Source organism: Mobula birostris, chromosome 9 (assembly GCF_030028105.1).
Source record: "Mobula birostris isolate sMobBir1 chromosome 9, sMobBir1.hap1, whole genome shotgun sequence".
NCBI classification, from domain to species: Eukaryota; Metazoa; Chordata; class Chondrichthyes; order Myliobatiformes; family Myliobatidae; genus Mobula; species Mobula birostris.
In genome coordinates this window covers 103,811,484-103,955,662 of record NC_092378.1, presented here as the reverse complement: position 1 = coordinate 103,955,662, position 144,179 = coordinate 103,811,484, and the positions used below count along the sequence as shown (strand labels likewise).

At 42.5% G+C, this 144,179-nt stretch overlaps 1 protein-coding gene across 2 annotated transcripts; it reads left to right on the top strand.

The window, feature by feature from the left end:
* Positions 1-28,450: 28,450 nt before the first annotated feature.
* LOC140202919 (interleukin-21 receptor-like) lies at positions 28,451-137,781 on the top strand. Of its 2 annotated transcripts, none has more exons than XM_072268511.1 (9): positions 28,451-28,710; positions 30,781-30,862; positions 35,952-36,066; positions 88,635-88,831; positions 89,421-89,572; positions 96,774-96,942; positions 97,839-97,944; positions 112,208-112,292; positions 128,585-137,781. In XM_072268511.1, exons 2-9 carry the CDS (start codon positions 30,793-30,795, stop codon positions 129,548-129,550), a joined length of 1,860 nt encoding a protein of 619 aa, XP_072124612.1. In that variant the 5' UTR covers positions 28,451-28,710; positions 30,781-30,792; the 3' UTR covers positions 129,551-137,781. The 2 variants fall into 2 exon arrangements, with proteins under 2 accessions (XP_072124612.1, XP_072124613.1); XM_072268512.1 differs by lacking the exon at positions 28,451-28,710 and adding an exon at positions 28,758-29,195.
* The last annotated feature ends 6,398 nt before the right edge of the window (positions 137,782-144,179 follow it).

Here is a 144,179-nt window from a genome sequence, read left to right as displayed (position 1 = left end):
TTCAGGTGGGAGGTGTTGCCTGGGCACGCAAGGGACAGCAGATGTTGGGGTCTGGAGTAACACGTAATCTGAGGGAGGAACTCAGTGGGTTGAGAAGAATCTGTGGGAGGAAAGGCATCATTAACGCATGTTGACAAAGCCTCTCCTCCCACAGACGCTGCTTGACACGTTGAGTTCCTCCAGCAGGTTGTTTGCTCGCCCAAGGAGCACTCGCTTTTTATTTCTCTGTATAGTTCTGAGTATGTGCAGCTGTGGAGTCAGCAAGTGTTTGAGCATACATTTGTGGTTGACATTGTGGGCAGCGCTGCACACTCGTGAAGGTGGAGAACATTGTGTGTCAAATGAGAAGCACACTAATATCAGGACCAATGCTTGGTGAATGCTTATTGAAAATCAATGAATGAAGAGAATCGTATTCACCCTGTTGGTTCCACAAAACTTCTCATCTTTCAGCTGCTCCTGCAGAAATAACAGCCAGCTTGTCAGTTCCTTCTCCAGTCATGCTCCTGAGTGCCCTCCCCTCTTGCCACTCTTTAGCTTCAGCCCTCATCCTACACATTCTCACTCTCTGTAGGAATCAACTCATCACATATCTCTCAAACATATTCACATTTTCCTGTGACCTCATAGATGCACAACACCTCATCTCGCTCTCTCCCCCATTCCTCCTGCAGTCTGCTGCTCTTTCAATGTCTTTTTCTCTCTAACTATCAGCTCCATTCTCTTTCTTTAGCATAATCTTGAGATATATTACAGATTGTTGTTGACAGATTTTGCTCCCGGCAATTCCGCCTCTTGGCCAGGCAGCCCTGGTCTAGTTGGCTGAGGAAAATGCGTAACTATCTCAGATTTACTGTACTCGGTCCTGACGGAGCTCAGTTGACAGGGGATCTCCAAGTTCCTGAGAAAACAGAGTGGTTTCTGTGTATCAGTTCCCTGTATTCAAATTGTTTGCTTCAGCCGCATTGGAGTTTCAAACTGACTATCTTAAAATTGATGAGAGATAATTTTCTTGGTTGGAGGGATTAATGGCAGGTAGGATTGTCACTGATATGCTGACACGTCTCTGGTCTCATGCACATGCACAGGGCTACATACAGCACCTGTGTACAGAAACACACATAATCTGGCTGTTTCTCACATATACATGCACATTTCCCACTTCTCCAGCGTACACCTTCTGCACTTCCATCCACCAAGAATGCAATATTAGCAATGCACACATCACACACAAGTATCAAGTTAACAGGATGTGTATCTCTCTCTCTCTCTCTCTCTCTCCCCTTCCTCGCCCTCTCTCCCTCTCCCCTCTCCATCTCTCCCCCTCCCCCTCCCTCTCTCCCCCTCTGTCTCCCTCTCCCCCTCCCTCACCCTCTCCCTTTCTCTCTTTCTCTCTCTCTTTCTTCAACAGGGCTGAGAAAGACAAGGGCAAACTTCCGTGGAACATTGGCTCCCCTCTTCCCGGTTTATGCAGCTGCCATTTCTCTTTGAGGCGCCAGACTACGGAGGCCATTCCTAATGTGAATGTATTTATGAGTGCCTGCAATTTACTACAATACTTGGGCAGGATGGATAACCTATCGCTCGGAGTAACCGGGAATGAAGCATATGGGTTCAGCTCTGTTGCTAAGTGAATCCGACATCATTAAACTGGAAACAAGGACATTTAATTGAAAGATACTTGTTTTTTCCATTGTTTGTGGGTTCAGAAGTCAATACAGGGATTTAGAGCAGAGCTGGGTGCTGACCTGTTTTTTCTGGTTTTCCCCAGTCTGCAAATAGATCTGATTTCATGTTAAAATATGCTGAAGACGAGAGATGTGGCTATCTAGTTGACGAGAGGATGTTTTTCATGTTTCACCGAATTTATTGCTTTCAACCTTGACTCCATCCTTTCTCCTCTGATCATTCCTTTTCCACATACTAACCACTCTGAAGCCTTCTGGCCTTTTGACAATTTCCAACAGACTCTACCAAGGACAGTACAATCTCTTTACACCTTCATCCCACATCAGCAGGGGCTGAGGGCCTCTGCTTCTTCCTGGAGCAGAGGCCCAAACACTTATCATCCACCAGAGCACTCATTTGACTAGCCGAGCACGTTAATCACCTCAAGCCACTTTCTCTGGATCGAGGGTGTAGCCCTGGTAGTTGTGTAGACACAACCCACGCTGGTCTTTTTGTAGGATGTGTGGACCAGTCCTACCTGGGCCCAATCTCCCAACTCTCTTTCTAATACGTCCGTGACTGGATTTGTACTGCCTTCTGCACCCATGCAGATCCCAACAGTTTGCTTAATTTTGGGGGCAGTTCCCATCTTGTCCTCACCTTGGCAATTTCTTAGCGTTTCCTTCCTTTACTCTATCTTTCAGAAGCCCGGCTGGTGGTGAACAGTTGCATTTTCAAAATCTCTCAGTGGCTTTTTCACTGCCTTCAGACAACAACAAATCACTAGATTTATTGAATCGATTTCAAACCTTGTCAGGAAGGAGATAACATCGCCAGTTTGGGGGGTCTAATCAATAACGTGGCGATGCAGGAGAATACCGTTGTTGGAAGCTGGAGCTGGAGCTGAAAACAAGGTGCTGAGGGAACTCAGCAGGTCAGGCAGCGTCCATGGAGGGAAATGGACAGATGGCATTTTGGGTCAAGACCATTCATCTTGGCCACTGGATTCTCATCAATCACAAAGGAAACCAAGTTTAGATTCCTTAATGTTGGCCCAGTAATGGACACTGGTTACCTGCAAGTGAAGTTTTAGGAAGATACATTCAGTAAAAAAGGACCTTATCAGCTGCTCATAAACTGGTAGTAAGGTAGAGGTTTTGAAAGGAATTTCAGAGGGAAGCTGCATAATGACAGAAACAAAAGACTTGAGAAAGGCAGCATTCCAGAATGTGGTAGTACTCTCATGTTTAAATTAATAGCTTCTGGAGTCAAGTCCGATTCTGTCTTTTTGGGTACAAAATCAAAACGGGTAGTACTGACAGTGAAATCCTGTCCATTTGCTCTCTGCACTGGATATAAAAGATTCTCTTTTGAAAGAGGAGTGTTATTGTGTTCTTGGGTGATACTTGTCCCATCAACACCATTAAGGAAGATTATTTGGTCACTTGGGATCTTAGTGCGTGTAAATTAGTTGCTGTGTTTCTTTGTAATAAAATTAATTAGTTGGCTGGAAAATACTTTACAACATTCATAGGTCATGAAAGGTGATTCACAGAAGAAAGGTGATTCCTCTTCTAATTTTGTTGCAGCTGGCCCTGGGACATACAAGGGCCATGAATGCTTTGTTTTCACACTATCAAATTTATTTGAACTGGTGTTGACATCAATGCAGTTTAGGGTTGTACAGGAATAATTCCCTTGTACGTGTTATGAAATACATTTTAATATTCGGATTGTGTTGCAGTTTTGGAAACAGCATGATGATCAGCTGATCTCAAGTTCATTTTGATTGTCATTCAACCATACATGAAGATGCATAGCCACAGTCAAATGTTATTCTGGGGCCAAGGTGCAAAATATGGTACCTGCAGTCACACACAGTACAAGGCACATACAGCACGTATCAGACAGCAGTAAGACACACAGTGCTCTGCAGATAATTTGGCTGTGTGACAGTAGGAAATGAGTCAATGTCAGTGTATTGATACGTCATGTCATTTTGTCTTTTCTATATCTACTGTTTGTGAGTTGCTGTGCATTTGCTTGTGTGATGGGAGAAGGGATTCTGATGTTATTATCATTCAGTCTATAGGGTTTCTTGTTTGGTGGATGTCTGTGAAGAGTAAGAATTTCAGGCCGTATACTGTTTCCCTTCTCTGATATTAAATTGAACCATTTGATCCGTTGGATTTGCAAACCCATTCACCTGTGACAGTGAAACAGCCGATCTTGAAGCAACTGAGCAAAGAACACATCGGTTGAAAGGGTTTACCAGATCTATGTTTACTGACAACTGGTCTGTTGGATCTCACTGATATGCAAACTCCTTGTTTGGATGTGAAAAGAGGAAAACAATAGTTTCACAATCTGAGTCTTCCTAGCAGCCTCAAACAAAGCAGAACTGAGATACTTTGCTGAAAATAAATAAAGAAGAATTATTTTTATTTCTCTATTTTGACATGATGTCCCTGTGGTTTTGGTATGGAATAGTTACAGCTGTGGCCTGAAGTTCAAGTTCTGGAGATACAACTAGAAGCATGGGCAGTATAATCTTTTAGTGATGCATAGGTGTGAACAGGATACAGTCACCAATATTGCAGACAATCCTGAGTGTTGCCTTAAACATGCTGCAGGCATGACCAGTACCTTCCTGTGGTGCCAACTCAGTCTTCACTCATTCATTTGTAGGGTAATGTAACTGGTGGAGACATACAGAATTCACAACCTCCGACATTGGGTTGAGGTTTCACCTTAAGAGGCCGGTCTGACGTGATAACGCAATTACGTAAATGACTTTTAGTGCGCTTTGAGTTCAACAAATGTGTTGTTACGGTTTTCTCTCAAACTTAAAACGCCACACGCTATTTCATTTGTGAAAACCTGTGCTGGTGACCCCGGTTCTCCAGGACGATTCCAGAATTTTTGAACACGTCAGCCATCGCAGTGGCTTTGAAACTGCTGGAGCCTGGAGAGCGATATGCTGATGCTTGCTTTGTACAAGCCGAGGCTCAGTTTGCCCCGCGAGAAATCTCCGCTGGCAACACCAAATATTTCTGAGTGGTAGCGTCGCTCAGTAACTCCACGGCTGTGAGAGTGGTGAGTTTACTAGAACACCCGCCTGCACACAATAAATACTGATCACTGGAACTCACCTTTTACAGACTTTTGGACTAATGGAGTCTAAGCACACCAAGCAGTTGCTGTCCATGCCCAGACTTGGCGATGCTAAGCCATCGGAGCTAATAGGCCACATGCTGTCTCTCCTGGGAAATTACTATTTTTGTTTTATTTATTTAAAAACTTTTCATGCAGCAAATGCCTGATAAGGTTCACATAACCCTCACTAGCCTTTGCAGCTTCGACAGGGCCAGCGCATCAGGACGTCAAAGTGGGTTCCAGCTGCCAGGGACATCTACTGTTCATTACGGACATCCTATCAAGGTGAAAGGGACACGGATGCTCAAGTGAGTGCACTGCCAGCCATCGCCTATTGACGAGAAGGCAAAGGTCGATGAAACCTCGCTGGAGGCTGCCAGCGGCAGCGGAGTCCGAACTTGCGGAACACAGCGGGTGACACTCTGCTTCAGTAGGCGACATTACACATGGGACCTCGTCCTGGCTATAGTGGCTCGACCTCTGCTTGGAGCAGATTTCCTGTGTGCCCACTAGTTGATCCTAAGAACTGTCGGCTTGTGGATGTCAAGGACTTTGGGTTGGTACCCTGCTCCCTCAATAAGTTCCCCACAATGACTCTGTCAGGTGCTTGCAACACTGCATGTGAGTTTACTCGACTGCTGGGTGAATTTCCAGACATCACCAAGACCACATTCTCCACTACAGTCACAAGACATGGGGTTGAGCACTGCATTTCCACAACTGGCACACCAGTCCATGCCAACACACATATACTGGACCCAGAAAAGCTGGCAACCACAAAGGCTGAGTTTGCCAACATGGAAAGACTTGGCATTGTATGTTGGTCGAATAGCCCCTGGGCTTCGCCCCTCCATGTGGTCCCTAAGTCCAAAGGTGGTTACCACCCATGTGGCGATTATCAACGCCTTAATGAGCTACTGCCTCCAATCGTTACCAGGTCCACACATCCTAGACTTTTCAGCACGTCTAGCCGGAAAGTTAATTTCTTCCGAAGTCATCTTAGTTAGGGAATACCATTAGGTGTGCTTGGAAGACATTCCCAAAGCCACTGTGATAACCCCATCTGGCCTCCTAAGTTTCTGTGCATGTCATCTGGGCTGAAAAATGCAGCATAGACTTTCCAACGGCAGATGGACTCTGTATTGAAAGACTTAAATTCTCTTCTTGTTTACCTGGATGACATACTTGTCCCCAGTGCATCCAAATCCGAATGCATATCTGATCTCCACACACGTCTCGAGCTCTTAAGCCAACATGGGTTGATTATTAACCCTGCTAAATGCCAGTTTGGGTTGTCAATCATTGACTTTCTCAGCTATCACATTTCTACAGAAGGTACAAAACCTCTCCCGTCAAAAGTAGCCGCTATTATTGATTTCCCACTGCCCCACGCCACTAAGACACCACAGGAGTTTTAGGCATGGTGAATTTCTATCTCTGCTTCATTCCATGAGCTGATAAACTTATGCTTCCCCTGATCATGTGTTTGACTGGTCAGTGGACACAAGGCATTTGATAATACCAAACAAGCTCTTTCCAGGGTGACCTTACAGGCACACTTGCTCCTCTACACACCCATAGCAGTTACTATTGACACCTCAGACTATGCTGTGGGTGTTGCACATAAACAGTTGGTTGGAGGTGGGCGGCAGCCGCTCGCTTTCTTCAGCCGGCAGCTCCATCGCCCTGAAAGGAAGTACAGCACGTTTGACCTCGAGCTTCGCGGTCTCTATCTGGCTGTCCACCATTTCATTTTTTTCTAGAGGGTCATCACCTCACAGCGTTCGTTGACCACAAACCTCTCGTCCACTTGATGGCCAAAATATCAGATCCTTGGCCTGCATGGAAGCTGCACCAAATGGCCTACATATCAGTTCACAACTGATATACAACATATCAAGGGGAAAAGTGATGCTGTGGCTGATTGCCATTCACGGCCAGCCGTTGAGGCCATACACATAGGCGTTGACTATGCAGGCATGGCAGCAGACCAAATTACAGAACAGCAGTCACAGGCCTGTGGTTGGCTGACCTTAAGTTCGGGGAAGTTGGGGTTTCTCTTCTGTGCGATGTCTCAACTGATTGCCCTCGCACCATTGTGCCCGCAATCTTGAGACGGACTGTTTTAGATTCCATACAAGACCTCCCACAACCAGGTCCCAAGGCCTCACAGAAACTGGTTGCACTAAAGTCTGTCTAGCACGGCCTCAGAAAGGATGTACATGATTGGACTGCAGCGGGCCAAAATAACCAGCATGTTCTGCTGCCATTGGCACCTTTTGAGGTCCCGGAGCAACAGTTTGACCATATCAATATGGACCTTGTTAGTCCTCTTCCTCCCTCCTGCAGTTTCACACGCCTTCTTACCATGATGGACCGTAGCATCAGGTGGCCAGAGGTCGTCCCTCTAGCATCAACGGTGGTTGCCGATGTGGCTCAGGTGTACATCAGCGCCTGGTTTGCTCAGTTTGGCAACCATCTGATATTTCCTCTGACCACAGTTCCCAATCCATATCAGACCTCTGGCTTGTGGTGGGCCAGAACCACAGTATTAGGCTACATCACATCACACCCGCAGTCCCATGGCCTATGTGAGTGGCTTTACTGCTCCTTAAAGGCTGCTCTGAGGGCTTTCTTGATGGATGTGAAGGTGTGATCGTCTCCTGTGGGTCCTACTGGGGCTCAGAACACCTTCAAAGACCATAAGACCATAAGACATAGGAGCAGAATTAGGCCATTTGGCCCATCAAGTCTGCTCCACCATTTAATCATGGCTGATCCTTTTTTCCCTCCTCCTCAACCTCATTTCCCGGCCTTCTCCCCGTAACCTTTGATGCCATGTCCAAACACAAACCTCTCAATCTTTGCCTTACATACACCCAACGACCTGGCCTCCACAGCTGTAGGTGGCAACAAATTCCACAAATACACCACCCTCTGGCCACCGAAATTCCACCGCACCTTTGTTTTGAACAGACGCCCCTCTATCCTGTGGCTGTGCCCTCTTGTCCTAGATGGGAAACATCCTTTCCACATCTACTCTGTCTAGTCCTTTCAACATTTGATAGTTTTCAATGAGATCCCCCCCAATCCTTCTAAATTCTAGCAAGTACAGACCTAGAGCCATCAAACGTTCCTCATATGATAACCCTTTCATTCCTGGAATTGTCCTTCTGAACCTCCTCTGGACCCTTTCCAATGCCAGCACATCTCTTCTAAGATGAGGAGCCCAAAACTGTTCACAATAGTCAAGGTGAGGCCTCACCAGTGCCTTATAAAGCCTCAGCATCACATCCTTGTTCTTGTATTCTAGCCCTGTAGGAATGAATGCTAACATTGTATTTGCCTTCCTCACCACTGACTCAACCTGCAAGTTAACCTTTTGAGTGTTCTGCACAAGGACTCCCAAGTTTCTTTGCATCTCAGATTTTTGGATTTTCTCCCCATTTAGAAAATCGTCTGCACATTTATTTCTACTACCAAAGTGCATGACCATGCATTTTCCAACATTGTATTTCATTTGCCACTTTCTTGCACACTCCCCTGATCCGTCTAAGTCCTTCTGCATCCTATCTGTTTCCTCAACACTACCTGCCCCTCCACCAATCTTCGTATCATCTGCAAACTTGACAACAAAGCCATCTATTTCATCATCTAAATCATTTATATACAGCATAAAAAGAAGTGGTCCCAACACTGACCCCTGTGGAACACCAATAGTCACTGGTAGCCAGCTAGACAACGATCCTTTTATTCCCACTCACTGCCTCCTACCAATCAGCCAATGTTCTAACCATGTTGGTAACCTTCCTGTAATACCATGGGCTCTTAACTTGGTAAGCAGCCTCATGTGTGGCACCTTGTCAAAGGCCTTCTGAAAATCTAAATATATAACATTCAGAACACCCCCTTTATCAATCCTTGTAATCAATTTGGGTATTTGGAGCTCGTCAGCCTGGGAAGGCAGTCTATCTAAGAGAGAGAAAACTCTGATTTCAAACCCCTGCTGCCTTGCGGCCATACCCACTCATGGGAAAGGCTTCGGGAGTAAACCCTAGGGACAACTCCGGAGCTAGAGTCCCTAAAGCAGTCCGACGTTGCCTTCGACCTCGTTCTGGCAACTCTTGTGACAACACTGGTGCCAAGCTGTATCAGCCCTTGCCCTTCCCTTAGACAACATCGGTGTTGTGGAGAGGGGAGACTTGCTGCATGGGCAACTGCCGGTCTTCCATACAACTTTGCCCATGCCTGCGCCCTGGAGAGGACACTCCAGCGTCGCTTCACCGTGACAGCACAACAGCAAGACTTTCCAGGCGCAGATCCATGGTCTCGCGAGACTAATGGTTGCCAATACCAATCTTTTCAAGGAATTCCAACAGGTTCATCAGGCAGGATTTTCCCTTAAGGAAACCATGCTGACTTAGTACTACCTTGTCCTGTGTCACCAAATACTCCATAACCTCATCCTTAACAATTGATTCTAACATCTTCCCAACCACCGAGGTCAGGCTAACTGGTCTATAATTTCCTTTCTGCTGCCTTCCTCCTTCCTTAAAGAGCGGACTGACATTTGCAGTTTTCCAGTTCTCTGGCACCATGTCAGAGTTCAATGACTTTTGAAAGATGATTTCAAATACCATCACAATCTCTAATGCTACCTCTTTCAGAACCCGATGTGCAGTTCATCTGCTCTGGGTGACTTATGTACCTTTAGGTCTTTCAGCTTTTTGAGCCCCTTTTCCCTTGTACTAGTAACTGCACCCACTTCTCTTTCTTCACATACTCAACATCTGGCACATTGCTAGGGTCTTCCACAGTGAAGACTGACGCAAAATACTCATTTAGTTCACCTGCCATCTCCTTCTCCCCTGTTATTATTTCTCCTGCCTCATTTTCTAGCAGTCCTATATCCATTCTCATGTGTCTTTTATTTTTTACATACTTGAAAAAGCTTTTACTATCTACTTTGATATTATTTGCTAGCTTGCTTCCATATTTCATCTTTTCCCTTCTAATGATGCTTCTAGTTACTCTCTGTAGGTTTGAAAAAACTTCCCGATCCTCTATCTTCCCACTAATTTTTGCTTTGTTGCATGCCCTCTCTTTTGTTTTTACATTAGCTTTGACTTCCCTTGTCAGCCACAGTTGCACTATTTTGCCATTTGAGTATTTCTTCACTTTTGGAATACACATTTCCTGAACCTTCCTCATTTTTCCCAGAAACACATGCCATTGCTGCTCTGCTAACTTCCCTGCCAGCAACTTTCAATTTACTTTGTCTAACTCCTCTCTCACACCATTGTAATTTCCCTTACTCCACTGAAATACTGCTACATCAGACTTAACTTTCTCGTGATCAAATTTCAAGATGAACTCAATCATATTGTGATCACTGGTTCCTAAAGATCCTGAATCTTCCTAATCTCCCTAATCTTAAGCTCCCTAATCGCCTCTCGTTCATAACATAACACCCAATCCAATATAGCTGATCCCCTAGTAGGCTCAATGACAAACTGCTCTAAAAAGCCATCTCTTCGGCATTCAACAAACTCACTCTCTTGAGATCCATTACCGACTTGATTTTCCCAATCGACCTGCAAGTTAAAATCTCCCATGACTATCACAGCATTGCCCTTTTGACACACCTTATCTATTTCCTGTTGTAAACTGTGGTCCATCTCCCAGCCACTGTTGGGAGGCTGGTATATAACTGCCATCAACGTCCTTTTACTCTTGCAGTTTCTTAACTCAACCCACAAGGATTCAACATCTTCTGATCCCATGTCACATCTTTCTGCTGATTTGATGCCATCCTTTACCAGTAGAGTCATGCCTCCCGTCTGCCTATCTTCCTATCCCTCTGATACAATGTGTAAACTTGGAGTTTCAGCTCCCAATTACAACCATCCTTCAGCCACAGTTCAGTGACAGCCAAAACATCATACCTGGCAATCTGTAATAGTGCAACAAGATCATCCACCTCATTTCTTTACTCCGTGCATTGAGATACAACACTTTGAGTACTGTACTTGCTACCCTTTCTGATTCTGCATCCTTAATGTTTTGATACTTGCTCTGTTGGCTGTGACTATGTCCCATCATCTGCCTGCCCTTCCTGACAGTCTGACTGCATGCTATCTTTACTTTTTTTACCATCCGTCCTATCGTGAGTCCCATCACTCCGGTTCCCAGTCCCCTGCCAAATTAGTTTAAATCCTTCCCCAGCAGCTCTATCAATCCAGCCCGTGAGAATATTGGTCCACCTTAGGTTCAGGTGCAACCCGTCACATTTGAACAGGTCATACCTCCCGTAGAAAAGATCCTAATAATCCAAGAATCTGAGGCTCTTCCCCCTGCACCAGCTTCTCAACCACACATTTATCTGCCAAAACATCCTGTTTCTATCCTCACTGGTGTGAGGCACAGGCAGCAATCCAGAAATTACTACCCTGGAGGCCCTGCTTCTCAGCTTTCTACCTAGCTCTCTAAAATCTCTTTTCAGGACCTCATTGCTTTTCCTTCCTATGCCATTAGTACCAACATGTACCAAGACATCTGGCTGCTCCCCCTCCCTCTCCAAAATGTTGTGGACGCGATCTGAGACATCCCTGACCCTGGCACCTGGACGCGATCTGAGACATCCCTGACTCTGGCACCTGGGCGTGATCTGAGATGTCACTGACCCTGGCATCTGGACGTGATCTGAGACATCCCTGAACCTGGCACCTGGAAGTGATCTGAGACATCCCTGACCCTGGCACCTGGACGTGATCTGAGACATCCCTCACCCTGGCACCTGGACGCAATCTGAGATGTCCCTGATCGTGGCACCTGGACGTGATCTGAGACATCCCTGAGCCTGGCACCTGGACGCGATCTGAGATGTCCCTGACCCTGGCACCTGGGTTTGATCTGAGATGTCCCTGACCCTGGCACTTAGACGCGATCTGAGTTGTCCCTGACCCTGGCACCTGGCCGCTATCTGAGATGTCTCTGACCCTGGCACCTGGACGTGATCTGAGACGTCTCTGACCCTGGCACCTGGACGTGATCTGAGACATCCCTGACCCTGGCACCTGGACGTGATCTGAGACATCCCTGACACTGGCACCTGGACGCGATCCGAGTTGTCCCTGATCCTGGCACCTGGATGTGATCTGAGATGTCCCTGACCCTAGAAACCTGGATGTGATCTGAGGCATACCTGATCCTGGCACCTGGGTTTGATCTGAGATGTCCCTGACCCTGGCACTTGGACGCGATCTGAGACATCCCTGACCCTGGCACCTGGACATGATCTAAGACATCCCTGACCCTGGCGCCTGGGCGTGATCTGAGATATCTCTGACCCTGGCACCTGGACGCGATCTGAGACGTCCCTGATCCTGGCACCTGGACGTGATCTGAGACATCCCTGACCCTGGCATCTGGACGTGATCTGAGATATCCCTGACCCTGGCATCTGGACGTGATCTGAGATATCCCTGACCCTGGCACCTGGGCGTGATCTGAGACATCCCTGACCCTGGCACCTGGACGTGATCTCAGACGTCCCTGACCCTGGCACCTGGACACGATCTGAGATGTCCCTGGTCCTGGCACCTGGATGCGACCTGAGATGTTCCTGACCCTGGCACCTGGATGCGATCTGAGTTGTCCCTGATCCTGGCACCTGGATGTGATCTGAGATGTCCCTGACCCTAGAAACCTGGATGTGATCTGAGGCATACCTGACCCTGGCACCTGGGTTTGATCTGAGATGTCCCTGACCCTGGCACTTAGACGCGATCTGAGTTGTCCCTGACCCTGGCACCTGGCCGCTATCTGAGATGTCTCTGACCCTGGCACCTGGACGTGATCTGAGACGTCTCTGACCCTGGCACCTGGACGTGATCTGAGACATCCCTGACCCTGGCACCTGGACGTGATCTGAGACATCCCTGACACTGGCACCTGGACGCGATCCGAGTTGTCCCTGATCCTGGCACCTGGATGTGATCTGAGATGTCCCTGACCCTAGAAACCTGGATGTGATCTGAGGCATACCTGACCCTGGCACCTGGGTTTGATCTGAGATGTCCCTGACCCTGGCACTTGGACGCGATCTGAGACATCCCTGACCCTGGCACCTGGACATGATCTAAGACATCCCTGACCCTGGCGCCTGGGCGTGATCTGAGATATCTCTGACCCTGGCACCTGGACGCGATCTGAGACGTCCCTGATCCTGGCACCTGGACGTGATCTGAGACATCCCTGACCCTGGCATCTGGACGTGATCTGAGATATCCCTGACCCTGGCATCTGGACGTGATCTGAGATATCCCTGACCCTGGCACCTGGGCGTGATCTGAGACATCCCTGACCCTGGCACCTGGACGTGATCTCAGACGTCCCTGACCCTGGCACCTGGGCGTGATCTGAGATGTCCCTGACCCTAGAAACCTAGATGTGATCTGAGGCATACCTGACCCTGGCACCTGGGTTCGATCTGAGATGTCCCTGACCCTGGCAGCTGGGTTCGATCGGAGATGTCCCTGACCCTGGCACCTGGACGCGATCTGAGACATCCCTGGTCCTGGCACCTGGATGCGACCTGAAATGTTCCTGACCCTGGCACATGGATGCGATCTGAGTTGGCCCTGACCCTAGAAACCTGGATGTGATCTGAGACATCCCTGACCCTGGCACTTAGACGTGATCTGAGTTGTCCCTGACCCTGGCACCTGGACGTGATCTCAGACGTCCCTGACCCTGGCACCTGGACGCGATCTGAGATGTCCCTGACCCTGGCACCTGGGCGTGATCTGAGATATCCCTGACCCTGGCACCTGGACGCGATCTGAGATGTTCCTGACCCTGGCACCTGGATGCGATCTGAGATGTCCCTGATCCTGGCACCTGGACGTGACCTGAGTTGTCCCTGACCCTGGCACCTGGGTTCGATCTGAGATGTCCCTGACCCTGGCAGCTGGGTTTGATCGGAGATGTCCCTGACCCTGGCACCTGGACGCGATCTGAGACATCCCTGGTCCTGGCACCTGGATGCGACCTGAAATGTTCCTGACCCTGGCACCTGGACGCGATCTGAGTTGGCCCTGACCCTGGTGCCTGGATGTGATCTGAGATGTCCCTGACTCTGGCACCTGGATGTGATCTGAGACATCCCTGACACTGGCATCTGGATGTGATCTGAGATGTTCCTGACCCTGGCACCTGGACGCGATCTGAGTTGGCCCTGACCCTGGCACCTGGATGTGATCTGAGATGTCCCTGACCCTGGCACCTGGATGTGATCTGAGATGTTCCTGACCCTGGCACCTGGATGCAATCTGAGTTGTCCTTGATCCTGGCACCTGGACGCGATCTGAGTTGGCCCTGACCCTGGCACCTGGATGTGATCTGAGACATCCCTGACACTGGCACCTGGACACGATCTGAGATGTCCCTGGTCCTGGCACCTGGATGCGACCTGAGATGTTCCTGACCCTGGCACCTGGATGCGATCTGAGTTGTCCCTGATCCTGGCACCTGGATGTGATCTGAGATGTCCCTGACCCTAGAAACCTGGATGTGATCTGAGGCATACCTGACCCTGGCACCTGGGTTTGATCTGAGATGTCCCTGACCCTGGCACTTAGACGCGATCTGAGTTGTCCCTGACCCTGGCACCTGGACATGATCTGAGATGTCCCTGACCCTAGCACCTGAACACGATCTGAGACATCCCTGACCCTGGCACCTGGATGTGATCTGATATGTCCCTGACCCTGGCACATGGACATGATCTGAGATGTCCCTGACCCTGGCACCTGGATGTGATCTGAGATGTCTCTGGCACCTGGACACGATCTGATATGTCCCTGACCCTGGCACCTGGATGCAATCTGAGTTGTCCCTGATCCTGGCACCTGGATGTGATCTGAGATGTCCCTGACCCTAGAAACCTGGATGTGATCTGAGACATCCCTGACCCTGGCAGCTGGGTTCGATCTGAGATGTCCCTGACCCTGGCACTTAGACGCGATCTGAGTTGTCTCTGACCCTGGCACCTGGACGTGATCTGAGATGTCCCTGACCCTGGCACCTGGATGTGATTATGAGATGTCCCTGACCCTGGCACCTGGGCGGGTGCACCTGCAGTCATCCATGGCTAAGTTTGTATCTGGGCAGACATTATGAGTGTCAGGGGTGATTTCGTTCCTGACATCACGTCTGCTTGGTTAGTCTCTCAACAGCGTTCCACCCCCTTCAGTAAATTCAATTCCTTTGCACCCATTCCTACCTCCCATCATGGTATACAGCACCCTTGGGTTCCTGTTGACCTACTTTCCACCTCATTCATTTACGCCCAACATGATGCACAACAACACCCCCTTAGGTCCCCTTACGATGGCCCGTTCTGTGTTTTGGAACAGGGAGAAAGGATATTTATCATAGATAAGAGGGGTAAAATGAACGTATTTGGGTAGATCACCTTAAACCTGCCCATCAAGATTCGGAGTATTCTGCTGCCTTGCCTCTGGTGTCACAACATGACCATAAGTGGTCTGGACAAGCCAGGGGCACCTGCTGTTCCTCCGCCCATGGAACACAGGACCAGGGTTGGGTGGTTTGTCAGACTCCAGACAGGCTCACCATGCCGGTTTTACTGAATTCTAGGAGGAGGGGGCTGAGCAGGGCAATGTAATTGGTGGAAGCGTACAGAACTCACAGCCGCTGACATTGAGTTGAGGTTCACTTCAAGAGGCTGGTCTGACAGGGTGACGTCACTATGTAAAGGATTTTTTACCCCACTTTGTGATAAGTTTTTGGGAATTCAGTAAATGAGTTGTTATGGTTTATCTTAAACATAAAACACCTCTGCCGTTTTACATGTGAAAATCTACAGTATTATACAAAGATTGACAATTTGTAGGTGTAGGGAAGAGTGCTGAGTGTGATTTTATTGTAGATAAAGGTTTAGAAGGACTGCAAGAACCAAAAAATCTCATGACCTGATGGACTCAGAAATTTGGAAGCTGCACTGAGAAATTTTAGCGCCTGCTTTTCCTGACAACCTCTTTATCCACCACAGTATGCTCGTAAACTTCGCAGTTTCTCTAGACCATAAATCAGGTGATTAACTCTTACTACAATGAATCAAGAAGGACCATTTCCAGTTTCAGTGCAGAATTGGGTTAATTGAAAATCATTGCCTTAACAACAATGAATCAGTAAGTGTCTTCTTCCACTTCTTGTGTCTGAAATCATGCATCGTCTCTGTGGGTGCAAAGCAAAGCCGTCAATTAGCCTCAGCAAATCTTGAAGAGAACAGCGCCTACCCTTGGAGTTCTTTACACCCAGATATCAATGGAGACTGAGCGATTGAACATATTGGAGATAGGCTACACTGGAGAGAAACCGAGGGTTACGGGGAAAGGAAGGAAAATGGAGTCAAGACATTATTGAATCTCTGAGTGTCTAGAATGCTTTAATCAGTCAACATGGGTACAGGACTTCCACGTGGACCTCTGGCCCCTCAGGAAGCAGTTCATTATCCCTTTTGCTGATGTTGAGCCCCAAGCTATACAGACACAGAGCATGGAAACATATCCTTCGGTTCAATTAGTCCATGGCAAAATTCCCACCTAAGTTAGCCCCATTGTGCTTATCCCCCTAAACCACGGGTTCCCAACCTTTTATATGCTATGGACCCCTATCATTAACCGAGGGTTCTGTGGAGCCCTGCTCTAGACCTTTCCTGTCAATGTACCTGAGTACTTTTCAAACGTTGTTCACGTGCCTGCCTCAACAATTTCCTCTGGCAGTTCATTGCACAGACATGTGACCCACTGGACGAAGAAGTTGCCCATCAAGTTCATATTAAATCTCTCCCCTCTCATCCTATTCTTTGTCCTCTATTTTTTTGATTCCCCAACCCTGGAAAAGTACTGAGTGCATTCATCCAATCCACATACCTCAAGTTCTTGCTGCGACTCCAGTGAAGCTTCTAACACTGTAGTGCTGGCTACCTTTGTTGTCATGTGGATGTTCCAGTATGACCTCAGTTATTTTTCTGAAGCATTCTGCTATGAAGGGAGTGTCTGACATCCTCATTTTGCCTCCTTGGCTGCCTCCGGTGTCTGGTGGCATTTTTCCACTGCGAGTCCTCATTTATTCACCGTTGCTTGAGCAAAGTGTGTCCAAAGCGGGCAAACACTCTCAGCCCTAGAGGAAGATGAGTAAGCACTCAGTTTCTTGAGGCTGAGCAAGCCTCTTCTTTTGAATCCGTAAGCCCATAAACGCTGTTGTTTCAGTCACTTACCTTTGTTATTGTCTTTCACCAAGTAACGGAATGTGCGTAAGTATGTCACCCAATTTGCCAGACAAGACTGAAATAATTACACGTGTTTGAAAAATAAACAAGAGGAAAATCTGTCCTGCAGCCAAATAGAAAAGAATGGTTTCTGGTAAGAGGAAGCATGAAGCAGACACCAGAATAAAATTAGACCCATCGATGTAAAAGATGCAGACTGATGATTGTAGACTACCAGCTAATGCTTTCATTTTTAAACAGTAGCAATTCTGCTAAAGCATTCTATCTCCTTGCATGATTAATAAATTGGATGCCGTGTGCGATTTAAGGTATTATTCTTAAAATTAATATTGAGGAGTCTGCTTTCCTAAAGCGGCAATTAATTCAGATGGACTTACATAGGAACATAACAATGTAAGGAAAGAGGAACCAGAGAAGAGTATTTGTCTCCTTGTTCCTGCTCTTATGTTCAATATGATTATGGCTGATCTGTCCTTCACCTCAATTTCATTTGGTTATGGGGAGAAGGCAGGAGAATGGGGTTGAAAAGGATAATAAATCAGCCACGATGGAAAATGGAGCAGACTTGATGGGCTGAATGGTCTAATTCTGCTCTTATCATCATTTGCCTGCCTTATCTTCATAAGTTTTGAGGCCCAATCTTCCAAAACTCGATCTCTCTCAGGTTTGGATAGATTCAGTGACTGTGCTTTCATAGTTCTCTGAGACAGGAAATACCAATGATCCATGATCTTCTGAGAATAGAAATTGCTCCTTATCTCTACTTTACATCGTCAATCCTTTATTGAAATTCTACATGATCTCACACAGATAAATTTCCTTTTGGCACCTAATCAGTCAAGCCTGTCTGAATCTCACATGTATCAATAACATCACCCCTTTCACTCCTGAACTGTTCTCAATCTTTCCTTTCTTCCCTTCATCCCAGGGAACAAAACTTGGGAATCTTCCATGAATTGCCTCCAGTGATATTATATCCCTCCTTAAGCTAGCAGACTATAATTGTGCTCAGTTTTCCAGCTATGGTCTCACAGAGTCCTAGTATACTGTAACTGTGCTCAGTTTTCCAGCTATGGTGTCACAGATTTCTAGTAATTTAACTGTGCTCAGTTTTCCAGCTATGGTGTCACAGATTTCTAGTATACTGTAACTGTGCTCAGTTTTCCAGCTATGGTGTCACAGATTTCTAGTATACTGTAACTGTGCTCAGTTTTCCAGCTATGGTCTCACAGAGTTCTAGTGGACTGTAACTGTGCTCAGTTTTCCAGCTATGGTCTCACAGATTTCTAGTAATTTAACTGTGCTCAGTTTTCCAGCTATGGTGTCACAGATTTCTAGTAGATTGTAACTGTGCGCAGTTTTCCAGCTATGGTCTCATAGAGTTCTAGCACCACTTCCTCACTTTTGCACTCACATCCTACTTACTCGCATGCTCTACCTGATGAAAGGTCTCGACCTAAAACCTCAACTATTCATTCCCTTCCATAGGCGCTGCCAAAGTGGTTCAGTTCCTCCAGCATTTCATGTGCTGCCCCAGTTTCCAGCATCTGCAGTATTTTGTGTCAAGAGGGTTGCTGTGATGTGTCTAGTGTGGTGGAGCAGTGGGGAGTGCTTGTCGCTCTCGCTTTCAGCTTCCGCTGCTGGCTAGTAGTCTTGTGAAAAGGAGAGCTGAATGTGCAAGTCTCTCCCTCCAATAGCAAGCCTCATGCTGACGACACACAGAAACTGAACTCCTTTTGGACTCAGGCTGAACTACCGAGGACGGAGAGGAGGTCTGGTCCCCTGCACACGTAGCACGCAGGCCCACCGGCCTGTGGACACGTCCTGGTTCTCGTGAACCAGATCCCCAGCTATGGGTAAATATCCCCACTGCCTTGTGGGCAGCCTTGGGAGAGACAAAGGCTACGGGAGTAAACCCAGACATCAAATCGGGAGTGGCGCCACTAGGGCAGCTGGACGTCATAGAAACATAGGCTACGTCCACACTAGACTGAATAAGTCTGTAACCGAAGCCTTTTCTCTTCATTTTGACCCTCCGTCCACAGTGAAACGACGGTTTCCTCCCCTGAAAACAGAGATTTTCAGAAACAGTCTCCAGTGAAAATGCCTAATATCCGGCGTAGCGTGTACGGGGTAACTGGCTATTTTTAAAAACTCTGTCATGACGTGCCGGAGCAAATGGTGGCGGCAGTGCGGCATTTCATTGTTTTCTTGAACACAACCTCCAACACCACAACAACATCTGACAGTGGATGTGTAACAGCCTAATGTAACATTGTATGGAAATACAAGATAACACTGATGCAGACATGTTTTATATATTTAACAAGTTGCTTTATTAATGTATTGCTTGTGCAAACAGTCAATAGATGCAATTGTCACTTTTGCCCAGTAACTCATTTTATTGTACGTGTTAAATACAGCAAAATAATACACAAAGACATGGCAAAAGTAAAGGCAAACAAATGAGGTAACAGCAAATTTCACTTTTTCCCAGTAACAAGCCTTATTGCATTTGGTTGTAGCTGTCGTCCCTTTTGTCGGTGAAGAGACTATGGTTGTAGGAAATGTTTCTGGACAAACGCTCACCAAGTCTTTCGCTTGGTAATTTTCTTTTAAGTTTTTCTAGTCTGTAACTGGACAAACGCGCACCAAGTGTACCGTTTCCTCTTTGCTTGTTTTCTGTGTGTCCTGCGCATGCCCAGTAGGAGATTTGTCCGAATATCCGTTTTAATGTGGACAGAGGTATTTTTAAAAACGCCTAGTGTGGACAACTCTCATTTTTACGTGAAACCGGTGTTTTCAAAATTATCCAGTCTAGTGTTTATCGTAGCCTTAGAAAACCTAAAGCACAATACAGCCCCTTTGGCCCACGATGCTGTGCCGAACATGTAGTTACTTTAGAAATTACCTAGGGTTACCCATAGCCCTCTATTTTTCTAAGCTCCATATACCTGTCCAGGAGTCTCTTAAAAGACCCATTCGTATCTGCCTCCACCACTGTTGCTGGCAGCCCATTCCACACACTCGCCACTCTCTGTGTAAAAAACTTACCCCTGACATCTCCTCTGTACTTACTTTCAAGCACCTTCTCGTGTTAGCCATTTCAGCCCTGGGAAAAAGCTCCTGACTATCCACACAATCAATGCCTCTCACCATCTTGATTGGACGTCATTGAACATCCTTCCGGCAGCTCCTGCAGCCAAGCTTGTGCCAAACATATTGCTTCATAAGCTTTCCTTTGGACTACACTGGTGAGGCTGAGAGGGGGATCTTGACGACTGGGCATCTCAGGATCGCTATACCTTCTGCCCAGGCTTGTGATGCTGATCATCATCACCCATTGTCCTTCGAGACAGACGGATGCCAGCCAACCATATATTTTTCTAACTCATTTAACCAAACGATATTCACTTGTCAACAATTTGCACCTTCCTGACAACGTGTATTCTTTCATTTTATTTTGTATTGTCAACAATGTGACTGCACTAGTCTCAGGGTCATCAAGCAAAGAAATGCTGCGCTCTTCAAAAATTCGTACATTTTATTGTCATTGTCATAGTCATAGTCATACTTTATTGATCCTGGGGGAAATTGGTTTTCCATTACAGTTGCACCATAAATAATAAATAGTAATAAAACAATAAATAGTTAAATAGTAATATCCTAATAGTTCAATAGTTAAATTGACCAAGATGGCATGCAACTTGGACAGCATCCTCTTTTCAGTCACCACCATCAGAGAGTCCAGTTGTGCTGCACCCATCCAAGTGTGGAGATCATTCCATCACACTTCTTCTTACTGGAGATTCTAAATGTGACCAGTGTGGTCACATTTCCACGTAGGTGGTAGTTGGGTCAGATGCTGAACCACTTGTTTCAGAGTTCCCAGATCATGACCTAACCAATAACCAGATTGTGACGTGAATGGACCATCCAGCTCTTAGTCACTGGGGTCAAGATCATGATAATGGGACAACTGGCAGCAAAGCAAGGGTTGAAGGTGACAGCAAGTGTTCTTGTCCAAGGCTCTCAGCTACAGGATGGATGTATGGAGCATTGTGCTTGTGTGCCTGAAGCACTTCATCTTAGCCAGAGAAATGACAGGAGTGTATGAATGAGCACAGTGACTAGAGTACAGGGGCAAATTACTTTCCAGGGTTTACTGGTTACTGATGACTAGAAACAAGGCGAGTCAAGTTCAAAGTTCAAAGTAAAATTTATTTTCAGAGTACATACCTGTCACTACATACAATCCTGAGATTTTGTTTTCCTGAGGGCAGGAACAGTGAAAGATCAAGTAGAGCATAGAAGACAAGAAACTGTGCAAATGCAGATATAAATAAATGGCAGTAAATAACGAGATGAAGAGTCCTTAAAGTGAGATCAATGGTTGTGGGAGCATCTCAATAGATGAGTGTAGTATTATCATCTTTTGTTCAGGAGCCTGATGGTTGAGGGGTAGGGCGAGTCCGGAGGTACTTGTACCTTCTACCTGGTGTCTGCAGTGAGAAGAGAGCATGGCCCGGGGGGTGTAGAATGGAAGAATGGAGCAATATCCATTGTGATGCCCTTATGGTTGAGCAATAGATCCAGTGTTTGGGATGCTGGAGGATGAATGGGGGGAAATGAACCCAGAATAAGCTACACCCTTGTGGTGATGAGAGGGAAGAGAAACCTCACCATTATCAGATGGAATGTCTGCTCCACTTGCAGATGATTAACGTTATTGTTTCTCATTTTGACAATCTTCCCTCATCCTATAAACTCCTGCCTCTGATTATATCTTTCCATCTGACTCTTCAACCATAATTCTGAGACTTGTGTGGGCTCTTTTTCTTTTGCTGTGGTTTTGCACAGCCAAAAGACTTCTCCAGCTTTCAGTTTTGAACACCTTACGTTCATGAGAAACTTGCAAGACAACATTTTGTTTGTCTCTTTGCAGAATTAGTGTTGCCGCACTTTTTAAACCTTCACAATGTGGCCTGGTGCACTAAACCAAATGTCCTCAGTCTTCCCCTACAGTCAAACAGCAACCATTCTCGGTAACTTTGTAGTAGATCTGATGATACTGTACATACTATATGCTCAGTACCATTGGTCAGAGATGAAGAGCAAGGGCTCCAGGTTGGTTTCTCATCTACCCCTCGAAGTCTAACACCAGAGAGGGTTTGTGTTCCCTCAATTTCTTGTCATCTAAACTCCATTGACTCAAGAAGTTCTAAGACTAGGGCTGCCACTCTACACACTGCATCCACTCTGGAATCTAGAATCAAGCTATTTACAAGTGCCTGCAGTGAGGAGCGGGAGTCATTCCATCCCATCCTTAAATGGTTGTATGTACAGCTGTGGACCCTGAACAATCAAAATGGCTTCCAACTCCTCCTTACAATGGTTTAACAAATCAGTTCTACAGAAAATCATTGAGGCCACTTTCACAAGGAGTTTATGAAAGTTACTGAGCATCACCTTCTGAAGGAGCAACACAAGATGTGAAATAAAATTCAGGTTTGTCAGTGACACCCGCTTCTGAATGATAAAGAATCATGAGGTGCTGCTGCAGGGCACAATGACGTGCTCTGACCTGCCGATGCACCATTTCCAGCTCTGTATCTTTTGTCAATGTCAGCAGAGCCTGCAAAACCTGCACCGCTGCTCAGTGCAGAACTCACTTGTTGCTTGTTTTCATCCTCATAGCTCAGTGATTAGCTCTCTCATCTCTGACGGCAGATGGCTGTGGGTTCAGGCCCCACTTCAGAAAGCTTGATTACTTAGCACTAAGGCTGAAACTATTGGTGCAGATAGTGAGATAACTGTACTTGTCAATGGTTGACATTCTTCAAAAGATACATAAACGGAACTCCTCTCTGCTCAGCTGGTAGATATAAACGATGCAATTTCATCACTTTGAAGAAAAGTTAAGGAGTTATTCCCTGTCCTTAGGTCAATATGTATCATTTAACCAGAACTAATTATTGCATTGTAATTTATGGGAGCTTGTTCTACATAAATTGACTGGTACATTTCCTGCAACTGTGACTACACAGGACAAGGATGTTCTGCTGAGGCCCAAGAATGTACTTCTGAGACTTGCTAAGGCATTGGTCAGACTGCATTTGAAATATCATGAGCAACTTTGAGCCCCTTATTAAAGGAATGATGTGCTGGCCCTGGAGAAGACACTGAAGGGGTTCACAAGACTCATCCCAGGAATGAAAAGGTTGACATATGAAGAGCATATGATGGCTCTTGGGCTATACTTGATGGAGTACAGAAGAATGAGGGGGATCTCTACCAGTAACTTGACCGGCAAGCTCTGAACATCACTGCTTCTAGATGGGGTCTGTATCTAATGATGTTTGATCTATAGTTAAGATAAACAGACTTGAACTTGCCCTCACCTGTCACAAGGTTTTAAATACCTATAGAATGGGAAAATGAATACCCTTAATTACCAAGGAAGGGGAGGAATTTCTAAAATATCTTCAGGATATTTTTTGGACAGGAGGTTGGCAAATAATGGGAGTAGCTAAGGGGTATTGCAAGCAGTGGGGTGTATGGGGTGTTTAAGGACGGGTAGTACCTCTGGTGAAGGGGAATGTTGAGTCCATTCTGGAGCAGCTCACTCACCTTCAGTCCCTACCAGAAACTCAGTTCTCATCTGTGGCTCCAAGTAACTGCAATGGACAGCAGCCACACCCCAATACACCACTTCAGCAGATGGGTGAGGGTAGCTGGCGGGCCTCATATCCCAGTGAGATTGAGACATGTCTCACCTAGCATGCAACATCAACTCCGATGGACTGGGTACTTGAGATCAACAGTGAGATGCATATGCCAGGAGGCTGTTCCGCAATGGTCTATGGAGAACAAAGAGCGTGACAAGGCACCGAAGTAGTCATGGTCATCCAGTGCAACCAAGGAAGACTCCAGTTGGGATGACTATTTGTGCCACTGGAGCTGGACCTCCAAAGTTGAGAGAATGAAATGGTTTTTCCACAATAAATTCTCCCCCACACAGGTCTCTTCATGCAGTTCGCACAACAGAAGAACTGCACAAATCTTTCATTGTCATATACAATGGACAACCAATCATTCCAAAAAGTGTACCTGATCAAATGAGCAGCAAGAGGTTAGGGTCTAGCAGAAAACAGGACTTTATTGAAGAGGGGTGAGAGGTGATGCATTTTTGAGGAAGGGATGGGAGAGGCATTTTAAACACTGACACAATTCCAAGGAGAGTGCAAGACCAAAGAAAATGGGAGTACATGTGGATGGGTCTTTGAAGTTAGCAAACTGCAGTTAACAAGCCTTCACATCTTTTCAAAGAATGACATGCAGAACTGGATGGTCAATTTCAGCTGCAAGCTTTTATCAGAGAAGCTGGACGTGGTCTCTATGAGGTAAAGGAGTTCGATTAGAGACTTGATAAGTTCATGGCAGATGTAGATAAGAAACCAAAGAAGGTGATTCCCATTAGCTAGCAGTACAAGAATGAAGGGACACGGGTTGCAGGTTCTGCACAAGAGGTGCAGGTGGATGTGAAGTAAACTATTTTAAAGCAGTGTGTGGTAATGACCTCGGGCTCACTGCCTAGGAAGGTGGAGAAGTGGAAATGAACAATGACTTTAAAAGGAGATTGGACGGAGATTCATTATGAACATGCAGGGTTATGGGGTTCAAGTGAGGGAACAGGACTGACAAGAACGCTGTTGAGAGAGCTGGCGTGAGTGTGATGTCCTGCTGTGCAACAGTGACATTATGAGGCGGAGTTGTCAAAACAGAATCTTCAGTATGTTGTATCCAGTACTCAAAATGTGGTTTCCTCTAATTGGAGAATACAACTGCAGGCATAACCCTGAACTACCAGTGTCCTATCACCTTAGTTCAATCGCACTCCCCACTTAGGCCTCTTTTATTCCCCTTCTATGTTGTCCCAAGGACACCCAGCATCTTACCTTTCACCTGCGTAAGTTACAGCTAGTGAGACTAAATAGTAAATTTAACAATTTCAGGTAACCAATTTTTTCTCTCTCTATGGATGTGGCTATACTTTTCTCTTTCAGTTTTCTGCCTGTAGTTACCATTTTTAAAATTATTATTGCCTTGACAACTTTGGTCTGCACTCTGTTAGATATTCATTCTGCTCTCTCCTCCCCTCCCCCTTCCTGCTTTTCTTCCCCTCTCTTTTCTAGTTATGATGAGTTCAGAACCCCAAACATTAAATCTGTTTCTCTCTCTGCCTGCTGAATGATCCACTGAGTGCTTCCATCTTTCTCACTGAAAAAGAATAAAGGAATCCTTCATCGTGCTGAATGAGATCAATTCAGACTGATCTGACAGCTCAGAGCTGGGCATCCATGAAGCAGTAAATCCAATGGAATTGCGTTTGACAATAATCTGTAACATTAGGTTCAAGCATGGCTTTCTTAATGAAGAAAGCAGAGAGCATGACAAGAATATTACCCGGTACAGTATATCTAAAAATAAGTGGTTGATCTGTGAGTATTGCAATAAATGCATAATCAACAGTAAAAGCGGAATGTAACAAACCAAGCTGAGCAAACATATGATGATTAGTTCAGATAAAAGGCCCAAAGTGCTGCTACATCCAGTTGCGAATGCTGGTGGATGGTTAAATATATAAAGGGAGAAATCTCCAGAAATATCTCCATCCTGAATTGTAAGATGAATTTCAACATTGATAATAAATGTACTTTGAACTTTCAACCGAGGCTGCGATGATTGACCTTCAACAGTCTTCCTTGTGTGAGGTATAAGTTCACAGAGAAGCCCATGTAACTTAATAGGAAGCAAGGGGAAATCTCTCTATTGGCTCGAGTTATGCCTTGTACAAGAAAACAAAATGTTTTTTTTATATGGCTACACACATCAAAGTTGCTGGTGAACGCAGCAGGCCAGGCAGCATCTCTAGGAAGAGGTGCAGTCGACGTTTCAGGCCGAGACCCTTCGTCAGGACTAACTGAAGGAAGAGTGAGTAAGGGATTTGAAAGTTGGAGGGGGAGGGGGAGATCCAAAATGATAGGAGAAGACAGGAGGGGGAGGGATGGAGCCAAGAGCTGGACAGGTGATAGGCAAAAGGGGATACGAGAGGATCATGGGACAGGAGGTCCGGGAAGAAAGACAAGGGGGGGGGACCCAGAGGATGGGCAAAAGGTATATTCAGAGGGACAGAGGGAGAAAAAGGAGAGTGAGAGAAAGAATGTGTGCATAAAAATGAGTAACAGATGGGATACGAGGGGGAGGTGGGGCCTTAGCGCAAGTTAGAGAAGTCGATGTTCATGCCATCAGGTTGGAGGCTACCCAGACGGAATATAAGGTGTTGTTCCTCCAACCTGAGTGTGGCTTCATCTTTACAGTAGAGGAGGCCGTGGATGGACACGTCAGAATGGGAATGGGATGTGGAATTAAAATGTGTGGCCACTGGGAGATCCTGCTTTCTCTGGCGGACAGCTGCTCAGGTTGATCATTGCTGCAGAAGCTTCTCAGAACAAAATCATGCATAGGTCCAAACAATTACTCCATCAATGAACTTCCTCCCCCCCACAACTTAGACAAAACAGCCTACTTGACTGGAACTTCTTAAACATTGTCTCCTACCACTGATGTGCCATGTCAGCTGTTCAGCAAAATGCACTGTCATTACTTGCCAAGACCTCTTCAACAGAAACTCTCAAACTGATGACGTTGCCACTCTAAAGGGTAAAGGCAGAATATAACTAAATCAAGTCTGAAGTGAGGCATTTTTGGCTGATAAACTGGGGTGGGACATAAACTGTCAGGGGCAGGGCCGGGGGTGGTGGTGGGTGGCAGGGGACCGGGGTCAGAGAGATCTGGGGGTACAAGTATTCATGCCAGCCATCAGATGGGGCATCAAATACAAAAGTTGGGTAGATTATGCTACCTGTAAGAGTCAGTGATGAAACAGCACCTGGAATACTGTGTGCATTTCTGCTCATCATTCAGAAAGGATGCGGATATGGCAGAAGCCGTGTGGTAATGGTTCTTTGAGATGTTGCCAGGACTGGAGGGCTTGATTATAAGCACAGACTTGATAGGCTGGGAGGGCTTCCTTTGGAGCGAAAGAGGCCGAGTGGATGACTTTACAAAGGTTTATAAAATCATGAGGTGAACCACACGGTCTTTAGGGGAAATTTAAAACTGGAGGCCGTAAGTTTAAAGTTAGAGGGGAAAATTTTTCCGCACAGAGGTGGTGACTGTACGGAATGAGCTGCCAGGAAAGTGGCAGGGGCAGGCACAATTACAATACTCAAAGGGTATTTGGACAGGTTTACGGATAGGAAAGGTTTAGAGAGATATGGGCCAAATGCAAGCAAAGGGGGTCAGCTCAGGGTGGGGCCATAGTTGGAATGGATGTGTGGGTCTGAGCTGCCTGTTTACATTCTGCATAACTCTGTGACTCCAAAGAGGTGAATGGGTAACACTACCACTCACTGATATCCCTGCAAGTCCCGTTGGGAAATACGTGATAATTCCTTCATGGGTATACCCTCTTCTCATTGCTATCATTGAGAAGGAGGTGCAGGAGACACACACGCAATGTTTCAGGGACAGCTTCTTCTCCCTTCCTACATCAGATTTCTGAATGAATAATGAACCCACGAACACTACTTCACTATTTTTCTGTTGTATTAGTATTATTATTGCATCGTACTGTTGTCCTAAAGCAACAAATTTCGGGGCATGGGCCAGTGATGTTAAACCTGATCTGATTCTGATGGTCACTGGGTCTGCATCCTGGAATTTCCAGCCCATCAGCTGGCTGGAAGCACCTTCACCTGCCCACGGTGGAGTGGAGCTCACCACCAATTTCTTTCTCAAGGGATGAGCAAGGGACGCCGGCTACGTTACCCAAACAGAAACATCAGCTCTTTTCGGAATTTGCCAAAGGAGCTGGAAATGCGAATCTTTTTTACTCTCCCTCGGTTTGGCGCCAATTACCGCGCTAAAACCAGGAATCGGATTCACCTTGCTTACGGGCCGTCAGGGTGGGGACTTGTCCGTTGATCATTCCGCCCCCCCATCCCCATCCATCTGGGAAAGCAGGTGAATGGGAGAATGCCCGACTGTCAAATTCCCATGTGTATCAGAACATCTACCTCGAACGCCACCTCGGTGGACATCAAATTTCGTAAGCAAGTGTACAGAGTTCTCCCCATCCCACGTTCAGCACCATGGCTCAGCGGACGAAAGTCCCTGCTTTACTGAAGTTATTTTTCACCCTCAACCACATCCTGGCTGTTCTTAATCTCTGACTCTGACAGGTTGACGTCAGTGATCCGTGGCACATATCTGAAGTGTGTGTACTTCCTGGGGTCCAGAGAGCGTCACCTGAAAGTCGGGGCTCGGCGCTGCCCCCCTCTCCGACTCCGGGATCGGACCAGCCCGTCCCAACTAAAAGATGGCCACTCACTTCGACCATGCCTCGGGCGAAACACACAGGGGACTCTGGGATTCCCGCCAGTCGGCGAGCATCGTACCGCAGCTCTGAGGTGCCAACGTCCACTACGAGGTGCAGGAAGCAGGTGAGTGTGTTGTGAGACTGAGCGGGAAGGGGCCGGTCTAACTCTTCCAGGCTGTGGCTTGACTTCAATCTATTGTGCTGACCACAACGACCAACAGCTGCTCTCCAGACCGCCACTGCCGCCTTTCTGACTCAACTGGTGTCAAGCCTTTGATCCCGCTGGGCTCAATCACTTCTCCTGTTCCGCTTTGGTCCTGCGGCGGTTTCATTAAATTGCGGCAAGTGCTCAGTCTCCGGCCGGGATCTGGAGAGGAACGCTGGTGCTTCGAGTCGGCGGCGGTGGGGCCAGGGAGAGAGACAGAGACAGGGGTTGTTTATCCCGCACTTTCGTCTTCTGGAGGGTGATGGCGCGAATGAACAGAGTATTGTGAGAGACCCTCGTTGCTGAGTAATGAAGTAACTCTTTCGGCTGAAGTCTTCACTCGTGCTGTTCCCTGAAGTGGTCCTATTGCTAAGATGTTACCGGGGGGTTCTTCTTTGGCTCAGGTGAGAGGAGAGCTGCCGTCTCCCGACCGGAGATTGTCTTTTGGGGAAGATTCTGGAAGAGGGCAGGCTGGAAGGTTCTGGGACAGGTTCTTGTGTCGGGATTAAGAATAGAATTAGAGGTTTTTTTTAGACATATAATCACAATTTCACCCTACGTTGATTCAACTCATTCCCAAACTCCTTGCACTTTCTTCCATTGCTGTCCACCTGCTGACACCTATCTTATCTACAGTTCTGCTTCCTTTGCGTCTGCTGTCCTCCCCCTACCCCCGCCCCAGTTTCTTTTGTGTACTGGTGAAGGGTCTCGGCAGGAAATGTCGACAGTTTTACTCCTTTCCATAGATGCTGAGTTCCTCCAGCATATAGTGCCTGTTACTGTGGATTTCCCGCATCTGCAGATTTTCTGTTCCTCATTTACAAATTGCTGGTTGACAGCATCATGTGAAAACATACATGCTGATGTCTTAGTCCAAGCTCCTCACTGCTGTCTTGCCCTCCTGTCTCCCTAGTTTATAAGATTACTTGTTCACTGCACAGCAGCGAATGAACAGCAATATCCTCCAAATTAATATTAGAAAAGCTTGGTTATTATTTCCCTCCCCTATCAAAGACTCCTTTGACTGTACTCTAACTCCATCATGGCTGTGTATTTGGAATTAGTTTCTGCTCAGGACTGACCTTTTGCCAGGAGTTTCACACAATCAAACTGAACCAGTTGAACTATTATGGACCACCTGTTTCCATCTCTCCTCATCCACTCATCTGCCTCTGTAAGCCAAAACCATTACCTTGCCACCATTTGGTGTGATTGCTCCATAATAATCTACCTGGTTTCCTTCAGCCAAGTCTCTGCAGACTTCAGGTGGTCTAAAACTCAGCCAGCAGTGTCTTTACACAAAGCCTTAAACACCTGAACATTCAAGAGCTCCTCAGCTACATGGTGATCCAGCCTTAAGATTCTCACCATTGTTTTCTCATTCCTCTGAGCTCAGCCCTACTCGTCTGTTCCATCCGAGATCTCTGTGCAGTTTTCATTTTGAGCAACCACCAAACCTATCTTCATACCTTCAGATGCCAAGGCCCTAAGATCTGCAATTCTCCCCTAAACCTTTCTCACTCACTACATCCCTTTCCTCTTTCAAACTGTTCCTTCAAACTAATTCCTTCCATCAACATATTAGTCATTTGCCCTAATATATCTCCATAGGCCCAAGTCGGTTGTTAACACTTCACTGATGGATTGGAATTTTAAAATTATAAAGACTATACTGTGTGAATGTAATTTTTGTTATTTTAGTATCTGTGCATGAAGGCACAATTCAGCCAACACATGAACTATTTCTCCTGAACATCTATCTCTGTAATTGTTTCCAAAATGGCTGCCTTTGTTCCTTCAGTATCTTCTGCAGATTCTTCCCTCCAACTGTGTCCTCTATCTTTTTCCAAACTACACTTCCTCTTTTCTCATTATTTAGACTCTGCTTTCAGTATGTTTCTCATTTTATATGCATGTGGATTTGCTTCAGTAACTAATTTGCATTTCATCAAACAACTGATATTAAACATGGGTTCTTTTCTTCCCCAGTAAATTTCCACAATGAGGTGTCTCTGGAAGTCCCCACGGCACATAGTTCTTCTGCTTCTTCTGTGTGGACAAGCACAATGCAGTAAGTTCATCCTTGTGACACGTTGCATTGGTTCAGATTCTGCTATGCAATGGGGGCAGTTTGAGGAGGCTTTTGTGAGACAATCAAGAGCATTTACGTATTACATCAATGTTACCTCAAAGTTTGTGTGGGAGTCTCCAATGGATCAGCAAGTAAGAAATTGGTTATAAATATCAGGTCTTTGCCATTTCCTAAAGGGCAATAAGTAAGATGGTGTTCAGCCAAAATTGAGTCACCCTGATATTCAGGTTCTGACTACCTATTCTCTTTGACAGATCAGATTATGTTTCCCTTATTCTGTTATGATTTAATAAAATTAAAGGCTTCTCATCAACTATATTATGCTTTTCAAAGAAAGCCAAAAGCTAACAAAATGATAAAACTTACATTGACACTCCATTGAAACCTCCTCGTTGAATCAGTAAAGATACAAAAAAAGTGATTGTTTTTTACAATATACACAGAAATAACTGGACTGTTTTATCAGTTGTTCTATATATGAACGACACGGTAGCCTAGTAGCACAACACTTTACAGTGCCAGTGACCTGGGTTCAATTCCCGTTGCTGCCTGTAAGGAGTTTGTACGTTCTCCCAGTGACCGCAGGGCTTTCCTCTGGTCCCCTGGTTTCTGCCCACAGTCCAAAGGCGTACTGGTTGGTAGATTAACTGGGCATTGTCAATTGTCCCGTGATTAGACTAGGACTAAATTGGGAGACTGCTGGGTGGCTTGGCTCAAAGGGCCGGGAGGGCCTATTCTGTGCTGTGTCCCAATAATTAAATAAACACACAATCCAATATCTTTCAATTAAATTCCAGCTGTGATTATCTCCCAGGTGTCAGGTTTTCTGTTTATTCAATTCTTGGGACATCTGGACGTCTTTCACTTGAGAGATCTGCCCATCCTTAATTGCCACATCCTTGAAGTATTGGAGTCCTTCTGGCGAAGGTGCTCCCGTAAGGGTGTTGGAGTTCAAGGATTTAGAGCCAGCAGTGACAAGGGTTTGCCATTCGAAGTCAGGATGCTACGCACCAGGGAGGGAATCTACAAGTCATGGTGCTCCAAATTGCTGAAGCCCCTGTCCTTCCTGGCAGTAGAACGTGACGATTTGGGGGTACGGTCAGAGTAGAATATTTGGTGGATGGTACGTACTGCAGTTATTGGTGCAAATAAATATTTTGGCGGTTGATGGAGTGGCAATCAGGTGGGTGACTTTGAACTTGATGATGTCAAGCTTTTTGAGTGTTGTTGGAGCCACACTCATGAAAATCAGTCATTCTCTTGACATGCCTTGTAGATTGTGGAAAGAAAGTGGGGTGTCAAGAGGAGAGTCACTCAGCACTGAATTCTCAGCCCCTGACCTGCTCTTGTAACCGCAGCATTGATGTGGACGGTCAGTGGTAGTGTTCTGGATTTTGATGCTGGTGATTTAGTGATGCTAATACTTCATTGTATATGTGGTTAGAATCTCTTTCGTTGGAGGTAGTCATTGGTATTGTTGAGGTGCGAATATTTCTTACCACTTACCAGTCCATGCCTGAACATTGCTGAGGTCTCACTGCATGAAGGAGTGACCAGGTCTTAGTGCATGAAGGGGTTGATTTATTTGCTGAAGGGTTATGAAAACAAATTGAACATTGTGCAATAAGAACAAACATTTCTAATTCTTTCTTCTTATGAAACAGTTAGATACCTGGGATGAGGAAACAGCCACGAGGAGCTACGGTAGTGAAGTCCTGTGGGTGGTCATGTTCAAACCTCTGTGCTACTTCATTCCAAAATTGTTACTGGCACCTCTGGCATGTCAAGTTCATAGAGGCTGTTGGGTTTGTGCAGGGCATTAATTAGCCGCTTTATTATTTATTAATTATCATCAGTCGCCGCTTCTGACTTTTTGTTGATGTACTCAGTTCTTCCCAGTCCCCATAGTTATCAACCAAACCCATCCTCCATTGTCCTCCAGATCACTCCTCAAATTGAACTGAACGCCTGCATCATTGTAATGGGAGATGAGGATCAAACGTGGGCTTTGCCAGGATTAGGATGGCAGGTCCCTCTCCTGAAGGGAATTTGTGAACCATTTGAATTCTTTTTGATTCTCTGTGGCGTCATCCTTTAAGTCAACATCAGTCTAAAGTATAAAATATTGCAGATGCTGAAAATCTGAAATTAAAACAGAAAATGCAGGAAATGCTGGGCAGGTCTGGCAGTATCTGTGGAGAGTGAATCAAAGTTAACATTACACAAGAACAAAATCAGCTCTTTTTGAACTTTTAACGTTAGTACTCCAGAAATCTGCTTTCACCAGGACACAGGGCATGTTGTCATTTCTCAAATGCCATGGGTTCTGCTTTATTATTTAAAGTCAAGGTGATGAAATCTAACATGGGAAGGCAGTCAATGAAAGAGGCGGGCTTCTTTTGGGAAGTAGAGCAGTGGTGAAATATATGCTTAGCTTCGGAGGATTTCCTTGTTGGAACAAATACTTCCCAAAACAGAGGCCATTCAATCCAGGGATATAAAATAATCGTCTTTGCTGGCTGGGTTAATGTTGATGAATCCATTTAAATGTTTACTTTAATCATGAATTGCAGTGCAAAACTGCATTGATGATTCTTCTTTAAGTTCACTCTTTAGCAGTCCGTGCTTCCAGTGATCAAATCTGCATCTGGAATCAGTTCATGCTTCTGGCTGCACTGCACAGTGGCCGTGTTTCCCTTTGCAAGTGTGCTGAGTTACGTGGGCTTAGTAGGTCTGAGATGGGGCAGAGCCATTTGATTCAAATTGCCATTAGTTTTAGGAGGGAGACCAGAAACAGCAGATAAGATCTCCCGGCTATCCGTCAACAACACTGTATGGCTCCTTGCAAATTCTGTTTGGAAATTAACTGGCAAACCTGTCACTGTTATCAAATTATGTGGATGTCTTTGACATTCCAGACATAACAAAGATATTGAAATATTTCAACAATTGTGTTTAAAAAAGAATAAAATTGAGTGGATTCCATTTAATTGGGTCAAAGGTTAATCAGGGCAGCCTCTTATTTGGAACAACTCTTAAAGAACAAAAACAAATTGAGAAAATAGCCGGGATTCCCTCCATTTATTTGGGACACTGTGCTGCTTAATTGGGACAGAAGATTGTTGCTAAACAATTTCGATCTAGTGTCAATTTTGCCAACTGTGTGGCCATTAGATATTACACTACGCTTAAAGAGAAGGGTTTTTAAATACTGTCAGTTGCATATCTTTGTTTTCAACAAGCACTGATAGTTGGTGAAAATCAGCAGTTAGACATTTCAGAATTGTTTTGTTCATTGCTGTTTCAAGCATTTAGACTTGGAGATGCTAGAAACAGCCATGGGGGAAAATGAAATGATTTTACTACTTCAACAAGTTAGAAACTATTAAGAATTTGAAGGTATCAACGATCATCTTAAATGTTACAATGAAAATAAAGATTTGGAGGATGGAATTGTTGAAAGTATTGTATGAAGGCTGTCCATTATCTGCACTGGTTTTGTTCATTTACAGTCAATCAGGAGTACACAGCCATGTACACTGGTTGAATTCCTCCATCAATAACTATTAGGAACTAATACACAATTTTATAATACAGGTCGACCTTCACTAATCTAGCACCATTGGGACCTGAGGAGTGTTGGATTAGTGAAAATGCCGAATTACAGAAGGATCACATTAAGCATAATCAGTGCCGGATTATTGAAGGAACCGGGTTACAGGTAGTCGGATTAGTGAAGGTCGACCTGCACTGTAGTAGTATTGGTAGTGTCCAATCATAAACAAGAGAAAATCTGCAGATGCTGGAAGCCCGAGCAACACACACAAAATGCTGGAGGAACTCAGCAAGCCAGGCAGCATCTATGGAAAAGAGTACAATCAATATTTCGGGCCAAGAGCCTTCATCAGCCCAAAACATTGGCTGTACTCTTTTCCATAGATGCTGCCTGGCCTGCTGAGTTCCACCAGCATTTTGTGTGTGTTGCTTGGTAGTGTCTAAATTAACTGGAATCTACATAGACGAATTTATTGATTTCTGTCTTGAATATACACCATGACTGAATATTCATTGCCCCCTTTGACACTGAATTCCAAAGATTCACCATCCAGATTTCCAACAAATTCCTTCACTTCTCAGTCCAGTGTGGCTGACTCTCTAAGTGAGTTCCCATCCTTTTCACTCCAGCTTTGGAAAACACCATTCCCACATCAACCTTGTCAAGTCCCACATTTCCATCACCTCTCATCCTTATAAACGCATGAATAGACTATCTCCTCCCAATATGACAAGCCTGACACACCAGAGGTCAATCTGGCATGTTATTAAAGCTGTGCTTTTTAAAATATATCCAATCTTTGTTTCCAACTGAAGTAATCGAATGCAAAGATTTAAAAAACTAACTTTAAAATTTAGTCAGATCAGTAGGATTCAGAATTTTCAAAGGTCAGATATTCGGTGAGAAGGAAAACAAATGGGACTAATTGAATATCTCTTTTAGAGAGCTACCACATGTGAGATGAACCAAACTACCTCATTCTCTGCTGTAAAATTCAATGTTGTCACTACTAAAAGAGTCCAGATGCACAGATGGGAATGATGAAGCTAATAGGAGCACACCTAGGAATGGACACTGTGTTCAGGACCAAAATGGTCCAACTGCAGTAGCTATAATTGTGAATGTTTCTGCATTTAGAGGAGTCATATAGTGCTGACTCATGAATCTAGTATCATAGTTCACATGTTGACTGAATGAGAAGTAAATTTTTTCCAGACAATTCTAATTCCCAGCAACTTGGGTTTTATTCACATGTGTAATGGTCATTGTGTGTGATTTAGCCCTGACTGAGATACTGATGCAAAGGCATAAACGGCATCTGCTGTCTAATGATGTGCAAGTTTTGGTACATTGACCAAAGCACGACCATCATATCAACAACAAAGTCATGCAACAGCAGTGTGTTACTGGTATTTGTGGTATTGGTTGAGGGAGGAAGCTGTATGATTAATCTTATTCAGAAGGGAAATGGGAAGCAAAATTCACTAATAACTTCTGTTTCTCTCTTCCAAGCTACAATTTGTGACAGTCTAGTCTGTGTCACTGACTACAAAGATTACATAACATGTACCTGGAGAGTTGAAGCCCCACTGAAGCCTGATGTTTCATATAAACTAAGTGCAAACACGTAAGTATTGAATCATTAAAACAATCAATCTTATCTTTGTTGATGTGTCTCAGTGTGAAGCAGGGCCAAACACAAATGGGAAACAAACCATACACATTGAGTCCCCTGTTCTTCTATCACTTGCTGCTGCCTCAATCGTTCTCTTGTTGATATACTGTTCATTCCTTGCATCATTTGTACTTACAAAGCTCGCTGTGACATCACTCAACAAGACATTACTTACGGTGACATCACTCACTGTTGAATTGTGAGCAGTCTAGGGTCCCTTATCTAAGAAAGGATGTGCTGGCTTTGGAGAGGGTGCAGAGGGGGTTCACAAGAATTATCCTGGGAATGAAAAGGCTAACATGTGAGGAGAGTTTATTGGCTCTGGCCCTGTATCTGCTGGAGTTTAGAAGAATGAGGAGGGATCTCATTGACATCTATCGAATATCGAAAGGCCTAGGTAGAGTGGACATGGAGAGGCATTTTCCAATAGTGGGAGAGCCTAGCACCAGTAGACTCTCACAGCCACAGAATAACAGGACGTCCTTTTAGAACAGAGGAGTTTTTAGCCAGAGGGAAGTGAGTCTGTGGAATTCTTTGCCACGGAGGGCTGTGGAGGCCAAGTCATTGGGACACTTAAAGTGGAGGTTGATAGGTTCTTGATTAGTAAGGGCGTCAAAGGTTACAAGGAGAAGTCAGAAGGCAGGAGAATGAGATTGAGAGGGATAATAAATCAGCCCTGATGGAATGGTGGAGCAGGCTCAATGGGCTGAATGGCCTAATTCTGCTCCTGTGTCTCATGATCTTGCGACCTTATGGACTTACTCATTGTTCCATTCTTCATTTGCTCGTCACCTTGTGATGCATCGTGTCACTGTGACATCACTTGCATTTATACCTGTAGGATATTGCAGCCTTTTCCATGGTCTCACTTGCATTTGCATCACACGTATTCATTTCATTCACGGTCCTGACACTCTTCCACGTCGTCCATGCCTGCACCTTGCATTGTGAAATCACAAACCATTGTGCTCAGTTCAGCCTGCCTCATCGTAGAAAGCATGAGGAAGTGTTCAAGGGGGTGCAGGGCTGTAGAGGAGATTTACCAGGATGCTGCCTGGATTAGAGAGCATATTTTGTGAGGATAGGTTGAGTGAGCTAGGGCTTTTCTCCTTGCAGTGAAGGAGGATGAGAGGTGACCTGACAGAGGTGTACAAGATGATAAGAGATATAGGTTGAGTGGATAGCCAGAAACTTTTGTTCAGGGTAGAAATGGGGTAACCTTAAAGTAATTGTTGGAAAGTATTGCGGGAGATGTTAGAGTCGAGTTTTTACACAGAGAGTGGTGAGTGCATGGAACGCCCTTCCAGTGGTGGTGGGAGAGGCAGACACATTAGGGGTATTTAAGAAACTCTTAGATAGACACATGGATGATAGAAAAATGGAGGGCTATGCAGCAGGGAAAGGTTAGATTGATCTCGAAGTAGGTTCAAAGGGTGGTACAGCAATGTGGGCCGAAGGGCCTGTATTGTGCTGTAGTGTTCTATGGTCATGCCCTATTGCTTCACTCACTAAAATGTCGCTGTTGTATCTCCTGATGTTGTAGCAAGAGGTCGGGATCACTGTTTTGAGGTCCGGGGAAATAACCTTTTATTTGATTAAGTGAGATAGATGGAGAGGAACACCAGTTTGAGAGACAGATAGACCAAAAAGAGGAGACATCCAATGCAGAAGGACATCAAAAAGGCAAGTGCTTCCATGTACATAACAGCAAGCCAAACTATGGGCAGTTTGAACTACATGACATATTAGAGCAGATAACCGAATGTTTGGTCAAAGATCAAAAACCACAACATCTGCATAACGTTGGAAATCTAAAATAAAAACAAAGAATGCTGGAATCACTCAGCAGATCTGCAGAACCTGGAAACTTAATGCTCCAGGTTAAAGCCCCTTGCAGGTCTGAATTTTTGTAGCTTGGTCAAAGATAGAGGCTTTATAGGCAAAAGAAAGGAAAGTGGGAGGAAGGTGGAGAGTGATCCCAGAGTTTTGGTTTTGATACCTCCAACATTTTCCCCAGTGGAATGTTCAAGAAGTCAAAATTGGGGGGAATATTGAGATACTGGAATGTTGAAGGATTAGAGTAGACTACAGACTACAGAATTGGAGGAGCATTGAGATTGAAATGTTGTAGGATTAGAGTAGACTACAGAATTGGAGGAGCATTGAGATTGAAATGTTGTAGGATTAGAGTAGACTACAGACTACAGACTACAGAATTGGAGAGCATTGAGACTGGAATGTTGTAGGATTAGAGTAGACTACAGACTACAGAATTGGAGGAGTATTGAGATTGAAATGTTGTAGGATTAGAGTAGACTACAGACTACAGAATTGGAGGAGCATTGAGATTGAAATGTTGTAGGATTAGAGTAGACTACAGACTACAGAATTGGAGAGCATTGAGACTGGAATGTTGTAGGATTAGAGTAGACTACAGACTACAGAATTGGAGGAGTATTGAGATTGAAATGTTGTAGGATTAGAGTAGACTACAGACTACAGACTACAGAATTGGAGGAGCATTGAGACTGGAATGTTGTAGGATTAGAGTAGACTACAGACTACAGACTACAGAATTGGAGGAGTATTGAGATTGAAATGTTGTAGGATTAGAGTAGACTACAGACTACAGACTACAGAACTGGAGGAGCATTGAGACTGGAATGTTGTAGGATTGGAGTAGACTACAGACTACAGAATTGGAGGAGTATTGAGATTGAAATGTTGTAGGATTAGAGTAGACTACAGACTACAGACTACAGAACTGGAGGAGCATTGAGACTGGAATGTTGTAGGATTGGAGTAGACTACAGAGAAAGGGAAAGGTGTGGCTAAGAGAAGATCTGTATAGCATTAATATGTATTGTAGTCTGGTCTGTAGTGTAGTGACATCTGCACTGGACTTAGAGGCGAGTGATCCCAGGTTCAAATCCGGCTGGCTCCTTGCACATTTTTCATCTGTGCTGCGTTGAGCATCGAGTTAGCAACTCGGCCTTGTAAAAAACAGACAAATATGAAAGAAATGACAAGGTTGCCAACCGATACACCACAAGGCACAGAGAGGAACAACAACTACATGTACTGTAACAGGTAGCATCTATGGAAAGGAATAAACTGTCAATTTCTGTTCTTGCCGAACTGGATGCCATTGTAGATCAGCAAGCCCGGAGGTTCAAGTGAAAAGGTACTGATTAGGACATAGGATGCAGAGTTTTGGATTGCCTTATTTATGGAGACTAGGATCTTGAAGACTGTCTGAGCTGAGAAGGGCTTCGGCATTGAGCAAGTGAGGCAGATCTAATTGGGCAAGCAGAAGATGGAAATACATGTTTAAACAACATAAATAAAAGGTACAAAACTAAACCTGAGGCCAGATGTGATGCTGAGGTTACGAACAGTCTGGTTTGGCTTCCGTCACCTGTCTGCCAGATGATGGAGTCATTACCTGGTGAAAGGAGTTTGTGAAATGGACTGAAGATGATGGCTTCTGGAAATCTCTGAGTACTTCAGGGCAGGTAGGTGTTCACAAAAGCAGCTCAGGTTGATGGGGTCTTTGGGTAGTCAGTAGTCCAATGAGGGTGGTCTTGTGGAAGCAATTGGGAGACCCATTTGGCAAGGTGGGTCTACAAGGGGCATGAGGGAAGAGTGATACACAAAATGTGCTGGAGGAGCCCAGCAGATCAGGCAGCATCTATGGATGGGAAAAAACAGTCGATATTTTGGGTTGAGACCCTTCTTCGGGACTCATGAAGGTTCTCATGCTGAAACGTCGGCTGTTTCTTCCCGTCCATAGATGCTGCCTGACCTGCTGAGCTTCTCCAGCACCTTGTGTTTATTGCTCTAGATTTCCAGCATCTGCAGTACTTCATGTGTCTATGAGAGAAGATTAGATGGAAACTTGAGTGAAAAGTGAGCTTGGGCTTGGAGAAACCGTAAAAAAAAATTACCCTAGTGAGCTAGGATAAAGGAGGGAAAGGACAGAGGAAACAGCCTATAATGCAAGAGATGGTGGTGATGAGCTCATTGCTTCCATTATTGGAGTTAACTGGAGAAAAATGCTGGAGAGAGTTGATGAAGGAAAGTCAAGTACTAACTCTGCAGTCCAGCATTATCATACAGAAAGCTGACAGAGATTCGTTGGTGGTAAGTAAGAATGAAGAGGCTGAGAGGGGCTGTCTCAGACAAGTGGAAATGGGGCTGAATGAACAGAGAAGCAGAATTATGAAGTGCAGGACAAACGCCTACAGCAATGGAAATAGTTGGCAGATAACAGGGAGGCTGATCAGAGCCTTAGACTATGAACAGAGACAGAGACTAGACTCTGACGACTAGATGATCAAATGCAGCACAACACCCCAGATCTGTTGCGAACGCAGTTGTAGTTGTTGAGAGTGGTTAATGTGGTCTCTCTGCGATCTCATACAGTATTTCAAATTCACTCTGCACAAAGGTAGTAGCGTGCGTGTGTGTGTGTGTGGTGCAGTGAGACATTGCTCGAGCCTTCTCATTCCATCAGGTATAAATAGATCAATAAAACTCACCCAGAAACCACCCTTCAATCAGGCGACATGGTGCAAATGAAGTGACATCATTAAATATTCCACTCACACTTTTGAGTGTGAAATACATAATTACTCATAGTCTTTTTAACCTTGTGTGGCCCTGGGGAATTCCAGTCTCCTGGATAATTGCTCTTAAAAATGCTTTAATTTTCACTAGTTAGATCTTCTGGTTAATCAGCAACACTTTTTAAGAATCAGGATTATTTTCATATTGAAGTAATAAAACAAACCTGTAAAATACTTCAGACCCACTTTCCTTGTGCAAGATTAATCTCTTTGGATCATTTTAGAATACTTTCTCATTTCTGAAGTTTATTGCAGCAGAATTCCCTGCAGTGTGTTTGTCCACTGTGCAACTTTGGGCCTTTGAAGACTGCATTTATCCCTCCTGAGGTTATACATTAAGAGTCAAAGTTCTATTGCACAGTTTTGAACCTAAAAATCTGTCCAGAACATTTAAAAATGTTGTTTTATGTTTTCCGAACAATGTTTAAAAACAAGCTCTTCTTGGGCTTCCAGCTAGGCACAGGTATCAATTATAACCAACATTTCGATGACAAACTCTGTCATCCTCATTGGGGATAATGCCTGGGCACGTCTAGTCCGGTGCTATTTATATCCCATCGTCCGTCTGTCCTGATTGGTTAGTCCTCATCCAATCAGGTTTCCACTGTCTCACCTTATTTACAATCAAATTCCAATTGAATTTTTAACAAAGACGAGGGTCTCACTCTAAGTAAGAACTGGAATTTGATTTTAAATATAGTGGGACAGTGGAAACCTGATTGGATGAAAACTAACCAATCAGGAGGGACAGGCATAAATACCACTGGACTAGACGTGCCCAGGCATCATCCCTGACAAAGATGGCCAAGCTTATCATCGAAACGCCGGTCATATTCAATATCTGTACCCGACTGGAAACCCGAGAAGTGTTTATCCGTCATTTACGCTGGGGAAGCACTTGGCCCTTCTTCAACGCTTAAAAAGTTTTTCAAAGATGGTGAAATTCCAAAGATAGTGTTGTTAGAAGAGTAGTGTTGTCTGATTTCCATCTGCAGCACCAAGATGTTACAAGGACAGCAGGTAGTACTGGTTAACTTTTCCCAGGCCACCTGTACTTAGACACAGAGCAGAGGGATCAGCAGCTATGCCTTCATTGCACAAGCATGCAAAAATGCTTCTAAATCTTCCACTTTCCCCAGTTTAGTGTTAAGTCTGGAGTGTGTTAGTTGCAGGAGAATGTTCAATGGAGCAAGAAAGGGTCAGCCTTGAGTATGGAAGGACTATGAACTTAGATTTATTATGATTGCACATTGAACTAGTGGTCAGTTTGAGTTGTCAGTATTAGTCAGAACTGACCATTTTGTGAGTGTGCAACTCTTGTCATTACTTGAGAGGTGTGGTTGAAAATTTTGCTGGAAACTAATTTTGAGCATTGTTGTTATGTGGGTGGGTGGAGCCTGGAGAAAAAAACAGCACAAGAAAATGAAACACCCTGCACCTAAATGACTGCATGATATTTTGGTGTTAATGGTCCCTGAATTGTGAGTAATATGTTAAACTGTTTTAAAAAAACACCACAGGAAACAGCAATTTACAATGGAGTGCAAGAGCCAGTAATTCAACACTTCAACAGCCAGGAAATTAAGATTTTAATTGGGGTGTGCAGAGCAGCAAATGTTTTAATGACAAGTTGAATGTAAATACTTAGCTTAACTGTGAAGTGAAAATAGAGTCTTGGCATACTGCCCAAGACTAGCGGAACATGCTTTCTCTGTGAGCATGGTGAGGAGCGGTGTTCCCCTGGGATGATTGTCTTTTTTAGTCTGTATTAATGACTTAGATTTAGGGGTACAAAGAGGAGAAAATCTGCAGAAGCTGGAAATCCAATGTATCATAAACAAAATGCAGGAGGAACGCAGCAGGACGGGCAGCATCTATGGGAAAAAGTAAACAGTCGACAATTCAGGCCAGGATCCTTCTTCAGGACTGAGAAGGAAGGGGGAAGATGCCAGAATAAAAAAGTGGGAAGAAGGGAAAGAGGTTAGTTGAAGGTGGTAGGTGAAGCCAGGTGGGTGGGAAAGGCCAAGGGCTGAAGAAGAAAGAATCTGATAGGAGAGGAGAGTGGACCATAGAAAGAGGGGAAGAGGAGGAGACCCAAGGGAACGTGTTAAGCATGTGAGAAGAAGTGAAAGGTTAGAGTGGGGTGTAGAAGTGGGGGGGGGGAGATGGAGTATGTTCAGCAGAAGGAGAAATCAATATTCATGCCATCAGGTTGGAAGCAGCCCAGACAGAATATGAAGTGTGGCTCCTCCATCCTGAGGGTGGCCTCATCTTGGCACAAGGCTGACACATCGGAATGGGAATGGGAACTTAAATGTTTGGCCAGCAGGAAGCCCTCCTTGTAGCGGATGGTGCGGAGGTGCTTGACGAAGCTGTCCCCCAATTTCAAAATTCACAGATGACACAAAATTTGACAGTTTTGCTAACTGTATCTAGTCACAGTAACGTACAGCATAGAAACATTGTAAACTGTATCTAGTGACAGTGACATACAGCATAGAAACATTGTAAACTGTATCTAGTCACAGTGACATACAACATAGAAGCATTGTAAACTGTATATAGTCACAGTGACATACAGTATAGAAGAATTGCAAACTGTACCTAGTCACAGTGACATACAGCATAGAAACATTGTAAACTGTATCTACTGACAGTGACATACAGCATAGAAACATTGTAAACTGTATCTAGTGACAGTGACACACAGCATAGAAACGTAAATTGTATCTCGTCACAGTGACATACAGCATAGAAATATTGTAAACTGCATCTAGTCACAGTGACATACAGCATAGAAACATTGTAAACTGTATCTAGTCACAGTGACATACAGCGAAGAAGCATTGCAAACTGTATCTAGTCACAGTGACATACAGCACAGAAGCATTGTAAACTGTCTCAAGTCACACTGACATACAGTATAGCAACACTGCAAACTGTATCTGATCACAGTGACATACAGTATAGAAACATTGTAAACTGTATCTAGTCACAGTGACATACAGCATAGGAACATCGTAAACTGTATCTATCACAGTGACATACAGTATAGAAGCATTGCAAACTGTATCTAGTCACCGTGACATACAGCATAGAAACATTGTAAACTATATCTAGTCACAGTGACATTCAGCATAGAAACATTGTAAACTGTATATAGTCACAGTGACATGAAGTATAGAAGAATTGCAGACTGTATCTAGTCACAGTGACATACAGCATAGAAGCATTGCCAACTGTATCTAGTCACTGTGACATAAAGTATAGAAGCATTACCAACTGTATCTAGTCACAGTGACATAAAGAATAGAAGCATTACAAACTGTATCTAGTCACAGTGACATACAGTATAGAAGCATTGCAAACTGTATCTAGTTAAAGTGACATACAGCATAGAAGCATTGCAAACTATCTAGTCACAGCGACATACAGGATAGAAAGATTGCAAATGTATCTAGTCACAGTGACACACAGTATAGAAGTATTGCAAACTGTATCTAGTCACAGTGACATACAGCATAGAAGCATTGCAAACTGTATCTAGTTACAGTGACATACAGTATAGAAGCATTGTAAACTGTATCTAGTTACAGTGACATACAGCATAGAAACATCGTAAACTGTATCCAGTCACTGTGACATACAGCATAGAAGCATTGCAATCTGTATCTAGTCACAGTGACGTGACATACAGCATAGAAACATTGTAAACTGTATCTAGTCACAGTGACATACAGTATAGAAGCATTGCAAACTGTATCTAGTCACAGTGACATACAGCATAGAAACACTGCAAACTGTATCTAGTCACAGTGACATAAAGTATAGAAGGATTGCAAACTGTATCTAGTCACAGTGACATACAGCATAGAAACATTGCAAACTGTATCTAGTCATAGTGACATACAGTAGAGAAGCATTGCAACCTGTATCTAGTCACAGTGACATACAGCATAGAAACATTGCAAACTGTATCTAGCTACAGTGACATACAGCATAGAAGCATTGCAAACTATCTAGTCACAGTGACATACAGTATAGAAGCATTGTAAACTGTATCTAGTCACAGTGACATATAGTATAGAAGCATTGCAAACTGTATCTAGTCACAGTGACATAAAGTATAGAAGGATTGCAAACTGTAGCTAGTCACAGTGACATACAGCATAGAAGCATTGCAATCTGTATCTAGTCACAGTGACCTACAGCATACAAACACTGCAAACGGTATCTAGTCACAGTGCCATAAAGTATAGAAGGATTGCAAACTGTAGCTAGTCACAGTGACATACAGCATAGAAGCATTGCAATCTGTATCTAGTCACAGTGACATACAGCATAGAAACATTGTAAACTGTATCTAGTCACAGTGACATACAGTATAGAAGCATTGCAAACTGTATCTAGTCACAGTGACATACAGCATAGAAACACTGCAAACTGTATCTAGTCACAGTGACATAAAGTATAGAAGGATTGCAAACTGTATCTAGTCACAGTGACATACAGCATAGAAACATTGCAAACTGTATCTAGTCATAGTGACATACAGTAGAGAAGCATTACAACCTGTATCTAGTCACAGTGACATACAGCATAGAAATATTGCAAACTGTATCTAGCTACAGTGACATACAGCATAGAAGCATTGCAAACTATCTAGTCACAGTGACATACAGTATAGAAGCATTGCAAACTGTATCTAGTCACAGTGACATATAGTATAGAAGCATTGCAAACTGTATCTAGTCACAGTGACATAAAGTATAGAAGGATTCCAAACTGTAGCTAGTCACAGTGACATACAGCATAGAAGCATTGCAATCTGTATCTAGTCACAGTGACCTACAGCATACAAACACTGCAAACTGTATCTAGTCACAGTGCCATAAAGTATAGAAGGATTGCAAACTGTAGCTAGTCACAGTGACATACAGCATAGAAGCATTGCAATCTGTATCTAGTCACAGTGACATAAAGTATGGAAGGATTGCAAACTATATCTAGTCACAGTGACATACAGCATAGAAACATTGCAAACTGTATCTAGTCATAGTGACATACAGTAGAGAAGCATTGCAACCTGTATCTAGTCACAGTGACATACAGCATAGAAACATTGCAAACTGTATCTAGCTACAGTGACATACAGCATAGAAGCATTGCAAACTATCTAGTCACAGTGACATACAGTATAGAAGCATTGCAAACTGTAGCTGGTCACAGTGACATACAGCATAGAGGCATTGCAAACTATCTAGTCACAGTGACATATAGTATAGAAGCATTGCAAACTGTATCTAGTCACAGTGACTTGCAGTATAGAAGCATTGCAAACTGTATCTAGTCACAGTGACATACAGCATAGAAGCATTGTAAACTGTATCTACTCACAGTGACATGAAGTATAGAAGAATTGCAAACTGTATCTAGTCACAGTAACATACAGCATAGAAGCATTGCCAACTGTATCTAGTGACAGTGACATACAGCACAGAAACATTGTAAACTGTATCTAGTTACAGTGACATACAGCACAGAAGCATTGCAAACTATCTAGTCACAGTGACGTACAGTATAGAAGCATTGCAAACTGTATCTGGTCACAGTGACATACAGCATAGAAGCATTGTAAACTATATCTAGTCACAGTGACATTCAGCATAGAAACATTGCAAACTGTATCTAGTCATGGTGACATACAATATAGAAACATTACAAACTGTAAATAGTCATAGTGACATACAGTGTAGAAGCATTGCAAACTGTATCTAGACACAGTGACATACAGCATAGAAACATTGTAAACTGTATCTAGTCATAGTGACATACAGCATAGAAGCATTGCAAACTATCAAGTCACAGTGACATACAGTATAGAAGCATTGCAAACTGTATCTAGTCACAGTGACAAACAGCATAGAAGCATTGTAAACTGTATCTAGTCACAGTGACATGAAGGATAGAAGAATTGCAAACTGTATCTAGTCACAGTGACATACAGCATAGAAGCATTGCCAACTGTATCTAGTCACAATGACATAAAGTATAGAAGCATTACAAACTGTATCTAGTCACCGTGACATACAGCATACAAACATTGTAAACTATATCTACTCACAGTGACATGCAGCATAGAAACATTGTAAACTGTATATAGTCACAGTGACATGAAGTATAGAAGAATTGCAGACTGTATCTAGTCACAGTGACATACAGCATAGAAGCATTGCCAACTGTATCTAGTCACTGTGACATAAAGTATAGAAGCATTACCAACTGTATCCAGTCACAGTGACATAAAGTATAGAAGCATTACAAACTGCATCTAGTCACAGAGACATACAGTATAGAAGCATTGCAAACTGTATCTAGTTAAAGTGACATACAGCATAGAAGCATTGCAAATATCTAGTCACAGCGACATACAGGATAGAAAGATTGCAAATGTATCTAGTCACAGTGACATACAGTATAGAAGCATTGCAAACTGTTTCTAGACACAGTCACATACAGCATAGAAGTATTGCAAACTGTATTTAGTCACAGTGACATACAGTATAGAAGCATTGTAAACTGTAGCTAGTCACAGTGACACACAGTATAGAAGTATTGCAAACTGTATCTAGTCACAGTGACATACAGCATAGAAGCATTGCAAACTGTATCTAGTTACAGTGACACACAGTATAGAAGCATTGTAAACTGTATCTGGTTACAGTGACATACAGCATAGAAACATCGTAAACTGTATCCAGTCACTGTGACATACAGCATAGAAGCATTGCAATCTGTATCTAGTCACATTGACGTGACATACAGCATAGAAACATTGTAAACTGTATCTAGTCACAGTGGCATACAGTATAGAAGCATTGCAAACTGTATCTAGTCACAGTGACATACAGCATAGAAACACTGCAAACTGTATCTAGTCACAGTGACATAAAGTATAGAAGGATTGCAAACTGTATCTAGTCACAGTGACATACAGCATAGAAACATTGCAAACTGTATCTAGTCATAGTGACATACAGTAGAGAAGCATTGCAAACTGTATCTAGTCACAGTGACATACAGCATAGAAATATTGCAAACTGTATCTAGCTACAGTGACATACAGCATAGAAGCATTGCAAACTATCTAGTCACAGTGACATACAGCATAGAAGCATTGTAAACTGTATCTAGTCACAGTGACATACAGCATAGAAACATTGCAAACTGTATCTAGTCACAGTGACACACAGTGTAGAAGCTTTGCAAACTGTATCTAGACACAGAGACATACAGCATAGAAGCATTGCAAACTGTATCTAGTTACAGTGACATACAGTATAGAAGCATTGTAAACTGTATCTAGTTACAGTAACATACAGCATAGAAACATCTTAAAATGTATCCAGTCACAGTGATATACAGTATAGAATCATTGCAAACTGTATCTAGTCACAAAGACATACAGCATAGAAACATTGCAAACTGTATCTAGTCATGGTGACATACAGTATAGAAACATTGCAAACTGTATCTAGTCATAGTGACATACAGCATTGAAACATTGCAAACTGTAACTAGTCACACGGACATACAGCATATAAGCATTGTAAACTGTATCTAGTCATAGTGACATACAGCATAGAAGCATTGCAAACTGTATCTAGTCACAGTGACATACAGTATAGAAGCATTGCAAACTGTAGTATAGAAACATTGTAAACTGTATCTACTCACAGTGACATACAGCATAGAAGCATTGCAAACTGTATCCAGTTACAGTGACATACAGCATAGAAACATCGTAAACTGTTTCTGGTTGCAGTGATATACAGTATAGAAAGATTGCAAACGTATCTAGTCACAGTAAAATACAGTATAGAAGCATTGCAAACTGTTTCTAGTGACAGTGACATACAGCATAGAATTATTGCAAACTGTATTTACTCACTGTGACATACAGTATAGAAGCATTGCAAACTGTATCTGGTCACTGTGACATACGGCATAGAAACATGGCAAACTGTATCTAGTCACAGTGACATACAGTATAGAAACATTGCAAACTGTTTCTAGTCACAGTGACATACAGCATAGACGTATTGCAAACTATTTAGTCACAGTGACATACAACATAGAAACACTGCAAACTGTATCTACTCACAGTGACATAAAGTATAGAAGGATTGCAAACTGTATCTAGTCACAGTGACATACAGCATAGAAACATTGCAAACTGTATCTAGTCATAGTGACATACAGTAGAGAAGCATTGCAACCTGTATCTAGTCACAGTGACATACAGCATAGAAATATTGCAAACTGTATCTAGCTACAGTGACATACAGCATAGAAGCATTGCAAACTATCCAGTCACAGTGACATACAGCATAGAAGCATTGTAAACTGTATCTAGTCACAGTGACATACAGCATAGAAACATTGCAAACTGTATCTAGTCACAGTGACACACAGTATAGAAGCTTTGCAAACTGTATCTAGACACAGAGACATACAGCATAGAAGCATTGCAAACTGTATCTAGTCACAGTGACACACAGTATAGAAGCTTTGCAAACTGTATCTAGACACAGAGACATACAGCATAGAAGCATTGCAAACTGTATCTAGTTACAGTGACATACAGTATAGAAGCATTGTAAACTGTATCTAGTTACAGTAACATACAGCATAGAAACATCTTAAAATGTATCCAGTCACAGTGATATACAGTATAGAATCATTGCAAACTGTATCTAGTCACAAAGACATACAGCATAGAAACATTGCAAACTGTATCTAGTCATGGTGACATACAGTATAGAAACATTGCAAACTGTATCTAGTCACACGGACATACAGCATAGAAACATTGCAAACTGTAACTAGTCACACGGACATACAGCATATAAGCATTGTAAACTGTATCTAGTCATAGTGACATACAGCATAGAAGCATTGCAAACTGTATCTAGTCACAGTGACATACAGTATAGAAGCATTGCAAACTGTAGTATAGAAACATTGTAAACTGTATCTACTCACAGTGACATACAGCATAGAAGCATTGCAAACTGTATCCAGTTACAGTGACATACAGCATAGAAACATCGTAAACTGTTTCTGGTTGCAGTGATATACAGTATAGAAAGATTGCAAACGTATCTAGTCACAGTAAAATACAGTATAGAAGCATTGCAAACTGTTTCTAGTGACAGTGACATACAGCATAGAATTATTGCAAACTGTATTTACTCACTGTGACATACAGTATAGAAGCATTGCAAACTGTATCTGGTCACTGTGACATACGGCATAGAAACATGGCAAACTGTATCTAGTCACAGTGACATACAGTATAGAAACATTGCAAACTGTTTCTAGTCACAGTGACATACAGCATAGAAGTATTGCAAACTGTATTTAGTCACAGTGACATACAGTATAGATGCATTGTGAACTGTATCTAGTCACAGTGACACACAGTATAGAAGCATTGCAAACTGTAGTATAGAAACATTGTAAACTGTATCTACTCACAGTGACATACAGCATAGAAGCATTGCAAACTGTATCCAGTTACAGTGACATACAGCATGGAAACATCGTAAACTGTTTCTGGTTGCAGTGATATACAGTATAGAAAGATTGCAAACGTATCTAGTCACAGTAAAATACAGTATAGAAGCATTGCAAACTGTTTCTAGTGACAGTGACATACAGCATAGAATTATTGCAAACTGTATTTACTCACTGTGACATACAGTATAGAAGCATTGCAAACTGTATCTGGTCACTGTGACATACGGCATAGAAACATGGCAAACTGTATCTAGTCACAGTGACATACAGTATAGAAACATTGCAAACTATCTACTCATAGTGACATACAGTATAGAAGCATTGCAAACTGTATCTAGTCACAGTGATATACAGCATAGAAACATTGTAAACTGTATCTAGTCATAGTGACATACAGCATAGGAGTATTGCAAACTATCTAGTCACAGTGACATACAGTATAGAAGCATTGCAATCTGTATCTAATCACAGTGACATCCAGCATAGAAGCATTGTAAACTGTATCTAGTCACAGTGACATGAAGTATAGAAGAATTGTAAACTGTATCTAGTCACAGTGACATATAGTATAGAAGCATTGCAAACTGTTTCTAGTCACAGTGACATACAGTATAGAAAGATTGCAAATGTATCTAGTCATAGTGACATACAGTTTAGAAGCATTGCAAACTGTTTCTAGTCACAGTGACATACAGCATAGAAGTATTGCAAACTGTATTTAGTCACAGTGACGTACAGTATAGATGCTTTGCAAACTGTATCTAGACACAGACATACAGCATAGAAGCATTGTAAACTGTATCTAGTCAAAGTGACATACAGTATAGAAGCATTGCAAACTGTATCTAGTCATAGTGACATACAGTGTAGAAGCATTGCAAACTGTATCTAGTCATAGTGACATACAGTATAGAAGTATTGCAAACTGTTTCTAGTCACTGTGACATACAGCATAGAAGCATTGCAAACTGTATCTAGTCACAGTGACATACAGACTAGAAGCATTGCAAACTGTATCTAGTCACAGTGACATACGGTAGAGAAATATTGCAAACTGTATCTAGTCACACTGACATATAGTATAGAAACATTGCAAACTGTATCTAGTCACAGTGACATACGGCATAGAAGCATTGTAAACTGTATCTAGTCACACTGATATACAGTGTAGAAGCATTGCAGACTGTATCCATTCACAGTGACATACAGCATAGAAGCATTTCAAACTGTATCTAGTCACAGTGACATATAGTACATAAGCATTGCAAACCTTATCTAGTCACAGTGACATATAGTATAGAAACATTGTTAACTGTATCTAGTCACAGTGACATACAGCATAGAAATATTGCAAACTGTATCTAGTCACAGTGACATACTGCATAGGAACATTGTAAACTGTATCTAGTCATAGTGATGTACAGCATAGAAGTATTGCAAACTGTATCTAGTCACAGTGACATAAAGTATAGAAGCATTGCAAACTGTATCTAGTCACAGTGACATACAGTATAGAAGCATTGTAAACTGTATCTAGTCACAGTGACATGCAGCATAGAAACACTGCAAACTGTATCTGGTCACAGTGACGTACAGCATAGAAACATTGTAAACTGTATCTAGTCACAGTGACATACAGCATAGAAAAATTGCAAACTGTATCTAGTCACAGTGACATACAGTATAGAAACATTGCAAACTGCATCTAGTCACAGTGACATACAGCATAGAAGCATTGCAAACTCTATCTAGTCGCAGTGACATACAGTATAGAAGCATTGCAAACTGTATCTAGTCATAGTGACATACAGCATAGAAGCATTGCAAACTGTATCTAGTCACACTGACATACAGCATAGAAGCATAGCAAACTGTATCTAGTCACACTGACATACAACATAGAAGCATTGTTAACTGTATCTACTCACAGTGACATACAGTATAGAAGCATTGTAAACTGTATCTAATCACAGTGAAATACAGCATAGAAGCATTGCAGACTGTATCCAGTCACAGTGACATACAGTATAGAAACATTGCAAAATGTATCTAGTCATAGTGATATACAGTATAGAATCATTGCAAACTGTATCTAGTCACAAAGACATACAGCATAGAAACATTGCAAACTGTATCTAGTCATGGTGACATACAGTATAGAAACATTGCAAACTGTATCTAGTCATAGTGACATACAGCATAGAAACATTGCAAACTGTAACTAGTCACACGGACATACAGCATAGAAGCATTGCAAACTGTATCTAGTCACAGTGACATACAGTATAGAAGCATTGCAAACTGTAGTATAGAAACATTGTAAACTGTATCTACTCACAGTGACATACAGCATAGAAGCATTGCAAACTGTATCCAGTTACAGTGACATACAGCATAGAAACATCGTAAACTGTTTCTGGTTGCAGTGATATACAGTATAGAAAGATTGCAAACGTATCTAGTCACAGTAAAATACAGTATAGAAGCATTGCAAACTGTTTCTAGTGACAGTGACATACAGCATAGAATTATTGCAAACTGTATTTACTCACTGTGACATACAGTATAGAAGCATTGCAAACTGTATCTGGTCACTGTGACATACGGCATAGAAACATGGCAAACTGTATCTAGTCACAGTGACATACAGTATAGAAACATTGCAAACTGTTTCTAGTCACAGTGACATACAGCATAGAAGTATTGCAAACTGTATTTAGTCAGTGACATACAGTATAGATGCATTGTGAACTGTATCTAGTCACAGTGACACACAGTATAGAAGCATTGCAAACTGTATCTAGACACAGAGACATACAGCATAGAAGCATTGCAAACTGTATCTAGTTACAGTGACATACAGTATAGAAGCATTGTAAACTGTATCTAGTTACAGTAACATACAGCATAGAAACATCTTAAAATGTATCCAGTCACAGTGACATACAGTATAGAATCATTGCAAACTGTATCTAGTCACAGAGACATACAGCATAGAAACATTGCAAACTGTATCTAGTCATGGTGACATACAGTATAGAAACATTGCAAACTGTATCTACTCATAGTGACATACAGTATAGAAGCATTGCAAACTGTATCTAGTCACAGTGATATACAGCATAGAAACATTGTAAACTGTATCTAGTCATAGTGACATACAGCATAGGAGTATTGCAAACTATCTAGTCACAGTGACATACAGTATAGAAGCATTGCAATCTGTATCTAATCACAGTGACATCCAGCATAGAAGCATTGTAAACTGTATCTAGTCACAGTGACATGAAGTATAGAAGAATTGTAAACTGTATCTAGTCACAGTGACATACAGCATAGAAGCATTGCCAACTGTATCTAGTCACTGTGACATAAAGTATAGAAACATTGCCAACTGTATCTGGTCACTGTGACATAAAGTATAGAAGCATTGCAAACTGTATCTAGTCACAGTGACATAGAGTATAGAGGCATTGCAAACTGTATCTAGTCATAGTGACATACAGTATAGAAACATTGCAAACTGTATCTAGTCACAGTGACATATAGTATAGAAGCATTGCAAACTGTATCTAGTCACAGTGACATATAGTATAGAAACATTGCAAACTGTATCTAGTCACAGTGACATACAGCATAGAAGTATTGCAAACTGTATTTAGTCACAGTGACGTACAGTATAGATGCTTTGCAATCTGTATCTAGACACAGACATACAGCATAGAAGCATTGCAAACTGTATCTAGTTACAGTGACATACAGTATAGAAGCATTATAAACTGTATCTAGTTACAGTGACATACAGTATAGAAAGATTGCAAATTTATCTAGTCATAGTGACAGACAGTACAGAAGCATTGCAAACTGTTTCTAGTCACAGTGACATACAGTATAGATGCATTGTAAACTGTATCTAGTCACAGTGACACACAGTATAGAAGCATTGTAAACTGTATCTAGTCAAAGTGACATACAGTATAGAAGCATTGCAACCTGTATCTCGTCATAGTGACATACAGTGTAGAAGCATTGCAAACTGTATCTAGTCATAGTGACATACAGTATAGAAGTATTGCAAACTGTTTCTAGTCACTGTGACATACAGCATAGAAGCATTGCAAACTGTATCTAGTCACAGTGACATACAGACTAGAAGCATTGCAAACTGTATCTAGTCACAGTGACATACGGTAGAGAAATATTGCAAACTGTATCTAGTCACACTGACATACAACATAGAAGCATTGCAAACTGTATGTAGTCACAATGACATACAGCATTGAAGCCTTGTAAACTGTATCTAGTCACACTGACATATAGTATAGAAACATTGCAAACTGTATCTAGTCACAGTGACATACGGCATAGAAGCATTGTAAACTGTATCTAGTCACACTGATATACAGTATAGAAGCATTGCAGACTGTATCTATTCACAGTGACATACAGCATAGAAGCATTTCAAACTGTATCTAGTCACAGTGACATATAGTACATAAGCATTGCAAACCTTATCTAGTCACAGTGACATATAGTATAGAAACATTGTTAACTGTATCTAGTCACAGTTACGTACAGCATAGAAATATTGCAAACTGTATCTAGTCACAGTGACATACTGCATAGGAACATTGTAAACTGTATCTAGTCATAGTGATGTACAGCATAGAAGTATTGCAAACTGTATCTAGTCACAGTGACATAAAGTATAGAAGCATTGCAAACTGTATCTAGTCACAGTGACATACACTATCGAAGCATTGTAAACTGTATCTAGTCACAGTGACATGCAGCATAGAAACACTGCAAACTGTATCTGGTCACAGTGACATACAGCATAGAAACATTGTAAACTGTATCTAGTCACAGTGACATACAGCATAGAAAAATTGCAAACTGAATCTAGTCACAGTGACATACAGTATAGAAACATTGCAAACTGCATCTAGTCACAGTGAGATACAGCATAGAACCATTGCAAACTCTATCTAGTCGCAGTGACATACAGTATAGAAGCATTGCAAACTGTATCTAGTCATAGTGACATACAGCATAGAAGCAATGTAAACTGTATCTAGTCAAAGTGACATGCAGCGTAGAAGCATTGCAAACTGTATCTAGTCACAGTGACATTCAGCATAGAAGCATAGCAAACTGTATCTAGTCACACTGACATACAACATAGAAGCATTGTAAACTGTATCTAGTCACAGTGACATACAGTATAGCAGCATTGTAAACTGTATCTAATCACAGTGAAATACAGCATAGAAGCATTGCAGACTGTATCTAGTCACAGTGACATACAGTATAGAAACATTGCAAAATGTATCTAGTCATAGTGACTTCTAGTATAGAAACATTGCAAACTGTATCTAGTCACAGTGACATACAGCATAGAAGCATTGCAAACTGTAGCGTCACAGTGACATACAGTATAGAAACATTGCAAACTGTATCTAGTCACAGTGACATACAGCATAGAAGCATTGTAAACTGTATCTAGTCATAGTCACATACAGTATAGAAGCATTGCAAACTGTATCTAGTCACAGTGACTACAGCATAGAAACATTGCAAACTGTATATAGTCACAGTGACATACAGCATAGAAGCATTGCAAACTGTATCTTGTCACAGTAACGTGCAGCATAGAAACATTGCAAACTGTATCTAATTACAGTGACATACAGCATAGAAGCATTGTAAACTGTATCCAGTTATACTGGCATACTGCATACAAACATCGTATCCTGTATCTAGTCACAGTGACATACAGTATAGAAGCATTGCAAACTATCTAGTCACAGTGACATACAGTATAGAAGCATTGCAAACTGTATCTAGTCACCGTGAAATACAGTATAGAAACATTGTAACCTCTATCTAGTTACAGTGACATACAGCATAGCAACATCGTAAACTGTGTCCAGTCACAGTGACATACAATATAGAAAGATTGCAAACTGTATCTAGTCACAGTGACATACAACATAGAAGCATTGCAAACTGTATGTAGTCACAATGACATACAGCATTGAAGCCTTGTAAACTGTATCTAGTCACACTGACATATAGTATAGAAACATTGCAAACTGTATCTAGTCACAGTGACATACGGCATAGAAGCATTGTAAACTGTATCTAGTCACACTGATATACAGTATAGAAGCATTGCAGACTGTATCTATTCACAGTGACATACAGCATAGAAGCATTTCAAACTGTATCTAGTCACAGTGACATATAGTACATAAGCATTGCAAACCTTATCTAGTCACAGTGACATATAGTATAGAAACATTGTTAACTGTATCTAGTCACAGTTACATACAGCATAGAAATATTGCAAACTGTATCTAGTCACAGTGACATACTGCATAGGAACATTGTAAACTGTATCTAGTCATAGTGATGTACAGCATAGAAGTATTGCAAACTGTATCTAGTCACAGTGACATAAAGTCTAGAAGTATTGCAAACTGTATCTAGTCACAGTGACATAAAGTATAGAAGCATTGCAAACTGTATCTAGTCACAGTGACATACACTATCGAAGCATTGTAAACTGTATCTAGTCACAGTGACATGCAGCATAGAAACGCTGCAAACTGTATCTGGTCACAGTGACATACAGCATAGAAACATTGTAAACTGTATCTAGTCACAGTGACATACAGCATAGAAAAATTGCAAACTGAATCTAGTCACAGTGACATACAGTATAGAAACATTGCAAACTGCATCTAGGCACAGTGAGATACAGCATAGAAGCATTGCAAACTCTATCTAGTCGCAGTGACATACAGTATAGAAGCATTGCAAACTGTATCTAGTCATAGTGACATACAGCATAGAAGCAATGTAAACTGTATCTAGTCAAAGTGACATGCAGCGTAGAAGCATTGCAAACTGTATCTAGTCACAGTGACATACAGCATAGAAGCATAGCAAACTGTATCTAGTCACACTGACATACAACATAGAAGCATTGTAAACTGTATCTAGTCACAGTGACATACAGTATAGCAGCATTGTAAACTGTATCTAATCACAGTGAAATACAGCATAGAAGCATTGCAGACTGTATCTAGTCACAGTGACATACAGTATAGAAACATTGCAAAATGTATCTAGTCATAGTGACTTCTAGTATAGAAACATTGCAAACTGTATCTAGTCACAGTGACATACAGCATAGAAGCATTGCAAATTGTAGCGTCACAGTGACATACAGTATAGAAACATTGCAAACTGTATCTAGTCACAGTGACATACAGCATAGAAGCATTGTAAACTGTATCTAGTCATAGTCACATGCAGTATAGAAGCATTGCAAACTGTATCTAGTCACAGTGACATACAGCATAGAAGCATTGCAAACTGTATCTTGTCACAGTAACGTGCAGCATAGAAACATTGCAAACTGTATCTAATTACAGTGACATACAGCATAGAAGCATTGTAAACTGTATCCAGTTATACTGGCATACTGCATACAAACATCGTATCCTGTATCTAGTCACAGTGACATACAGTATAGAAGCATTGCAAACTATCTAGTCACAATGACATACAGTATAGAAGCATTGCAAACTGTATCTAGTCACCGTGAAATACAGTATAGAAACATTGTAACCTCTATCTAGTTACAGTGACATACAGCATAGCAACATCGTAAACTGTGTCCAGTCATAGTGACATACAATATAGAAAGATTGCAAACTGTATCTAGTCACAGTGACATATAGTATACAAGCATTGCAAACTGTTTCTAGTCACAGTTACATACAGTATAGAAAGATTGCAAATGTATCTAGTCACAGTGACATACAGTATAGAAGCATTGCAAACTGTTTCTAGTCACAGTGACATACAGCATAGAAGTATTGCAAACTGTATTTATTCACAGTGACATACAGTATAGAAACAGTGCCATCTGTCTCTAGTGACAGTGACATACAGCATAGAAACATTGTAAACTGTATCTAATCACAGTGACATACAGCATAGAAGCATTGCAAACTGTATCTAATGATAGTGACATACAGTATAGAAGCTTTGCAAACTGTATCTAGTCACAATGATGTACAGTATAGAAATATTGCAAACTGTATCTAGTCACACTGACATACAGCATAGAAGCATTGTAAACTGTATCTAGTCGCACTGACATACAGTATAAAAGCTTTGCAAACTGTTTCTAGTCACTGTGACATACAGCATAGAAACATTGTGAACTGTATCTAGTCACAGTGACATGGAGTATAGAAGCATTGCAAACTGTATCCAGTCACCGTCACATACAGTATAGAAGCATTGCAAACTTTTTCTAGTCACAGTGACTTACAGTATAAAAGCATTGCAAACTGTATCTGGTCACATTGACATACAGCATAGAAGCATTGTAAACTGTATCTAGTTACAGTGACATACAGCATACAAGCATTGTAAACTGTATCTAGTTACAGTGACATACAGCATACAAGCATTGTAAACTGTATCTAGTCACAGTGACATGCAGCATAGAAGCATTGCAAACTGTATCTAGTTATAGTGGCATACAGTATAGAAGCATTGCAAACTGTATCTAGTTACAGTGACATGCAGTATAGAAGCATTGTAAGCTGTATCTAGTCACAGTGACATACAGCATACAAGCATTGTAAACTGTATCTACTCACAGTGACATGCAGCATAGAAGCATTGTAAACTGTATCTGGTCACAGTGACATACAGCATAGAAGCATTGCAAACTGTATCTAGTTACAGTGACATACAGCATAGAAACATCGTAAACTGTTTCTTGTTGCAGTGACATACAGTATAGAAAGATTGCAAACATATCTAGTCACAGTAAAATACAGTATAGCAGTATTACAAACTGTTTCTAGTGACAGTGACATACAGCATAGAATTATTGCAAACTGTATTTACTCACTGTGATATACAGTATAGAAGCATTGCAAACTGTATCTGGTCACAGTGACATACGGCATAGAAACATTGCGAACTGTATCTAGTCACAGTGACATACAGTATAGAAGCATTGCAAACTGTATCTAGTCAAAGTGACATACAGCATAGAAACATTGCAAGCTGTATCTAGTCACAGTGCCATACCGCATAGAAACATTGCAAACTGTATCTAGTCACAGTTTGATAACGTATAGAAACATTGCAAACTGTATCTAGTCACAGTGACATACAGTATAGAAACATTGCAAACTGCATCTAGTGACAGTGACATATAGTATAGAAGCATTGCAAACTGTATCTAGTCACAGAGACATAAAGCATAGAAGAATTGCAAACTGTATCAAGTTACAGTGACATACAGCATAGGAGCATTGCAAACTATCTAGTCACAGTGACATACAGTATAGAAGCATTGCAAACTGTATCTAGTCACTGTGACATAAAGTATAGAAGTATTGCAAACAGTATCTAGTCACAGTGACATACAGTATAGAAGCATTGCAAACTGTATCTAGTCATAGTGACATACAGTATAGAAGCATTGCAAGCTGTATCTAGTCACAGAGACACAGCATAGAAGAATTGCAAACTGTATCTAGTCACAGTGACATACAGCACAGAAACATTGTAAACTGTATCTAGTTATAGTGACATACAGCATAGAAGCATTGCAAACTATCTAGTCACAGTGACGTACAGTATAAAAGCATTGAAAACTGTATCTAGTCACATTGACATACAGCATAGAAACATTGCAAACTGTATCTAGTCACAGTGACTTACAGTATAGGAACATTGCAAACTGTATCCAGTCATTGTGACTTACAGCATAGAAACGTTGTAAACTGTATCTAGTCACAGTGACATACAACTTAGAAGCATTGCAAACTGTATGTAGTCACAGTGACATACAGCATAGAAACATTGCAAACTGTATCTAGTCACAGTGACATACAGCATAGAAGTATTGCAAACTGTATCTAGTCACTGTGACATGCAGCATAGAAACATTGCATACTGTATCTAGTTGTACTGACATACTACATAGAAACATCGTACACTGAATCTAGTCATAGTGACATACAGTATAGAAACATTGCAAACTGTATCTAGTCACAGTGACATACAGTAAATAAGCATTGCAAAGTGTATCTAGTCACAGTGACATACAGACTGGAACCATTGCAAACTGTATCTAGTCACAGTGACATACAGTATAGAAATATTGCAAACTGTATCTCGTCACACTGACATACAACATAGAAGCATTGCAAACTGTATGTAGTCACAATGACATACCGCATTGAAGCCTTGTAAAATGTATCTAGTCACACTGACATACAGTATAGAAACATTGCAAACTGTATCTAGTCACAGTGACATACGGCATAGAAGCATTGTAAACTGTATCTAGTCACAGTAATATACAGCATAGAAGAATTGCAAACTGTATCTAGTCACAGTGACATATAGTACATAAGCATTGCAAACCTTATCTAGTCACAGTGACATACAGCATAGAAACATTGCAAATGTAACTAGTCACACTGAAATACAGCATAGAAGCATTGTAAACTGTATCTAGTCACAGTGACATACAGTATAGAAGCATTGCAAACTGTATCTAGACACAGTGAGATACAGTATAGAAACATTGCAAAATGTATCTAGTCACTGTGACATAGAGTATAGAAGCATTGCAAACTGTTTCTAGTCACAGTGACCTACAGCATAGAAGCATTGCAAACTGTATCTAGTCACAGTGACATACACACAAGAAGCATTACAAACTGTATCTAGTCACAGTGACATACAGTATAGAAGCATTGCAAACTGTATCTAGTCACGGTGACATGCAGTATAGAAACATTGCAAACTGTATCTAGTCACAGTGACATACAGCATAGAAACATTGTAAACTGTATCTAGTCACAGTGACATACAGCATAGACGCATTGCAAATGTATCTAGTCACAGTGACATACAGTATAGAAACATTGCAAAATGTATCTATTCATAGTGACTTCTAGTATAGAAAGATTGCAAACTGTATCTAGTCACAGTGACATACAGCATAGAAGCATTGCAAACAGTATCTAATCACAGTGACATACAGTATAGAAGTATTGCAAACTGTATCTAGTCACAGTGACATACAGCATAGGAACATTTCAAACTGTATCTAATTACAGTGACATACAGCATAGAAGCATTGTAAACTGTATCTAGTTATAGTGACATACTGCATAGAAACATCGTAAACTGTATCTAGTCATAGTGGCATACCGTATAGAAACATTGCAAACTCTATCTAGTCACAGTGACATGCAGCGTAGAAACATTGCAAACTGTATCCAGTCACAGTAACATATAGTAAAGAGGTATGGCAAACTGTATCTAATCACAGTGACATGCAGCGTAGAAACATTGCAAACTGTATCTTGTCACAGTGACATACAGTATAGAAGCATTGCAAACTGTATCTAGTCAGTGACATACAGTATAGAAACATTGCAAACTGTATCTAGTCACATTGACATACAGTATAGAAACATTGTAAACTGTATCTAGTTACAGTGACATACAGCATAGAAACATCGTAAACTGTGTCCAGTCACAGTGACATACAGTATAGAAAGATTGCAAACAGTATCTAGTCACAGTGACATATAGTATAGAAGCATTGCAAACTGTTTGTAGTCACAGTTACATACAGTATAGAAAGATTGCAAATGTATCTAGTCACAGTGACAAACAGTATAGAAACATTGCAAACTGTATCTAGTCACAGTGACATACAGTATAGAGACATTGCAAACTGTATCTAGTTACAGTGACGTACAGCATAGAAACATCGTAAACTGTGTCCAGTCACAGTGACATACAGTATAGAAAGATTGCAAACTGTATCTAGTCACAGTGACATACAGTATAGAACCATTGCAAACTGTTTCTTGTCACAGTGACATACAGCATAGAAGTATTGCAAACTGTATTTAGTCACAGTGACATACAGTATAGATGCATTGTGAACTGTATCTAGTCACAGTGACATACAGCATAGAAACATCGTAAACTGTGTCCAGTCACAGTGACATACAGTATAGAAAGATTGCAAACAGTATCTAGTCACAGTGACATATAGTATAGAAGCATTGCAAACTGTTTGTAGTCTCAGTTACATACAGTATAGAAAGATTGCAAATGTATCTAGTCACAGTGACAAACAGTATAGAAACACTGCAAACTGTATCTAGTCACAGTGACATACAGTATAGAGACATTGTAAACTGTATCTAGTTACAGTGACGTACAGCATAGAAACATCGTAAACTGTGTCCAGTCACAGTGACATACAGTATAGAAAGATTGCAAACTGTATCTAGTCACAGTGACATACAGTATAGAAGCATTGCAAACTGTTTCTTGTCACAGTGACATACAGCATAGAAGTATTGCAAACTTTATTTAGTCACAGTGACATACAGTATAGATGCATTGTGAACTGTATCTAGTCACAGTGACATACAGTGTAGAAGCATTGCAAACTGTATCTAGTCACAGAGACATACAGCATAGAAGAATTAAAAACTGTATCAAGTTACAGTGACATACAGTATAGAAGCATTGTAAACTGTATCTAGTTACCGTGACATACAGCATAGAAACATCGTAAACTGTATCCAGTCACAGTGACATACAGTATAGAAACATTGCAAACTGTATCTAGTCACAGAGACATACAGCATAGAAACATTGCAAACTGTATCTAGTCATAGTGACATACTGCATAGAAACATTGTAACCTGTATCTAGTCATAGTGACATACAGCATAGGAGCATTGCAAACTGTATCTAGTCACAGTGACATACAGTATAGAAGCATTGCAAACTGTATCTAGTTACAGTGACATACAGCATAGAAACATCGTAAACTGTTTCTTGTTGCAGTGACATACAGTATAGAAAGATTGCAAACATATCTAGTCACAGTAAAATACAGTATAGAAGCATTACAAACTGTTTCTAGTGACAGTGACATACAGCATAGAATTATTGCAAACTGTATTTACTCACTGTGATATACAGTATAGAAGCATTGCAAACTGTATCTGGTCACAGTGACATACGGCATAGAAACATTGCGAACTGTATCTAGTCACAGTGACATACAGTACAGAAGCATTGCAAACTGTATCTAGTCAAAGTGACATACAGCATAGAAACATTGCAAACTGTATCTAGTCACAGTTTGATAACGTATAGAAACATTGCAAACTGTATCTAGTCACAGTGACATACAGTATAGAAACATTGCAAACTGTATCTAGTCACAGTGACATATAGTATAGAAGCATTGCAAACTGTATCTAGTCACAGAGACATACAGCATAGAAGAATTTCAAACTGTATCAAGTTACAGTGACATACAGTATAGGAGCATTGCAAACTATCTAGTCACAGTGACATACAGTATAGAAGCATTGCAATCTGTATCTAGTCACAGTGACATCCAGCATAGAAGCATTGTAAACTGTATCTAGTCATAGTGACATACAGCATAGGAGCATTGCAAACTATCTAGTCACAGTGACATACAGTATAGAAGCATTGCAAACTGCATCTAGTCACTGTGACATAAAGTATAGAAGTATTGCAAACTGTATCTAGTCACAGTGACATACAGTATAGAAGCATTGAAAACTGTATCTAGTCATAGTGACATACAGTATAGAAGCATTGCAAACTGTATCTAGTCACAGAGACACAGCATAGAAGAATTGCAAACTGTATCAAGTTACAGTGACATACAGTATAGAAGCATTGTAAACTGTATCCAGTCAAAGTGACATACAGCATAGGAGCATTGCAAACTGTATCTAGTCACAGTGACATATAGTATAGAAGCATTGCAAACTGTATCTAGTCACAGTGACGTACAGTACAGAAGCATTGCAAACTGTATCTAGTCACAGTGACATACAGCACAGAAACATTGTAAACTGTATCTAGTTATAGTGACATACAGCATAGAAGCATTGCAAACTATCTAGTCACAGTGACGTACAGTATAAAAGCATTGAAAACTGTATCTGGTCACATTGACATACAGCATAGAAACATTGCAAACTGTATCTAGTCACAGTGACTTACAGTATAGAAACATTGCAAACTGTATCCAGTCATTGTGACTTACAGCATAGAAACGTTGTAAACTGTATCTAGTCACAGTGACATACAACTTAGAAGCATTGCAAACTATATGTAGTCACAGTGACATACAGCATAGAAACATTGCAAACTGTATCTAGTCACAGTGACATACAGCATAGAAGTATTGCAAACTGTATCTAGTCACTGTGACATGCAGCATAGAAACATTGCAAACTGTATCTAATTACAGTGACATACAGCATAGAAGCATTGCAAACTGTATCTAGTTGTACTGACATACTACATAGAAACATCGTACACTGAATCTAGTCATAGTGACATACAGTATAGAAACATTGCAAACTGTATCTAGTCACAGTAACATACAGTAAATAAGCATTGCAAAGTGTATCTAGTCACAGTGACATACAGACTAGAACCATTGCAAACTGTATCTAGTCACAGTGACATACAGTATAGAAGCATTGCAAACTGTATCTAGACACAGTGAGATACAGTATAGAAACATTGCAAAATGTATCTAGTCACTGTGACATAGAGTATAGAAGCATTGCAAACTGTTTCTAGTCACTGTGACCTACAGCATAGAAGCATTGCAAACTGTATCTAGTCACAGTGACATACACACAAGAAGCATTACAAACTGTATCTAGTCACAGTGACATACAGTATAGAAGCATTGCAAACTGTATCTAGTCACGGTGACATGCAGCATAGAAACATTGCAAACTGTATCTAGTCACAGTGACATACAGCATAGAAACATTGTAAACTGTATCTAGTCACAGTGACATACAGCATAGACGCATTGCAAATGTATCTAGTCACAGTGACATACAGTATAGAAACATTGCAAAATGTATCTATTCATAGTGACTTCTACTATAGAAAGATTGCAAACTGTATCTAGTCACAGTGACATACAGCATAGAAGCATTGCAAACAGTATCTAATCACAGTGACATACAGTATAGAAGCATTGCAAACTGTATCTAGTCACAGTGACATACAGCATAGGAACATTTCAAACTGTATCTAATTACAGTGACATACAGCATAGAAGCATTGTAAACTGTATCTAGATATAGTGACATACTGCATAGAAACATCGTAAACTGTATCTAGTCATAGTGACATACCGTATAGAAACATTGCAAACTCTATCTAGTCACAGTGACATGCAGCGTAGAAACATTGCAAACTGTATCTTGTCACAGTGACATACAGTATAGAAGCATTGCAAACTGTATCTAGTCAGTGACATACAGTATAGAAACATTGCAAACTGTATCTAGTCACAGTGACATACAGTATAGAAACATTGTAAACTGTATCTAGTTACAGTGACATACAGCATAGAAACATCGTAAACTGTGTCCAGTCACAGTGACATACAGTATATAAACATTGCAAACAGTATCTAGTCACAGTGACATATAGTATAGAAGCATTGCAAACTGTTTGTAGTCACAGTTACATACAGTATAGAAAGATTGCAAATGTATCCAGTCACAGTGACAAACAGTATAGAAACATTGCAAACTGTATCTAGTCACAGTGACATACAGTATAGAGACATTGTAAACTGTATCTAGTTACAGTGACGTACAGCATAGAAACATCGTAAACTGTGTCCAGTCACAGTAACATACAGTATAGAAAGATTGCAAACTGTATCTAGTCACAGTGACATACAGTATAGAAGCATTGCAAACTGTTTCTTGTCACAGTGACATACAGCATAGAAGCATTGCAAACTGTATCTAGTCATAGTGACATACAGTACAGAACCATTGCAAACTGTATCTAGTCACAGTGACATACAGTATAGAAGCATTGCAAACTGTATCTAGTCATGGTGACATACAGCACAGAAACATTGTAAACTGTATCTAGTTATAGTGACATACAGCATAGAAGCATTGCAAACTATCTAGTCACAGTGACGTACAGTATAAAAGCATTGAAAACTGTATCTGGTCACATTGACATACAGCATAGAAGCATTGCAAACTGTATCTAGTCACAGTGACATACAGCATAGAAACATTGCAAACTGTCTCTAGTCACAGTGACATACAGCATAGAAGCATTGCAAATGTATCTAGTCACAGTGACATACAGTATAGATACATTGCAAAATGTATCTAGTCAGAGTGACTTCTAGTATAGAAAGATTGCAAACTGTATCTAGTCACAGTGACATATAGTATAGAAGCATTGAAAACTGTTTGTAGTCACAGTTACATACAGTATAGAAAGATTGCAAATGTATCCAGTCACAGTGACAAACAGTATAGAAACATTGCAAACTGTATCTAGTCACAGTGACATACAGTATAGAGACATTGTAAACTGTATCTAGTTACAGTGACGTACAGCATGGAAACATCGTAAACTGTATCCAGTCACAGTGACATACAGCATAGAAACATTGTAACCTGTATCTAGTCATAGTGACATACAGCATAGGAGCATTGCAAACTATCTAGTCACAGTGACATCCAGCATAGAAGCATTGTAACCTGTATCTAGTCACAGTGACATGAAGTATATAAGAATTGTAAACTGTATCTAGTCACAGTGACATAGATCATAGAAGCATTGCAAACTGTATCTAGTCATAGTGACATACAGTACAGAAGCATTGCAAACTGTATCATGTCACAGTGACATACAGTATAGAAGCATTGCAAACTGTATCTAGTCACAGTGACATACAGTATAGAAGCATTGCAAACTGTATCTAGTCACAGTGACATACAGCACAGAAACATTGTAAACTGTATCTAGTTATAGTGACATACTGCATAGAAGCATTGCAAACTATCTAGTCACAGTGACGTACAGTATAAAAGCATTGAAAACTGTATCTGGTCACATTGACATACAGCATAGAAGCATTGCAAACTGTATCTAGTCACAGTGAAATACAGCATAGAAACATTGCAAACTGTATGTAGTCACAGTGACATACAGCATAGAAACATTGCAAACTGTATCTAGTCACAGTGACATACAGCATAGAAGTATTGCAAACTGTATCTAGTCACTGTGACATGCAGCATAGAAAAATTGCAAACTGTATCTAATTACAGTGACATACAGCATAGAAGTATTGCAAACTGTATCTAGTTGTACTGACATACTACATAGAAACATCGTACACTGTATCTAGTCATAGTGACATACAGTAAATAAGCATTGCAAACTGTATCTAGTCACAGTGACATACAGACTAGAACCATTGCAAACTGTATCTAGTCACAGTGACATACAACTTAGAAGCATTGCAAACTGTATCTAGTCACACTGACATACAACATAGAAGCATTGCAAACTGTATGTAGTCACAATGACATACCGCATTGAAGCCTTGTAAACTGTATCTAGTCACACTGACATACAGTATAGAAACATTGCAAAATGTATCTAGTCACAGTGACATACGGCATAGAAGCATTGTAAACTGTATCTAGTCACAGTGACATACAGCATAGAAGCATTTCAAACTGTATCTAGTCACAGTGACATATAGTACATAAGCATTGCAAACCTTATCTAGTCACAGTGACATATAGTAGAGAAACATTGCAAACTGAATCTAGTCACAGTGACATACAGCATAGAAACATTGCAAACTGTAACTGGTCACACTGACATACAGCATAGAAGCATTGTAAACTGTATCTAGTCACAGTGACATACAGTATAGAAGCATTGCCAACTGTATCTAGTCACAGTGACATACAGTATAGAAACATTGCAAAATGTATCTAGTCACTGTGACATAGAGTATAGAAGCATTGCAAACTGTTTCTAGTCACAGTGACCTACAGCATAGAAGCATTGCAAACTGTATCTAGTCACAGTGACATACACACTAGAAGCATTACAAACTGCATCTAGTCACAGTGACATACAGTATAGAAGCATTGTAAACTGTATCTAGTCACAGTGACATGCAGCATAGAAATATTGCAAACTGTATCTAGTCACAGTGACATACAGCATAGAAACATTGTAAACTGTATCTAGTCACAGTGACATACAGCATAGAAGCATTGCAAATGTATCTAGTCACAGTGACATACAGTAGAGAAACATTGCAAAATGTATCTAGTCATAGTGACTTCTAGTATAGAAAGATTGCAAACTGTATCTAGTCACAGTGACATACAGCACAGAAACATTGTAAACTGTATCTAGTTACAGTGACATACAGCATAGAAGCATTGCAAACAGTATCTAATCACAGTGACATACAGTATAGAAGCATTGCAAACTGTATCTAGTCACAGTGACATTCTGTATAGAAGCATTGCAAACTGTATCTAGTCACAGTGACATACAGCATAGGAACATTGCAAACTGTATCTAATTACAGTGACATACAGCATAGAAGTATTGTAAACTGTATCTAGTTATACTGACATACTGCATAGAAACATCGTGAACTGTATCTATTCATAGTGACATACAGTATAGAAACATTGCAAACTGTATCTAGTCACAGTGACATACAGCATAGAAACATTGCAAACTGTATCTAGTCACAGTGACATACAGTGAAGAAGCATTGTAAACTGTATCTAGTCACCGTGACATACAATATAGAAACATTGCAAACTGTATCTAGTCACAGTGATATACAGTATAGAAACATTGCAAACTGTATCTAGTCACAGTGACATACAGCATAGAAACATTGCAATTGTATCTAATTACAGAGACATACAGCATAGAAGCATTGTAAACTGTATCTAGTTATTTTGACATACTGCATAGAAACATCGTAAACTGTATCCAGTCATAGTGACATACAGTATAGAAACATTGCAAACTGTATCTAGTCACAGTGACATGCAGTGTAGAAACATTGCAAACTGTATCCAGTCACAGTAACATACAGTAAACAGGTATTGCAAACTGTATCTAGTCACAGTGACATGCAGCGTAGAAACATTGCAAACTGTATCTTGTCACAGTGACATACAGTATAGAAGCATTGTAAACTGTATCTAGTCAGTGACATACAGTATAGAAGCATTGCAAACTGTATCTAGTCACAGTGACATACAGTATAGAGACATTGTAAACTGTATCTAGTTACAGTGACATACAACATAGAAACATGATAAACTGTGTCCAGTCACAGTGACATACAGTATAGAAAGATTGCAAACTGTATCTAGTCACAGTGACATATACTATAGAAGCATTGCAAACTGTTTCTAGTCACAGTTACATACTGTATAGAAAGATTGCAAATGTATCTAGTCACAGTGACATACAGTATAGAAGCATTGCCAACTGTTTCTAGTCACAGTGACATACAGCATAGAAGTATTGCAAACTGTATTTATTCACAGTGACATACAGTATAGAAACATTGCAAACTGTCTCCAGTGACAGTGATATACAGCATAGAAACATTGTAAACTGTATCTAATCACAGTGACATACAACATAGAAGCATTGCAAACTGTATCTAATGATAGTGACATACAGTTTAGAAGCTTTGCAAACTGTATCTAGTCACAATGATGTACAGTATAGAAATATTGCAAACTGTATCTAGTAACACTGACATACAGTATAGAAGCATTGCAAACTGTTTCTGGTCACTGTGACATACAGTATAGAAACATTGCAAATGTATCTAGTCACAGTGACAAACAGTATAGAAGCATTGCAAACTGTTTCTAGTCACAGTGACATACAGCATAGAAGTATTGCAATTTGCATTTATTCACAGTGACATACAGTATAGAAACATTGCAAACTGTAACTAGTCACACTGACATACAGCATAGAAGCATTGTAAACTGTATCTAGTCACAGTGACATACAGTATAGAACCATTGCAAACTGTATCTAGTCACAGGGACATACAGTATAGAAACATTGCAAAATGTATCTAGTGTCAGTGACATACCGACTAGAAGCATTGCAAACTCTATCTAGTCACAGTGGCATACAGTATAGAAGCATTGTAAACTGTATCTAGTCACAGTGACATGCAGCATAGTAACATTGCAAACTGTATCTAGTCACAGTGACATACAGCATGGAAACATTGTAAACTGTATCTAGTCACAGTGACATACAGCATAGAAGCATTGCAAACTGTATCTAGTCACAGTGACATACAGTATAGAAACATTGCAAACTGTATCTAGTCACAGTGAAATACAGCATAGAAGCATTGCAAACTGTATCGTCACAGTGACATACAGTATAGAAACATTGCAAACTGTATCTAGTCACAGTGACATACAGTACAGAAACATTGCAAACTGTATCTAATCACAGTGACATACAGCATAGAAACATTGTAAACTTTATCTAGTCACAGTGACATACAACTTAGAAGCATTGCAAACTGTATGTAGTCACAGTGACATACAGCATAGAAACATTGTAAACTGTATCTAGTTATTTTGACATACTGGATAGAAACATCGTAAACTGTATCTAGTCATAGTGACATACAGTATCGAAACATTGCAAATTATATCTAATCACAGTGACATACAGCATAGAAACATTGCAATTGTATCTAATTACAGAGACATACAGCATAGAAGCATTGTAAACTGTATCTAGTTATTTTGACATACTGCATAGAAACATCGTAAACTGTATCTAGTCATAGTGACATACAGTATAGAAACATTGCAAACTGTATCTAGTCACAGTGACATGCAACGTAGAAACATTGCAAACTGTATCCGGTCACAGTAACATACAGTAAAGAGGTATTGCAAACTGTATCTGGTCACAGTGACATGCAGCGTAGAAACATTGCAAACTGTATCTTGTCACAGTGACATACAGTATAGAAGCATTGCAAACTGTATCTAGTCAGTGACATACAGTATAGAAGCATTGCAAACTGTATCTAGTCACAGTGACATACAGTATAGAAACATTGTAAACTGTATCTAGTTACAGTGACATACAGCATAGAAACATCGTAAACTGTGTCCAGTCACAGTGACATACAGTATAGAAAGATTGCAAACTGTATCTAGTCACAGTGACATATAGTATAGAAGCATTGCAAACTGTTTCTAGTCACGGTTACATACAGTATAGAAAGATTGCAAATGTATCTAGTCACAGTGACATACAGCATAGAAGTATTGCAAACTGTATTTATTCACTGTGACATACAGTATAGAAACATTGCAAACTGTCTCTAGTGACAGTGATACACAGCATAGAAACATTGTAAACTGTATCTAATCACAGTGACATACAACATAGAAGCATTGCAAACTCTATCTAATGATAGTGACATACAGTTTAGAAGCTTTGCACACTGTATCTAGTCACAATGATGTACAGTATAGAAATATTGCAAACTGTATCTAGTCACACTGACATAGAGTATAGAAGCATTGCAAACTGTTTCTAGTCACTGTGACATACAGCATAGAAACATTGTAAACTGTATCTAGTCACAGTGACATATAGTATAGAAGCATTGCAAACTGTTTGTAGTCACAGTTACATACAGTATAGAAAGTTTGCAAATGTATCTAGTCACAGTGACAAACAGTATAGAAGCATTGCAAACTGTTTCTAATCACAGTGACATGCAGCATAGAAGTATTGCAATCTGCATTTATTCACAGTGACATACAGTATAGAAACATTGCAAACTGTATCTAGTCACAGTGACATACAGCATAGAAACATTGCAAACTGTATCTAATTACAGTGACATACAGCATAGAAGCATTGTAAACTGTATCTAGTTATACTGACATACTGCATACAAACATCGTACACTGTCTCTAGTCATAGTGATATACAGTATAGAAACATTGCAAACTGTATCTAGTCACAGTGACCTACAGTAAAGAAGCATTGTAAACTGTTTCCAGTCACAGTGACATACAGTATAGAAATATTGCAAACTGTATCTAGTCACAGTGACATATAGTATAGAAGCATTGCAAACTGTTTCTAGTCACGGTGACATACAGTATAGAAAGATTGCAAATGTATCTAGTCAGAGTGACATACAGTATAGAAGCATTGCAAACTGTATCTAGTCACAGTGACATTCTGTATAGAAGCATTGCAAACTGTATCTAGTCACAGTGACATACAGTATAGAAGCATTGCAAACTGTATCTAGTCACAGTGACATACAGTATAGAAACATTGCAAAATGTATCTACTCACAGTGACATGCAGCATAGAAACATTGCAAACTGTATCTAGTCACAGTGACTTACAGCATAGAAACATTGTAAACTGTATCTAGTCACAGTGACATACAGCATAGAAGCATTGCAAACTGTATCTAGTCACAGTGACATACAGTATAGAAACATTGCAAACTGTATCTAGTCACAGTGACATACAGCATAGAAACATTGTAAACTGTATCTAGTTATTTTGACATACTGCATAGAAACATCGTAAACTGTATCCAGTCATAGTGACATACAGTATAGAAACATTGCAAAGTGTATCTAGTCACAGTGACATGCAGTGTAGAAACATTGCAAACTGTATCCAGTCACAGTAACATACAGTAAACAGGTGTTGCAAACTGTATCTAGTCACAGTGACATACAGCACAGAAGCATTGCAAACTGTATCTAGTCAGTGACATACAGTATAGAAACATTGTAAACTGTATCTAGTTACAGTGACAAACAGTATAGAAACATTGCAAACTGTATCTAGTCACAGTGACATACAGTATAGAGACATTGTAAACTGTATCTAGTTACAGTGACGTACAGCATAGAAACATCGTAAACTGTGTCCAGTCACAGTGACATACAGTATAGAAAGATTGCAAACTGTATCTAGTCACAGTGACATACAGTATAGAAGCATTGCAAACTGTTTCTTGTCACAGTGACATACAGCATAGAAGTATTGCAAACTGTATCTAGTCATGGTGACATACAGCACAGAAACATTGTAAACTGTATCTAGTTATAGTGACATACAGCATAGAAGCATTGCAAACTATCTAGTCACAGTGACGTACAGTATAAAAGCATTGAAAACTGTATCTGGTCACATTGACATACAGCATAGAAGCATTGCAAACTGTATCTAGTCACAGTGACATACAGCATAGAAACATTGCAAACTGTCTCTAGTCACAGTGACATACAGCATAGAAGCATTGCAAATGTATCTAGTCACAGTGACATACAGTATAGATACATTGCAAAATGTATCTAGTCAGAGTGACTTCTAGTATAGAAAGATTGCAAACTGTATCTAGTCACAGTGACATATAGTATAGAAGCATTGAAAACTGTTTGTAGTCACAGTTACATACAGTATAGAAAGATTGCAAATGTATCCAGTCACAGTGACAAACAGTATAGAAACATTGCAAACTCTATCTAGTCACAGTGACATACAGTATAGAGACATTGTAAACTGTATCTAGTTACAGTGACGTACAGCATGGAAACATCGTAAACTGTATCCAGTCACAGTGACATACAGCATAGAAACATTGTAACCTGTATCTAGTCATAGTGACATACAGCATAGGAGCATTGCAAACTATCTAGTCACAGTGACATCCAGCATAGAAGCATTGTAACCTGTATCTAGTCACAGTGACATGAAGTATATAAGAATTGTAAACTGTATCTAGTCACAGTGACATAGATCATAGAAGCATTGCAAACTGTATCTAGTCATAGTGACATACAGTACAGAAGCATTGCAAACTGTATCATGTCACAGTGACATACAGTATAGAAGCATTGCAAACTGTATCTAGTCACAGTGACATACAGTATAGAAGCATTGCAAACTGTATCTAGTCACAGTGACATACAGCACAGAAACATTGTAAACTGTATCTAGTTATAGTGACATACTGCATAGAAGCATTGCAAACTATCTAGTCACAGTGACGTACAGTATAAAAGCATTGAAAACTGTATCTGGTCACATTGACATACAGCATAGAAGCATTGCAAACTGTATCTAGTCACAGTGAAATACAGCATAGAAACATTGCAAACTGTATCTAGTCACAGTGACTTACAGTATAGAAACATTGCAAACTGTATCTAGTCACAGTAACATACAGCATAGAAACGTTGCAAACTGTATCTAGTCACAGTGACATACAACTTAGAAGCATTGCAAACTGTATGTAGTCACAGTGACATACAGCATAGAAACATTGCAAACTGTATCTAGTCACAGTGACATACAGCATAGAAGTATTGCAAACTGTATCTAGTCACTGTGACATGCAGCATAGAAAAATTGCAAACTGTATCTAATTACAGTGACATACAGCATAGAAGTATTGCAAACTGTATCTAGTTGTACTGACATACTACATAGAAACATCGTACACTGTATCTAGTCATAGTGACATACAGTAAATAAGCATTGCAAACTGTATCTAGTCACAGTGACATACAGACTAGAACCATTGCAAACTGTATCTAGTCACAGTGACATACAACTTAAAAGCATTGCAAACTGTATCTAGTCACACTGACATACAACATAGAAGCATTGCAAACTGTATGTAGTCACAATGACATACCGCATTGAAGCCTTGTAAACTGTATCTAGTCACACTGACATACAGTATAGAAACATTGCAAAATGTATCTAGTCACAGTGACATACGGCATAGAAGCATTGTAAACTGTATCTAGTCACAGTGACATACAGCATAGAAGCATTTCAAACTGTATCTAGTCACAGTGACATATAGTACATAAGCATTGCAAACCTTATCTAGTCACAGTGACATATAGTAGAGAAACATTGCAAACTGAATCTAGTCACAGTGACATACAGCATAGAAACATTGCAAACTGTAACTAGTCACACTGACATACAGCATAGAAGCATTGTAAACTGTATCTAGTCACAGTGACATACAGTATAGAAGCATTGCCAACTGTATCTAGTCACAGTGACATACAGTATAGAAACATTGCAAAATGTATCTAGTCACTGTGACATAGAGTATAGAAGCATTGCAAACTGTTTCTAGTCACAGTGACCTACAGCATAGAAGCATTGCAAACTGTATCTAGTCACAGTGACATACACACTAGAAGCATTACAAACTGCATCTAGTCACAGTGACATACAGTATAGAAGCATTGTAAACTGTATCTAGTCACAGTGACATGCAGCATAGAAATATTGCAAACTGTATCTAGTCACAGTGACATACAGCATAGAAACATTGTAAACTGTATCTAGTCACAGTGACATACAGCATAGAAGCATTGCAAATGTATCTAGTCACAGTGACATACAGTAGAGAAACATTGCAAAATGTATCTAGTCATAGTGACTTCTAGTATAGAAAGATTGCAAACTGTATCTAGTCACAGTGACATACAGCACAGAAGCATTGCAAACAGTATCTAATCACAGTGACATACAGTATAGAAGCATTGCAAACTGTATCTAGTCACAGTGACATTCTGTATAGAAGCATTGCAAACTGTATCTAGTCACAGTGACATACAGCATAGGAACATTGCAAACTGTATCTAATTACAGTGACATACAGCATAGAAGTATTGTAAACTGTATCTAGTTATACTGACATACTGCATAGAAACATCGTGAACTGTATCTATTGATAGTGACATACAGTATAGAAACATTGCAAACTGTATCTAGTCACAGTGACATACAGCATAGAAACATTGCAAACTGTATCTAGTCACAGTGACATACAGTGAAGAAGCATTGTAAACTGTATCTAGTCACCGTGACATACAATATAGAAACATTGCAAACTGTATCTAGTCACAGTGATATACAGTATAGAAGCATTGCAAACTGTATCTAGTCACAGTGACATTCTGTATAGAAGCATTGCAATCTGCATCTAGTCACAGTGACATACAGCATAGGAACATTGTAAACTGTATCTAGTCATAGTGATGTACAGCTTAGAAGCATTGCAAACTGTATCTAATCACAGTGACATAAAGTATAGAATCATTGCAAACTGTATCTAATCACAGTGATATACAGCATAGAATCATTCCAAACTGTATCTAATTACAGTGACATACAGCATAGAAGCATTGTAAACTGTATCTAGTTATTTTGACATACTGCATAGAAACATCGTAAACTGTATCTAGTCATAGCGACATACAGTATAGAAACATTGCAAACTGTATCTAGTCACAGTGACATGCAGCGTAGAAACATTGCAAACTGTATCCAGTCACAGTAACATACAGTAAAGAGGTATGGCAAACTGTATCTAGTCACAGTGACATACAGCGTAGAAACATTGCAAACTATATCTTGTCACAGTGACATACAGTATAGAAGCATTGCAAACTGTATCTAGTCAGTGACATACAGTATAGAAACATTGCAAACTGTATCTAGTCACAGTGACATACAGTATAGAAACATTGTAAACTGTATCTAGTTACAGTGACATACAGCATAGAAACATCGTAAGCTGTGTCCAGTCACAGTGACATACAGTATAGAAAGATTGCAAACAGTATCTAGTCACAGAGACATATAGTATAGAAGAATTGCAAACTGTTTGTAGTCACAGTTACATACAGTATAGAAAGATTGCAAATGTATCCAGTCACAGTGACAAACAGTATAGAAGCATTGCAAACTATTTCTAGTCACAGTGACATACAGCATAGAAGTATTGCAAACTTTAACTAGTCACACTGACATACAGCATAGAAGCATTGTATACTGTATCTAGTCACAGTGACATACAGTATAGAAGCATTGCAAACTGTATCTAGTCACAGTGACATACAGCATAGAAACATTGCAAATGTATCTAATTACAGAGACATACAGCATAGAAGCATTGTAAACTGTATCTAGTTATAGTGACATACTGCATAGAAACATCGTAAACTGTATCTAGTCATAGTGACATACAGTATAGAAACATTGCAAACTATATCTTGTCACAGTGACATGCAGCGTAGAAACATTGCAAACTGTATCTAGTCACAGTGACATACAGTAAAGAGGCATTGCAAACTGTATCTAGTCACAGTGACATGCAGCGTAGAAACATTGCAAACTGTATCTTGTCACAGTGACATACTGTATAGAAGCATTGCAAACTGTATCTAGTCACAGTGACATACAGTATAGAAGCATTGCAAACTGTATCTAGTCACACTGACATACAGTATAGAAACATTGTAAACTGTATCTAGTTACAGTGACATACAGCACAGCAACATCATAAACTGTGTCCAGTCACAGTGACATACAGTATAGAAAGATTGCAAACTGTATCTAGTCACAGTGACATACAGTATAGAAGCATTGCAAACTGTCTCTAGTGACAGTGACATACAGCATAGAAACATTGTAAACTTTATCTAATCACAGTGACATACAGCATAGAAGCATTGCAAACTGTATCTAATGATAGTGACATACAGTATAGAAGCTTTGCAAACTGTATCTAGTCAAAATGATGTACAGCATAGAAATATTGCAAACTCTCTCTAGTCACACTGACATACATCATAGAAGCATTGTAAACTGTATCTAGTCACACTGACATACAGTATAGAAGCATTGCAAACTGTTTCTAGTCACTGTGACATACAGCATAGAAGCATTGCAAACTGTATCTAGTCACAGTGACATACAGACTAGAAGCATTGCAAACTGTATCTAGTCACAGTGACATACAGTATAGAAATATTGCAAACTGTATCTAGTCACAGTGACATACGGCATAGAAGCATTGTAAACTGTATCTAGTCACACTGATATACAGTATAGAAGCTTTGCAGACTGTATCTAGTCACAGTGACATACAGCATAGAAGCATTTCAAACTGTATCTAGTCACAGTGACATATAGTACAGAAGCATTGCAAACTGTATCTAGTCACAGTGACATACAGTATAGAAGCATTGCAAACTGTATCTAGTCACAGTGACATACAGTATAGAAACATTGTAAACTGTATCTAGTTACAGTGACATACAGCATAGAAACATCGTAAACTGTGTCCATTCACAGTGACATACAGTATAGAAAGATTGCAATTGTATTTATTCACAGTGACATACAGTATAGAAACAGTGCAAACTGTCTCTAGTGACAGTGACATACAGCATAGAAACATTGTAAACTGTATCTAATCACAGTGACATACAGCATAGAAGCATTGCAAACTGTATCTAGTCACACTGACATACAGTATAGAAGCATTGCAAACTGTTTCTAGTCACTGTGACGTACAGCATAGAAACATTGTAAACTGTATTTAGACACAGTGACATATAGTATAGAAGCATTGCAAACTGTATCTAGTCACAGTTACATACAGTATAGATAGATTGCAAATGTATCTAGTCACAGTGACATACAGCATAGAAGCATTGTAAACTGTATATAGTCACAGTAACATTAAGTATAGAAGCATTGCAAACTGTCTCTACTCACAGTGACATACAGTATAGAAGCATTCTAAACTGTATCTAGTCACAGTGACATACAGCATAGAAGTATTGCAAACTGTATTTAGTCACAGTGACATACAGTATAGAAGCATTGCAAACTGTATCTAGTCACAGTGACATACAGCATAGAAACATTGCAAACTGTATCTAGTCACAGTGACATACAGTATAGAAGTATTACAAACTGTACCTAGTTACAGTGACATACAGTATAGAAGCATTGCAAACTGTATCTACTCACAGTGACATACAGCATAGAAACATTGCAAACTGTATCTAGTCACAGTGACTTACAGTAAAGAAGCATTGCAAACTGTATCTAGTCACAGTGACATACAGCATAGAAAGATTGCAAACTGTATCTAGTCACTGTGACATACAGTATAGAAGCATTTCAAACTGTATCTCGTCACCGTGACATTCTGTATAGAAGCATTGCAATCTGTATCTAGTCACAGTGACATACAGCATAGAAGCATTGCAAACTGTATCTCATCACAGTGATATACAGCATAGAAACATTCCAAACTGTATCTAATTACAGTGACATACAGCATAGAAGCATTGTAAACTGTGTCTAGTTATTTTGACATACTGCATAGAAACATCGTAAACCGTATCTGGTCATAGTGACATACAGTATAGAAACATTGCAAATTGTATCTAGTCACAGTGACATACAGCATAGAAGCATTGCAAACTGTATCTAGTCACTGTGACATTCAGACTAGAAGCATTGCAAACTGTATCTAGTCACAGTGACATACAGTATAGAAATATTGCAAACTGTATCTAGTCACACTGACAGACAACATAGAAGCATTGCAAACTGTATGTAGTCACAATGACATACAGCATTGAAGCCTTGTAAACTATCTAGTCACACTGACTTACAGTATAGAAACATTGCAAACTGTATCTAGTCACAGTGACATACGGCATAGAAGCATTGTAAACTTTATCTAATCACACTGATATACAGTATAGAAACATTGCAGACTGTATCTAGTCACAGTGACAGACAGCATAGAAGCATTGCAAACTGTATCTAGTCACAGTGACATACAGCATAGAAACTTTGCAAACTGTAACTAGTCACACTGACATACAGCATAGAAGCATTGTAAACTGTATCTAGTCACAGTGACATACAGTATATAAGCATTGCAAACTGTATCTAGTCACAGTGACATACAGCATAGAAGCATTGTAAACTGTATCTAGTCACAGTGACATAGAGTATAGAAGCATTGCAAACTGTTTCTAGTCACAGTGACATACAGCACAGAAGGATTGCAAACTGTATCTAGTCACAGTGACATACAGACTAGAAGCATTGCAAACTCTATCTAGTCACAGTGACATACAGTATAGAAGCATTGTAAACTGTATCTAGTCACAGTGACATACAGCATAGAAGTATTGCAAACTGTATTTAGTCATAGTGACATACAGTATAGAAGCATTGCAAACTGTATCTAGTCACAGTGACATACAGCATAGAAACATTGCAAACTGTATCTAGTCACAGTGATATACAGTATGGAAGCATTGCAAACTGTATCTAGTCACAGTGATATTCTGTATAGAAGCATTGCAAACTGTATCTAGTCACAGTGACATACAGTATAGAAGCATTGCAAACTGTATCTAGTCACAGTGATATTCTGTATAGAAGCATTGCAAACTGTATCTAGTCACAGTGACATACAGTAAAGAGGCATTGTAAACTGTATCTAGTCACAGTGACATACAATACAGAAAGATTGCAAACTGTATCTAGTCACAGTGACATACAGCATAGCAACATTGTAAACTGTATCTAGTCATAGTGATATACAGCATAGAAGCATTGCAAACTGTATCTAGTCCCAGTGACATAAAGTATAGAAGCATTGCAAACTGTATCTAATCACAGTGATATACAGCATAGAAACATTGCAAACTGTATCTAATTACAGTGACTTACAGCATAGAAGCATTGTAAACTGTATCTAGTTATTTTGACATACTGCATAGAAACATCTTAAACTGTATCTAGTCATAGTGACATACAGTATAGAAACATTGCAAATTGTATCTAGTCACAGTGACATACAGCATAGAAACATTGCAAATGTATCTAATTACAGAGACATACAGCATAGAAGCATTGTAAACTGTATCTAGTTATAGTGACATACTGCATAGAAACATCGTAAACTGTATCTAGTCATAGTGACATACAGTATAGAAACATTGCAAACTGTATCTAGTCACAGTGACATACAGTAAAGAGGCATTGCAAACTGTATCTAGTCACAGTGACATGCAGCGTAGAAACATTGCAAACTGTATCTTGTCACAGTGACATACAGTATAGAAGCATTGCAAACTGTATCTAGTCACAGTGACATACAGTATAGAAGCATTGCAAACTGTATCTAGTCACACTGACATACAGTATAGAAACATTGTAAACTGTATCTAGTTACAGTGACATACAGCATAGCAACATCATAAACTGTGTCCAGTCACAGTGACATACAGTATAGAAAGATTGCAAACTGTATCTAGTGACAGTGACATACTGCATAGAAACATTGTAAACTTTATCTAATCACAGTGATATACAGCATAGAAACATTGCAAACTGTATCTAATGATAGTGACATACAGTATAGAAGCTTTGCAAACTGTATCTAGTCAAAATGATGTACAGCATAGAAATATTGCAAACTCTCTCTTGTCACACTGACATACATCATAGAAGCATTGTAAACTGTATCTAGTCACACTGACATACAGTATAGAAGCATTGCAAACTGTTTCTAGTCACTGTGACATACAGCATAGAAGCATTGCAAACTGTATCTAGTCACAGTGACATACAGACTAGAAGCATTGCAAACTGTATCTAGTCACAGTGACATACAGTATAGAAATATTGCAAACTGTATCTAGTCACAGTGACATATGGCATAGAAGCATTGTAAACTGTATCTAGTCACACTGATATACAGTATAAAAACTTTGCAGACTGTATCTAGTCACAGTGACATACAGCATAGAAGCATTGCAAACTGTATCTAGTCACAGTGACATACAGCATAGAAGCATTTCAAACTGTATCTAGTCACAGTGACATATAGTACAGAAGCATTGCAAACCTTATCTAGTCACAATGACATACAGTATAGAAACATTGTAAACTGTATCTAGTCACAGTGACATACAGCATAGAAACATTGCAAACTGTATCTCGTCACAGTGACATACAGCATAGAAACATTGCAAACTGTATCTCGTCACAGTGACATACAGCATAGAAGCATTGTAAAGTGTATCTAGTCACAGTGACATACAGTATAGAAACATTGTAAAATGTATCTAGTCACAGTGACATATAGAAGCATTGCAAACTGTTTCTAGTCACAGTGACATACAGCATAGAAAAATTCAAACTGTATCTAGTCACAGTGACATACAGTATAGAAACATTGCAAACTGTATCTAGTCACAGTGACATACAGCATAGAAACATTGTAAACTGTATCCAGTTACAGTGACATACAACTTAGAAGCATTGCGAACTGTATCTAGTCACAGTGACATACAGCATAGAAACATTGTAAACTGTATCTAGTCACAGTGACATGTAGCATAGAAACAGGCCCATTGTCACATTGTGTCTGCTCTAGCTGTCGAGAACATATTTTTTACACTGAGTTCAACCACTTCATTGTTCCCACTTTCCCATCAACTGCCCCATAAAATCTACCACCTATCTGCATCACTTATAATGGCCAGTTAACCTATACAACTACATGTTCTTGGGATGTGGGAGGAAGCTGGAACACCTGGAGTGGGGAACATGGAGTTGGAGGACATGGAGTGGAGGATGTAGGAGGACACCTGGAGTGGGAGAACATGGAGTGAGGAACATGGGAGAACATGGAGTGGGAGAACATGGGAGAACATGGAGTGGGAGAACATGGCATTGAAGAACATGCAGTGGGGAACTTGGAGTGAGGAACATGGAGTTGCAGAACATGGAGTGGAGGACATAGGAGGACACCTGGAGTGGGAGAACATGGAGTGGGGAACATGGGAGAACATGGAGAACATGGCAGAACATGCAAACACAACACAGACAACATTGGAGGTTAGGCTTGGACCCAGATCAGTGAGACTGTGGGACAGAAACTCTAATGACCAGCTTCACTCTGTCTCACAGAGAATAGTGATGGATTGCACCAGGACGTAAGCAGCTGATAAAATGACAGATGAAACATAGAGACATGGAAATCTACAGCACATTTCAGGCCCTTCGGCCCACAATGTTGTGTCGACCACGTAAACTACTCTAGTTACTGCCTAGAGTTTCCCTACCACATACCCCTCTATTTTTCTAAGCTCCGTGCACATGTCTAAGAGTCTCTTAAAAGACCCTATTGTATCTGACTCCACCACTGTTGCGGGCAGTGCATTCCACGCACCCACCGCTCTGTGTGAAAAACTTACCCCGACATCCCCTCTGTACCTATTTCCAAGCACCTAAACTATGCCCCCTTATGTTAGCCATTTCAGCCCTGGGAAAATGCCTCCGGCTATCCACATAAGCAATGCCTCTCATCATCTTATACGCCTCTATCAGGTCACCTCTTATCCTCCGTTGCTCCAAGGAGAAAAGGCCAAGTTCACTCAACCTATTCTCATAAGGCAGGCTCTCCAATCCAGGCAACATCCTTGTAAATCTCCTCTGCACTCTCTCTGTAGTATCCACATCCTTCCTGCAGTGAGGTGACCAGAACTGAACACAGTATTCCAAGTTGGGTCTAACTAAGGTCTTATATAGCTGTAACATTGTCACACGGCTCTTGAACTCAATCCCACGGGTTGATAAAGGCCAACACACCATATGCCTTCTTAACAACACTGTTACCCTGCGCAGCAGCTTTGAGTGTCCTATGGACACAGACCCCAAGATCTCTCTGATCCTCCAAACTGTCAAGAGTCTTACCATTAATATTGTATTCTGTCTTCAAACTTGACCCACCAAAATGAACCATTTGGCACTTAACTGCCACTTAAGTTGAATGTAGAAAAATATGGTGGGAAGAATGAAGAGAGACAATATAGAATAACGTGTAGGAGCAGAGGCATTTCCAAGTATGTGAACACAAATCAGTGCAAGTGGCAGGGCAGGTTAAAAGGTGATTGAAAGAAAATACACAACTCTGGGCTTTATTAATGGAGGAATGAAGTATAAAAGCAGGGAATAGATGCCGACCCTTTATAAAACACCAGGTGGACTTCAGCTACAGTATTGTACTAAATTCTGATTTTCATGTTACAGAAAAGATATGAAGGAGAGGGTCCTGAGAAGATGTATGCAAATGGTGGTTGAGATAAAGGATTGCAATTACAAGGAGAGATTAAAAGGCGTGAGTCTATTTCTTTTGGAGAAGAGTAGGCAAAGGAGAGATTTGACTTAAGTATATAAAATGGTGAGGGTCTGGACAGGATGAGTTGTAGGAGGTTGGAGGGAGGTTCCAGGATTAGAATTCAGAGGAACAAAATAAAGGAGAAGAAAATTAAAACTGAAGTTAGAAAATAATTTTGGAACCTGGAATGCACTGGCACCAAATGTGGTGGAGGTAGATTACTCTGTGTCCTTCAGGAGGGAATTGAATAAAATACTTGGAGAACTCCAGCCCATTACACAAATGTGATTTTCCTCTCTTGGTAATTCTTCTCACTCCTATCATTTTCTCCAAGATGTTCTGTTATTTCATCTTCCTTTTAAAATCCCATTGTTTTCTCTACTACTGGCTCAAGGCAACAGGTTGTTTGTTGTAGGCACAAAGGATTCTGGAGGTGCTGGAAATCCAGAATAACACACACAAAAGTGCTGCAGGAACAGCAGCCAGCCAGCATCTATGGTGAGGAATGAAGAGTCGACATTTTAGGCTGAGACCCTTCATCAGGACTGATCTTAGCCAATCTGCTGAGCTCCTCCAGCATTTAGTGAAGTTGTTGGTTGCTTGTTTTCTTGTTCCTTCCTTTCTTCAATCATGAGGTCATATTTATTTCTCTTCAATCCGTGGAAACAATTCCAGAATCTATAGAACTTTGGAAGATGACAATCGGAGCATTCACTATCCCAGAAGCCACTTGTTTTGAAATTGCAGGATGTAATTCCTTGGGATTTATCAGCCCACATGCTCACCAAGTTCTCTAGCATGATAATTTTTAATATTTCGTTTGTTCAGTTCCTCATTCTCACCCTTGATTCTTTCATAAATTCCGGAAATTTTGTGTATCATCAAGTCAGACATAATGTAATTGTTTAATTTCTCTGCCGTTTCTAGATTTCCCATAACCAAGATGAAGGGTCTCAACCTAAAATACTGGCTGTCCACTTTCTCCCGCAGTTGTTGCCTGATCTTTTGGGCTCCTCCAACTGTCTGTTCCTTTGCATGATGCCTCTTTTATCCACCCAGTGTTACATCCTCAAAGAATTCTAGCAGATTCGTCATACGTGATTTATCTTTTATAAAAACTATTTTGATAATCTGATGAATTTCTAAATCTCCTGTGTAACCTTAATACCCGGGTTGCGATGCTGAGGAATGTTTGTAAACTGATTGCTCCAAATCAGGAACATCTGTTTCCTACAGTAACCCACATCATATCACCCTCCATAATCCTATCATTTCATTGAACATTTGGGGTTGGAGGACCGTGTGTGTGGAAGTGGGTGGGTGAGTGGGAGGGAGGAACAGGGGATTTTTGTTTTGCTATTGTTGGTTTGTTGCTTGTAGTGTTTTGATGTTTTTCTGCCGAGCTTTGTGGGCACACTATGCTGACGTTGGAATGTTTGGGGAGACTTGCAGGCTGACCCCAGCACATCCTTGGGTGTGTTGTATGTTTCAATGTGTAGGTAGTAAAAAGAACCTGAATCTGAACATTTACCCGAACTCTACTAATAATTAAATTAATGGAATATATTTTATATCCAGTCATTAATAAACACCACAAAAATTACATTTTATTATTACTGCTTCTTGTAAAATGTTTCAGACATGTCTTTCCAGTTTTGTGAAAAGTAAATTTTAGGTCATGATCTGTGCTGAGAGAGTGCCACACTGTCGGAGGGACAAAACTGAGGGAGTGTAAAACTGTCAGATGGACAATACTGAGGGAGTGTCACACTGTCGGAGGGACAGTACAGAGGGAGTGTCACACTGTTGGAGGGACAGTACAGAGGGAGTGTCACACTGTTGGAGGGACAGTACTGAGGGAGTGTCATACTGTCGGAGGGACAGGACTGAGTGGGTGTCACACTGTCAGAGGGACAGTACTGAGGGAGTGTCATACTGTCAGAGGGACAGGACTGGGGGAGTGTCACACTGTCGGAGGGACATTACCAAGGGAGTAACACACTGTTGGAGAGATAGTACTAAGGGGTGTCACACTGTCAGAGGGACAGTAGTGAGGGAGTGTCACACCGTTGGAGGGACATTACCGAGAGAGTGTCACACTGTCAGAGGGACAGTACTGAGGGATTTTCACACTGTCAGAGGGACAGTACTGAGGGAGTGTCACACTGTTATAGGGACAGTACTGAGGGAGTGTCACACTGTCAGAGGGACTGTACTGAGGGAGTGTCACACTGTCGGAGGGACAGTACTGAGGAATGGCACATTGTGGCTGGATGAGGGAGGAGTTGGAAATGTTGACTGTTTTTTCATTTCCATAGATGCTGCCTGACCTCAGAATCAGAATCAGGTTTATTATCACCAGCATGTGACATGAAATTTGTTAACTTAGCAGCAGCTGTTCAATTGAATACATAATGTAGCAGAGAAAAAATATAATAATTAATAAAATAAAAATAATAAATAGATAAATTACAGAATATGTATATTGAATAGATTTTAAAAAACCTGCAAAAAACAGAATTACCGTATATTAAAAAAAGTGAGTTAGAGTCCAAGTATTCAATGTCCATTTAGGAATCGGATGGCAGAGGGGAAGAAGCTGTTCCTGAATTGCTGAGTGTGTGCCTTCGGCGTTCCTGCTGAGTTCCTTTAGCATTTTGTGTGTGTTGCTTTGGCTTTCCAGCATCTTCAGACTTTCTTGTTTTGACACCAGTTGTGGCATCTTGAACATGCAGTGTGATCTTGAACTTACAGCGTGATCTTGAACGTACAGTGTGATCTTGAACGTGCAGTGTGATCTTGAAAGTACAATGTGATCTTGAACGTGCAGTGTGATCTTGAACGTACAATGTGATCTTGAATGTACAGTGTGGTCTTGAACGTACAGTGTGATCTTGAACGTTCAGTGTGATCTTGAACATACAGTGTGATCTTGAATGTACGGTGTGATCTTGAACGTGCAGTGTGATCTTGAACATACAGTGTGGTCTTGAACATACAGTGTGGTCTTGAACATACAGTGTGATCTTGAACATACAGTAATCTGGGACTGCTATGGCTGCATCTATTTGTTAGATGAGAATCCCTTGCCTTGTCTGCTCTTAAACAGGCTCAAAAGATGTGATGACAAATTTCTAAATTGATGTTTTGTATCTCTCAGAAGTCACTAAACCTGAATATTGACCCACGGCTGCTCCTGGGTTATTGTTTTGCCAGAGGTGCACCATGATACCTGCCTCGCAAAAGTAAACAGATTTCGGAAGTGCGTGCTTCTCTGTCAGGCTATTTGAGACGGGATGAAAGAAGCAATAGAAAACTCCCTTTAGCAATATGTTTTATAGGCGACGCTGGAGATGAGTGTATCTGACAGATGGTATTGGGTGGCAAACTGGCACCGAATCCTTGAGGATTCCTTTCTTCCTCTGGGACGCAGCTGTGTCATTGTTACTACCTGTGACCCGAGATACCATTTTCTCTCTGCCTCAGTAAAGCAGCCAGCTAATCAAAAACCCAACCCACTCTAGACATCCTCTCTCCTATTCGGCAGAAGACACCAAAGCCTGAAAACACTTACCATGAGCCTCATGAGCAGCTTCTACCCCTCTTTTGTAAGACTCTTGACTTCATAATCTACCTTGTTATGGTCTTACACCTTAGTTTCGACCTGCACTGCACTTTCTCTGTAGCGGTAACACTTAATTCTGCATTCTGTTATTGTTTGGCCCTGTACTCTCTCAATGCACTGTTGTAATGAATCGAACTCTATGAACCATACTCATGACAGGCTTTTTACTGGACCTCGGTACATCTGACTTGAATAAACCAATTCCTGCAGAACGGTGAATATATTTTATAGTGTGGAATGGGCTTATTATCAGATCCCTTTGGTATATCTGTAAAATCCCTACCAAACGGAGACATCTCTTTCTCCCTTATTAGGGAGAGAGAGAGCCTGTGGTGTGTTGAATACCGGGTGAACGCGTACTCCTTGGAGTACTGCAGGTTTGTGTCTTTGCTGTTGCTTTGCTGCATACTTGAGTGGTTGGTGGAGGATGCAGATGCTTTTATTTTTGCTGGTGGGGGGGAGGGGGGGATCATTGCTTGCTGCCGCTTAGGTGTGGGAGGGAGGGGATGGCTTCGGTATATGGTTGCAAAGAAAAAGCATTTCTGGATGTATATTGTATACATTTCTCTGACATTAAATTGTATCTTTGAAACCAGACATATGATATTTCTGCCATTTTCCGTTTTAGGGAGGACTATAGCTTATCCTGCAATCTGAATGCAACAGAATGTTCCAATGAGGGCAAAGCTTTTGCTGTGTGCAGCTGTCAACTCTACGAAGATATGGGGATTACAAGTGAAAACTACACTATGACCATCAGTTCGAAGAGCCGAGGAACAGAGATCAGCAGAGCAAAGTGTCCTGACTTTTACACATCCGTAAACAGTGAGTGTCAAAAAGCACAATGGCAGAAGAGTCAGATGAGGGAAGGGACGTTGTTAACCCCTGCCCTGTCTAACAAGATCACCATCGGTTAAATGTTGAGTAAAGTTCCTCTTATATGGTCCAGACGACCCCTTCTCTCAGTCTGTCTTGTTTGCCACATTCTTCTCTGTCCTCATCTGTCTTTCTCTTCCTCTTTACCTCCAATCCCCACTCTCCCTATATACGTTAAGTTCTATTCTTATTTTCACAGTCTTTCTCTCTCCATCTTCCTGTTCTTCCCTTCTCTCCTCAGTTTCTCTCTTGGAAAGTATCCTCTCCAGTTCCAGTTCCATTTCGATTGGCTTTAAGGTTCTTGAAAAATTGGGAAAAGTACTCTGCTAAACCCTCTTCCTTTTCAGTTAGGCAACTTCCAACTTCGCAAAATCATTATCAAGCATCAACTTATTTCATACCACTCTATCGTCAGACAGACATATCCTTCCTCAAACAGCCTCTGCCTGCCTGTGACTGAAATGGATCCTGTGAGCTTGAGTATTGTTGTCTATATATTCACAGTTCAAACATCTAAACAAAATTTTTCTCTCCCCAGTTAAACCTATCGCACCATTCAACTTCACCGTCTCACATATCGCTCCATGTGAGGCTTACAACTTCACCTGGAAAATAGTCTATGGTGAGATGGATTACATTAACGAATTCAAATACCAGCTGAGGTACAGGAGGATGCAAGACAGCTGGGAGGTAGGACTGCACTTTAACTTTTTCAGATATTCTGTGATGAAGGTCTCTCTTATGGAGCTTCTGTCCTTTATGAATAAACTCTTCTCAGGCTTCCAGCCGGGTACAAGTATGGTTCTTTACATCACCTTGTAGCCATTCTGTAGGAACGTCACGCGCAATCATCTGATTTCCTTGGGATACTGGAAGCCCAAGAAGAACATATTCATCAGCGACGTCAGAAAGCACAAAATCCTTTTTGACTTCTGTCCATTAAAGCAGTGCAACTACCTAACCCTATTATGCTTAAAGTATTGAATATCTCAGACATGGGTTCCGCAAGCAATAACTCTTCACGGGGGACAGTTATGTGGCCACATTACAAACAATGTCTCTCTCTGCAGTCTAGTTCAGTAGATGGGATAAGGGCAACATGCAAACTGACAATCATTGCAGCATGATTCTATAGACACTCTCCAGGAAACAAGTTCCATAGGCACTGACTCTAAGCAGAAAGCAGTTCCACCAAGGGTGATTGCCATTGGGGTGCAGTTGCTTCAACTCTGTGTCCCACGACAGGAGAGGCTGATAGATGTTAATTATCCTCAGATAATGAGTTACGTACTGTACACTGACTCTTACAGGAGTACAGTTCCGGAGAGCTTTTCACTGTTTACATTGCTATGGATAGTAGTGTTTGCTGGGGCATATTTGCATATATACTGACTTTCGCTGGTGTGGAAGGAATGGGGAGTGAGCAGAGAATGGGATTACGTTCACTTTGTTCAATTACAATATCTGGTTATTGGTTATCCGGATTTATCATTCCAGTTTGGTGGTCTGCTGCAGCCCGTGTCCTGAAGGTATCCGGGAGGGAAATTCTTGGACTTAGACCAAAGATGAAGGAAAAGTTCAAATTTCAAAGTAGATATATTATCAAAGTAGATATATATCACCATATGCAACCCTGAGATTCATTTCCTTGTGGACATTCTCAGTAAATCCTTAATAGAATAGTAACCATAACAGAATCAATGAAAGACCGCACCTACTTGGGAGTTCAGCCAGTCCACAAATGACAACAATCTGTGCAAATACAAAAAGAAAGAAATAATAGTAATAATAATAATAATAAATAAATAAGCCACAAATATCGAGAACATGAGATGAAGAGTGAGTCCGTTGGTCGTGGGAACATTTCAATGATGGGGTAAGTGAAGTTGAGTGAAGTTATCCCCTTTGGCTCAAGAGCCTGATGGTTGAGGGGTAATAACTGTTCCTGAAGCTGGTGGTGTGAGTCCTGAGACTCTTGTACCTTCTTCCTGATGACAGCAGTGAGAAGAGAGCACGACGTGGGTGGTGGGGGTCCCTAATGATGGATACTGCTTTCCAGTGACAACACTTCATGTGATGTGCTCAAGGGTGGGGAGGGCTTTACCTGTGATGGTCTGGGCCGTATCCACTACTTTTTGTAGGATTTTCTGTTCAAGGACATTGGTATTTCCATACCAGGCTTTGATGCAGCCAGTCAATGTACATCCACTATACATCTGTAGAAGTTTGTGAAAGTTTTAGATAGTGACAGGCTTCCAAATCAGCATGGTGTGTGGCTTGAGGGAGAAACTGCAGGTGGTGGTGTTTAATCTGCTTCCTATCCTTGTCACCTCTGAGGACTGAGGTCAAAAGTCTGCGAGACACTGTCAGCAACATACAGGAGAGGAAGTTATTATGAGATGCAACAGAGCCACTGTGCAACTGTTGGTGATAGTGCCAGTCAAACAAACGGCTTCCTACTTATTGGTGTTAAAAGCTGTTAGAGTTACAGCAAGTGGATATGCTTCTGAGTTCTACCTCAGAATGTGGAAAGTATTTATGTTTCAAAACGCCAGTCACTCCTGGCTGAATATTCAGCCTCTGTAACTAGAGTATTCGGATACAGTTCAGTTTCTAGCTGAGGATGACCCTGAAGATACAGTCATGGCAATGCCATTGAATATGGGAGGTAATCAGGCAGGGAGCAAAGGTCCCACCAAACCTTCTCGTGGCAAAGTGCTGAAGACAATAATCAAGGAGAAATTAACTACTTATATTTAATCAAACCTGGTCTACATGAATGTATAAAAGGTAAATCATGTTTGACAAATGTTCTTAAATTCTTTGAGGATGTTACAGAGAGAATTGATAGAAGAGAGCTCTTAGCTATTCGCTGAGATTTCGAAAAGGCATTTGACAAGATGTCACATTCTGGGGAAAGAATTGAGGATAAGCGGTAAAGGAAAAGATAAGGGTATTTTTCTTTACAGGATTGTGAATCTTTCGAGCTTTCTACCTCAGAGAGATGTGGAGGTGGATTTATTGGGTATATTTAATATTGAGATCTTTACTTCATAGACGATTTGTGCTGAGCCAGTAGGAAAGAAGAACTGAGGATATAGATCAACTATAGTCTTATTGAATGGTGGAACACAGGGCCTTTTGTCACTACTCCTTATTGTATTTTATTTTTTCTTTTTATCTTACTATCCATCTGTCTATCTACAAAGTTTGTATCTATCTATCTATCCATCTGTCTGTCTAACTATCTATCTATCTATCTATCCATCTGTCTGTCTATCTTTCTATCTGTTTATCTATGTATCCATCTATCTATCTGTCTATCTGTCTATCTGTCTGTCTGTCTGTCTGTCTGTCTATCTATCTATCTATCTATCTACCTATTGAGAAACAGCGTGGAATAAGCTCTCCCTGCCCTTTGAGCTGCACCTCCCAGTAATCCCACCGATTTAGCCCCAGCCTAATCACGGGACAATTTACAATGGCCAACTAATCCAACTGTGGGACGAAACCTCAACACCCAGGGAAAACATAGGCATTCCGTAGGCAGGATGTACAGACTCTTTACAGATGAGGTCAGAATTGAACTCTGAACTCCAACATCCTGAACTGTGATGGTGTTGTTCTAACCGCTAAGCCCCCGTGGTGTCCTGTGTTAGTTCTGTGTTCTTATGCTGGAAACGCTCAATGGGTCAGGCAACATCTGGAAAGATGAGAGTTAATATTTCAACTCAATAATCTTTTATCAGATCGAATAGCCATTAATAAGGCCCGTGCCAAGGGCAAGACACTAGAGCAAGTGTGAAGTAGGAAGATGTGCCTGAATTGGAACTACAGGGGGAATTTTCAACGCTCACTGCAGCATCATCTTCTGTCTTGGCCAGATTTCCCCTTGGTATTTGAAGTGCTGTCTCCATATTCACACCACTTTGGTGATGCTGAGACATCTGGTGACCCCAGGTCCATGATGCTGGCGTTTCAAGTGTGACTCAATCACAAACAAGAGAAAATCTGCAGATGCTGGAAATCCAAGCAACACACACAAGATGCTGGAGGAACTCAGCAGGCCAGGCAGGCTATGGAAAAGAGATGAAAGGTCCAGCAGAAGGGTCTTGGCCTGAAACGTTGACTGTACGCTTTTCCAGGATGCTGCCCGGCCTGCTGAGTTCCTCCAGCATTTTCTGTGTTTCTCAAGTGTGACTGTTGTCCTACAGCCCCCTCTGGTGGTAGCTTTGGGTAGTTCTCATTTTACCCTCCCTCCCTAACTCTTGGACTAGATGATATCATGATCTCCTTTCCCCTGTAAAAAGAAAAAACAAGCAAAATGGTGTAAATATGGAGATAGTTCTTTAGATATTGAGAGGAATATTGGTCAGAACAGAGGATGACACTGGACTGAATGTTGAGAGAGAGATACCCCAGTGCTTTAATTCAGGCATGCCCTCTTGACCAAGGGTCTCGGAGCTAGCATCAGAAAACTAACTAGTTTCTACTAGGGCTCCAGCCTCAGATCTGGTGTCAAAGATGATATGCCGGCCAAAAAGCAAGTTATGGCTGAGTTGGAGATGGATATTAGACATTTCATCTGAAAGACAACTCCATATTTCCTCTTTGACATGACAGCACAACGCTGCCACAGTAACACAAACTCAAAATGCTGTAGATTTTGGATATCAGTGGGAAAAGTTCTTGAATGTGCTGAAAGTACTCAGCAGTCAGAAAGCTTCTGCAGAGGGACAGAAAGAAAGCTAAGGCTTCAGGTGGATGAGAACGGGGAATGGTTAGAGTTAAAGCAGGTTTTAAGTTGCAAAGAAAGGTTGGAGAGAGCAAAGCGAACAGAAAGGAAAGGTGTGGAGCTGATATTGAATGCTGAAAGGTGAATTTCCCATTACAAGATGGGACACTGCTCTTCAGGTTTACACTGAACCTTGCAAACATGGAAGAGAGATCAATGTGGGAGTAGATGGGGAAATTAAAGTGATAGGCAGTTGGAAGCTCAAGGGCCATCCTTGTGGACTGAACAGAGATGTTTTGAAAAGTGGGTGGAATCATCTTTGCTTGGTTTCCCAATGTGGTGGAGACCAGACTACACCCCTCCATTGCAGAACACTAAACTGAAAGGGCCGGGGTAAAGGAGCAGGTTTTGCATGGTGCTGAGGGAAAGGTAGCAGTGCTGTTGGAGGTGGATGAGTGGTCTTGAGTGTCCAGGAGGGACTGGACATTCCCAGAGAGACTGGTCACTTCCTGGGGGGATTGGTCCTTTTGGGATGCGGAGAGGGGATGCTCCCTCTAGTGGCTGGTTCGGGTACTGCCCCAGACATCACACTGAATCTAACTCTTGCTCCCTGTAATCTTACACATCTCGACAGAAGAGACAGCAAAATGACAACCTTAACAGAGTGAATGCTGAGCAAGGACTGGGGATCCCCCTGACAGCACTGCTTCTTTAGTATGGCCATCCCTCACTTGTACGACCCACTAAGAGTGGAGTTATTCTGGTTCCAACAGCCCCACACTGCCACAGAGCGTGCAGCACAACCTCACTGCTCCCCCAGGTCAGTACAGCTTTCACTCAGTTCCACCCAGCCACAGTCTTCCTTCAATCCTGCACTCTCTGCTTTGCTTTGCTTTCTCGATACTGCTCCTGACATGATGTTGTACAATAACACAGCACTAGCCCTCAAAGGCAGATGCCTGTCTGACAAAGCCATGGTCCCTCCGTAGATTGCAATGCCTGGCCACCGAGTCACCTCAATACAGTAATCTCTCCATTCTGCCCTCTGGCTATACTGTAACCCCTCAGGACTGAGCCCTGACTGTGGTGCATTTCCTCAGTGTCAGCCACCAGTCCAACACTCCTTCAGAAGGCTCACGCAACAGTTCGAAGCCTTTGGCATTCAATCATCAGCGACCTCCACAATTCGTGTTCTCAGAGACGGCATTGATCGGACACTCACCCGGACCAGCCCGATGAACAGTGACAATGAGAGTAGGTCAAAGGCTGGACATTTTTCATCTGAAACTGAAAGCATTCCCTTCATCTACAATGCACATGATGGGACGGTGATTGGCATGACCCAAAAACAGCTCTGATGAAGCACAACACCATGTACGATAAAGCAGGCAGCTGCCTGGCACTACATCATTCAGTGATTCCCACCTCCGACTGTGCGTAGTGGCCGCAGTGAGGACCAACCACAATTACGTCAATCATTTGCCCAAGCCGCTCCAATGAATCAATCAATGCCAAATTCACCATGAACAACCCGGGGAGGGGGTGGGGTGGGGACAGAAACATGAGGAGCACCGGGCACAATTTCCCCTCTGAGTCACACACTATACTGAACTGAGAGTGCATTCCTCTTTTCCTACATCATTCCTGGGTGTCTGTCCTTCCCCTGAACACTCCGGGAGTACCTTCACGCGAAGGAACGCAGCACCTCAAGTAGAGAGATCATGTTTTCCAGGGTATTTAGGCACGAGCAATAAATGATACCTTTGCCAGTGATGCCCAGATCTGAACAGTTATTTCAAAAGCTGCTTCAGTCCTGTCACTTTCACAGTACACCCCGCGATCACTACCCATTGGATAGATCCGCTCTGTCCCTCAGACACAGGCACTCCCTTAGTATTGCCCCTCTGACAGTGTGACACTCCCTCAGTGCTGTCCCTCTGACCGTGTGACACACTCTCAGTACTGTCCCTCTGACCTTGTGACACTCCCTCTGTACTGCCCCTCTGACAGTGTGACACTCCCTCAGTACTGTCCCTCTGACCGTGTGACAGACGCTCAGTACTGTCCCTGTGACCGTGTGACACTCCCTCAGTACTGTCCCTTTGACCGTGTGACACTCCCTCAGTACTGACCCTCTGACCGTGTGACACTCCCTCAGTACTGTCCCTCTGACAGTGTGACACTCCCTCAGTACTCACCCTCTGACAGTTTTACACTCCCTCAGTGCTGTCCCTCTGACCGTGTGACACTCCCTCAGGACTGTCCCTCCAACAGTGTGACACTCCCTCAGTACTGTCCCTCCGACAGTGTGACACTCCCGCAGGACTGTCCCTCCGACAGTGTGACACACACCCAGTACTGTCCCTCCGACAGTGTGACACTCCCTCAGTACTGTCTCTCTGACCGTGTGACACTCCCTCTGTACTGTCCCTCTGACCGTGTGACACACACTCAGTACTGTCCCTCTGACAGTGTGTCACTCCCTCAGTAATACCCCTCTGACCGTGTGACTCTCCCTCTGTACTGCCCCTCTGACAGTGTGACACTCCCTCAGTGCTGTCCCTCTGACCGTGTGACACTCCCTCAGGACTGTCCCTCCAACAGTGTGACACTCCCTCAGTACTGTCCCTCCGACAGTGTGACACTCCCGCAGGACTGTCCCTCCGACAGTGTGACACACACCCAGTACTGTCCCTCCGACAGTGTGACACTCCCTCAGTACTGTCTCTCTGACCGTGTGACACTCCCTCTGTACTGTCCCTCTGACCGTGTGACACACACTCAGTACTGTCCCTCTGACAGTGTGTCACTCCCTCAGTAATACCCCTCTGACCGTGTGACTCTCCCTCTGTACTGCCCCTCTGACAGTGTGACACTCCCTCAGTACTGTCCCTCTGACAGTGTGACACTCCCTCAGTACTACCCCTTTGACCGTGTGACACTCCCTCTGTACCGCCCCTCTGACAGTGTGACACTCTCTCAGTACTGTCCCTTTGAGAATGTATCTTGCTACAGTGTCAGCTTGGAAATGTTGCTGAAATCCCTTTGAGTCTGGAGTGGTGGGTATACCCACATCCAACAGTGAATGTTCGGGAGCTCTTATCAATGTGAATCTGTGGGATGATTGATTAATCGAACTCTCTCTTGACCCTGCAGCTCCAGAAGGACAAATTCAAAAGGAGTGACCAGACGTTTCTGCAGCTGGTCGCCTTGGAGCTGGCGGAAGACACGGAGCATGTGGCGCAGATCCGCAGCCAGCCTGCTGTAGACCCCGTGTATAAGGGCACCTGGAGTGACTGGAGTCCCCTGCTGAAGTTCAGAACAGGTCAGGAGCCACACAGGATCAGGGGAGGGGCACTGGAAGGGTGGGGGTCTGAACTGCTGAGGGCACTTTACTGGGGGTGAGGAGAAAGGTGGGTGCGGAAGAGGAAGTAGGGGTATGGGGAAGAGGAAGTGGGTGGGGAACAGGAAGTAGGGGTGTGGGGACCTGGAAGCGGATGAAGGGATGAGGTGAAAGGTTTTGGATGTGGGGGCGGTGCTAGGGGCAATGAAGCATTTGGGAAGACATGAATCGAGGTGGGTACAATGTAAGTAACGCAAGGTGGTACAGAGCAGGGTAAAGGCTGCGGGTGTGGGGGTCTGGTGTTGGTTGGTTGGTGTCGGAAGGTCAGGTGGGATGTGTTTTAGATGACGTGGAATGGATAAGAATGGCATAGACAAGAAAACATCTCACTTGGTGTCTCACATTCCTCTCCCTTGATGTGAAGATGCAATGTGGTGATTGGGAGGATTTTGCTCTCGTCATACAGCTTCCTCCTCTCCCCCGAGTTCTCAGTTTCTTCCTGTGTTGGCTCCATAATCCAGGACTTGCACTGACACCTCCACTGACACACCCAAACACTGGTCAGTGTTTTCTGAATGTCGGCAAGTTCAGGTATCGCTGAGTTCAGCCGTAATCAAGAGTCTCAGATCGATTCCGGTCTTCAAACATCAGTCCATTATCGAACCAGGCTTTCTTCACATGTGAACCCACACTGCTGAGTCAACCGTCTCACCTTCTGTGCCTGCATTCCCCAGCCAAAATCTGATTGTTCCTGGGCACTGGTGTCTCTTCCTCACCCAGCAAGACACTAGGTAGTGGTTCAGCTGAAAAATCAGCATTAAAAGTGAAAAAAAGCATTGATATCACAAGAAACTTGTCTTTTTTTTTGTACTCTCCAGATGTGTGTAAAACCAATTCAAAGCAGATCTCTTTGATATCGATTGTGTGTGCGGCATTAACGGCGTTCTTCATCTTCATTTTCGTGATGATCAATAAGTCCAATAGGTAAGGGAAGCATATATCTCCTTCACCTCTGACTTTGTGGCAGACAATTCATCCTCCTCAGAGGGTAGAAGGTGGTGATTAATATCACTTACTGTTCCATTCCTCATAAACATCAGAATGCTTGCTTGTAGGTCTACTGCCCGTGACTACAGAAATATATACCAAAGCAAATATTTGTCAAGCTTGCTCACTTTTGGATCTTCCCTCGCCTCCAGTCACTCTTTCTGACACCTTCTCTGAGCTTCCTGCATGTTCTTCTACTCTTTCTCCTCACACCCATCCTTCCACCTGAACTTTTCCTCACTCTGTCTCATGCCCTCTCCCACCCTTCCTCTTTTAGACTGCTGGTCTCCCTCCTTCACCCAATCCTAATCTTCTGCATCCTTGCACTTTCCCAAGTTGTCTCTCCTTTTTCCTTCTAGGTTTTCACAGTGTCCTACTCTCTCTCACCCAGTTCCTGTATTCCCAATGTTCCCCCTTTTCCAGTCTCTTTCTGTATCCTCTCTACACTTCTCCACAGTCTTTCATTTTCCCTCCTTTGCCCACCCCTATCACCTTCACATTTTCAGTCCCATTTAAAACCCCCCATCCATTTTATCCTCATCCTCTCCAGTTCCCACCTTCTTTCACTCTCCCTTCAACGCCCTCTCCTGACAATTGCTATTAAAATTCTCTCTAAGTCAGTCCGCATGTCTTGTGGAAGATGCTGTCAGCGTGGGATGAGATTGAGTGGAAACACAACCATAGTCATATCTGCTGCAGTTTTGCAGATGATGGTATTTTACAGAGGAGAAGGTAAAATAAATAAAGATTAATTCTGGAGACATTTCTGACCGGAATGTTAGCAATTTGTAGATTCTTGACCTCTGCAGCCCTTTCTACTAATATTGCTCGTCTACTGAAATTTTAATTATAAGCTTAATTCTTGAATCTGTGAAACATTATTTTGCATCACATTATTATTAAGTTGTCTTGATTACTTCTTTCAGTTTATGAATCTTAAAAAATATAACATTTTGGTGGTGTTGAAAAGCATCTACATTTTCACTAAAAGAAATTGAGGCCTGGATACTCTTGTTTCACTTCATATGACGTCTTATTTCATTTCACTTCTGTAATCTCATTCAAGCCTATAAGCCCTCGAACACCTTTGCATTCCTCGAGCTCCTCATCTGTTACCCATTCCCTTAGCTGAACCTCTCGTGTCTAAGCTTTCAGCTGTACGGTCTGTGAGCTCTGCATTTCTCCCTCCACTCTCCTCTTTTTCTTGAAGGCACTAGTTCAAATGTAACTCTTCATTGATAAAATCCGGTTAAGGAGAAGATGGAAGCATATGTCAAGTACAGGTAGCTAGAATCAAATGTGGTGCTTGAGGAGTATAAGAAATGTAAGAGAAGAATTAAGAGGGAAATCAGGAGGGCTGAAACAGGACATGAGGTTGCTCTGACAGACAAGGTGAGAGAGAATCTATAGATATATCAAGAGCAAAGTGATAGCACGAGACAAAGTTGGTCCTTTCAAAGAATAGTGTGGTCATTATGCATAGAGCTGAAAGAGAAGGGGGGAGATTTTAAGTGGATTTCTGGCAGGAATGGAGTTTTTGATGTGTGTCATTATCAGCCGTTCAAAGCACTTCATGATGACTGGTGTCAGTGCCACTGGGCTGTGGTCGCTTAGTTCTGAGGGTGTAGAGTTCTTTGGTGCAGGGATGATGGTGGCTGATTTGAAGCATGTGGGGCTGGCAGCCTTGATGATTGCTGTGTTGGAGATGTCCATGAAGACGTCAGTGAGCAAGTTGCATGTAGAGTGTTGCCAGGCAATCCTTGCTGACTAGATTTGACGCAAATGACGCATTTCACTCTATGTTTCAATGTACATGTGGCAAAAAAAAAATCTAATCAAGATCTTGTGGCGCGATCTGGGATCAGCTGGGGAAAAGGGCAGAGAAGTAGCAGAGCGAATCTAAGGCAGACAAATGTGAAGAGCTGTTCTTTGGCAGGAAAATCCAAGGAGGGACATACACAATTAGGTAAGAGTGAGGTAGAACAAAGGGATCTGGGAATACAGATCCATAATTCCTTGAAAGGGGGGGTCATAGGAAGATAGGGTTGTAAAGAGAGCTTTTTGATGCATTGGTGTTCTTAAATCAGACAACTGAGTACAGGAGTTGGGATGTTATGTTGAAGTTGTATAAAGTGTTGTTGAGGCAGAATTTGGAGCATTGTATGCAGTTCTGGTTACCTACCTTCAGGTAAGATATCAATTGAAAGAGAGCAGAGAAAATTTACGAGGATGTTGTTGGGACTTGAGGACCTGAGCCACAGGAGAGGTTGAAAAACTATATTCCCTGGAGAGTAGGAGAATAAGGGGAGACCTTAAAGCTTTTATTGTGGGTCTCAACTCCTTTTCGTCCTTTGCGATGGTTGTAACATGAAGAGGGCATGTCATGAATGCTAAGGGTCTTTAATGATGGATGCCATCTTCTTGCAGATGGCCTTGATGGTGGGCGGTTGTGGCAGTGATAGAACTGGCTGAGTCTGTATTCCTTGGTGGCCTCTTATGACCCTGTACGTTAGGGGCTCCATACCAAGCTGTGTCACAACCAGTCAGAATTACCCCCACTGTACAGTATTTGCAAGCAGCTTTGGTGACATATCAAATCTCTTTACACTCCCAGTGAAGTAGAACCCTTGGGGTACTTCTCCATGCTTGCATCAACGTGTTAGCCAGAGATAAATCCTCTGAGGTGCTGACACCCAGGATCTTGAAGCTTGCTCATCCTTTCCACCAACGGCCCGTCAGCGAGGAAGACTGGTTGTTGAGCTTCCTTTTCTGACTTCTAATGGAGGGTGTGTTGGCTCAGGGTTTTGCCTGAGCTCACTTGCCAGCTGGAGTCACTGGTTACCTCGTTGTCATCTGGAAGAGGTCCTGCTGCACGAATCTTTGCTGCTCTTCCAGCTTCAAGATGCTCAGTGAAGCTGAGAGCCGCCAATTCCAACTCCCACTGACAACTGGTGAAGACTCAAAGCTCAGTCTATCTGCCCATCAAAATGTTTGAACATTTGTCGATGTCCCCTTGTCGTACTGCAATGACTTGGCCAGTTTAGAATGTTGAGAGAAGGAGAAATTTCATAATTTGGTGCTCATAGCTTCACCCCTCCTTGTTTGAAGAGAGATAATCTTGCTGTGGAGGGAGTTCAGTCAAGATCCTTCAGACTGATTCGTGTGAAGTCAGGAGTGAGATATAAAGAGAGATTGGAATGATTGGGCTTATATTCACGAGTGTTTAGAAGAATGAGAGGGGACCTCATTGAAACTTATAGAATTCTGATAGGACAGAATGACTGGACACAGAGAGGATGTTCCAAATAGTGGGTATATCCAGAACTGGGGATCACAGCCTAAGGAAATGAGACAAGCCATTTACAACAGAAATGAGGAGAGATGGCTTGACCTAGAGGGAGGTGAATTTTTGGAGTTCAGAATCTAGTTGAGGCAAAGCAATTAAATATATTCAAAAAGGAGTGAGATTTAGTCCTAAAGGCTAAAAAAGATGAAGGAATACGGGAAGGAAGCTGTAGCGCAGAGGCAGGTTCATGGGTTGGGTGAGTGAGACAGAAAACGCTGACTACGAATAAGTGTATTAATCATTTATTTACAAACAGTAAAACAATCGACCAAACATTAAGTCCCCCCAAGTTACACAAACTACAGAACTAAATATCCAACAGACAGATATTTAAGTAAGAGAGCAGGTGGAGCGTACATTCCCAATGGTTCTGTGCAGCGTGCCTGGAGACAAAAGGAAGGCAAGTGGGCTTAGCTTCCTGCATGCACTATTCTTTATACCTGGGGTGATTGAAACAGACAGCGGGGGTGTGGCACACAAGGCAACCAACTGGAAGAGCTGCTACAGCCTTTAAACACACCAATGAACAGCCGGCATGGCCGCACCCCGCCTCCCCCCCCCCCCCCACACACACACACACACACACATGCGACAGAAGGAGAATCAGTGTACAGAATTTGGATAATCAGCCATCATCATATTGAGCAGTGGAGCAGGCTTAATGGGCTGAATGGCCAACCCTTACTCCTGTTTTCTGTGTAACTCAGTGATTCATGAATTTCAAAACACTGTGACCCAGAACTCTGTGCCTAGTCATTCCTTGGACTTATTCAAGGCAGATTTGGGTTGAATTTGGGATAGGGAATAATGTGAGGATGGGCTCCTACTGAATGATCAGTAGCTGAATGAGCTATTTGTGTTCTTCGTCGTTATGTTCCCAAATCACTTTTGTGGACTTTCCTGGCACAAACTCATTTTAACATTAGAATCCAAGGTTTGTTCTCCTCTCCTCTCCTGACATCGCAGAGGCATCCAGTTTATTTTAGAGAGTCTGTTGTTCCATCACTTGATGAAGTTTGACTGTTAATTCCACAACTGCTCCCAGTGATCTCATCTCTGTACCCCACGGTCACACCAACACTGGGACTACCATGTACAGTTTCCATCTCTGTATCCTTCTGTCACACCAACACTGGGACTACCATGTACCATGTACAGTTTCCATCTCTGTACCCCACGGTCACTCCAACACTGGGAGCAACATGTACAGTTCCCATCTCTGTACCCCACGGTCACACCAACACTGGGACTACCATGTACAGTTTCCATCTCTGTATCCTTCTGTCACACCAACACTGGGAGCAACATGTACAGTTCCCATCTCTGCATCCTTCTGTCACACCAACACTGGGAGCAACATGTACAGTTTCCATCTCTGTATCCTTCTGTCACACCAACACTGGGACTACCATGTACAGTTTCCATCTCTGTACCCCACGGTCACACCAACACTGGGAGCAACATGTACAGTTCCCATCTCTGCATCCTTCTGTCACACCAACACTGGGACTACCATGTACAGTTTCCATCTCTGTATCCTTCTGTCACACCAACACTGGGAGCAACATGTACAGTTTCCATCTCTGTACCCCACGGTCACACCAACACTGGGAGCAACATGTACAGTTTCCATCTCTGTATCCTTCTGTCACACCAACACTGGGAGCAACATGTACAGTTTCCATCTCTGTACCCCACGGTCACACCAACACTGGGAGCAACATGTACAGTTCCCATCTCTGCATCCTTCTGTCACACCAACACTGGGAGCAACATGTACAGTTTCCATCTCTGTACCCCACGGTCACACCAACACTGGGACTACCATGTACAGTTTCCATCTCTGTATCCTTCTGTCACACCAACACTGGGACTACCATGTACAGTTTCCATCTCTGTACCCCACGGTCACACCAACACTGGGAGCAACATGTACAGTTCCCATCTCTGCATCCTTCTGTCACACCAACACTGGGACTACCATGTACAGTTTCCATCTCTGTATCCTTCTGTCACACCAACACTGGGAGCAACATGTACAGTTTCCATCTCTGTACCCCACGGTCACACCAACACTGGGAGCAACATGTACAGTTTCCATCTCTGTATCCTTCTGTCACACCAACACTGGGAGCAACATGTACAGTTTCCATCTCTGTACCCCACGGTCACACCAACACTGGGAGCAACATGTACAGTTCCCATCTCTGCATCCTTCTGTCACACCAACACTGGGAGCAACATGTACAGTTTCCATCTCTGTACCCCACGGTCACACCAACACTGGGACTACCATGTACAGTTTCCATCTCTGTATCCTTCTGTCACACCAACACTGGGAGCAACATGTACAGTTTCCACTTGTAGGGCCTTCTAGTGTCTCCGATCTCTCCACTTCCATTGGAAAGACTGTGCATACCTGTGAGGACCTTGTAACACTGCATGAGCTCATCTGATCCAGGATCAAATAAATCACCCCTCATTCATTACAAAAAAAAACAAACACCTCAAGTATTATTGTGAAGTAATCCAACTTCTCCCTTCATGTAGAACCCCAATAAAATATCCTTCCCATACACCTCCATTGCATCGAATCCTATCTGAACAATCTGTCAGGGTCAGCAGTGAATTTAAATGCCGGAATCCCGGAGACTTTGGCAATGCAAACTAAACAAAATACTTATTACAGAAATTAACCAGCAAAACTAACAAGAACTCAGGCAAGCTCTTGAGGAACTGAGATCCCTCACGATACACAGAAGTTTCACTGGACAAGGATACACAACACTGAGCAAAGGGGATGCCAATCCTTCCTCAGATACATCCTGCAGCCCGGCGGAATTCAGGATCAATCAGACGGTCCCAGTGTTGAGATGAAGCAATAACCCTCAAAGGAAACTGAAAATCCCATGCTAATTCAATTACCACAAATTGAATAAAAGTGATAAATACACAGCGAGTTTATCAGTCCCCACAATACCACATGAGACACCTGCAACACAAAGTGAAAACAAAGAGCTGGTCTAAAGACAAACAATTAGACATAAAAGGTCAACAATCCAAAGAACACTGCAAACCCGGCGATACCAAAAAAATACAGTCCACATACTAACTGTAAAAAAATGACCCTGGTTGTGACACAATCTCCTTTTAATTCATTGTTATTGTATAGAATCCAATAACATAATTCCTCTTATTCACTCCTGATAGAGATAACCAAGCCACCTTGTATTCATTCTTCAGGTACTGAATTCCAGTGGACCAAATCTTCCCTCTAGCCTCCGAATTCCAGTAAAATGTGGTATTTCACTACTGCGACCTCTTACCCGACAGCAACACAAATAAGAAGTGCACATTGATTTTAGTTAGGAGAGGTGGAGTGGTTCAGATTAGCTGCCAGAATTGATGTTGCGTGCTGAGTCCAACGGAAGTAAAGACAACACTGTTGCACTTGACTTCATGAGCTGCCTCTTGAAGGGATTTGCCAGATCATGTCCAACACCAACCACAGAACCATTTTGGGGAAATAATGTTCTGAGAGTTGTGGCAGCTGGGCCGATGACAGCAATTCTGTAAAGACCCACTGGACTCTCCCTCTCTGCACTCTCTCGCTTATGCTCAATCGTATTTCCACAGGAAGGTTTTCATCGGTTAAAGTAAAAAAAACAGAACTACAAGCAGAGTAGATAGATTCCAAAAATATAGCCTTGCAGCTGTGGCATCAACCTCAAAGAAACGGAAGGTCACATCTCCTCCTCCCCAGGTCCCACACTAGCTTACTGTAATTCAGTGCAGAAATACCAATGGCAGTTAAAGATAAAAAAAAACTGAATGCTGGTAATCAAAATATAAACAGAAATGCAGTTCTGATCTGCTGAAGGATCCTTGCCCTGAAACAGGAACAGATGCTGCCTGTTTTGATTTCAGAATCTCGAGCAAGATATTTAGCTCCCCCCATTTTGCTGATCGTTTTATCCCCCCCCCCACAGGAACTCCGTGCTAAGCCCATCAACCCAACCTGCATTATTGTTCTTTATATCCACTTCCAACAGCTAGATCTTTAACCTGCAAAGTCTCAGCTTCAACCACCATTTCTAGGTCTGAATTCCACACACTGACAACCCTCTTATAAAAGGCAGGAAAGTGAATTCCAGATCAGGTCAGCAGTACTATTGTGTCCTTACCACTATAAAAGTTATGAATGGTCTACCTTTCCCCTGCACTTATGCTCTCCTGACAAACCTGACCTAATTCTTTTCAAAGTTAGTGGACAGGAATGCCTAAGGACTTTCTTATATGGACGTCTGGAAGACACTTAGAGACAAGAGAGACTGAATCTTCCGGGAATCTTGATCAATACACGCAACAGACTAGGGGAATTCCATGACAGTCAAAGCTAAAGAGGTGGCACGATAGTGTAGTGTGATTAGCACAACGCATTACAGTACCAGTGACCCGGGTTCAATTCCCACTGCTCCTGTATGGAGTTTGTACGTTTTCCCCGTGACCGCATGGGTTTCTTCCCATGGTCCAAAGACGTACCGGTTGGCAGGTTAATTGGTCATTGTAAGTTGTCCCGTCATTAGGCTAGGGTTAAATCAGGGGATTGCTGGGTGGTGTGGCTCGAAGGTGTGGAAAGGCCTATTTTGTGCTGTATCTCAATAAATAAAAAGAAATAAAGCTTTGGTAGTGAGGGGTCTGACCGGGCAGCTGGCCAAGCACCAGGACAGGATGGCATAAACGGCTGCCCCTGGAGTTATCAGGGCATGAGTGAAGGTGCTTGTGCCATTCACAACATTAATTTGTGTCTGTTGCAAGTCCGACATCAGGTGCCAGTCTGCAAGATAGCTGTGAGCGGACAACCATGCTGGGATTATCGGGGTTAATTATGGAATCAACGACATTTCCCCATGTTTTGCTAAGATTGAGAAGGAGCTGGGGTTACACAAGGAGAGGAGCTCTTTGACCGTTTAGTGGGTTTTTTTTGAAAGGGTAATAGCAGTAGACAAGAGCGATGCAAATTGAATTACCTGCACATTTGCAAAAAGTGCCAAACAAGAGGTGAATATGCCAAATCAAGAGTGGAAGATTTGAATAAAAGATACAGATCAAAAAAGAGGTGAATCATAGCAGTTGAAAAATGAGCCCCCATGGGTATCAATGCTACTCACAATCCAATTAGTTAGAGTTTGGAAGCATGAATACAATTTCTAAAATTGAAAAAGCTGCTAAACTGGAGGGTTGGAGAGAGGATGTTGAAGGTAAATAGTCAATATTGAAGGAGGCCTGACACAGCTTAGAAGTTTGCAGGAGTGGACTTGCAGCTTGTATACGTAACTGGGAGCAGGTAAGCGTGAGCCACTGGCTGGCAGCTCCTAAGGAAGCTGTCGGTGTTCGGTCAGTTACGCTGGAGAGCGGGACCTGCTCGCCAAGCTTTGGGTCTGAAGCTTGCTGATGACACCACGTCTATGCTCAGTGCCTGGCAGTCCTCTCATTATCTGAGAATCGTCTTGCCAATCCTAACAGCCACTCTTGGTGAGATCTGTCAAATAGCAGGTCAAAGAAAGACACATCTCGTTATTTCCAAATATTTTAAATGAACTTTACTTTTTGTTGGTAGAAAGGTTTTGTGCAATTCTTTTATTTATAAATTATTCACATGAATTTTAATAATTTTTAAACAGCTCTGGATGGTAGACCATAAGAGCAGAATTAGGCCATTCGATCCATCAAGTCTGCTACACAGACACAATAATACAATCACTCGGCACCTCAACAGAAGAAAAGCCCATCCTGTCTGGTTCAGTGACAGAGTCTCTGCGTCCTCCACCTGAGACCAAACACTGTCTAGACTCTGCCACCTGCTTCAAGGCTGTAGAGGCTTCCTGCACCTGCCTCAGGTGTGTGCAAGTAGCTGGAGACGCCGTGCACCAGTAAGCAGCAGGTTTGATCTGCAACGCTATGGAACTTTGGTTAAAAAAAAAAGAGGTTGCATAATATTTTTTAAAAGTCTGTGTTTAGATACCAGAAAACAGCAAAGGATCGGGGAATTCAAATATGCAAATCACTAGAGGTACATTGTAAGGTCACAAGGATGTAAAAATATTACAAATGCCAGGATCTATTTCTAGAATTTAAAAAGTAGAAGTTAGTTTAAACTTGGTTGTGCTGAATGGAAATTTATGATCTATTCTGGCAGTAATGTTACAAGGGACATACCGAGGCATTATTAAGAGTTCAAAAGTATTTAATCAAATGGTAACCAGTGGAAAGGATGAACACGCTGTCTCCTGTCTCTTCAAAATTAATGGTGGTTATGAAAAGTTTTTAATAGACACAGAGCTTGCGTCCACTTGTCGGTGTGAGCAAGGCAAGGGACTCCCAAAGTTTGACAGAATCAGAATCACAATCACTGGCATATGTTGTGAAATTTTAAAAATATATAAATATAAAAAATTAAATTAATAAGTAGTGAAAAAAGAGAACAAAAGTAAAGAGGTAGTGTAAATCATTTATTTTCCGTTCAGAAATCTGATGGTGGAGAGGAAGAAGCTGTTCCCAAAGTGTTGAGTGTGTGTCTTCAGGCTCCTGTACGTCCTGTTTGATGGTGGCAATGAGATAAGAGAACCTCCTGGGTGATGGGGTCCTTACTGATGGATGCCGCCTTTTTGAGGCCTCGACTTTTGCAGATGTTCTGGATGCCGCGGAGGCTAGAGCCCACGCTGGAGCTGGCTGAGATTGCAACTTCCTGCGGCTTTTTCTGATCCTGAGCGGTGGCTGCTCCAGACGGTGATGCAACCAGTTAGAATGTTTTCCATGGTATATTTGTAGAAGTTTGCTGGAGTTTTTGGTGACATATCACATCTCCTGAAACTCTTGATGAAATACAGCCACTGTCATGCCTTCTCTGTAATTGCATCAGTGTGTTGGGCCCAGGATAGAACTTCAGAGATGTCGACATCCAGGAATTTGAAACTGTTGATCCCTCGATGAGAATTGGTGTGTGTTCCCTCGATTTCCCCTTCTTGAAGTCCCCAATCAATTCCTCGGTACTACTGACGTTGAGTGCAAGGTTGTTGTTGCGACAGCACTCAACCAGCTGATTTATCTCCCTCCGTATGTCTCCTTGTCTCCATCTGAAATTCTGCCAGTGATAGTCGTGTCATCAGCAAGTTCTTAGACGATATTTGAGCTATGCCCACCACACAGTAGTCATGTGTGTAGAGAGGGTAGAGTGTGGGCTAAGCACCTTGAGGTGCAGTGGTGTTGATTGTCGGCGAGGAGGACATGTTATTTCCGATCTGCCCTGGTGTGGCCTCCCAGTGAGGAAGTCGGGTATCTAGTTGCAGAGGGAGGTACAGAGGCCCGGGTTTTGAAGCTTGTTGATTAGCTCTGAAGGTACTGAGGGAGAGTGGAAATCTATGAATAAATCTTGATATCCTGAGAATGGTCAGGCCATGGAGAAGGCTTCCACAGTGAGTGGTTAGGTGTAAAAATATCGATGGGTGTAGGAGAGTGCTGTGTAAGCATAAGGAGGAACGGAACGGAAGACCATAAGACCATAAGAGATAGGAGCAGAATTAGGCCATTCAGCCCATCGAATCTGCTCTGCCATTTAAACATGGCTAATCCATTTTCCCTCTCAAGCCCTCCCCCCCTCTCTCTCTCTCTGTAGATTGCTCCTAGTCTGTAGATGTGAGGTGGAATAGAAACATAGAAACATAGAAAATAGGTGCAGGAGTAGGCCATTCGGCCCTTCAAGCCTGCACTGCCATTTATTATGATCATGGCTGATCATCCAACTCAGAACCCCGCCCCAGCCTTCCCTCCATACCCCCTGACCCCCGTAGCCACAAGGGCCATATCTAACTCCCTCTTAAATATAGCCAATGAACTGGCCTCAACTGTTTCCTGTGGCAGAGAATTCCACAGATTCACCACTCTCTGTGTGAAGAAGTTTTTCCTAATCTCGGTCCTAAAAGGCTTCCCCTCTACCCTCAAACTGTGGCCCCTCGTTCTGGACTTCCCCAACATCGGGAACAATCTTCCTGCATCTAGCCTGTCCAATCCGTTTAGGATCTTATACGTTTCAATCAGATCCCCCCTCAATCTTCTAAATTCCAACGAGTACAAGCCCAGTTCATCCAGTCTTTCTTCATATGAAAGTCCTGCCATCCCAGGAATCAATCTGGTGAACCTTCTTTGTACTCCCTCCATGGCAAGGATGTCTTTCCTCAGATTAGGGGACCAAAACTGCACACAATACTCCAGGTGTGGCCTCACCAAGGCCTTGTACAACTGCAGTAGTACCTCCCTGCTCCTGTACTCGAATCCTCTCGCTATAAATGCCAGCATACCATTCGCCTTTTTCACCGCCTGCTGTACCTGCATGCCCACTTTCAATGACTGGTGTATAATGACACCCAGGTCTCGTTGCACCTCCCCTTTTCCTAATTGGCCACCATTCAGATAATAATCTGTTTTCCTATTTTTGCCACCAAAGTGGATAACTTCACATTTATCCACATTAAATTGCATCTGCCATGAATTTGCCCACTCACCCAACCTATCCAAGTCACCCTGCATCCTCTTAGCATCCTCCTCACAGCTAACACTGCCACCCAGCTTGGTGTCATCCGCAAACTTGGAGATGCTGCATTTAATTCCCTCATCCAAGTCATTAATATATATTGTAAACAACTGGGGTCCCAGCACTGAGCCTTGCGGTACCCCACTAGTCACCGCCTGCCATTCTGAAAAGGTCCCGTTTATTCCCACTCTTTGCTTCTTGTCTGCTAACCAACTCTCCACCCACACCATACCTTACCCCCAATACCATGTGCTTTAAGTTTGCACACTAATCTCCTGTGTGGGACCTTGTCAAAAGCCTTCTGAAAATCCAAATATACCACATCCATTGGTTCTCCCCTATCCACTCTACTAGTTACATCCTCAAAAAATTCTATGAGATTCGTCAGACATGATTTTCCTTTCACAAATCCATGCTGACTTTGTCCGATCATTTCACCGCTTTCCAAATGTGCTGTTATCACATCCTTGATAACTGACTCCAGCAGTTTCCCCACCACCGACGATAGGCTAACCGGTCTATAATTCCCTGGTTTCTTTCTCCCTCCTTTTTTAAAAAGTGGAGTTACATTAGCCACCCTCCAATCCTCAGGAACGAGTCCAGAATCTAACGAGTTTTGAAAAATTATCACTAATGCATCCACTATTTCTTGGGCTACTTCCTTAAGCACCCTGGGATGCAGACCATCTGGCCCTGGATATTTATCTGCCTTCAATCCCTTCAATTTACCTAACACCACTTCCCTACTAACATGTATTTCGCTCAGTTCCTCCATCTCACTGGACCCTCTGTCCCCTACTATTTCTGGAAGATTATTTATGTCCTCCTTAGTGAAGACAGTAAGTAATTATTCAATTGGTCTGCCATGTCCTTGCTCCCCATAATCAATTCACCTGTTTCTGTCTGCAGGGGACCTACATTTGTCTTTACCAGTCTTTTCCTTTTTACATATCTATAAAAGCTTTTACAGTCCATTTTTATGTTTCCTGCCAGTTTTCTCTCATAATCTTTTTTCCCCTTCCTAATTAAGCCCTTTGTCCTCCTCTGCTGAACTCTGAATTTCTCCCAGTCCTCAGGTGAGCCACTTTCTCTGGCTAATTTGTATGCTTCTTCTTTGGAATTGATACTATCCCTAATTTCTCTTGTCAGCCACGGGTGCACTACCTTCCTTGATTTATTCTTTTGCCAAACTGGGATGAACAATTGTTGTAGTTCATCCATGCAACCTTTAAATGCTTGCCATTGCATATCCACCGTCAATCCTTTAAGTGTCATTTGCCAGTCTATCTTAGCTAATTCACGTCTCATACCTTCAAAGTTACCCCTCTTTAAGTTCAGAACCTTTGTTTCTGAATTAACTATGTCACTCTCCATCTTAATGAAGAATTCCACCATATTATGGTCACTCTTACCCAAGGGGCCTCTCACGACAAGATTGCTAATTAACCCTTCCTCATTGCTCAAAACCCAGTCCAGAACAGCCTGCTCTCTAGTTGGTTCCTCGACATGTTGGTTCAAAAAACCATCCCACATACATTCCAAGAAATCCTCTTCCTCAGCACCTTTACCAATTTGGTTCACCCAATCTACATGTAGATTGAAGTCACCCATTATAACTGCTGTTCCTTTATTGCACACATTTCTAATTTCCTGTTTAATACCATCTCTGACCTCACTACTACTGTTAGGTGGCCCGTACACAACTCCCACCAGCGTCTTCTGCCCCTTAGTGTTACGCAGCTCTACCCATATCGATTCCACATCTTCCCGGCTTATGTCCTTCCTTTCTATTGCGTTAATCTCTTCTTTAACCAGCAACGCCACCCCACCTCCCCTTCCTTCATGTCTATCCCTCCTGAATATTGAATATCCCTGAACGTTGAATCTAGTAGGAGGAATTGATGAGAGCATGGGGTGAAATGGGTCACGTTAGAATTGGTGTAAAATGGATACTTGTCAGTTCGCACAGGTGGGGGGCTAAAAGTTATATGTCTGTGCTGTACCTTGTACAGGTCTCTATTTCTACGGCTATCCGACTTCTCACTCCTTCATCCCACCACCATGGCTTTGTTTTTTTCTGACAGATGTCCGCAGATGCTTAGTGAGGAGCTGGTCACTTCCTGACTTACAGTTTGCTGTCACCCACTGAGTGATATATTTGCTTTCTAGGTTACATTAGAAATAGTTAATTGCCTGCTGCATGTCAGATATAAATACATTCTCTTGCGTGTGCCTTTCTGTCACTAATTCATTTCCTCTTACAGACTGTGGAAGAAACTGTGGATAATTAGCCCCGACCCAGCTCCATTCTTCAAGCCATTGTTTGTGGAACATGGAGGAAATTTCACGGTAACCATCTGCCATTTGTTTAATGGGGTTTTCAGAAACTGGGGTCCTACAGTATGGAGCAAATGCCTCCACAAAACAGGCACCGACACCTGAGTGAACCTACTACAACTCAGGAAGGATTGCTCCAAAACCTCATGCAGAGTTTTTCACCAAGCTCATTTTAAGTGTAGAGTTTCTTCCTTCTCTCTAAAAGTGAGCCCTACTTCTGCAGTTGTAAAAGTAGAAAGCTCTGGAAATGCTCAGCAGGTCAGGCAGTACCCATGAGGAGAGAAACAGGTTTTATTAAAACATGGTTTCATTTCAGGTTTCCAGCACCTGCAAAGATTTTGACTTCCAGCTATTGTCATTCCCACCTGAAGGGCTGGGAGGTCAGGTATTATTGAACAGGGTCATTTCCAAGCACTCATGTCATAGTGGGGCTTCCTCATTTTGACTGGTAGTAACTAGTTTCAGCAGTGAGTTTGTCAGGATCGGTGCTGACAGATTGAAGTTGACATTCTGACTGCATGAAGGATGGAACCCTCTTCGAAATATCAGAATCAGGTTTAATATCACCAGCATATGTCATGAAGTTTGTTAACTTTGTAGCAGCAGTACAATGCAATACATAATTATATAGGAAAAATAGTTAAATTAGTTAAGTAGTGCGAAACCATAAATTTAAGAAGTAGTGAGATACTGTTCATGGGTTCAATGTCCGTTCAGAAATCAGATGGCAGAAGGGAAGAAGCTGTTCTTGAGTTGGTGAGTCTGAGCCTTTAGGCTTCTATACCTCCTCCCCGATGGCAACAGTGAGGAGGGGGCTTGTCCTGGGTGATGGGGGTCCTTAATGATAGACGCTGCCTTTTAGAAGCACCAGCCCTTGAAAATGTCTTGGAGGCTAGTGCCCATGATGGAGCTGACTAAGTTTACCACTCTCTGCAGATTACTTTGATCCTTTGCCGTCGCACCCCTGCCTCCATATCAGACGGTGGTGCAGCCAGACAGAATGCTCTCCACGGTACATCTGTAGAAATTTTCGAGTGTTTTAGGCGACGTTCCAAATCTCATCTGACCTCTAATGAAATATAGCCGCTGTTGTGCTTCTTTGTAGCTGCATCGATGTGTTGGAATATTTATTCCAGGATCCAGTATCTTCACCCAGGAATTTCCCTGCTCCTCACGTCCCAACTTTTCAAATAACTCTGATCAAGATCAACATCGTGGCATTCCTATGATCTCGGTCAAACCTCCTCCAGAGTCTGCAACTTTTAACCATTAAATGTGGATGAAGAAAGCTCCATTTCATCTCTCTCCAACCACTGGTCTGTTCTCACCTTTTGTTGTCAATAACTGGGTCCTTCACCCCACCCATTGCAGGATTCTCACAGGCGGTATTTCGCTGGTTTCATGACCGTCCTTTATTCCTACATTCTGTCTCCTGCCACTCACTCAGTTTCTTAACTAAGTCTGTCATTCGTCTTCATCTCAATGTGGTTTGGTTACCAGTTGTTTGCTTCTTTTTACAACAGCTTGGAAGGAGGCAGCTTGGGCTGTCAGGTCAAGCCAGGTCTCTGTGAGACACTGTTATTGGCTCCATCACACTCATCCTTACTTCCCTCTTGCACTGCATCTTATTCTCCCCCACGTGTTCATCCGCTCTCCTTCCTTTTGCTTTTGACACTGATCTGCTGAAAGGGTACTTCTTTTTCAGCAGCTAGCAGGTCTTTGGGATGTGGGAGGACAACAAAACAGGAACATCAGGAACACAAGAAGGCACAGGCCGTAGATCAAATTCCACACAGCAGCTGAGATCAGGATCGAACCCTTGTCCCTGGAAATATGAGGCAATTGTACTAATTGTTGCACTACTCCTCAGGCCCCTACATGAGGGACTTGATCAAGTGCATATAATTCATATTTATAGGTTTTCTCTCCTTTCATGTTTTGAAACAGCACCCTGAACTTGAGTGGGAGCTAACAAATGCTGACTGGTCTTGTGTTATCTTCAGCTATCTGTAGTATTCAGTATCACCAGCAGATGGCAGGATAACCACAGCCATCACTTGTCCCAAGCCAAATGCTAATTGCATCTTGTGCACTGTGTTTTAAACTCAGAATCAGAATGAGGTTTATTATAACTGACCCCAGAGTATGTCATGAAATTTGTTGTTTTTAGCAGCATAATACAAGACATAAAAAATTACTGTAAATTACAATTTTAAAAAATGAGGACTAACAAGGCAGTGTTCACGGACTGTTCAGAAATAATAGTCCCCTGAATGTCCATTATGGCTGATTTATTTTCCGTCTCAACCCCATTCTACTGCCTGCTCCTCATATCCTTAAACACTCTGACTAATCAAGAGCCTAATGACCTCTGCTTTAAATATACCCAATGACCTGGCCTCCACAGAGGCAATGAATTTCACAGATTAACCACCCTCTTGCTAAAGAAATTTCTCCTCTTCTCTGTTCTAAAGGGACATCCTTATATTCTGAACTGTAGCCTCCGGTCAGACACCCCCACTATAGGAAACATCCTCTCCACATCCACTCTATCTAGGCCTCTCAATATTTGCTAGGTTTCAGTGAGATCCCCTCTCTCCCATTCTTCTAAACATCCACTGGATCCTCTCCAATCTCAGCACATCCTTTATTAGATAAAGAGCCCAAAGCTGCTCACAATACTCCGTGTGGTCTGATCGATGCCTTATAAAACCTCAGCATTACATCTTTGCTTTTATATTCTGTATTTTATAATCCTGCTTGGGGACTTCCACGTCCCTTTGCACCTCAATTTACTCCCCATTTAGAAAATAGATTACGCCTTTATTCCTTCTACCAACATGTATGACCATACACTCCCCTTATCTATATTCCATCTGCCAATTCTTACCCATTTTCTTTATCTGTCTAACTCCTTCTGAAGACTTCCTGCTTCATTAATATTATCTGCCCTTCCAGCTATCTTCGTATCGTGCACACACTTGGCCACAAAGTGACAATTCTATTATCCAAATCATCGACGTATAATGTAAAAAGGAGCGGTCTGAAACAAAACCCTGCAGCACACCACCTAGTCACTGGAAGCCAATAGTCCCACTCTTTGCCTCCTGCTAGTCGGCCAATCTTCTCACCATGCTAGTACCTTTGCCGTAATACCCTGGGCTCCTATCTTGTTTAGCAGCTTCATGTGCTGTAACTTGCTAAAGGCCTTCTGAAAATCCAAGTGAACAACATCCACTGACTTTCCTTTGTCTATCCTGCCTGTTATTTCTTCAAAGAATTCCAACGGATTTTTCAGGCAAGATTTCTCCTTAAGGAAACCATGTGGACTTTGGCTTACTTTATCATGTGCCTTCAAATGTCCTGTTACCTCATCCTTACTAACGGACTCCAACATCTTCCTAACCACTGAAGTCAGGCTAACTACCTTTTAATTTCTCATATTTGCCTCCCTCCATTCTTAAAGAGTGGAGTGACATTTTCAGTTGAAGAAGTTGACTCACTGTAACCTTCTCAAGGGCGATCAGGGCAAGACAATGATAAAGCCCTTGCTAGTGATGCCCAAAGAGATAACAGGTGAGTCCAGACAAAATATAGTGGGTTCCTCTACATCCTCAATAAGTCAATCTTGGGTTTGAAATCAAAGATAGAGAGAGACAGACAGACAGACAAACAGAGAGAGAGAGAGAGAGAGAGAGAGACAGAGAGACAGAGAGACAGATATATACTGTAGAGATACTGTACTGATAGAGAGACAGAAATATACTCTATCTACCGTATATATATGGAGAGAGAGATAGAAAGAGAGGGAGATAGAGAAAGAGATAGAAATTGAAAGAGAGAAAGATATATATATATATATATATATATAGAGAGAGAGAGAGAGAGAGAAAATCATTATCCCTGAAGATCTGCATCTAAATTTATTATCTGTTGTTCTTAATCCTTGGAAATCTATTGTTTACAAACCTTTTAAGATGTTAGAAAAAGCAATCAGCTTCTACCTTTATCCATCTAAATTTCTGGGAACTCCCCATTTGTTTTAATAATCCATGCACATCATTAGTCTATTTAAATATATACTTTACTACATGAAAGGCAGTCAGCCTCTACTTGTAGGAGATGCTAGCAGTGTAAAAATGACAGTATTTCTGCAGCCATGGCTATTTCTACACGTGTGTTGCCTCATGCAAACCCCAAAGCTGCGGAAACCTGCTCCACCCATTCTGTCTGTGTTCAGACAGTGGATCCAGCTTAGAGAAACAATGTTGTGGAGCTTTGTCACTGCACAAATCTACCTGAACAAGCTCTCTTTTGGTTCCCATGGAGGAAAATGGTACGTGTTAGCATTTTTATGTTTTTTAGTTGATTGAGTTTATCTAAATGTTTTAAGTGATATAGATTAAGAAAAATGAGAGCATAACACATAGAAGCAAAATTCAGCCACTCAGCTCATCATATCTGCTCCGCCATTCCATCATGGTTGATTTATTATTGCTCTCAACCCCATTCTTTTTCCTTTTCCCCATAACCTTTGGTGCCCTGACTAATCAAGAACTTATCAACCTCTGCTTTAAATATATCCAGTGACTTGGCCTCCACAGTCATATGTGGAAATGAATTCCACAGATTCACAACCCCTCCATCTCTGTTGTAAATGGGCATACCTCAGTTTGGAGGCTGTGCCCTCTAGTCCTAGAAACACCCACTATAGGAAACATCCTCCCCATGTCCACTCTATTTAGGCCTTTCAATATGTGATAGATTTCAATGAGATTCCCCTCATTCTCCTAAACTCCAGCGAGTATGAGCCCAGAGCCATCAAATGCTCCCCATTTTCATTCCCAGAATCGTTCTCATGAACCTCCTCTGGACCCTTTCCAATGCCAGCACATCTTTTCTTAGATAAGGGGCCCAAAACTGCTCATAATACTCAAAGTGAGATCTGCTCAGTGCCTTATAAAGCCTCAGAATTATATCCTTGTTCTTATATCCTTCAAATGAATACTAACATTGCATTTGCCTTCTGACTCACTGACTCAACCTGCAAGTTAACCTTTAGGGAATCCTGCACAAGGACTCACAAATCATTTTGGCACCTCTTAATTCATACACTTCTGCACACTGTATTTCATCTGCCACTTCTTTGCACAATCTTCCAATCTGTCTAAGTCCTTCTGCAGACTTCCTCTCCAGCTATCTTCATATCGTTTGCAAACCTGGCCACAAAGCCATCAATTCCGTCATCCAAATCATTGACATATAAAGTGAAAAGAAGCGGACCCAACACCAACTCCTGTGGAACATCTCTAGTCATTGGCTGCCAACCAGAAATGGCTGCCTTTATTCCTAATCTTCTGTCCAAGCTAGTGTCTTTCCTGTGATACCATGGGCTCTTATCTTGCTAAGCAGCCTCATGTGCGGCAACTTGTCAAAGACCTTCTGAAAATTGAAGTAAACAGTATCCACTGACTCTCCTTTGCCTATCCTGCTAGTTATTTCCTCAAAGAATTCCAACAGATTTGTCAGGCAAAATTCCCACTGAAGGAAACCATGCTGACTTTCACCTACTTTATCATGTTCCTCCAAACACCCCAAAACCTCATCCTTAATAATGGATTCCAACATCTTCCCCGCCACTGAAGCCAGACTAACTAGCCTATCATTTCCTTTCTGCTGCCTCCCTTCCTTCTTGAAGAGTGAAGTGATTCTTGAAAGATGATTGCTGATGTCTCCACGATCTCTTCAGCTACCTCTTTCAGAACCCTGGGGAGTTGTCCATCTGGTCCAGGTGACTTATCTACCTTCAGACTTTTCATCCTCCCAAGTGCCTTCTCCTTAGTAATAGCAACTACACTCACTTCTGCCCCTGACACTCTCAAATCTCTGACATACTGCTGGTGTCTTTCAGAGTTAAGACTGATGCAAAACACTTATTAAATTCTTCTGCCATTTCCTTGTCTCCGATGAATATCACTCCAGCTTCATTTTCCAAGGTCTGATAGCTAATCTCACCTCTCTTTTACTCTTTATATATCTGGAAAAGGAAAATTTTGCTATCCTTATTCATATCGTTGGCTAATTTATTTTCATATTTCATCTTTTCTCTCCTTATGGCATTTTGTTCTCTTCTGTTGGTTTTTAAAAGATTCACAATCCTCTAATTTCCCACTAATTTTTGCTATATTTAATGCCCTCTCTTTTGCCTTTATGCTGTCTTTGACTTCCCTTGACAGCCACAGTTGCATCATGCTCCCTTTAGAATACTTCTTCATCTTTGGGATGTATCAATCGCGTGCCTACCAAGTTGCTCCCAGAAACTCCAGCCTTTGCTGTTTTGCCGTCAAACTTGCTAGTGTCCCCTTCCAATCAACTTTGGTCAACTTCCTTCTCATGTCTGTGTAATTCCTTTTACTCCACTGTAATAATGATACATCTGACTTTAGCTTCTCCCTCTCAAACTGCAGGGTGAATTCTATCTTATTATGGTCACTGCCTCATGAGAGTTTCTTTACCTTCAGCTTCCTAATCAAATCCATTTCATTACACAACACCAATTCCAGAATAACTGATCCCCTAGTAGGTTCAACCACAAATTGCATTTTCTTAACACTAACCACAAGATGCTACATTTTCTGATCCTACCCACCCTTGGCCTGAAGTCTGAATCCCTCATGCACACCCTAACCAAACCCGCCCAAGGCCCTTTGCCTGATGTCTGAATCCCTCATACACACCCTAACCAAACCCACCCAAGGCTCTTTGCCTGATGCCTGAATCCCTCATGCACACCTTCACCAAACCCGCCCAAGGCCCTTTGCCTGATGCCTGAATCCCTCATGCACACCTTCACCAAACCCACCCAAGGCCCTTTGCCTGATGCCTGAATCCCTCATGCACACCTTCACCAAACCCGCCCAAGGCCCTTTGCCTGATGCCTGAATCCCTCATGCACACCTTCACCAAACCCACCCAAGGCCCTTTGCCTGATGCCTGAATCCTACATGCACACCCTAACCAAACCCGCCCAAGGCCCTTTGCCTGATGCCTGAATCCCTCATGCACACCTTCACTAAACCCGTCCAAGGCCCTTTGCCTGATGCCTGAATCCCTCATGCACACCCTAACCAAACCCGCCCAAGGCCCTTTGCCTGATGCCTGAATCCCTCATACACACCCTAACCAAACCCGCCCAAGGCCCTTTGCCTAATGTCTGAATCCTTCATGCACACCCTAACCAAACCCGCCCAAAGCCCTTTGCCTGATGTCTGAATTCCCAGGTAGCACAACTCTCTGGTCAGCTGCTGGCCATCGCCCAGAGTCACAGGCCAGCTTCGCTGTTGCCTACTGAATCTGCCAGCAGGCGCGGGCACTTGCAGTGGGGAAGAACAGAACTGGAACACTCTTCTCAAGACAAATAACCTGTAGGCGTCATCCTGGAGAGTCTCAGATGGGCAGTTAGCATCAAGGAAGGTCTCCACTAATGGTCACCGAGCTCTGAAACTCCGCCAAAGGAGGAAAGAGTTGGAAGAAACCCAAAAGGTAGTTCCGGCCGTCTGGTTTTGGTAATTGTTTTGCAATGCAAACTCAGATGAGGTGAAGGAAATAGATAATTCTCAGATATTTAACAGGATTAGTTTATTGAGGCATATCACCTGGGTGCTGACACAGGCACATATCTGTATGTGCACACGCAAACTCACAAGAGTATGCACGTGCCCAAATTCAAACATGTGTACACACTCATATATGTAAGCACAAGCTCAGAAGCACACACATGAACAGACTTGTGCAGACACACACATACACACACACACACACACACACGCACACGCACGCCATCCAGCTCTTGCTTTGCAGTGCTGTTGGTGCTTTTTCCTGTCTGATGATCTTTTGGAGATATTACAATTGATCAATATCAGAGCTGTCAACGTGACAATTTAAGAAAACCTTGAAGTGTGTTTAGAGCTTTCACAGGAGGGGGACCAACAATAATTTTCCCTTCAGGGCAAAGCAGTACGGCTTGTACCAGGAAAGTGCAGGAGTAGTGTTTTTGGGACACACTGACACTGTGGTGTCTCTGTTAACTTGTGGGTTGCCCATTTTACACCCACAGACTACTGCTTACATCTCTTTTAATCCAATTTGTAGCTGCATCAGAAAGCCTGAAGAAGTGGCTGGGTCTGTTAATACTTTGGTTGAGTCACATAATGAGTCCATTGCCCTTCTCCCTGCTCTGTGCTCAATCCACCATTTTTTCCCATCTTTCTTCTATGGCTGTCCATGTTTCCTGCTGTATCCAATCTCCCTTCTTCTTTCCAGCTCAGTGTCCTGAACTGGCCTTACTGCTCTCCTTGAAGACTAAGTCAATCTGTTTCCACATTATGTCGATCCTGTCTACTGAGTCATCCTCGTCGAGGTCCTGCAAGGCCTGGAATCTGTTCTTAAGCTGAATGGTGTAGGCAGATCTCACACTGGTGTCCCTGAGCTTCTCAACATCAAACCCTCCTTGTACATGTGTTCTGGTCCCAGTGCTTCTCAGTTTGAGTTCATCACTGTTACAACATGGTGGTGATCACTTTCTCTCTTCCCTTTACATCTCGCAAGGATTGTCTCCACGTACCATTGATCATCCACCATGGCTCTCGACCTTTTTCAATTTTTTTCCATTTTGGGATATTATTGTATTTCAACAGCATATTCAACAATTTGTTACAGTAGCTTGTGATCACAAAAAACTATCTTCAGATGCTGGAAATCTAAATTAAGGACTGAAAGTGCTGGAAGTACTCAGGAGGCCAGGCAGTGGCTATGGGAAGAGAAAGAGAATTAACATTTCATTTTGAAGATCTTTCATCAGAGCTGGGAAAGAGACACAAGATATCTTGCTAAGCTGCAGGGAGGGTGGAGGAGGGGGATAACTGACAAATTAGCACGGAGGTGACCATGGGGATAAACTACACTCTATAGGAGTGTACCTAATGAAGTGGCCAGTGAGTGTATGTTCAGAGATGCTGTAGTTTCTCCACTTGCAGGTTCAACGTGTTGTGCATTCAGAGATGCTCCTCTGCACACCACTGTTGTAACGTGTGCTTATTTGAGTTACTGTCACCTTCCTGTCAGATTGAACCAGTCCGCCTATTCTCTTCTGACCTCCCTCATTAAAAGGTGTCTTCTCCCACAGAACTGCTGCTCACTGGATGAGTTTGGTTTTTTTGTATCATTCTCCGTAAACTCCAGAGACTGTTGTGTGTGCAAATCCCAGGAAATCAGCAGTTTCTCAGAAAACTGAAACCACTTCGTCCGGCAGGAACAGGTCCAAGTCACTTAGATCACATTTGTTCCCCATTCCAACGTTTGGTCTGTACAGTAGCTGAATCTCTTGACCATGTCTGCATGCTTTTATGCATTGAGTTGCTGCCACGCGATTGGGTGATTAGATATTTACATTAACGAGCAGGTGTAGCTAATAAAGTGGCCACTGAGTGTACAGTCAAGGTTGTCTGGTCAGTGAGTGAACAGGAGCAGTTAGAGAGAGGAAAATTTATCTCCTTTCCACTATTTGTAGTCTATAATGTACACCATCTCTGTGACATAGAGGGGTCTCCTATCAACAGGTGTACATTTGCATGGTTAGCAAACGCTTTACAGTACAGGTGACCTGGGTTCATTTCCCACCTGTAAGGGGCTTGTACAATTTCCCCGTGACCTCATGGGTTTCCTCCGGGTGCTCCGGTCCAGAAAAAAAAAAGTACCGGTTAGTAGGTTAATTGGTCATCGTAAATTGTCCTGTGAACAAACTGGGGTTAAATCAGGGGATTGCTGGGTGGTGCCGGAGGGGTCTATTCTGCGCTGAATCTCAGTAAATAAGTGAATAAATTACTTGTTCACCTGTCCTTGGTTTGTCAGGTCCCGTAAGACCATTGTGCCTCTATTCTAACTTTAACATCGTCCTCTAACTTGGACTCCCTCTGCTCAGTACCTGCATTCCATGCAGACGAAACCGGGTGCAGATTTCCTGGTTACTGTCACTCTCCTCAATGAGGGGCAGGAGTGACATCTGAATGGTCTTGAACTTAAAGCAAGATAGATAACATGTGACGTCAGACTCACAAGATCAGTTAAGGAAGCAGCTACAACTGTGAGGAAGGGAACTATATCAGTACAAGTGAGAAACAAAAGCAGACGGTATATTGTTGAAAATGTACAGTCAGGTCCCAGCAAACAGACACTGAGAAATACAAACATGCTGCCAAATTACTGTTACACAAAGTAACTACTTAACATTTGCAGAGGCCAACTAAAGCATTTAGAAGGAGCAGTTCTCTTGACGTGTGGTCAAGAGAACATTTTTTAACCAACATGTAGCAAGTCCAACAATAGAGGGCAGTTTCAGACTTGGTTTTAGAGAATAAAGTTGGGTTAAGTGGGAAACGTGGATGCGGAGAGTATATTGGGGGCAGTAATCACGATTAAATTAAGTAAGGATTGACTTGGTGTAGAATGTCTTAATTGAGTCCTGACAAAGGGTCTCAGCCCGAAACATTGACTGTACTTTCTTCCATAGATGCTGCCTGGCCTGCTGAGTTCCTCCAGCATTTTGTGTGTGTTGTCTCGGTTGAGGTGTAGGCTGAGATATGATTTCGCAAAAGTAGATAGAAAATTTATACATTGATTCCTTATCAATGCTGAGGGGGCACTAAGGAGGAATTGGTGAGGGATTAGAACAAGCTTGCAGCTATTAAATGAGAAAAAAATGAGCTCCCTCTTCTAGATCTCTATAGACATCAAAGAGCATATAAAGCTGAGAAGTGAAGACTTTGATAAATTCAGAGAGCTCAGGTCTTTGGAACCCCTGGAGGAATATAGCAGCCACCTGGGGTGAAACTAGTAATGAAATTTGGAAAGTGAGGAGACTACATAAAAAGAACTGACAGATAATCAGGGGTAATTTTAAAACATTGTACAAGTAGATGAAGGGAAAGATAATCAGAAAAAAATGATTGCAGGGATCTGAAAATTGTAGCCTAAATGTGTCAGAAAAGTCTATGTAAACTTCTGAAAGAATACCTTGCGTTTCTATTCCTGAAGGAAAGTGATGTCATTCTGAGGGAAAGTGACAGGTTCAATTGTACTGGTGGAAAGCAAAGGGTGGCAGTCAGCGGGAATCTGCATGCAATGGGATTCTACAAGGCTCAGATAGAAGCTGCTGGCTTCTTGTAGTGTACATAAATGACTTGGACTTTGAAGGAGTTAACTAAAACGGGCAGATGAGTTGACAGAGCGGAAGGATGTTTTGGGTTAAAAGACCCGGAGCACTACAGGATACAGGAGGATCAATGGGTTGGAAAGAGTTAAAAAAAAATTGCAAATAATGATTGTCCAAGGGAAAATGACTGGGAAATGAATTTGATCATTGGAATACAAGTCAATGACCAGCAGATGCAAGTGTACTGGAAACAAAGGAATGAAATGGTAGCAAGTGTCACTTGAAAGAGATATGGTTGATCTTGACCACTGAGTTGAAGGCTGTGGAGAATTATCTAGTGTACGCCAATCACAAGTGTGTTGTCATCACAGAACTGAAGTAGGCATGAGCTTGGATCTGTGAAAGATATCACTATTTATAATTTTGCTTTTCCTCGCAAGGCAGATAAACTTCCTCGGTAAGGTGTGGCACAGCCTTCCCTGCATTTTGGTATTGTTGAGATGGTGTAATTGTCTATTAGGTGTCCTGACAAGATACCGAAGTAGATTGCCAGGGCTTTCTTCCACGCAGACACTGCTGCCCAGGTTGGGACCCGACTGGATTTGAACCCAGGACCATCTGTCTTGGAGCCCAGGGCTGATGGCACTACACCACCATGCATTTACTTGATTTTTATTCATTAAGCTGTCAAGCAGGTGCAGTGGGGCTCTGCTTTCCACACATGACCTTACGCATGATTTGTTTGTGAATACTGAGGGTTTTTAAGCCTGGAGCGACAGCTTTCAGCCCACTGTCCATGCCTAGGTTTGTTTATTGGGGTATGGAGAGTGAGCTTTAGTTGGCTCTGCTCCACCTGCTCCAAATGTTTGAATGAACACTGTAAAGGAAGTGCAGACTTTGCTCTACTTTGAATCTTAGTATTTGGCATTATTCATTTCTAGAGGAACAGAGTAAAGGAGCAGGGATGTGATGTTGAGGCTCTATAAGGCACTGGTGAGACCTCACTTGGAGTACTGTGGGCAGTTTTGGTCTCCTTATTTAAGAAAGGATGTGCTGATGTTGGAGAGGGTACAGAGAAGATTCACTAGAACGATTCTGGGAATCAGAGGGTTAACATATGAAGAATGTTTGTCCGCTCTTGGGCTGTATTCCTTGGAGTTTAGAAGAATGAGGGGAGACCTCACAGAAAAATTTTGAATGTTGAAAGGCATGGACAGAGTGGATGTGGCTAAGTTGTTCCCCATGATGGGGGAGTCTAGTACGAGAGGGCATGACTTAAGGATTGAAGGGCGCCCATTCAGAACAGAGATGTGAAGAAATTGTTTTAGCCAGAGGGTGGTGAATCTATGGAATTTGTTGCCACGGGCGGCAGTGGAGGCCAAGTCATTGGGTGTATTTAAGGCAGAGATTGATAGGTATCTGAGTAGCCAGGGCATCAAAGGTTATGGTGAGAAGGTGGGGGAGTGGGACTAAATGGGAGAATGGATCAGCTCATGATGAAATGGCGGAGCAGACTCGATGGGCCAAATGGCCAACTTCTGCTCCTTTGTCTTATGGTCTTATCGTCTTAGTAGCACTGTACCTGCCCCGGAAATATGTGATTGAACACTATAGAATAGGGAGTACCATACCATTGCAAGGAGTGCTTGATGATGCAGTGTTAGAGCAGGTTTACATCTTTACTTACTAGAACATAGAACATAGAAAACCTACAGCACAATACAGGCCCTTCGGCCCTCAAAGCTGAGCCGAACATGTCCTTACTTTAGAAGTTACCTAGGGTTACCCATAGCCCTCTATTATTCTAGGCTCCATAAACCTGTCCAGGAATCTCTTAAAAGACCCAATTGTATCTGCCTCCACCACTGTCACCAGCAGCCCATTCCATGCAGTTACCACTCTCTGCGTAAAAAACTTACTCCTGACATCTCCTCTGTCGTCATGGCTATCCCTCGAGGTCGAGGATGATGGTCTTTGTTCTGTTGATTTGCTTATGGGCTCTCAAGTGGCTTACGAGTCTAATCTTGACTTTGAAAGTTCTTCCGCATTCAGGACAGGTAGTTTCAGATGGCAGATTGGGCTTTGGTTGTTGCTGCCTCTCTTTCCATTTTCTACTCTTTTCTTCTAATTCTGCACATCTGTTGGCTTCGAAAGTTGCTGTTCCTTCTCGGATGATGGCTTGCCAGGGCTTCCTGTCCTTGGCATTGGTTTCCCAATTGTTGATGTCGATGTTACAGTTCTTCATGTTGGCTTTGAAAACGTCTTTGAATCTCTTCTGTTGTCCGCCTCTTTTACGTTTGCCTTCTTTAAGCTGGGAGTAGGAGATTTGTTTTGGCAGACGTTCGTCTTTCATCCGAACAACGTGGCCGCTCCATCTTAGTTGGTTCTTGATGACGTAGGCTTCAATGCTTGTTGTTTTTGCTTCACTTAGCACACTGTACCTACTTCCAAGCACCTTAAAACTGTGCCCTCTCATGTTAGCCATTTCAGCCCTGGGAAAAAGCCTCTGACTATCCACATGATCAGTGCCTCTCATCATCTTGTACACCTCTATCAGGTCACCCCTCATCCTCCATCACTCCAAGGAGAAAAGGCCAAGTTCACTCAACCTATTCTCATAAGGCAAGCTCCCCAATCCAGGCAACATCCTTGTAAATCTCCTCTGCACCCTTTCTATGGTTTCCACGCCCTTCCTGTAGTGAGGCGACCAGAACTGAGCACAGTACTCCAAGTGGGGTCTGACTAAGGTCCTATATAGCTGCAACATTACCTCTCAGCTCCTAAACTCAATCCCATGATTGACGAAGGCCAATGCACTATATGCTTTCTTAACCACAAGTCAACCTGCACAGCAGCTTTGAGTGTCCACACTGCCAAGAGTCTTACCATTAATACTATATTCTGCCATCATATTTGACCTACCAAAATGAACCACCTTACACTTATCTGGGTTGAAACCCATCTGCCACTTCTCAGCCCAGTTCTGCATCCTACCAATATCCCGCTGTAACCTCTGACAGCCCTCCACACAATCCACAACACCTCCAACCTTTGTATCATCAGCAAATTTACTAACCCATCCGTCCACTTCCTCATCCAGGTCATTTATAAAAATCACGAAGAGTAGGGGTCCCAGAACAGATCCCTGAGGCACACCACTGTTCGCTGACCTGCATGCAGAATATGACCCGTCTACAACCACTCTTTGCCTTCTGTGGGCAAGCCAGTTCTGAATCCACAAGGCAATTTATTCTTCTCCTTCTCTGTCTCTACTATCTTGGAGTTCAATGTCATTGAAGCAGGTTTGCCGTTTTCCTGTTTCATTTCTACAGAGTTCCAAATGTCTTGTTGCTTTGATTCAGGGGCATCATTTGATCAGAGTCCCTGGCTCTGGCAGCACGGGGCGCCACGGTGGTGTAATGGTTAGCACAATGCTTTACAATACAGGTGACCTGGGTTCACTTCCCGCCTCTGCTGTAAGGAGATTGTACGTTCTCCCCGTGACCTCGTGGGCTTCCTCCAGTTTCTGCCTGCAGTCCAAGGACGTACTGGTTGGTAGGTTAACTGGTCTTTGTAAATTGTCCCGTGATTAGGCCATGATTAAATCAGAGAATTGCTGGGCAGTGTGGCTTGAAGGGACGTATAGGCCTATTCCACACTGTATCTCAATACATAAATAAATAAACAAATAAATAAAAATTACTGTGTAAAAATAAATAAATAATGCAAAGAAGGAATAGCAAGGTAGTGTTAATGGATTCATGGATTCTTCCAAAATCTGATAAAAGCAAGGAAGAAGCTGTTCCTAAAATGTTGAGCATGATTCTTCAGGCTCCTGATGGTAGTAATGAGAACAGGATGTGTCCTGGGTGGGACATGCTCCCATGGACCATAATCCTGAGAAACTCACAATGGCTCTTAGCCTTCTGTTCCACATTGACAACTTTGCAAACTGTACACCAGGTAACCATCACCCCTTGGTACTCCTCACTATCTGTTATTCTTGTCCATTGTTACAGTGAAACACTCTAGGAATAAGAATTCCCTCTTTTTTTTCACTGTCACCATTCCCTCCCCCAAGTTTTTGGTGTTTAGAAGAGGCCACTATAAACATCAGTCCTTTTGTCACACTGCTTTGGTAGCTTTTCCCAATACAGATTCAATCGCTGGTAACTTCTCCCCTTCCTGGCCAATGAACACAATCACTGGTAACTTCTCCCCTACCTGGCCAGTGAATTTCAGGGCCAAGGTCAGCTGTTCGCTCTCTCTGCTCGGTCCATTTTCATGGTCAAGACTTGCTGTCAGACGTTCAGATATGGCCCAAGTGTGGAGAGAGAGAGAGGGACACATACAAGTTCACTGACTTTAATAAAAACTGTTGCAGAGTCTAAAGGAAAAGAATAACAATAAATGCTAGGCCAACAGGGCCGTTTACTAAAAATCTCAAACTGAAAGTTAATGCCAATGCCTTGGCTGGATGCAGTAACCAGTACTAAATGAATAACGCTCCTTGACAGCATCAGTTGAAGAGGTAGTCCTCTTTCCTGGACAAGGATGAGAGTAAGCAAAGAGCTTAAGTGTTGCTGTGCTTTTGGTCAAGTCTTGCCAAGACTAGAACGAGAAGAGTGGAGTTAAACACCATCATAATGGGACAGTAATTAGCTGGAATGTGTGTTCTCACAGGTGCACTTGGCGAACCTGATGTGCAGCTTGCCTGCTGGGGGTGGGGGGGGGGGAGCGCGAGTAGACCCCACAGCAGAGTTTATAGTAGTAACATCTTACTTCAGCGAGTCTTGCTATTAATGTACCTATTTTATTTGCTTTCATACAGCCCAGCAGAATAAATTGATGTATACTTCAGGCGATGCCATTGAACTTGTAGTACCAACTAATTAACAATATTGATTGATCAGTGTTTAAATTGGCTCTAATTTGTGACTCTGCATGGTCATGTTAGTGAATCAGATCGGTGCATGACAAATCATTATTCAGGTATCTAGAATGCACGAGAGGTTTATCTGTGACACAATGAAACACGAGCCAGCAGCATATTGTTGGCAGCCTATTCTGACCTGTTGTCTCTTTCTTGTTTCAGAAATGGGTTAATGCTCGATACCCAGACGTACTGTATGAAGTCAGTGAAAAGAATGCGATGGTCTTGGAGAAAGGTGACACGGTACAGGTGTACGACAAACTCAGCACTCTCGACAAAACATCGATGATGGGACTGATGCCCAGGGAGAAGCAGCCTGATTTTCATTCTTCGTGGCAAGCCTTAGGTGACCCAAGTACCTGTACCTCAGCTCACTCCAGGGGCCAGTTCGGGAACAACATCCAAAAGTGGAGGGATAAGTCCTATGGCCAGGTCTCAATTGATACCGTGACAGTGACCAATGAGTCTAATTGCTCTTATTGCAAATACAAATCCAAGCCAAGCAGAGCACCCTACATGACCCAACGTAACAGTAATCCTGCAAGAGAGAATTCCAATGTGCAGGATTATCCCCCTACCAGCCAATTCTTCACTCATTTACACCTACTTACGTCAGGAGTCCTTCCGCCCTGCAATGACGCCACACCACCGACTGACATAATGTCCCTGTTGCAGTCCTCTGGTGCTCTGGACAGAGCAGATGGAAACGTTCTAGATCTTCAGTGCCTCAACATTGGTGACTGGGACCTAGAAAATGAAACTTTATCTTTGAACGATGAGGAGGCCTCTTGGGCTGATAGAAACGTAGGTGAGGGTGGCTCGTGGAGTGATGGAAGCTTAGATGCCATCTCCTCCTGCAGCAGGCCGGAGCCAGACCTTGGTTATCCAAAGATATCACTGGATTTAGATACTGTTGATAGTGGATTCACTGAAAATGATCCCTATTTCATGAGCACTGTTGATTTGGCATGTAATAATAGTATGGAAGCTGATGGAGCTGATGGTGGAAAAGAGTCGGATGATAATAGCCTTGCGAATTCCGAGGAGCTAACGCAGTATTACAGGAGCTACGTCAAGCAGTGGGTGAAGTCCCCGGATACTGGCGCAGACTGCAATACTCAAGAGTAGCTTCGGCTAGCTCCTAGCCTTCGGCAGGTGGAAGCCTGCCAGATATGATCCCTACCTAGGAAAAGTGACAGCACTCTGGGGTGTGTGAGAAAGATGGTTGCCCTGCGTTGATTTTATGAAATTTAGAATGCTGTAAAGGGAAGTGTGTTACACAACATGTCTTCCTATGCTAATTTGTTAAGATAATTCAAGCCTCAATGCGCATTTCAGAATCAGAATCAGAATCAGGTTTAATATCTCCGGCATAGATTGTGAATCTTTTTAACTTTATGGCAGCAGTACTATGTAATACATAATAATAGAGACATAACTGTGAATTACATTAAGTATATATAGATAAAATAGTTAAATTAAATAAGTAGTGCAAAAATAGGAATTAAAGAAAGTAGTGAGGTAGTGTTCATGGATTCAATGTCCATTCAGAAATCGTATGGCAGAGGGGAAGAAGCTGTTCCTGAATCACTGAGTGTGTGCCTTCAGGCTTCTGTACCTCCTACCTGATGGTAACAATGAGAAAAGGGCATGCCCTGGGTGATGTGGGTCCTTAATGATGGATGCCTCCTGCTGTTTGTCCTCAACAGTGTGATCTTTGACTTGGATTTCCTAGCTGCGTGCTACCTGGAAATTTTTCTAATTATCCCAGTCTTCAAAGTCTGTAATTACCTCATCCCCTAAGCTGTCAGTAGATTTTTTAGCCAACAAAGGAAATAAATAAACTCATCCTTGAGAAAGACTGACCTGCTAACATTTCTTTCAGTTAAATGACTCAATCGGTGACTCAATGGTGCTACTACGCAACCGGATCTATCACTTTGAGCTTGAGCTCTAAACCTGCCCACGGACAGTGTCTGGCATAACTGTCAACTCTTATCTACTTAACAGGTTGGAAACTGGCCATGTCAGTAGAGGTGTTTGGTGCTTGCCTGGCCAAATACCGACCCACCAGCCCTGGTGGTGAAAGAGTAGACCTCATCATGCCTCCAAGGTGAGGTATCAACAGGCCTTTGTACCAGAGGGTGATCTCCACTGGCAGCAGGCCAGGATCCAACAAGCTTACTGCGAAGTGGCAGGAAGCATCTGGCTGGGAGATGTAGAAATCCTCAGTATCGAACGGGGTGCTTAATGTCCTTTATTGAAAGTCTTCAACAGCCGATTAGCAACAGTGATTTGTACAACAGTGTTTCAAAACTCATATCACTTGGTATTATAGTTCTTAAAAGGACATACTCATGCCAAAGCCAGAGGAGATCTTCATCAATAAAGAAGATCTTTGGGGATGAGGACTCTTTTGCATCAATGCTTACCCGCAGGGGATCTGCCTTGAATGCTGTGGGGCTTGACTGATGAACATGGTCGATTTGTGTATTGTCACGTGCGTAATTTTGGTGAGGTACACTGACAGTGGGAAACCTGCTGGCAGCAGCATGTAGGCATGTAGGAACAGCTAACACATAAAACATTAATTAACATTAATTATACAAGATAGTGAAGAGAAAAACATTCAATGCAAAAACAAAAACCCTCGATCAGAGACAAGTCAGTAATAGTGCAGGAGGTGGGCTCCATTGCTGAGGTAGGGTTAGGGTTGCACACGCTGATTCAAGAAGCTGTTGGTTGTAGGAATGCAGCTGTTTTTGAACCTGGTGGTGTGGGACTGCAGACTTCCACACCTCCTGCTTGACAGTCGCAGCCAGAAGAAGGCGCTGCCCAACTAGCCGCAAGGCTCAGTGCTGGGACCCCAGTTGTTTACAATATATATTAATGACTTGGATGAGGGAATTAAATGCAGCATCTCCAAGTTTGTGGATGACACGAAGCTGGGTGGCAGTGTTAGCTGTGAGGAGGATGCTAAGAGGATGCAGGGTGACTTGGATAGGTTGGGTGAGTGGGCAAATTCATGGCAAATACAATTTAATGTGAATAAATGTGAGGTTATCCACTTTGGTGGCAAAAATAGGAAAACAGATTATTATCTGAACGGTGGCCGATTAGGAAAAGGGGAGGTGCAACGAGACCTGGGTGTCATTATACACCAGTCATTGAAAGTGGGCATGCAGGTACAGCAGGCGGTGAAAAAGGCGAATGGTATGCTGGCATTTATAGTAAGAGAAATCAAGTACAGGAGCAGGGAGGTACTACTGCAGTTGTACAAGGCCTTGGTGAGACCACACCTGGAGTATTGTGTGCAGTTTTGATCTCCTAATCTGAGGAAAGACATCCTTGCCATAGAGGGAGTACAAAGAAGGTTCACCAGATTGATTCCTGGGATGGCAGGACTTTCATATGAAGAAAGACTGGATGAACTAGGCTTATACTCATTGGAATTTAGAAGATTGAGGGGGATCTGATTGAAACGTATAAAATCCTAAAGGGATTGGACAGGCTAGATGCAGGAAGATTGTTCCCGATGTTGGGGAAGTCCAGAACGAGGGGTCACAGTTTGAGGATAAAGGGGAAGCCTTTTAGGACCGAGATTAGGAAAAACTTCTTCACACAGAGCGTGGTGAATCTGTGGAATTCTCTGCCACAGGAAACAGTTGAGGCCAGTTCATTGGCTATATTTAAGAGGGAGTTAAATATGGCCCTTGTGGCTAAAGGGATCAGGGGGTATGGAGGGAAGGCTGGTGCAGGGTTCTGAGTTGGATGATCAGCCATGATCATAATAAATGGCGGTGCAGGCTCAAAGGGCCGAATGGCCTACTCCTACACCTATTTTCTATGTTTCTATGACCCTTGATGAAAAGTTCCACCTTCCTGAGGCAGCACCTCCTCTTGACGTTGTTGATGGTTGTGAGGACAGTGCCCGTGATAGCAGGAGTATCAGGTGAGTAGATTTAGGATGGAGGTGAGGAGGAACTGCTTTTCCCAGAGGGTGTGGAATTCTCTGCCCAATGAAGCAGTGGAGACTACCTCAGTAAATATATTGAAGGCAAGGTTGGATAGATTTTTGCATAGTAGGAGAATTAAGGGTTATGGGGAAGAGGCAGGTAGATGGAGATGAGTCCACGGTCAGATCAGCCATGATCTTATTGAATGGTGGAACAGGCTCAACAGGCCAGATGGCCGACTCCTGCTCCAATTTCTTATGTTCTTATGATAGACCACGTGGCCAAGTGGTTAAGGCATTCGACTAGCAAACCTGAAGATCGTGAGTTCGAGCCCCAGCCGAGGCAGCATGTTGTGTCCTTGAGCAAGGTACTTAACCACGCATTGCTCTGCGACGACACTGGTGCCAAGCTGTATTGGCCCTTGCCCTCCCCTTGGACAACATCGGTGTCGTGGAGAGGGGAGACTTGCAGCATGGGCAACTGCTGGTCTTCCATACAACCTTGCCCAGGCCTGTGGCCTGGAGAGTGAAGACTTTCCAGGGGCAGATCCATGGTCTCGCAAAACTAACGGATGCCTTTAATTTAAAATGATAGACCAAACTACGCCCACTACTCCTCGCAGTCTCTTGTGCTGGAATTGTCATGGCCGGCTGTGAGGCCATCAGTCTGGATACTCCTGACAGTGCAACAGTAGAGGGTATTTCGTGCGTCCCTGGTTCAGCCATTTCTATTCAGAAGCAGTTTCTATTGGAAGGGGCTACTTTAAAAGCGGGTGATTATTCTAGTTCCATTTGAAATTTTGCAGGATTACCCTGAGTTGTTATGGTGAAGCTCCAGGAATCTCACAGTTCATACACACAATGCCCTGCTTGTGGGTGCCTAGGAAAACCACTTGCCCACGTTCCTCATGACACTGGTGCAGGCACAATGCTCCCATTTCTAAATGTGAATCATTGCACTCATCCAGGTAGATTTTCTACCTCACAGAACTCCTGAACTTGAGTGCTGTTGGTGAAGGTGGCAAGTTCTCTGTGTGACTGGGTGGCTTTCCTCTGGATCCTCCAGTTACTCCGACATCCCACGTAAGTGATAATGGGCAATGAAAACTTAAGTGAGTGGAATCTGGGGAGAACTGATGGGAATGTGGGATTAATGGAGGATTAGTGTTGGTATTGGCTTGAGTTTCCAAGTGGTATATCTCGATAACACAAAACTAATTTGTACAACAACTGTTTGACATAAAGATCCTCCCAGGAGCTTTGGTGGGAGGTGGGCAAGTGTATATGCTAGTGTGTGTGTGGTGGGGAGGGAGACACACAACATAAGTACTCATTTAGCCAAGTCTGACCTGCAGCCTTCTTTGAACTTACTTTTTTTTAAAAAAAAGGACAATTATATTGAGACCTTGGTTAAATCTGCCTCACATAACAGCAGGTATGGAACAGAAGGATGAATGCCTAAGCAGCACTACTTTCAAATCCTTGGAACTGCAAAAGTTCTGCCCGTTTGCAGATTCTGGACTCGAGGCACCAGGTACCAACCAATCTGTCAATTAAATGTTTGTGGTGAGGTTTGAGTTTCTTGACAATGGGAGGATTTTGAATATGTGAGCTTACTGACTTAAAGAGATCAGTGCTGGACTAGCTGGTGTCAGTTCTTTTTCACCTTGAAGACCTGAACTCATAATGCAATGCCACTCCGCTGCAGAAATGAGGGGCTGCACCAAGTGCAGTATATCTAAAAGGCTTCCAATAGATATTGCTTGGTGACTGCTTTCAATAGCAGGTGCAGATTCCAGGAACTTTATACAAGGATGCTCATTCTACGTAACTCTTTCTTTGATGTACTCCCCACACGTTGTGGCTTCAGTGCTATTTACTTGGACCACATCAGTTACCAGAGGCGAGGGACGGGTTGGTTCTGCTTGCTGTTCCGCAAATCTTACTCAGCTCTGTGTGGAACGGAGCCTGTGGCCTGCTCTAGTTGCAGTGATGCCTGGCTTAGTGTCTGTAGTCCCACAACAGCTACTCAGCTCTGCGATGAACTGAATCTGTGGCCTGTTCCATCTACTGATACCTGGCCTCTTGTCTTTCATGAAACTTCAGTTCTGAATGCTATTTGCTTATTGTTTGCATGATTTTTTCTCTCTCTCTGCACATTGGGTGTCAGTGGGTTCCATCAGGTTTCTTTGTTTTGAGGCTGCCTGTAAAGCGATGGATCTCAAGGTTCTATATTGTATGCAGACTTTGATTACAGATAAACTTTGAACTTTGAACTTAATTACGTAGCAAATGAAAAATCAGGAACAGCTGCAAATATGAAATAGAAAGAAACTTAGCATGTTAGGGAGCATTTACAGAAAGAGAAACAGAGGTAATGTTTAAGGTTGAATGTCTGACAAAGGGTTTACAATCTGTAATTTTATCCTTATAAATGTATCACACTAAATGCATCTTCACTTCTCAAGGATAAATCTGCATTTGTATTAAAATGAAACCAGATTTATATCTCTGAGCTCACTTAGAAGAAACTGAAAAAACTGTACCCAACTATGAAAGTCTTTTCTCACCATTCTGTTCCAGTCATTATACAGTCAAAAAGAAAGTTGTCTTCATCAGTCCACTACAGCTTATCTTTTCAGTGAACGGAAAATAATTTCTACGCTTGACTCACTCTTAACTATCCTAATCTTTCATCAGAGAGGCAGCCTCAGAAATGACGTGTTCAAGGGCAGGCGTGGAAATGAGAACTCAGACCCTTTCTGCTCAAGGCTGTGCATGAATGTAATTACTGAATACGTCCACTGCAGAAACCTTGAAGAAGATGGCTTTAGTTACGAATGAGCTGTTGGAGTAGAGGTTCCCAACTTGGGATCCTCAGACTCCTTGCTTAATGGTATTGGTCCATGGCGTAAAAAAGGTTGGGAACCCATGAGTAACTGCATCAGCAGGTTCACCTACCTGGACAGCATCTTTCAGCAAGATGGTGGGACCAAAGAGGACATCTAGTGCAGACTCAGCAAAGCTAGAAACAGCTTCAGATCAATGAATTTCGGGTCTCCCTTTCAAATCTCTTACTATCTCTTCTTTCAGTTAGTCCTGACAAAGGGTCTTGGCCTGAAACATCGACTGTACCTCTTCCTATAGATGCTGCCTGGCCTGCTGTGTTCGCCAGCATTTTTTGTGTGTGTTGCTTCAGATCAATGAGCAGCTTATGAGAATTAACCAAGTACAGTGTCCACACCAAGGTGAAGCTGTACCAGAGCTGTGCTCTGCCCACACTCTTGTACGGGTCAGAAGGCTGGCAGATGACAGAGAGTGACCTTGCCAAGCTGCCGTTGTTCCGCACCATGAGATCCTCTGTATCTTCTGGCCAAGAAGGATCTCCAACCATGCCCAACTCCTTCGGTGCCAGCAAGAGGACACGGCCACAAGCATCATTAGAAAGTGTTGGAGATGGATTGGACACGTGTTGGGAGGAGAGACCAACTCCATCATCAAGACGGCACTTCACTGTACCCCTGAAGGGTGGAGGAAACACAGGACATCAAAGACAACCTGGCACCGTACCTTTGGGCAGAAATGAGGACCCTGAACTACCCCTGGGGCACAATAGAGAAGATGGCCAAGGACAGACAGAAATGGAGGACCTTCACTGTTATCTTAAATGCCAGTGGTTTAACAGGCAGTAAGTAAGTTCGTGTGTAGCCTGGTGGTGAGTCATGCACAAATGACCCTCATTGTTTGATCTCCGGAGCCAAATTATTCCACTGGGGAGGGGGTCTTGTAAATGGGCTAAAAGACCTTTCTGATTTAGCCCACGCTTAAATCGTTGTCCATATATTGGGTTCAGTCTCTCCAGTGCACTTTGGGGCCTGGACCCCCCCACCTCAAACCAGCCTGTATCCTTTCTACCTTTATGGCTGACATGGATCTGCCTGATCTTACAATGAAAACCAAAAAGCTTCGCTGTTTTAACGAGGTTGCAGAGACTGGGTCTGAATAATCAGATCACAGTTAGGACTTACATCCAAGTACAACAGTCAATGCTGTGCACTCCCCATCTAATATTCTGCATTCACATCGAATATAATTTGGAATAAAAGAGTCATCTTGCACAATGATTCTGGTATTTGTGTGACCACCCCCCCCCCCCCAATGCATCTCAACTGTTGTGCTAGGACCGTGAGTTTGTTGGCGGAGCCAGTTATTATCATTGTTGGGATTAGTGCATCAGGCTTTGGTCACTGGGATGGTTGAAAGGTGAAAGGAATAATCTTCATCCTTGACGTCTCGCACCTCTGGTGGCGGGCTTGTTGTGCTCCGCCCAGGGGCAGCTCATCCGCCTTCAGTCCCCACCTGCCACCCAGCTCTCACCTGTGTCTCCGAGTGACTGTTTGCATGTGACAGTGGCCACACCCCAGTACTCCGCTTTGACAGGCGGGCTAAACCAGGTGACGGGAGGGTAGCTGAGAACCACCAACCCTGCTGAGACAGGGATATGCCTACCCCAGCTTGTGAAGCTAGTTCCGGCAGACTAGGCAGATGAGATCAGCTACAAGGTCCAACAGCCAGGAAGGTGGTGCTACCACGCTTCGTGGAGAGCGAAGGGCATGACAAGGCACAGGCAGTGTCATGGTTCTCCACTGTGGTCAAGAAAGTCTCCAGTCATGACAATCTTTTGTACTATTGGACCAAGATTTTTGAGGCTGAGAGGGTGGAACTGGCCTAGTGCAATGGCTTTTTCACTATAAAACTCCTCCCGTATAGATTTACTTCATCACAGAAACAATGGGCAACCAACAGTGCTGGCCATGTGATATGCCTGGCTGGTTAGTCTCTGAGAGGATGAAGGTATCATGTGTATTTCCCCAAAACAAATAGCATCCACTGTCAGAAGGATCTGATGATGCCCAATGCTTGCATGTCGAGGGGGTGGAAACCTTTCCCGTTGAGGAGAAAGTCTAAGTTATGTACTCTCTAGGCATGGGCTGCAGTCAATAGCCATACGCACTTGTGGAAATCCAATAATAAAGTGGGTGTCAATGGACCCAACTTCTAGCCTTATAATCCACTCTTGTAGAGCCATCACAGAGTTGGTACTTAGTGGAATGAGACTCACTGTTGCTGGGTGCTGCTTGACCACATTCTCAGTCCCTGGGGTGCCCCTCTTTCAGGGCCTGAACCTCTGAGGTTGGCGGTGGTCTTCTTCCTGGTGAGCCTTAATGATAAGGGTGGGACAAATCTTGTAGAAAATTTCCAGCTTGCGTTTTAGACAGAGAGGTTCTCTCATTATGCAATTCATTGAACTATTTGACAAGATTATGAATATTTGCCAATCATTGTGCACTAAATTTGCTGAACCTGGGACACAGAGCTTGTTGATGAACTTAGAAATATTATATTCAGTCCTTTAAATAAATATTTAATATATAATGGAATGGCTGGCGCCCAAGCACTGATTTCTGTGATACGCTGCTGGTTACTGCTAGCCATCCAAGAAAGGTCCAAACTTCTCTCCATGCCATTTCATTATGCCTCAACCAAGACCTCAACAGTGGAACAGGAGGATGAAGTTACTTCATACTCAACAGCTGTGAAGGCGGATGAAGGCTGCAACAAATCCATCAGCTCCAATCGTCATGGTTTCCATGCCATTGGAATCAATTGGTTGATTTGTGAAGTATCGTGTGCTTCTTGGAGTGCAACATCAAATACACGTTAAACAAATACACGCACAGGCGTCTTTGCTCTGTGGGCCACTTCTTCAGAATGAAGACCATCATCCTCGACCTCGAGGGATAGCCATGATGACAATTATGCCCAATACCATGTGCTTTAATGTATAAAACTAAACTCTTCAGTGGAACCTTATCAAAGGCTTTCATAAAGTCCAAAGACAGCATGTCCCTTATCCCTTCAATTACATTCCCAGATATCTCCAGTTGCTTTGTCAGACACAGTTTCCTTTTCTTAATTCCATGTCAGCCTTGAGATCTGGATTTCTATAAAAGGAGGGAACTTTATAAAGAAACATGCTTACACTTCAGAAAATCATTGCCCTTTGCATTTGTACCAAAATGACTCCATCGAAAATGATTGCAATCTAAGATAACTTCTTGAATCACTTACAGATATGAGAAGTGTCTTGAGTGAATTCGTTTTGTCTTTGAATTTTAAGCAGCTGCTGGCATTTCTACAGACACCAAATAGAGGCAGGTCCCTAGTTCTTAAAAGGACACAGTGTCAGATATGGTGGGAACCACAGAGTAAAGGAGGAAGAGAACTAACCCGAGTGAATGGGCTCCTGGTATGTGAAATTAGCAAGAAGCACTGACCCAGGGGAGCTATGGCCTGGGGGAAAAGGGCAGTCCCTTGGTAGAAGAAGCTCTGTCCCTGGAGATAGGAGTTCTGCTCCAGGAAACTCTACAATAGTTGATGGTCAACAAAGCCGCATTAATCACAACCTCCAGGAGCAGAAAGAAGCACCTCAGGTGTTCAAGGTGAAAATGATGGCGCTAAAAACTTCTTTTTCCTCCCTCCCCCTGGTCACTGACAATCACGTTTCCCTTCCTCTAATACTCACAGATTGTCAGACCGTGACACATATTCTTGCCATTCCTCCCTTCCTGTGAGTCTAGCTACACCATTTTTACATCCCAACCCCTCTCCAGACACTGATGACCGCTCTCCCCCTCCCCACTACGGTCTCCCTCATACACTTCTTCATTCTGCCCTACTCTCATTCTCTACCGTCCCACCCACTCCTCCCTGCATTCTCCTTTACTGCCCTGCATACTCACACCCACATACCCCGTGTCCACACATCATCATCCCTCTGCCCCACAACCTCACAGCCTATCACCCCATTCTGAGCTGGCAGAGGACCACCATGGTCAAAATACCCAAGCACTGACCACAGCCACCACTTACACTTGCCCACACGGCAGCAGAATACATGGATCTTCGATCAGCCACTACAGCCACCTGAGGACCCACCAAAAGACTACACCTTAGGAGAACATCATACTCGACTTGAGTAATCACACTAAGCCCCTCTACACAACTTCACACACCACATCCCTCAAACTTTCCTACTCTTTCCCACAACTTCCATATCCCCAAATCAGCCCTTCACACTCACCCTCAACTTACTCTCCCCCTACACACCTCACCAACCCAACACACTGCTACATTCTCCCACAACCTCCACATGACCCACACACTTCTCATTCACTCCTATTACAATCCCCATAAATCAACTGTAGGAACAGATGGGAAGATCACATGGAGTTGGCATTTGAAATAACGGGCAGTTTATGACAAATTGGTGAGCACCAGCAGGCCAGTCAAAGCTGATCCACCTGAACATGAACTTGGTACAGTTCTTACATTCTCAGTTGATGAGGTTACCAGTAAAATGACATTTTGATAGCAGAATGGTGGTCTCAGGAAGACCTCATTAAGTAGCAGACAAGGTCCTGTTTACAGAGTAAAGTGATTGTCCACTGGTCTAACAGTGAATCCTGTTTTCTATTATGACAATACACACACACACACACACACACACACACACACACAAGTATACACACACATACACGCACACACACATGCGTGCGCACACACACACACACACACACACACACACATACACACACACAAGCATACACGCACACACACACATATTTAAAGATTCAAAAACCAAAGTACATTTATTATCAAAGGATGTATAAATTATGCAACCTTGAGATTTGTTTGCTTACAGTTGATTATGTATATTAATTAAAACCCACCTCACATCTCTAAACAAATCTTTAAGTTCTCAGATAGTGAAGTAGTTCATACCCAAATGCAGCAGGACCTGGACAATATCTAGGCTTGGGCTGACATGTGACAGGTAACATTCGAGTAACATTGATGCCATTGAATGTCAAGGGATGGTGGTTAGAGCCTCTCATATGAGGTGGTCATTGCCTGACACTTGCGTGGTATAAGTGCCAGGTACTGACCATCTCCTACAAGAGAGGCTCTAGCCATTTTCCCTTGACATTCAGTGGCATCACCATCACTGAATCCCCTACTATCAACATTCTGGGGGTTACCATCGACAGGAAACTGAACTGGTCTAGCCGTATAAACACAGTGGCTACCAGAGCAGGTCAAAATCTAGGAATCCTGAGGCGTGTAATTCACCTCCTGACTCCCGAAAGCCTGTCCACCATCTACAAGGCTCAGGTCAGGAGTGTAACTGAATACTCACCACTTGCCTGGATGAATGCAGCCCCATCAACACTCAAGAAGCTTGACACCATCCAGTACAAGGCAGCCCACTTGATTGGTACCCCTTCCACAAGCATCCAATCCCTCCACCATCGACGAACAGTTACAGCAGTGTGTACTATCTACAAGATGCATTGCAACAACGTTCCCAAGGCAGCACCTTCCAGGCCCATGACCACTACCATCTAGAAGGCCAAGAACAGCAGGTACCTGGGAGCACCACCACTTGGAAATCCCCCTCCAAGTCACTCACCATCCTGACTTGGAAACATATCACCGTTCCTTCATTCTCGCTGTGTCAAAATCATGGAATTCCCTTCCTAGTGGTGCTGTGGGTGTACCTACACCTCAGGGACTGCAGCAGTTCAAGAAGGCAGCTCATCACCACCTTCTCAAGGACAACTAGGGATGGGCAATAAATGCTGGATTAGCTGGCAATGCCCACACCCGCAAACGAATACATAAAAAAAAATAGTTCCTCAGAGTGAACATTCTGCTGTGTTCACCAGTTGGCTCCGAGGTGAACTCATCCAGGAACAGACAACAGAATTGCTGGAACTTGTGGTCAGAGTCACAGAACACTAAACATGTACTGAGAGGCTGATTGACCACTGTAACTCACCCTGGTGTATAGATGAGCAGGGAGTCTGTTGAAACCAGTTAACTGCTCATTCTGTGTGGGATTGCCAGATAACCTTAACTGCCATCTGTCCTGTGACTGAGGAGGAGACAGAATAAAAAAGTAGGATTATTGCCAGATTGGTGTAAAAGGTATGGACTTGGTGCCTGTTTCCGTGTGTATCTGCCTATGACTCTGTTACTGATCCCTGAGAGATCCACTGGCACATGGAGTTTGACTTCCTGACTTTGTGTCTTCCACCAGTCCACCTAGTTCAGGAAGTTAGCCTTTCTCTTCCCACCCCTGCCTCTCAGGCAACAGGCCAAGTTAGAAAGCAGTCACAAAGAAATGGGCACTTAGGTGAGTTCATGCTGCAATTACCTCAAAGTTCTGTTCAACCTCTCTGTTCATTTGGCTCGTTGAAGCAATGTAATACAGGCAAAACATTGGAGGAACTCAGCAGGTCAGGCAGCATTTATAGAGGGAAATGAACAATTGGCATTTCAGGCTGTGACCCTTCATCAGGACTGGGAATATCGAGGGCAGAAGCCAGAAAAGAAACGTTGAAATAATGCATTGCTTTAATTCTGCCTTGGACAGCATAGAAAGACTATCATAGAACATAGAACATAGAAATCTACAGCACATTACAGGCCTCTTGGCCAACAGTGTTTTACCAAACATGTAACCTACTCTAGAAACTGCCTAAAATTCCCCTACCACATAGCTCTCTATTTTTCTAAGCTCCATGTACCTCCATGTCAAAGCAGAGAGGAGTAAAGTTGATTATGTGCAGAAAGAAATGCAGATTCATCCAAAGTATTTTATACTATGAAGGGTTACTTGCTCATAAATCTATAATCTAATGAATTATACCAAGAAAATATGACCTGCAGACGAAATGATATGATTTGAGCTGAATCTCTGCGTTATTAAGACCAGGTGACATATAGGACATGTGGCTGTAGGTAAAAATAGTGTGTGTGGGTGGGGGGGGGGTGTTGTTGTTGGATAACTTTCAGAGGAGAACAAAGAGGGATCTAGGGAGACAGATAATAATGACCGACAAAATTTAGCCTTAAATGAAGAACCCCAATGAGTACCTCTCTTTGCCTCAGAGCTGGCTCTTGAGTTGAATTTCTGGAAAAGTGGAAAGAAGAAATCAGGTAGGCTTCCTGGACTCTTGACAGTGACATTGGGAAAATTTAACATGGATAATGGCTGGAATGAATAGCATGAATGCATGGAAGCTCTTTTGATGCATGAAGAGTTCTGGGCTCCTGGGCTAAATGACCGGTGAGTCTGGGTCTCACTTCATATTTTTGTTCTACTATCCCAGGAATCCACCTTGTGAATCTTCACTGCATTTTCTCTATGATAAGCATTTCCTTTCTGAGATAAGGAGACCAAAACTGCATGCAATACTAAAGTGTGGTCTCACCAAGCCCTTGTGTATTTGCAGCAAGACATCCTTACTTTCATACAAAATTACTTGCGGTGAAGGCCAATTGCTTTCTTAACTGTTCAGTGGCTGGTACCCAGGACTTCAGATGCTTTGTGCATCAGCATTTCCTGATCCATCACCGTTTAAACAGAGCTCTGCCTTTCTGATTTTCCCACAGGGGTAGGTAAGTTCATAGTTATCCTCTTTACACAGCCTCTGCGTCTATTTGCCCTCTCACTCGACTTGCCCAAGCTCCCTCAAAGCCCCTGTGAGTCCGCTGATCGGTACCTCTTTGGAGTGTGGGAGGAAACTGGAGTGCCTGGAGAAACCCACATGCACACTGGAAGAAACGTACAAGCTGGCTTACAGACAACGTCGGAATTGAACTCCAAACTCCGACGCCCCGAGCTGTAATCGTGGCACGTTAACTCCTATGCCCCCGTGGCACCCTCAAATATGCCACATTCACTGGATTTCCCTTGTAAATCCATGTCAATCCTGACCACACCATTTTGATATTTTGAACGTAGAACATAGAACATAGAATTCTACAGCGCATTACAGGCCCTTCGGCCCACAATGTTGTTCCAACCATTTAACTGACTCTAGAAGCTGCCTAGAATTTCCCTACCACATAGCCATCTATTTTGCTAAGTGCCATGTACCTATTTAAGAGTCTCTTAAAAGACCCTATTTTATCTGCCATACCACCTTCACTGGCAGTGCATTCCATGCACCCACCACTCTCTGAAGGTGCCCTGTTAACACACCTTTTGTAATAGATTTAGGCCAGTATATCAGGAAAGAACTCTATAAAGAAATACACTTGGTCCGATGCTCCTGCACTTCAAATGACTCCATTAAAAATGATTGCACTGCAAGATCATTTTCTAGAATCTCTTACGGATATGGAAACTCGTGAAGGCCAATTAGGTTCCTCTTTATTATTAAAAAAAACATCCAGTCGAAGTGTCAAATACAATTGTCCTTTCATAAATGTTTATAAACTTAGTCTAATCCTGCTGATATTTTCTAGATCTACTGTTATCACTCCCCGAATAATGAACTTAACAATTCAGCAGGGCTCCCTGACTTCCTGTGTGTTTCAGAGACTTGGATCACCTGTAGTAGGTACCTCAAGGCAATCACCTACCACTGCAAAACCCTCAAACACATGGGCAGGATAATGGATCAATGCTAGCAGCCTCTGGCAGACACTATCTCCAACACCGAATGCTCATCCAGTTCCAATACATGGGTCCTGTTGCTTGCTTGCCCTACAGAGATTCCTGAAAAGGAGAATTTACTCTGAGCTCTATCACAGGAGGAGACTTTCAGGAGAAGAGAGAAAATGGTTCAAGATTTGTTTACAAAGCCTCCGTGAAAAGTGGAACATCCTTACTGACTCAGAATTAGAATCAGATTTAACTGGCATACGTCGTGAAATTCATTAACTTTA

What these genes read in the sequence shown, in the direction of transcription:
- LOC140202919 (XM_072268511.1), top strand. Translation starts at nt 30,793, where the DNA reads ATGAGGTGTCTCTGGAAGTCCCCACGGCACATAGTTCTTCTGCTTCTT. An exon ending in TATAAACTAAGTGCAAACAC is followed by an intron (nt 36,067 to 88,634) that starts GTAAGTATTGAA and finishes TTTCCGTTTTAG; the next exon opens with GGAGGACTATAGCTTATCCT. An exon ending in CTTTTACACATCCGTAAACA is followed by an intron (nt 88,832 to 89,420) that starts GTGAGTGTCAAA and finishes TTCTCTCCCCAG; the next exon opens with TTAAACCTATCGCACCATTC.